Here is a 141,105-nt window from a genome sequence, read left to right as displayed (position 1 = left end):
CAATTCGCCATGCTGGGAGGGGCTGATGGGAATTGTAGTCCATAACATCTGGAGTGCCAAAGGTTTGCCACCACTATGGCTTTGGTCTTTGCATGACTTGCGATTCCCTGACTTGACTTTTGGCGATCAGAGGGGGTTCCAACCTTTCGTCGTGATTCATCTTTTAAGACCGGTTTTCTTTTTGGCGGATGTGGTTCAATTAACCATCACCGCTAGGAGTGTGGACGTCTCTGGCTCTTTAATGCTGATTCCTGAAGCAGGAAAAAACTAGCAGAGCGCAGTCCAATTGATTAGAATTGTTATTACATTGAGAGTCTTGATCTCTACTCTACAGAGCAGCCTTGAAGTTTCTTGGGATTAGGTGGAAAAGAAAGCTAGAGCTGAGTATCACCTGCATACTGGTGACACCACAGCCCATATATCTGATGGCCTGTCCCAGTGGCTTACCTTAGATATTAAATAGCATGGGAGATAAGATGAAATCCTGTGGCACCCCACAGGCATCCCCCAGCACCACCTTGTGAGGCTGATATATATACGCACGCACGCACGCACGCACGCACCCACCACCACCACCACCACCACCACCCCGTGTAGGATTCAAACCACCATGGTGCCCTTAGTCCCAGTGCTGAGTGGCAGTTCAGTAGGATACTATTGTCAATAGTATCAAAGGCTGCTGAGAGATCTAATGGAACTAGCAGGGTCACAACTATCTAGTTGTCGGTAGAGGTCATTGATCAAGGTGACCAAAGCAGTGTCTATTTCAAATCCTGGCCTGAAGCCATATTGAAGTGGGCCCAGAAAATGTCTCTTACCAGGAACTTTTGGAGCTGAGAAGCAACAACCTGTTCGGGCATGATGTCCAAGAAGGGAATATTGGAGACTGGCCAGAAATGTTCCAACATAATAGGCCTCAGAGAGGGTTTTTTTTTTAAGGGTCTAATCTCTGCCTCCTCAAACACAACTCCTTTCAAGGAAGGATTTACCACTCTGCAAAGTCTCCATCAAAGTATCAACCCTTCCTAAGTTCTGAGATCTGACAAGGTTGGGCTATGCCTTCTCTTCCCGAGATGTACCTTAAGGGAGCAGAATGCCACAGGCGATCTTCATACCCTTCTGTCATTGAGGAAGCAACCATATTTGTCCCTTCTGCATGATCTTTGTTTCATCTGTATCAGTGGGATAGAATGCCATAGGCCCCTTCTGCACACGCAAAATAATGCGTTTTCAAACCACTTTCACAACTGTTTGCAAGTGGATTTTGCTATTCCGCACAGCTTCAAAGAGCACTGAAAGCAGTTTAAAAGTGCATTATTCTGCATGTGCGGAACGAGCCATAGAGTCCACCTTCCAAAGGAGTCATTTTCTCCAAGTGAACTGATCTCTATTGCCTGGAGATCAGTTGTAATCCCAGGAGATCCTTGGCTCGATCTCTTATTCATGTAACGTGTTAGCATTGCTATTAGTGCATATTGTCTTTATTTCCCCAGTTCTCCTGGCTTGGGCATCCTTCTGCTTTCTATTATTTATTTATTTGTTGGTTTTAATATTCTGCCCACCCCCTTTCGGGAATAAATACAATACAATAAAGTACAAAATATCCAGCAGCAACTAATCCCCCTCCTCCTTATAACATCAAGTGGATCCTGCCGCCCCTTCCTTCTGGTTTTTAAGGGAATGGATAGTAGTTGCCATCTTTTATATTGATCTTAATAATGCTGCATATTAGTGGGGTGGGGTTTATTTTATTAGAGTCTATATTAATTGATATTTAACTAATTTTAACCTGATGTATGTGCTCTATTTCATATGTTGTTCACCGCCCTGAGCCCTCCAGGGGAGGGCGGTATATAAACCTAACCAATAAATAAATAAATAAATTTCAAACCAGCACAATTATTTAAAAAATTACGAATTATGTTGCAAGTACTCTTCTACCAGCTGTTACCAAAACTGTCAAAAACTGGTGCTGGCTTCTGGTGGAAAGAGCACCACAAATGCAATTATTTATACAACATTTGGATTTAGCAGTGAAGATCACTGAAAGAAGAAGAAGAGTTTGGATTTATATCCCCCCTTTCTCTCCTGCAGGAGACTCAAAGGGGCTTACAATCTCCTTGCCCTTCCCCCCTCACAACAAACACCCTGTGAGGTGGGTGGGGCTGAGAGAGCTCCGAGAAGCTGTGACTAGCCCAAGGTCACCCAGCTGGCATGTGTGGGAGTGCACAGGCTAATCTGAATTCCCCAGATAAGCCTCCACAGCTCAGGCGGCAGAGCTGGGAATCAAACCCGGTTCCTCCAGATTAGATACACGAGCTCTTAACCTCCTACGCCACTGCTGTGTGTTATGTGTTATGTGCAAACTTATGTTATGTGTTATGTGCAAACTTATTTTGCTGTTTGTCATATGGTTAACCCCAAAGAAGGGTGTTAGCTGTTTCTCTGTCACCCACTCATGTGACTCTTTCCTGGTAGGGCAGTCATGTTCCAGTTTCTTCGTGATGCTTAGTGTCTCGAGAGATTACCTTTAAGCCTTTGTTCTGCGTAACCAGCTCTTCAGTTCGTGAGTGGCGTGGAGACCGATTCCTGCCCAGATTCTTCCACGAGTATTTGAACGGGAGTTTGATGTGTGAAACTGCAGCTTTTACGCTGGAGGGGCATGACTTCCACGCTGACCTAAAGAGAGTCAGATAACTGCGAACGTTATGTGGCAGATGTGACCTGGAAAGCGATGGAGTAAAGAATTAATGGAATTAGGGCGGTGAGCGAACTGCGGCAGGCAAATCCCACTTAGCCCCCTGTGATGAAACATGTGCTATCTTTAAAGCCCTGGGATTATTAGTCATTGGAAATAATTCTGGCATCTGGTGTGGCACAGAGTAAAAGTAATTGAGCTAATTGGTAAATAGATGACATCATAGTCTTGGCAATCAAGTTGTTTTCTTGGGATTCCTGTTTTGTGGATAGGATGTTGACCTTGCAACAGAGTAATGTAGTATAAACTGGTAGGTTAAATATTCTGCTGGTGGGAAAATGTCGTGCCCAAGGACTGTTCAGGAGCAGCAGTGGCGTAGTGGCTAAGAGCAGTGGCTAAGAGCAGGTGCACTCTGATCTGGAGGAACTGGGTTTGATTCCCAGCTCTGCCGCTTGAGTTGTGGAGGCTTATCTGGGGAATTCAGATTAGCCTGTACTCTCCCACACACGCCAGCTGGGTGACCTTGGGCTAGTCACAGCTTCTCGGAGCTCTCTCAGCCCCACCTACCTCACAGGGTGTTTGTTGTGAGGGGGGAAGGGCAAGGAGATTGTAAGCCCCTTTGAGTCTCCTGCAGGAGAGAAAAGGGGGATATAAATCCAAACTCCTCCTCCTCCTCCTCCTCCTCCTCCTCCTCCTCTTCTTCTTCTTCTTCTTCTTCTTCTTCTTCTTCTTCTTCTTCTTCTTCTTCTTCTTCTTCTTCTTCTTCTTTAATGAGACTCTGTGTTCAGATTGTTTCTTTATTATGAGCATCAAGAGAATTGAGACTTCTGTTACCAGAACTGAAGCATAAGCAACAAAGCGCCCTCCATTATACCTCTGACTACCAGTTCCCAAGGGGGGCGGGGCGTGTCCCCTCACCAGTCTATAAAATTATGCCTGGTGTAGAAAATGTTGATAGAGAGAAATTTCTCTCTCTTTCTCACAAGACTAGAACCAGGGGACATCCATTGAAAATGCTGGGGGGAAGAATTAGGACTAATAAAAGGAAACCCTTCTTCACGCAACGTGTGATTGGTGTTTGGAATGTGCTGCTGTAACCTCTAACTGTGGGTTCTGTGGGGCAGTACTTGGAATGAGTTGCAACAACAATTTTTAAACAACAAAATGGTTTACTTTCCTTTACAATTTACACTTTTAAAACATCAACATTTAACGTTACAATTCAAGGTCCTGTTCAGGTTGCATTTCAAGTCCTTCTATTTACAGTCTACTGATATTGCCAAGTCCAAATTCTTCTTTGCAAGTTGGCTGGCTCCTGAAGACTCCAAGGGCTTGATGAAAAGGATTCAACATGATGAAGGTTTCCGGAGAACTCTCACCCATTACAACCACAAAAGAAACCCTGAAACAATAAACTCCAACATTTACAACACAGCAAAACAACAACTACCTTCCCAGTAGTTCCCAACAATATTGAAATTCCCTTAACACCTTGTTAAGGGCTTATAGAAATCAAGGTCCGAGTCTGGTAGCCTTGTTCTTCTGCAAAAGAGCTCTTTCAGCCTCTCTGCTGCTCCGAGTCTCCACCCCTTACTGGGTCAACCCATTCTGGGCATGGGGGTTACACTGCCACAGGAGGTGGTGATGGCCACTAACCTGGATAGCTTTAAAAAGGGCTTGGACAGATTTATGGAGGAGAAGTCAATCTATGGCTACCAATCTTGATCCTCCTTGATCTGAGATTGCAAATGCCTTAGCAGACCAGGTGCTCGGGAGCAGCAGCAGCAGAAGGCCATTGCTTTCACCTCCTGCACTTGAGCTCCCAAAGGCACCTGGTGGGCCACTGCGAGTAGCAGAGTGCTGGACTAGATGGACTCTGATCTGATCCAGCAGGCATGTTCTTATGTTCTTAATCCCATAGTCCAGTGACAAGGCAGCCTTCGCCAGGGTCAAAACAACCTACAATTCACACCACTGACAGATCTACAACGGCAGGTATCTAATGAGCTGATCCGGCATTTCTTGGGAAGCAAAAGTACAAAGAGTGAGAAAGCACAAGCAACCATGGGAATTGAGGGAGGGGAGAAGGAGGGCAGAGAGGATCTCACATCCCAGCCGGGAGACATGGCAGGATCTAATCAGACATTGGCTGGTCATGACATGAAAAATACTTTGTAGATGCTCTTCTGTGACCAGATTTCCTTCTAGAAGTAGAGAGAGAGAGGGAGATTTAAGCATGGTCCTATTTGTGCCATGGGGAACATTAAAATGTGTGTCATGCCCAGCAGTGGTGGGATCCAAAAATTTTAGTAACAGGTTCCCTCGCCAGCCCCCCCTCAGCAAAGGGGGTAGAGGCATACCTAGGCAAACCCGAGCCCTGGACAAAACCTGAGTTGGATGCCCCCCCATGGGCAGCCACCCCACCACGACCCCAAAAAAATGTTTTTGCACCAGGTCATTTCTAAATCATCATCACATTATAGAAAATGCCCCAAGTCACAAATCTGAACACAGCAGTGGTGAAACACACAGGTTCTTTGGTAGAGACTGGTGAGATAAAAGGTACGAAAGGCTGAGAATCAATGAATTGCAGTACCTGGAAGGGATTCACCCAGTTCAGGGAGTGACATTATTAGTCGCAATTGCTATATGGAACCTTCACGTTCAAAGGCAGGATGCCTCTCGGGGAGGCGAGGGCGTGGAGGCGGAAAAGCGGACCCAATTAGTAACCCCCTCTCGGCACACACAAATAATTAGTAACCCACTCTCGGGAACTGGTGAGAACCTGCTGGATCCCACTTCTGATGCCCAGTCTTATACCAAGCGTGATCATAAATCTCCCGACGTTAGGAGGATTCGATCATCTGTCTCTCCCGCCCCTGCCTCAAAAGCTGTCATGGGAATCCACATTCCTTTGTTGCTGGGGTTGCTTCCTGTGTTGGCTGGAGTAGAGTGGCACAAGATACGGGGGTCCAGCTGTCCCCCCTTTCCTGTTCTGTTAAACTGTCAGGACCCCTGAACTGTTCGGGAGAAGCACTGCTGTTTTGGCAAAAGTCTTTATTCAGAAGCAGCGGTTTCTGAAGGGGGATGTGCGGCTTGGAGTAGGGTGGCTAGTCACCTGGTGGGCCGCTGCGAGTAGCAGAGAGCTGGACTAGATGGACTCTGGTCTGATCCAGCAGGCTTGTTCTTATGTTCTTATGCTTTCTGTATTTGAAAAGGGATTTTGGTGAGGGTTTTCCAGTTCTGTCATTAGATGTCTGGTGTGAGAAAGATGAGCCATTGGTGAGCAGAAAGCCCACCCAAGGGGGCAAAGGATAGTGAATTGTCGAAGGCTTTCACGGCCGGATTCAACTGGTTGTGGTGGGGTTTCCGGGCTGTGTGGCCGTGGTATGGTGGATCTTGTTCCTCACGTTTCGCCTGCATCTGTGGCCGGCATCTTCAGAAGTGTATCATTTCCTTCGGTGATACGCCTCTGAGGATGCCAGCCACAGATGCAGGTGAAACGTTAGGAGCAAGATCCACCAGACCACGGACACACAGCCGGGAAAACCCACCACAACCGGGCAAAGGACAGTTTTTACTGAGGCAACATGACATATTCTGGCAGAAATGCCAGAGAACAAAGTTGATTCTTCTAGAGCAGGGGTAGGGAACCTTTAACTCTCAAAGAGCCATTTGGACCCGTTTTCCACGGGAAAAGAAAACACTTGGAGCCGCAAATAATTATTGACATTTAAAATAAAGATAACACTGTATATATTGGGGTTTTTTTTACCTTTTACTCCACTCATTCTGAGAAGCACATGGGCGGGCAAGGATGAAGCCGGCGGCTCGGCCTCGCCGGCCGCTGGGAAAACACCCGCCCCGCTCCAACAGGGCTGGCGAGAGGGGAAGCCCGCAGCTCGGCCCAGCTGACTGTGGGCAGTTGGTGCGCCCGCCCTGCTGCCTGCAGGGCAGGCAAGGATGGGGCCAGCGGCTCGGCTCGTGGAGCCACAGTGCAAGGGCAGAAGAGCCGCATGCGGCTCTCGAGCCACAGGTTCCCTACCCCTGTTCTAGAGGATTCTGGCCAAAGGGTAGGAGAGTTTTGACTGGTCATTGGATCCCAAGAGAATGCCTGGGCTATTCTCCTGAATCCTGATTGATTGGAGGGATGGATGCAGATAAGGTAAATAATGGTCTGCTCAGAGGGCTGATTAAATCACCCTAGGTGACCAACAGGGTATAGCTAGCCCTGTTGTTAAGCCAGTCTCTTCTTAAGACCAGGGGGAAAGATCACCTGACAACCTCCTCCCTGCCCAGGCTTAAAACACAGAATCGATACCAGAAACTGCAAGGAACTTTCATCTTGTGGGAGCAGTTTCCTGCTCTGGTGTCAGTTTTGGAGAACCCCCCCCCCCCAGCTTTCATGATGTCCTTCAAGGGTATTAGGGGTGTGACTGCTCACAGTGGAACCAACCAGGGGATATCAGGGTAAGGGGTGTGTGTACAATGCTGTAGAGGCCGCCTGTAAGGAACCAGTAAACTCCAGGCCAAAAGTAACTTTTCAAGTTCTTTATTGACCTGGCATTCTAAGTTGATCACAAGCAATGCGGGAACTGGCCTCCCAACTTTCGAACAGCCTCTTTTACGGGCTCCCCCCCAGTTCCCGCCAAAGTTAGATAAACACCTGTAGTTCCCATCCGAAAACCACATTGAAACATTTTCACACAGACAGGCAGGAGAAACAGAAGATACAGATACTAGAAGCTGCAGATACTGGAAACACTCCCCAAACTGGGTGTCCCGCCAACCTTGTCAGACGAAAACCTTCCAAGGCTAAGCAGCAACCTTACACCGCCCTCCAAAGCCGGCCTTTTCTCCAGCGGAACTGATTCTGGTTGTCTGGAGATCAATTGTAATAGTGGGAGATCTCCAGGTGCTACCTGGAGGTTGGCAACTCTGGCCACCTGCACTTGTTAACTTCTGTTGGTAAAACTGCATCTAATCATCTGGAGCTGCCCCGTGTCAGAGGAAGAGCCGAATGCTAGACTTGATTCTAGCCCCTGAGATCTATGTCGCAGTTTCCAACTTCCTACATCAAGTTTGTCCACTTCAGGAGAGTTCGAACGCAGGAATTCATAGAGGTCAAGTTGATTCCTGGACCACAGTGGCAAAAATCAGGCAATGCTGTAGCTTTTCGGGAGTTTTATTTTTTTTAATTATTATTTATATTTGTATACCGCCCTCCCCAAAGGCTCAGGGCGGTGTCCATCAACATTAAAACAATTTAAAACATCAAATACATAATTTACAATAAAATAATATATAAAATATATATAAAGGTTCCCTTCTAAACCTGTTGATTCATAATTAGCAAGCCTTTATTGGCATAGACAACAGTACAACATAATAAAAAACGGATTTAAAAAGCATATACAATACAGGAAATAAATGTTAGGTCGAAGGAAATCTACTGGCATTTAGTAATTTCCAGGAGAAAGTCTGCCACTATCATGCAGAGAGAAGGATCAGGGTTGTCCAACAAGTAGTGTAATCTAATTAAATCGGGGAGATGGGGTAAATGTAAAGGAGTAAGATTCACATACTTGGATCTGATTTCCTTGAATCTGAGACAGTGTAATAATTGGTGGGCCAGAGATTCAACTGAGCCATCGTTACATGGGCACAATCTTTTAGCCTTTTCTTGCTTATTAAATCTGCCATGCCACAAGGCAGAAGGCATAACATTAAACCTGGCGAGCATTATGGCTCTCCTTTGATCAGGGTTTATTAAGCAATACAGGTAGTGTGCCAAGTGGCCCCGTTCAAATGGGAGAGAAAAATACAGGGGGGAGCACGTTTTCTTGGCTGCGGTGATTAGGGTAGAAACCTGTTGATTCGACTTTCCAAAGTTCATCATATCTGCACTTGAATTGGGAGGGGGTTCTTCACTCTGTGATCCCCTCCTGTTCCCATGTAAGACTTCTGATCTCTCCACGAGCTCAGGTCAAACTGAGAAAGCTATGAGCCCTGTGGAGTGCATTGGCTGTGAGCGATAACATTTCTTCACCCAAGTGATAATGTTTACATATTGTTTTGTCAGATATTTGCATACCAGCCTTCTCTTTTCCACCTCAGGGCAGTTTCCAATCTGTGAAACAAACGAATACATTAAGTATTGTAATTCGCGGGCCTTCCCTTGCGCCTGATCCGGAAACTGAAACTGGTCCAAAATGCGGCGGCTCGTTTGCTCACAGGGGGCGCCTTCCGAGAACATATTCACCCTGTGTTGCGTCACCTGCATTGGTTACCGGTTGAATTCCGAATCATTTTCAAGGTGTGGGTGTTGACCTTTAAGGCCTTACGCGGCCTGGGACCCTCGTACCTTCGGGACCGCATTACCCCTTATGTCCCGGCTCGACCTCTGCGATCAGCAGAGGCCAATCTTCTGGAGATCCCTGGCCCCTCAATGACGCGGCTGGCCTCCACTCGGGCCAGGGCCTTCACGGCTCTGGCACCGGCCTGGTGGAACACCCTACCACCAGCTGTCCGGGCCCTGTGGGACCTTGGAGAATTCCGCAGGGCCTGTAAGACCGAATTGTTCCACCGGGCCTTCGGAGAGACCAGCCGCTGACGGTGCCCCTGCGCCCCCCTCTGCTTATAAGGGTCTTTAACATCATTGAGACCCATTGTTCCTCCCTGAGGAGGGTTGTATTTGTATTTGGGTTTATATGTGGGGTCGTGGGCTACTATTTTAGAATGTAACTGTTTTAAATTGTTTGTTTTATATGATGTTTTATATTGTTCACTGCCCTGAGCCCTGCTGGGATAGGGCGGTATATTAAATCCAATAAATAATAAATAATAATAAGTGTCTTCGTTGGTCCTACATCCTTGAGTATCTGACTGCGTATGATTGTCAAATTGTTCAACAAAAAGCGTTAATACTAGCTTAGCGTTTGACTTTGAAAACAACACTGAAAGGATTGCCTGCACACAATGACTTTTTCAGATTACCTGTACTTAAATTTGGCATTGTTCTTTCTCTGTTTTCAGATCTCATCAGAAAACTAGCACAGCAAAAGTTTGGAAATACGCCGGGTGATTATCAGAAGGTAACTTTTTCTTCTTGTTCGAATAGTGGTGTTTTCGTGACGTGTCTCTGTGAACAGAAGTATTGCTAACGTTGCTAAAGTTCTTTTACTTTAGCTTAGGAATACCATATTTCCATATGGAGTCACTCATAAATTGTGTAATAAGCCACGATGAATGTTTCCTTTTGCAAAGCTTCTGTGTCATTATCCATCAGTTTGGCTGACGGTTGCTGCTGCTGCGTTTGCGTAAATGTTCTCTGTGTTGTTGTGGCTGACTGTGAAGTTGGCAGCCGGAGTGCAGAATGATAAAGCTGTCCCCGTAGCTTTGTTTGTGGGCTGCGCAGTTATTTTGGCAGGAAGAAAGGTCTCACTGTCTCAAGCCAAGCAATTATACCTACTTCCCAGACTACCAGGAGTATTTTGCTCTTGGAGAAGTATATGAACTGGCTGCTCCTGACTGTCGCTCTCCCTACTCCCTCTCTGCCTTCGGGAGGCCCAGACAGAAAAGACAACTCACCACTTCCCTCTGCAAGGATTGTCATGCCCTTATATACAGCCGTGGTGCGACCGCACTTGGAGTCCTGTGTTCAGTTCTGGTCGCCACATCTCAAAAAGGATATCAAAGAGATAGAAAAAGTGCAGAGAAGGGCAATGAGGATGATTGAGGGACTGGAGCACCTTCCCTATGAGGAGAGGCTGCAGCGTTTGGGACTCTTTAGTTTGGAGAGGAGACGTCTGAGGGGGGATATGATTGAAGTCTATAAAATTATGCATGGGGTAGAAAATGTGGACAGAGAGAAATTTTTCTCTCTTTCTCACAATACTAGAACCAGGGGGCATTCATTGAAAATGCTGGGGGGAAGAATTAGGACTAATAAAAGGAAACACTTCTTCACGCAACGTGTGATTGGTGTTTGGAATATGCTGCCACAGGAGGTGGTGATGGCCACTAACCTGGATAGCTTTAAAAGGGGCTTGGACAGATTTATGGAGGAGAAGTCGATCTATGGCTACCAATCTTGATCCTCCTTGATCTCAGATTGCAAATGCCTTAACAGACCTGGTGCTCAGGAGCAGCAGCAGCAGCAGCAGGCCATTGCTTTCACATCCTGCACGTGAGCTCCCAAAGGCACCTGGTGGGCCACTGCGAGTAGCAGAGTGCTGGACTAGATGGACTCTGGTCTGATCCAGCAGGCTCGTTCTTATGTTCTTATGTTCTTACGAGTTTGCTTTCTGGACCGTTGTGCACACAAGCACCGGTTCTGAACACCACATCCTTAAAGTAGCCCAAAATTTATTCAAGGAAATATATCAAACCTCCTCGTCCAGCAAAATGACAATTAAAACAATTAAAAAGAACATGCCAAAGGAAAATTATGACAGAAGAGTTTGGATTTGGATTTATACCCCACCTTTCTCTCCTGTAAGGAGACTCAAAGCAGCTTACAAGCTCCTTTCCCTTCCTCTCCCCACAACAGACACCTTGTGAGGTAGGTGGGGCTAAGAGAGTTCTGAAGAACTGTGACTAGCCCAAGGTCACCCAGCAGGAACGTAGGAGTGAGGAAACACATCTGGTTCACCAGATAAACCTCTGCCATTCAGGTGGAGAAGTGGGGAATCAAACCCAGTTCTCCAGATTAGAATCCACCTGCTCTTAACCACTACACCACGCTGGCTTAGACAAGGCACAAACTAAGGAAGGAAAACAGAGGCTCCCCAAACATACCTTCCTTTATGTCTTATCTTCTCTTCCCCAGCTGTTCTTAAGATTTTTTTTTCTAATGCCCAGCAACAGCCGGGCCCATCAGAGTTAGCTGCTGATATTCTCGGCTGCCATCATTCACCAATACAATTTACTAAGTTGCTACCCTTCAGTTCTCAGTAATCAGCTCATCAGGTAAAGACAGTTTCTTCATACAAGGAGATACGTAGGCCCTTTCCGCATGGCAGAAAAGGCGCCTCTCCACCATCAGAAATTATGCCAGTGGAGGGGAGGGGGTCATTCGCATGGGAGTGTGCGAATGGCCCCCGCAGAGGCCGGCACAGAAGAGCGGAGCCACCTCTTCTGCGTTCCCCCCCCCACTCACCTCGTCCTCCAGTGTCAGTCTGGAGGGCTGCAGGGATCCCCCCATGCTGCCCTCCGACCTCCAGGGGTCAGAGGGCATCGTGGGCAGGTCTCAGCAGCCCTCCTGACTGACGCTGGAAGATGATATAGGATATTAGGATATAACTGTTGCTTTAAACTGTATGTATGATTTTATATGATATTTTATACTGTACACTGCCCTGAGCCCCTTGGGGATAGTGCGGTATATTAAATCAAATAAATAATAATAATGATAATAATGATAATAATAATAATAATGAGGTGAGGGGGGATGGGAAAGTGCAGGAGACCTGCACTATTTATTTCTTTATATTTATTTATTAGTTAGATTTTTATACCGCCCCATCCCCAAGGGGCTCTGGGCAGTGTACAACATAAAATCCCCCCTTCCTGTTCAATCTGTTTTTAAATGACCTTGCCCCTACTTTGAGAACAATTGACTCACACTGTCCCTTGTTAGGGAACATGCCACTGCCAATTCTGCTTTATGCTGATGATGCGCTCTTACTATCTCGCTCCAAGGTTGGCCTATCTCGCCTCCTACATAATTGCAGTGAATATTGCAATAACAACCTGCTGTCAATTAACCCTCTCAAATCCAGAGCCCCCCGGGGAGGGGGCGGCATAAAAATCGAATAAAATAATAATAATAATAAGATCATGGTCTTTTCAAGTACCTTCAAGATTTCTAACTGGCACTTAGATAATGACTCTATTGAACAGGTTAAGTTCTTCAAATAATTGGGAATCAATTTCCATCACAAATCTAGTTGGGTCAAACATAGGGAAACTGTTGTCAAGAGCTGTCAAATCACCTCTGCTGCCATTGAAAGGTTTTTCTTTACTAAAGGTGGCAGACTTATTCCGGCTACTCTAAGGGTATTTAATGCCAAGGTGTCCCAACAACTTCTCTATGGGGTTTCCCTATGGATCGAAGCCTGGCATATATCCTTGGAGCGAACACAATCTAAATTTTTAAATAAGCTTTTTGGGGTCCCCCATTGCGTACCCTACGCCGCCCTCTGCCTCGAGGCAGGATTACACCTCTTGGAAACAAAAGCATGGTGGGCCACCTTTAAATTTTGGATTCGGTTATGTTTCCTTAACAACCCTAACAGTCTCATTTATTGCACCCTCCACGAACTTCAATCTTCTACCTGGTGGGCTCATATCAAATCAAAGATTTCCTCCCTGGGTCTTTCTTGGGACCAGCTCCTTATGCTTTCTCCTAGCGAGATACAACGCTGTATCAAGGTACGGCTATTCGATCAGGAACACCAACATCTAGTTAGTAAAGCAAGGAGCTTGTTCTCTCCCCTCCATTTTAACATCATGCCCGGGAAATGCAAGACAGCTGCATATTTAAACATCTTGTCTGACCCTAAGCTGAGGTGGCTATTGACCAGAGCGAGAACCAACACATTTCCACTAACCTTTTCCCCAGAGAGATTCACGGTACCTTCACAGCAAAAGCGTACCTGTGAATACTGTCAAACCTCTGAGAAGTCATTGGAGCACATTTTATTAGTTTGTCCAAAATTTAACGATTTTAGACCAAACCTGTTTTTAGGGGATCCCTTACTGGTCCATCCAAGCCTTTTTAATCTTAAATTGAACTATCTTCTGAATACAGAGAATCCCAAGCAACTGGACATAGTGGCCAAATTCTTGCTCACTATTACGAAATAATTTCCTGGTCTCCTCTTTCGCTCTGATGTATGCATTTTTGAAACAGGAGTACCTGTTTTATCTTGTAAAACTGTATTTGGATTACTTAGCTCTGCTATGTTTTAATGCCTAATAAAGGTCTTTGAACTTGAACTTAAAACATAAAATCTCGATACAATTATAAATATCATTTCTAAAACCTTTAAAAACAGCAATAAAAATAATAGTAAACAGAGGCGTCCGCTAAAACCCCATTTTCAAAATCCTCCCTAAAAGGGAGAGACGGCGAGTCCCATGGGATGAAAAGGGCCCGGATGTAAGGGCCAAAGCGAGGGGAGGGGGGCACCCTCAGCGGCTGGTCCCTCCAAAGGCCCGGCGGAACAACTCCGTCTGACAGGCCCTGCGGCCCTGCGGAACAGTAGGAGGAACAAAGGAAAACCAGCCTTCCCCCCTTCATTGACAGAGCTACAATTATGCCAGCAAACCAAGACCTTTGAATCCACCCCATAATTTTCATTATTGCACACTCATCTTTGCATTCAGTGGGCTGAAGCTTTTCATGGGAGCTGGTGCACAGCACATGAGAACACCCACAAGAATGGAAACTTCACTTTTACGGAGCAGATTCTTTTAATCCTGCCAGTGACATTTATTTTCCACTTTTCGAGTCATCTTTTTCCTTCTTATTATCCAGGGGAGGTGAGAATTGTTTTCCAGGAAGTTGGTCAGTCCTTGAACTTAGACAATAGGAATTTTTTGTTAGTACCCCAAGTTTCATAAACTCCCCAACATGGAATGCCTTCCTTGCATGATAATGTTCCCCTCATAAATAGACAAACATATTTTAGATAGCGTACTTGAATATCTGAAGAGCACTGAGATACCATAGAACATGTTCAACAGATGGCTATTTTCAAATAAAATATTACAGTTATCGCTGCACTTGATCACAGGCTGCATGATGTTATGATGGTCACAGTGATAAATGCTTCTGTGAAGTTATGGGTGATCAGTGGTCCCCAAAAAGGCAAGGAGAGTTGAATGGTCCCCAAACAGACATCAGAGTTTCAGACCACATCAGGGACTCCAGGACTGGCCATCTGGGGTTCATGCAGAAAATGTAAAGTTGTGCCAGTCCATGTATATCAGGGGTCTGCAACCTGCGGCTATCCAGATGTTCATGGACTACAAATCCCATCAGCCCCTGCCAGCATGGCCAATTGGCCATGCTTGGGGGGGGTGGGGGGGGGGGGGGGGGGGGGGGGGGGGGGGGCGGGGGGGGAGGGGGCAACAGAGGGGGGGGGGGGGGGGGGGGCGGGGGGGGGGGGGGGTGGGAGTGGGGGGGGGTCGGGGGGGGGGGGGGGGGGGGGGGGGGGTAGGAGGGGGGGGAGGGTGGGGGGGGGGGGGGGTGGGGGGGGGGGGGGGTGGGGGGGGGGGGGGGTGGGGGGGGGGGGGGGTGGGGGGGGGGGGGGGTGGGGGGGGGGGGGGGTGGGGGGGGGGGGGGGTGGGGGGGGGGGGGGGTGGGGGGGGGGGGGGGTGGGGGGGGGGGGGGGTGGGGGGGGGGGGGGGTGGGGGGGGGGGGGGGTGGGGGGGGGGGGGGGTGGGGGGGGGGGGGGGTGGGGGGGGGGGGGGGTGGGGGGGGGGGGGGGTGGGGGGGGGGGGGGGTGGGGGGGGGGGGGGGTGGGGGGGGGGGGGGGTGGGGGGGGGGGGGGGTGGGGGGGGGGGGGGGTGGGGGGGGGGGGGGGTGGGGGGGGGGGGGGGTGGGGGGGGGGGGGGGTGGGGGGGGGGGGGGGTGGGGGGGGGGGGGGGTGGGGGGGGGGGGGGGTGGGGGGGGGGGGGGGTGGGGGGGGGGGGGGGTGGGGGGGGGGGGGGGTGGGGGGGGGGGGGGGTGGGGGGGGGGGGGGGTGGGGGGGGGGGGGGGTGGGGGGGGGGGGGGGTGGGGGGGGGGGGGGGTGGGGGGGGGGGGGGGTGGGGGGGGGGGGGGGTGGGGGGGGGGGGGGGTGGGGGGGGGGGGGGGTGGGGGGGGGGGGGGGTGGGGGGGGGGGGGGGTGGGGGGGGGGGGGGGTGGGGGGGGGGGGGGGTGGGGGGGGGGGGGGGTGGGGGGGGGGGGGGGTGGGGGGGGGGGGGGGTGGGGGGGGGGGGGGGTGGGGGGGGGGGGGGGTGGGGGGGGGGGGGGGTGGGGGGGGGGGGGGGTGGGGGGGGGGGGGGGTGGGGGGGGGGGGGGGTGGGGGGGGGGGGGGGTGGGGGGGGGGGGGGGTGGGGGGGGGGGGGGGTGGGGGGGGGGGGGGGTGGGGGGGGGGGGGGGTGGGGGGGGGGGGGGGTGGGGGGGGGGGGGGGTGGGGGGGGGGGGGGGTGGGGGGGGGGGGGGGTGGGGGGGGGGGGGGGTGGGGGGGGGGGGGGGTGGGGGGGGGGGGGGGTGGGGGGGGGGGGGGGTGGGGGGGGGGGGGGGTGGGGGGGGGGGGGGGTGGGGGGGGGGGGGGGTGGGGGGGGGGGGGGGTGGGGGGGGGGGGGGGTGGGGGGGGGGGGGGGTGGGGGGGGGGGGGGGTGGGGGGGGGGGGGGGTGGGGGGGGGGGGGGGTGGGGGGGGGGGGGGGTGGGGGGGGGGGGGGGTGGGGGGGGGGGGGGGTGGGGGGGGGGGGGGGTGGGGGGGGGGGGGGGTGGGGGGGGGGGGGGGTGGGGGGGGGGGGGGGTGGGGGGGGGGGGGGGTGGGGGGGGGGGGGGGTGGGGGGGGGGGGGGGTGGGGGGGGGGGGGGGTGGGGGGGGGGGGGGGTGGGGGGGGGGGGGGGTGGGGGGGGGGGGGGGTGGGGGGGGGGGGGGGTGGGGGGGGGGGGGGGTGGGGGGGGGGGGGGGTGGGGGGGGGGGGGGGTGGGGGGGGGGGGGGGTGGGGGGGGGGGGGGGTGGGGGGGGGGGGGGGTGGGGGGGGGGGGGGGTGGGGGGGGGGGGGGGTGGGGGGGGGGGGGGGTGGGGGGGGGGGGGGGTGGGGGGGGGGGGGGGTGGGGGGGGGGGGGGGTGGGGGGGGGGGGGGGTGGGGGGGGGGGGGGGTGGGGGGGGGGGGGGGTGGGGGGGGGGGGGGGTGGGGGGGGGGGGGGGTGGGGGGGGGGGGGGGTGGGGGGGGGGGGGGGTGGGGGGGGGGGGGGGTGGGGGGGGGGGGGGGTGGGGGGGGGGGGGGGTGGGGGGGGGGGGGGGTGGGGGGGGGGGGGGGTGGGGGGGGGGGGGGGTGGGGGGGGGGGGGGGTGGGGGGGGGGGGGGGTGGGGGGGGGGGGGGGTGGGGGGGGGGGGGGGTGGGGGGGGGGGGGGGTGGGGGGGGGGGGGGGTGGGGGGGGGGGGGGGTGGGGGGGGGGGGGGGTGGGGGGGGGGGGGGGTGGGGGGGGGGGGGGGTGGGGGGGGGGGGGGGTGGGGGGGGGGGGGGGTGGGGGGGGGGGGGGGTGGGGGGGGGGGGGGGTGGGGGGGGGGGGGGGTGGGGGGGGGGGGGGGTGGGGGGGGGGGGGGGTGGGGGGGGGGGGGGGTGGGGGGGGGGGGGGGTGGGGGGGGGGGGGGGTGGGGGGGGGGGGGGGTGGGGGGGGGGGGGGGTGGGGGGGGGGGGGGGTGGGGGGGGGGGGGGGTGGGGGGGGGGGGGGGTGGGGGGGGGGGGGGGTGGGGGGGGGGGGGGGTGGGGGGGGGGGGGGGTGGGGGGGGGGGGGGGTGGGGGGGGGGGGGGGTGGGGGGGGGGGGGGGTGGGGGGGGGGGGGGGTGGGGGGGGGGGGGGGTGGGGGGGGGGGGGGGTGGGGGGGGGGGGGGGTGGGGGGGGGGGGGGGTGGGGGGGGGGGGGGGTGGGGGGGGGGGGGGGTGGGGGGGGGGGGGGGTGGGGGGGGGGGGGGGTGGGGGGGGGGGGGGGTGGGGGGGGGGGGGGGTGGGGGGGGGGGGGGGTGGGGGGGGGGGGGGGTGGGGGGGGGGGGGGGTGGGGGGGGGGGGGGGTGGGGGGGGGGGGGGGTGGGGGGGGGGGGGGGTGGGGGGGGGGGGGGGTGGGGGGGGGGGGGGGTGGGGGGGGGGGGGGGTGGGGGGGGGGGGGGGTGGGGGGGGGGGGGGGTGGGGGGGGGGGGGGGTGGGGGGGGGGGGGGGTGGGGGGGGGGGGGGGTGGGGGGGGGGGGGGGTGGGGGGGGGGGGGGGTGGGGGGGGGGGGGGGTGGGGGGGGGGGGGGGTGGGGGGGGGGGGGGGTGGGGGGGGGGGGGGGTGGGGGGGGGGGGGGGTGGGGGGGGGGGGGGGTGGGGGGGGGGGGGGGTGGGGGGGGGGGGGGGTGGGGGGGGGGGGGGGTGGGGGGGGGGGGGGGTGGGGGGGGGGGGGGGTGGGGGGGGGGGGGGGTGGGGGGGGGGGGGGGTGGGGGGGGGGGGGGGTGGGGGGGGGGGGGGGTGGGGGGGGGGGGGGGTGGGGGGGGGGGGGGGTGGGGGGGGGGGGGGGTGGGGGGGGGGGGGGGTGGGGGGGGGGGGGGGTGGGGGGGGGGGGGGGTGGGGGGGGGGGGGGGTGGGGGGGGGGGGGGGTGGGGGGGGGGGGGGGTGGGGGGGGGGGGGGGTGGGGGGGGGGGGGGGTGGGGGGGGGGGGGGGTGGGGGGGGGGGGGGGTGGGGGGGGGGGGGGGTGGGGGGGGGGGGGGGTGGGGGGGGGGGGGGGTGGGGGGGGGGGGGGGTGGGGGGGGGGGGGGGTGGGGGGGGGGGGGGGTGGGGGGGGGGGGGGGTGGGGGGGGGGGGGGGTGGGGGGGGGGGGGGGTGGGGGGGGGGGGGGGTGGGGGGGGGGGGGGGTGGGGGGGGGGGGGGGTGGGGGGGGGGGGGGGTGGGGGGGGGGGGGGGTGGGGGGGGGGGGGGGTGGGGGGGGGGGGGGGTGGGGGGGGGGGGGGGTGGGGGGGGGGGGGGGTGGGGGGGGGGGGGGGTGGGGGGGGGGGGGGGTGGGGGGGGGGGGGGGTGGGGGGGGGGGGGGGTGGGGGGGGGGGGGGGTGGGGGGGGGGGGGGGTGGGGGGGGGGGGGGGTGGGGGGGGGGGGGGGTGGGGGGGGGGGGGGGTGGGGGGGGGGGGGGGTGGGGGGGGGGGGGGGTGGGGGGGGGGGGGGGTGGGGGGGGGGGGGGGTGGGGGGGGGGGGGGGTGGGGGGGGGGGGGGGTGGGGGGGGGGGGGGGTGGGGGGGGGGGGGGGTGGGGGGGGGGGGGGGTGGGGGGGGGGGGGGGTGGGGGGGGGGGGGGGTGGGGGGGGGGGGGGGTGGGGGGGGGGGGGGGTGGGGGGGGGGGGGGGTGGGGGGGGGGGGGGGTGGGGGGGGGGGGGGGTGGGGGGGGGGGGGGGTGGGGGGGGGGGGGGGTGGGGGGGGGGGGGGGTGGGGGGGGGGGGGGGTGGGGGGGGGGGGGGGTGGGGGGGGGGGGGGGTGGGGGGGGGGGGGGGTGGGGGGGGGGGGGGGTGGGGGGGGGGGGGGGTGGGGGGGGGGGGGGGTGGGGGGGGGGGGGGGTGGGGGGGGGGGGGGGTGGGGGGGGGGGGGGGTGGGGGGGGGGGGGGGTGGGGGGGGGGGGGGGTGGGGGGGGGGGGGGGTGGGGGGGGGGGGGGGTGGGGGGGGGGGGGGGTGGGGGGGGGGGGGGGTGGGGGGGGGGGGGGGTGGGGGGGGGGGGGGGTGGGGGGGGGGGGGGGTGGGGGGGGGGGGGGGTGGGGGGGGGGGGGGGTGGGGGGGGGGGGGGGTGGGGGGGGGGGGGGGTGGGGGGGGGGGGGGGTGGGGGGGGGGGGGGGTGGGGGGGGGGGGGGGTGGGGGGGGGGGGGGGTGGGGGGGGGGGGGGGTGGGGGGGGGGGGGGGTGGGGGGGGGGGGGGGTGGGGGGGGGGGGGGGTGGGGGGGGGGGGGGGTGGGGGGGGGGGGGGGTGGGGGGGGGGGGGGGTGGGGGGGGGGGGGGGTGGGGGGGGGGGGGGGTGGGGGGGGGGGGGGGTGGGGGGGGGGGGGGGTGGGGGGGGGGGGGGGTGGGGGGGGGGGGGGGTGGGGGGGGGGGGGGGTGGGGGGGGGGGGGGGTGGGGGGGGGGGGGGGTGGGGGGGGGGGGGGGTGGGGGGGGGGGGGGGTGGGGGGGGGGGGGGGTGGGGGGGGGGGGGGGTGGGGGGGGGGGGGGGTGGGGGGGGGGGGGGGTGGGGGGGGGGGGGGGTGGGGGGGGGGGGGGGTGGGGGGGGGGGGGGGTGGGGGGGGGGGGGGGTGGGGGGGGGGGGGGGTGGGGGGGGGGGGGGGTGGGGGGGGGGGGGGGTGGGGGGGGGGGGGGGTGGGGGGGGGGGGGGGTGGGGGGGGGGGGGGGTGGGGGGGGGGGGGGGTGGGGGGGGGGGGGGGTGGGGGGGGGGGGGGGTGGGGGGGGGGGGGGGTGGGGGGGGGGGGGGGTGGGGGGGGGGGGGGGTGGGGGGGGGGGGGGGTGGGGGGGGGGGGGGGTGGGGGGGGGGGGGGGTGGGGGGGGGGGGGGGTGGGGGGGGGGGGGGGTGGGGGGGGGGGGGGGTGGGGGGGGGGGGGGGTGGGGGGGGGGGGGGGTGGGGGGGGGGGGGGGTGGGGGGGGGGGGGGGTGGGGGGGGGGGGGGGTGGGGGGGGGGGGGGGTGGGGGGGGGGGGGGGTGGGGGGGGGGGGGGGTGGGGGGGGGGGGGGGTGGGGGGGGGGGGGGGTGGGGGGGGGGGGGGGTGGGGGGGGGGGGGGGTGGGGGGGGGGGGGGGTGGGGGGGGGGGGGGGTGGGGGGGGGGGGGGGTGGGGGGGGGGGGGGGTGGGGGGGGGGGGGGGTGGGGGGGGGGGGGGGTGGGGGGGGGGGGGGGTGGGGGGGGGGGGGGGTGGGGGGGGGGGGGGGTGGGGGGGGGGGGGGGTGGGGGGGGGGGGGGGTGGGGGGGGGGGGGGGTGGGGGGGGGGGGGGGTGGGGGGGGGGGGGGGTGGGGGGGGGGGGGGGTGGGGGGGGGGGGGGGTGGGGGGGGGGGGGGGTGGGGGGGGGGGGGGGTGGGGGGGGGGGGGGGTGGGGGGGGGGGGGGGTGGGGGGGGGGGGGGGTGGGGGGGGGGGGGGGTGGGGGGGGGGGGGGGTGGGGGGGGGGGGGGGTGGGGGGGGGGGGGGGTGGGGGGGGGGGGGGGTGGGGGGGGGGGGGGGTGGGGGGGGGGGGGGGTGGGGGGGGGGGGGGGTGGGGGGGGGGGGGGGTGGGGGGGGGGGGGGGTGGGGGGGGGGGGGGGTGGGGGGGGGGGGGGGTGGGGGGGGGGGGGGGTGGGGGGGGGGGGGGGTGGGGGGGGGGGGGGGTGGGGGGGGGGGGGGGTGGGGGGGGGGGGGGGTGGGGGGGGGGGGGGGTGGGGGGGGGGGGGGGTGGGGGGGGGGGGGGGTGGGGGGGGGGGGGGGTGGGGGGGGGGGGGGGTGGGGGGGGGGGGGGGTGGGGGGGGGGGGGGGTGGGGGGGGGGGGGGGTGGGGGGGGGGGGGGGTGGGGGGGGGGGGGGGTGGGGGGGGGGGGGGGTGGGGGGGGGGGGGGGTGGGGGGGGGGGGGGGTGGGGGGGGGGGGGGGTGGGGGGGGGGGGGGGTGGGGGGGGGGGGGGGTGGGGGGGGGGGGGGGTGGGGGGGGGGGGGGGTGGGGGGGGGGGGGGGTGGGGGGGGGGGGGGGTGGGGGGGGGGGGGGGTGGGGGGGGGGGGGGGTGGGGGGGGGGGGGGGTGGGGGGGGGGGGGGGTGGGGGGGGGGGGGGGTGGGGGGGGGGGGGGGTGGGGGGGGGGGGGGGTGGGGGGGGGGGGGGGTGGGGGGGGGGGGGGGTGGGGGGGGGGGGGGGTGGGGGGGGGGGGGGGTGGGGGGGGGGGGGGGTGGGGGGGGGGGGGGGTGGGGGGGGGGGGGGGTGGGGGGGGGGGGGGGTGGGGGGGGGGGGGGGTGGGGGGGGGGGGGGGTGGGGGGGGGGGGGGGTGGGGGGGGGGGGGGGTGGGGGGGGGGGGGGGTGGGGGGGGGGGGGGGTGGGGGGGGGGGGGGGTGGGGGGGGGGGGGGGTGGGGGGGGGGGGGGGTGGGGGGGGGGGGGGGTGGGGGGGGGGGGGGGTGGGGGGGGGGGGGGGTGGGGGGGGGGGGGGGTGGGGGGGGGGGGGGGTGGGGGGGGGGGGGGGTGGGGGGGGGGGGGGGTGGGGGGGGGGGGGGGTGGGGGGGGGGGGGGGTGGGGGGGGGGGGGGGTGGGGGGGGGGGGGGGTGGGGGGGGGGGGGGGTGGGGGGGGGGGGGGGTGGGGGGGGGGGGGGGTGGGGGGGGGGGGGGGTGGGGGGGGGGGGGGGTGGGGGGGGGGGGGGGTGGGGGGGGGGGGGGGTGGGGGGGGGGGGGGGTGGGGGGGGGGGGGGGTGGGGGGGGGGGGGGGTGGGGGGGGGGGGGGGTGGGGGGGGGGGGGGGTGGGGGGGGGGGGGGGTGGGGGGGGGGGGGGGTGGGGGGGGGGGGGGGTGGGGGGGGGGGGGGGTGGGGGGGGGGGGGGGTGGGGGGGGGGGGGGGTGGGGGGGGGGGGGGGTGGGGGGGGGGGGGGGTGGGGGGGGGGGGGGGTGGGGGGGGGGGGGGGTGGGGGGGGGGGGGGGTGGGGGGGGGGGGGGGTGGGGGGGGGGGGGGGTGGGGGGGGGGGGGGGTGGGGGGGGGGGGGGGTGGGGGGGGGGGGGGGTGGGGGGGGGGGGGGGTGGGGGGGGGGGGGGGTGGGGGGGGGGGGGGGTGGGGGGGGGGGGGGGTGGGGGGGGGGGGGGGTGGGGGGGGGGGGGGGTGGGGGGGGGGGGGGGTGGGGGGGGGGGGGGGTGGGGGGGGGGGGGGGTGGGGGGGGGGGGGGGTGGGGGGGGGGGGGGGTGGGGGGGGGGGGGGGTGGGGGGGGGGGGGGGTGGGGGGGGGGGGGGGTGGGGGGGGGGGGGGGTGGGGGGGGGGGGGGGTGGGGGGGGGGGGGGGTGGGGGGGGGGGGGGGTGGGGGGGGGGGGGGGTGGGGGGGGGGGGGGGTGGGGGGGGGGGGGGGTGGGGGGGGGGGGGGGTGGGGGGGGGGGGGGGTGGGGGGGGGGGGGGGTGGGGGGGGGGGGGGGTGGGGGGGGGGGGGGGTGGGGGGGGGGGGGGGTGGGGGGGGGGGGGGGTGGGGGGGGGGGGGGGTGGGGGGGGGGGGGGGTGGGGGGGGGGGGGGGTGGGGGGGGGGGGGGGTGGGGGGGGGGGGGGGTGGGGGGGGGGGGGGGTGGGGGGGGGGGGGGGTGGGGGGGGGGGGGGGTGGGGGGGGGGGGGGGTGGGGGGGGGGGGGGGTGGGGGGGGGGGGGGGTGGGGGGGGGGGGGGGTGGGGGGGGGGGGGGGTGGGGGGGGGGGGGGGTGGGGGGGGGGGGGGGTGGGGGGGGGGGGGGGTGGGGGGGGGGGGGGGTGGGGGGGGGGGGGGGTGGGGGGGGGGGGGGGTGGGGGGGGGGGGGGGTGGGGGGGGGGGGGGGTGGGGGGGGGGGGGGGTGGGGGGGGGGGGGGGTGGGGGGGGGGGGGGGTGGGGGGGGGGGGGGGTGGGGGGGGGGGGGGGTGGGGGGGGGGGGGGGTGGGGGGGGGGGGGGGTGGGGGGGGGGGGGGGTGGGGGGGGGGGGGGGTGGGGGGGGGGGGGGGTGGGGGGGGGGGGGGGTGGGGGGGGGGGGGGGTGGGGGGGGGGGGGGGTGGGGGGGGGGGGGGGTGGGGGGGGGGGGGGGTGGGGGGGGGGGGGGGTGGGGGGGGGGGGGGGTGGGGGGGGGGGGGGGTGGGGGGGGGGGGGGGTGGGGGGGGGGGGGGGTGGGGGGGGGGGGGGGTGGGGGGGGGGGGGGGTGGGGGGGGGGGGGGGTGGGGGGGGGGGGGGGTGGGGGGGGGGGGGGGTGGGGGGGGGGGGGGGTGGGGGGGGGGGGGGGTGGGGGGGGGGGGGGGTGGGGGGGGGGGGGGGTGGGGGGGGGGGGGGGTGGGGGGGGGGGGGGGTGGGGGGGGGGGGGGGTGGGGGGGGGGGGGGGTGGGGGGGGGGGGGGGTGGGGGGGGGGGGGGGTGGGGGGGGGGGGGGGTGGGGGGGGGGGGGGGTGGGGGGGGGGGGGGGTGGGGGGGGGGGGGGGTGGGGGGGGGGGGGGGTGGGGGGGGGGGGGGGTGGGGGGGGGGGGGGGTGGGGGGGGGGGGGGGTGGGGGGGGGGGGGGGTGGGGGGGGGGGGGGGTGGGGGGGGGGGGGGGTGGGGGGGGGGGGGGGTGGGGGGGGGGGGGGGTGGGGGGGGGGGGGGGTGGGGGGGGGGGGGGGTGGGGGGGGGGGGGGGTGGGGGGGGGGGGGGGTGGGGGGGGGGGGGGGTGGGGGGGGGGGGGGGTGGGGGGGGGGGGGGGTGGGGGGGGGGGGGGGTGGGGGGGGGGGGGGGTGGGGGGGGGGGGGGGTGGGGGGGGGGGGGGGTGGGGGGGGGGGGGGGTGGGGGGGGGGGGGGGTGGGGGGGGGGGGGGGTGGGGGGGGGGGGGGGTGGGGGGGGGGGGGGGTGGGGGGGGGGGGGGGTGGGGGGGGGGGGGGGTGGGGGGGGGGGGGGGTGGGGGGGGGGGGGGGTGGGGGGGGGGGGGGGTGGGGGGGGGGGGGGGTGGGGGGGGGGGGGGGTGGGGGGGGGGGGGGGTGGGGGGGGGGGGGGGTGGGGGGGGGGGGGGGTGGGGGGGGGGGGGGGTGGGGGGGGGGGGGGGTGGGGGGGGGGGGGGGTGGGGGGGGGGGGGGGTGGGGGGGGGGGGGGGTGGGGGGGGGGGGGGGTGGGGGGGGGGGGGGGTGGGGGGGGGGGGGGGTGGGGGGGGGGGGGGGTGGGGGGGGGGGGGGGTGGGGGGGGGGGGGGGTGGGGGGGGGGGGGGGTGGGGGGGGGGGGGGGTGGGGGGGGGGGGGGGTGGGGGGGGGGGGGGGTGGGGGGGGGGGGGGGTGGGGGGGGGGGGGGGTGGGGGGGGGGGGGGGTGGGGGGGGGGGGGGGTGGGGGGGGGGGGGGGTGGGGGGGGGGGGGGGTGGGGGGGGGGGGGGGTGGGGGGGGGGGGGGGTGGGGGGGGGGGGGGGTGGGGGGGGGGGGGGGTGGGGGGGGGGGGGGGTGGGGGGGGGGGGGGGTGGGGGGGGGGGGGGGTGGGGGGGGGGGGGGGTGGGGGGGGGGGGGGGTGGGGGGGGGGGGGGGTGGGGGGGGGGGGGGGTGGGGGGGGGGGGGGGTGGGGGGGGGGGGGGGTGGGGGGGGGGGGGGGTGGGGGGGGGGGGGGGTGGGGGGGGGGGGGGGTGGGGGGGGGGGGGGGTGGGGGGGGGGGGGGGTGGGGGGGGGGGGGGGTGGGGGGGGGGGGGGGTGGGGGGGGGGGGGGGTGGGGGGGGGGGGGGGTGGGGGGGGGGGGGGGTGGGGGGGGGGGGGGGTGGGGGGGGGGGGGGGTGGGGGGGGGGGGGGGTGGGGGGGGGGGGGGGTGGGGGGGGGGGGGGGTGGGGGGGGGGGGGGGTGGGGGGGGGGGGGGGTGGGGGGGGGGGGGGGTGGGGGGGGGGGGGGGTGGGGGGGGGGGGGGGTGGGGGGGGGGGGGGGTGGGGGGGGGGGGGGGTGGGGGGGGGGGGGGGTGGGGGGGGGGGGGGGTGGGGGGGGGGGGGGGTGGGGGGGGGGGGGGGTGGGGGGGGGGGGGGGTGGGGGGGGGGGGGGGTGGGGGGGGGGGGGGGTGGGGGGGGGGGGGGGTGGGGGGGGGGGGGGGTGGGGGGGGGGGGGGGTGGGGGGGGGGGGGGGTGGGGGGGGGGGGGGGTGGGGGGGGGGGGGGGTGGGGGGGGGGGGGGGTGGGGGGGGGGGGGGGTGGGGGGGGGGGGGGGTGGGGGGGGGGGGGGGTGGGGGGGGGGGGGGGTGGGGGGGGGGGGGGGTGGGGGGGGGGGGGGGTGGGGGGGGGGGGGGGTGGGGGGGGGGGGGGGTGGGGGGGGGGGGGGGTGGGGGGGGGGGGGGGTGGGGGGGGGGGGGGGTGGGGGGGGGGGGGGGTGGGGGGGGGGGGGGGTGGGGGGGGGGGGGGGTGGGGGGGGGGGGGGGTGGGGGGGGGGGGGGGTGGGGGGGGGGGGGGGTGGGGGGGGGGGGGGGTGGGGGGGGGGGGGGGTGGGGGGGGGGGGGGGTGGGGGGGGGGGGGGGTGGGGGGGGGGGGGGGTGGGGGGGGGGGGGGGTGGGGGGGGGGGGGGGTGGGGGGGGGGGGGGGTGGGGGGGGGGGGGGGTGGGGGGGGGGGGGGGTGGGGGGGGGGGGGGGTGGGGGGGGGGGGGGGTGGGGGGGGGGGGGGGTGGGGGGGGGGGGGGGTGGGGGGGGGGGGGGGTGGGGGGGGGGGGGGGTGGGGGGGGGGGGGGGTGGGGGGGGGGGGGGGTGGGGGGGGGGGGGGGTGGGGGGGGGGGGGGGTGGGGGGGGGGGGGGGTGGGGGGGGGGGGGGGTGGGGGGGGGGGGGGGTGGGGGGGGGGGGGGGTGGGGGGGGGGGGGGGTGGGGGGGGGGGGGGGTGGGGGGGGGGGGGGGTGGGGGGGGGGGGGGGTGGGGGGGGGGGGGGGTGGGGGGGGGGGGGGGTGGGGGGGGGGGGGGGTGGGGGGGGGGGGGGGTGGGGGGGGGGGGGGGTGGGGGGGGGGGGGGGTGGGGGGGGGGGGGGGTGGGGGGGGGGGGGGGTGGGGGGGGGGGGGGGTGGGGGGGGGGGGGGGTGGGGGGGGGGGGGGGTGGGGGGGGGGGGGGGTGGGGGGGGGGGGGGGTGGGGGGGGGGGGGGGTGGGGGGGGGGGGGGGTGGGGGGGGGGGGGGGTGGGGGGGGGGGGGGGTGGGGGGGGGGGGGGGTGGGGGGGGGGGGGGGTGGGGGGGGGGGGGGGTGGGGGGGGGGGGGGGTGGGGGGGGGGGGGGGTGGGGGGGGGGGGGGGTGGGGGGGGGGGGGGGTGGGGGGGGGGGGGGGTGGGGGGGGGGGGGGGTGGGGGGGGGGGGGGGTGGGGGGGGGGGGGGGTGGGGGGGGGGGGGGGTGGGGGGGGGGGGGGGTGGGGGGGGGGGGGGGTGGGGGGGGGGGGGGGTGGGGGGGGGGGGGGGTGGGGGGGGGGGGGGGTGGGGGGGGGGGGGGGTGGGGGGGGGGGGGGGTGGGGGGGGGGGGGGGTGGGGGGGGGGGGGGGTGGGGGGGGGGGGGGGTGGGGGGGGGGGGGGGTGGGGGGGGGGGGGGGTGGGGGGGGGGGGGGGTGGGGGGGGGGGGGGGTGGGGGGGGGGGGGGGTGGGGGGGGGGGGGGGTGGGGGGGGGGGGGGGTGGGGGGGGGGGGGGGTGGGGGGGGGGGGGGGTGGGGGGGGGGGGGGGTGGGGGGGGGGGGGGGTGGGGGGGGGGGGGGGTGGGGGGGGGGGGGGGTGGGGGGGGGGGGGGGTGGGGGGGGGGGGGGGTGGGGGGGGGGGGGGGTGGGGGGGGGGGGGGGTGGGGGGGGGGGGGGGTGGGGGGGGGGGGGGGTGGGGGGGGGGGGGGGTGGGGGGGGGGGGGGGTGGGGGGGGGGGGGGGTGGGGGGGGGGGGGGGTGGGGGGGGGGGGGGGTGGGGGGGGGGGGGGGTGGGGGGGGGGGGGGGTGGGGGGGGGGGGGGGTGGGGGGGGGGGGGGGTGGGGGGGGGGGGGGGTGGGGGGGGGGGGGGGTGGGGGGGGGGGGGGGTGGGGGGGGGGGGGGGTGGGGGGGGGGGGGGGTGGGGGGGGGGGGGGGTGGGGGGGGGGGGGGGTGGGGGGGGGGGGGGGTGGGGGGGGGGGGGGGTGGGGGGGGGGGGGGGTGGGGGGGGGGGGGGGTGGGGGGGGGGGGGGGTGGGGGGGGGGGGGGGTGGGGGGGGGGGGGGGTGGGGGGGGGGGGGGGTGGGGGGGGGGGGGGGTGGGGGGGGGGGGGGGTGGGGGGGGGGGGGGGTGGGGGGGGGGGGGGGTGGGGGGGGGGGGGGGTGGGGGGGGGGGGGGGTGGGGGGGGGGGGGGGTGGGGGGGGGGGGGGGTGGGGGGGGGGGGGGGTGGGGGGGGGGGGGGGTGGGGGGGGGGGGGGGTGGGGGGGGGGGGGGGTGGGGGGGGGGGGGGGTGGGGGGGGGGGGGGGTGGGGGGGGGGGGGGGTGGGGGGGGGGGGGGGTGGGGGGGGGGGGGGGTGGGGGGGGGGGGGGGTGGGGGGGGGGGGGGGTGGGGGGGGGGGGGGGTGGGGGGGGGGGGGGGTGGGGGGGGGGGGGGGTGGGGGGGGGGGGGGGTGGGGGGGGGGGGGGGTGGGGGGGGGGGGGGGTGGGGGGGGGGGGGGGTGGGGGGGGGGGGGGGTGGGGGGGGGGGGGGGTGGGGGGGGGGGGGGGTGGGGGGGGGGGGGGGTGGGGGGGGGGGGGGGTGGGGGGGGGGGGGGGTGGGGGGGGGGGGGGGTGGGGGGGGGGGGGGGTGGGGGGGGGGGGGGGTGGGGGGGGGGGGGGGTGGGGGGGGGGGGGGGTGGGGGGGGGGGGGGGTGGGGGGGGGGGGGGGTGGGGGGGGGGGGGGGTGGGGGGGGGGGGGGGTGGGGGGGGGGGGGGGTGGGGGGGGGGGGGGGTGGGGGGGGGGGGGGGTGGGGGGGGGGGGGGGTGGGGGGGGGGGGGGGTGGGGGGGGGGGGGGGTGGGGGGGGGGGGGGGTGGGGGGGGGGGGGGGTGGGGGGGGGGGGGGGTGGGGGGGGGGGGGGGTGGGGGGGGGGGGGGGTGGGGGGGGGGGGGGGTGGGGGGGGGGGGGGGTGGGGGGGGGGGGGGGTGGGGGGGGGGGGGGGTGGGGGGGGGGGGGGGTGGGGGGGGGGGGGGGTGGGGGGGGGGGGGGGTGGGGGGGGGGGGGGGTGGGGGGGGGGGGGGGTGGGGGGGGGGGGGGGTGGGGGGGGGGGGGGGTGGGGGGGGGGGGGGGTGGGGGGGGGGGGGGGTGGGGGGGGGGGGGGGTGGGGGGGGGGGGGGGTGGGGGGGGGGGGGGGTGGGGGGGGGGGGGGGTGGGGGGGGGGGGGGGTGGGGGGGGGGGGGGGTGGGGGGGGGGGGGGGTGGGGGGGGGGGGGGGTGGGGGGGGGGGGGGGTGGGGGGGGGGGGGGGTGGGGGGGGGGGGGGGTGGGGGGGGGGGGGGGTGGGGGGGGGGGGGGGTGGGGGGGGGGGGGGGTGGGGGGGGGGGGGGGTGGGGGGGGGGGGGGGTGGGGGGGGGGGGGGGTGGGGGGGGGGGGGGGTGGGGGGGGGGGGGGGTGGGGGGGGGGGGGGGTGGGGGGGGGGGGGGGTGGGGGGGGGGGGGGGTGGGGGGGGGGGGGGGTGGGGGGGGGGGGGGGTGGGGGGGGGGGGGGGTGGGGGGGGGGGGGGGTGGGGGGGGGGGGGGGTGGGGGGGGGGGGGGGTGGGGGGGGGGGGGGGTGGGGGGGGGGGGGGGTGGGGGGGGGGGGGGGTGGGGGGGGGGGGGGGTGGGGGGGGGGGGGGGTGGGGGGGGGGGGGGGTGGGGGGGGGGGGGGGTGGGGGGGGGGGGGGGTGGGGGGGGGGGGGGGTGGGGGGGGGGGGGGGTGGGGGGGGGGGGGGGTGGGGGGGGGGGGGGGTGGGGGGGGGGGGGGGTGGGGGGGGGGGGGGGTGGGGGGGGGGGGGGGTGGGGGGGGGGGGGGGTGGGGGGGGGGGGGGGTGGGGGGGGGGGGGGGTGGGGGGGGGGGGGGGTGGGGGGGGGGGGGGGTGGGGGGGGGGGGGGGTGGGGGGGGGGGGGGGTGGGGGGGGGGGGGGGTGGGGGGGGGGGGGGGTGGGGGGGGGGGGGGGTGGGGGGGGGGGGGGGTGGGGGGGGGGGGGGGTGGGGGGGGGGGGGGGTGGGGGGGGGGGGGGGTGGGGGGGGGGGGGGGTGGGGGGGGGGGGGGGTGGGGGGGGGGGGGGGTGGGGGGGGGGGGGGGTGGGGGGGGGGGGGGGTGGGGGGGGGGGGGGGTGGGGGGGGGGGGGGGTGGGGGGGGGGGGGGGTGGGGGGGGGGGGGGGTGGGGGGGGGGGGGGGTGGGGGGGGGGGGGGGTGGGGGGGGGGGGGGGTGGGGGGGGGGGGGGGTGGGGGGGGGGGGGGGTGGGGGGGGGGGGGGGTGGGGGGGGGGGGGGGTGGGGGGGGGGGGGGGTGGGGGGGGGGGGGGGTGGGGGGGGGGGGGGGTGGGGGGGGGGGGGGGTGGGGGGGGGGGGGGGTGGGGGGGGGGGGGGGTGGGGGGGGGGGGGGGTGGGGGGGGGGGGGGGTGGGGGGGGGGGGGGGTGGGGGGGGGGGGGGGTGGGGGGGGGGGGGGGTGGGGGGGGGGGGGGGTGGGGGGGGGGGGGGGTGGGGGGGGGGGGGGGTGGGGGGGGGGGGGGGTGGGGGGGGGGGGGGGTGGGGGGGGGGGGGGGTGGGGGGGGGGGGGGGTGGGGGGGGGGGGGGGTGGGGGGGGGGGGGGGTGGGGGGGGGGGGGGGTGGGGGGGGGGGGGGGTGGGGGGGGGGGGGGGTGGGGGGGGGGGGGGGTGGGGGGGGGGGGGGGTGGGGGGGGGGGGGGGTGGGGGGGGGGGGGGGTGGGGGGGGGGGGGGGTGGGGGGGGGGGGGGGTGGGGGGGGGGGGGGGTGGGGGGGGGGGGGGGTGGGGGGGGGGGGGGGTGGGGGGGGGGGGGGGTGGGGGGGGGGGGGGGTGGGGGGGGGGGGGGGTGGGGGGGGGGGGGGGTGGGGGGGGGGGGGGGTGGGGGGGGGGGGGGGTGGGGGGGGGGGGGGGTGGGGGGGGGGGGGGGTGGGGGGGGGGGGGGGTGGGGGGGGGGGGGGGTGGGGGGGGGGGGGGGTGGGGGGGGGGGGGGGTGGGGGGGGGGGGGGGTGGGGGGGGGGGGGGGTGGGGGGGGGGGGGGGTGGGGGGGGGGGGGGGTGGGGGGGGGGGGGGGTGGGGGGGGGGGGGGGTGGGGGGGGGGGGGGGTGGGGGGGGGGGGGGGTGGGGGGGGGGGGGGGTGGGGGGGGGGGGGGGTGGGGGGGGGGGGGGGTGGGGGGGGGGGGGGGTGGGGGGGGGGGGGGGTGGGGGGGGGGGGGGGTGGGGGGGGGGGGGGGTGGGGGGGGGGGGGGGTGGGGGGGGGGGGGGGTGGGGGGGGGGGGGGGTGGGGGGGGGGGGGGGTGGGGGGGGGGGGGGGTGGGGGGGGGGGGGGGTGGGGGGGGGGGGGGGTGGGGGGGGGGGGGGGTGGGGGGGGGGGGGGGTGGGGGGGGGGGGGGGTGGGGGGGGGGGGGGGTGGGGGGGGGGGGGGGTGGGGGGGGGGGGGGGTGGGGGGGGGGGGGGGTGGGGGGGGGGGGGGGTGGGGGGGGGGGGGGGTGGGGGGGGGGGGGGGTGGGGGGGGGGGGGGGTGGGGGGGGGGGGGGGTGGGGGGGGGGGGGGGTGGGGGGGGGGGGGGGTGGGGGGGGGGGGGGGTGGGGGGGGGGGGGGGTGGGGGGGGGGGGGGGTGGGGGGGGGGGGGGGTGGGGGGGGGGGGGGGTGGGGGGGGGGGGGGGTGGGGGGGGGGGGGGGTGGGGGGGGGGGGGGGTGGGGGGGGGGGGGGGTGGGGGGGGGGGGGGGTGGGGGGGGGGGGGGGTGGGGGGGGGGGGGGGTGGGGGGGGGGGGGGGTGGGGGGGGGGGGGGGTGGGGGGGGGGGGGGGTGGGGGGGGGGGGGGGTGGGGGGGGGGGGGGGTGGGGGGGGGGGGGGGTGGGGGGGGGGGGGGGTGGGGGGGGGGGGGGGTGGGGGGGGGGGGGGGTGGGGGGGGGGGGGGGTGGGGGGGGGGGGGGGTGGGGGGGGGGGGGGGTGGGGGGGGGGGGGGGTGGGGGGGGGGGGGGGTGGGGGGGGGGGGGGGTGGGGGGGGGGGGGGGTGGGGGGGGGGGGGGGTGGGGGGGGGGGGGGGTGGGGGGGGGGGGGGGTGGGGGGGGGGGGGGGTGGGGGGGGGGGGGGGTGGGGGGGGGGGGGGGTGGGGGGGGGGGGGGGTGGGGGGGGGGGGGGGTGGGGGGGGGGGGGGGTGGGGGGGGGGGGGGGTGGGGGGGGGGGGGGGTGGGGGGGGGGGGGGGTGGGGGGGGGGGGGGGTGGGGGGGGGGGGGGGTGGGGGGGGGGGGGGGTGGGGGGGGGGGGGGGTGGGGGGGGGGGGGGGTGGGGGGGGGGGGGGGTGGGGGGGGGGGGGGGTGGGGGGGGGGGGGGGTGGGGGGGGGGGGGGGTGGGGGGGGGGGGGGGTGGGGGGGGGGGGGGGTGGGGGGGGGGGGGGGTGGGGGGGGGGGGGGGTGGGGGGGGGGGGGGGTGGGGGGGGGGGGGGGTGGGGGGGGGGGGGGGTGGGGGGGGGGGGGGGTGGGGGGGGGGGGGGGTGGGGGGGGGGGGGGGTGGGGGGGGGGGGGGGTGGGGGGGGGGGGGGGTGGGGGGGGGGGGGGGTGGGGGGGGGGGGGGGTGGGGGGGGGGGGGGGTGGGGGGGGGGGGGGGTGGGGGGGGGGGGGGGTGGGGGGGGGGGGGGGTGGGGGGGGGGGGGGGTGGGGGGGGGGGGGGGTGGGGGGGGGGGGGGGTGGGGGGGGGGGGGGGTGGGGGGGGGGGGGGGTGGGGGGGGGGGGGGGTGGGGGGGGGGGGGGGTGGGGGGGGGGGGGGGTGGGGGGGGGGGGGGGTGGGGGGGGGGGGGGGTGGGGGGGGGGGGGGGTGGGGGGGGGGGGGGGTGGGGGGGGGGGGGGGTGGGGGGGGGGGGGGGTGGGGGGGGGGGGGGGTGGGGGGGGGGGGGGGTGGGGGGGGGGGGGGGTGGGGGGGGGGGGGGGTGGGGGGGGGGGGGGGTGGGGGGGGGGGGGGGTGGGGGGGGGGGGGGGTGGGGGGGGGGGGGGGTGGGGGGGGGGGGGGGTGGGGGGGGGGGGGGGTGGGGGGGGGGGGGGGTGGGGGGGGGGGGGGGTGGGGGGGGGGGGGGGTGGGGGGGGGGGGGGGTGGGGGGGGGGGGGGGTGGGGGGGGGGGGGGGTGGGGGGGGGGGGGGGTGGGGGGGGGGGGGGGTGGGGGGGGGGGGGGGTGGGGGGGGGGGGGGGTGGGGGGGGGGGGGGGTGGGGGGGGGGGGGGGTGGGGGGGGGGGGGGGTGGGGGGGGGGGGGGGTGGGGGGGGGGGGGGGTGGGGGGGGGGGGGGGTGGGGGGGGGGGGGGGTGGGGGGGGGGGGGGGTGGGGGGGGGGGGGGGTGGGGGGGGGGGGGGGTGGGGGGGGGGGGGGGTGGGGGGGGGGGGGGGTGGGGGGGGGGGGGGGTGGGGGGGGGGGGGGGTGGGGGGGGGGGGGGGTGGGGGGGGGGGGGGGTGGGGGGGGGGGGGGGTGGGGGGGGGGGGGGGTGGGGGGGGGGGGGGGTGGGGGGGGGGGGGGGTGGGGGGGGGGGGGGGTGGGGGGGGGGGGGGGTGGGGGGGGGGGGGGGTGGGGGGGGGGGGGGGTGGGGGGGGGGGGGGGTGGGGGGGGGGGGGGGTGGGGGGGGGGGGGGGTGGGGGGGGGGGGGGGTGGGGGGGGGGGGGGGTGGGGGGGGGGGGGGGTGGGGGGGGGGGGGGGTGGGGGGGGGGGGGGGTGGGGGGGGGGGGGGGTGGGGGGGGGGGGGGGTGGGGGGGGGGGGGGGTGGGGGGGGGGGGGGGTGGGGGGGGGGGGGGGTGGGGGGGGGGGGGGGTGGGGGGGGGGGGGGGTGGGGGGGGGGGGGGGTGGGGGGGGGGGGGGGTGGGGGGGGGGGGGGGTGGGGGGGGGGGGGGGTGGGGGGGGGGGGGGGTGGGGGGGGGGGGGGGTGGGGGGGGGGGGGGGTGGGGGGGGGGGGGGGTGGGGGGGGGGGGGGGTGGGGGGGGGGGGGGGTGGGGGGGGGGGGGGGTGGGGGGGGGGGGGGGTGGGGGGGGGGGGGGGTGGGGGGGGGGGGGGGTGGGGGGGGGGGGGGGTGGGGGGGGGGGGGGGTGGGGGGGGGGGGGGGTGGGGGGGGGGGGGGGTGGGGGGGGGGGGGGGTGGGGGGGGGGGGGGGTGGGGGGGGGGGGGGGTGGGGGGGGGGGGGGGTGGGGGGGGGGGGGGGTGGGGGGGGGGGGGGGTGGGGGGGGGGGGGGGTGGGGGGGGGGGGGGGTGGGGGGGGGGGGGGGTGGGGGGGGGGGGGGGTGGGGGGGGGGGGGGGTGGGGGGGGGGGGGGGTGGGGGGGGGGGGGGGTGGGGGGGGGGGGGGGTGGGGGGGGGGGGGGGTGGGGGGGGGGGGGGGTGGGGGGGGGGGGGGGTGGGGGGGGGGGGGGGTGGGGGGGGGGGGGGGTGGGGGGGGGGGGGGGTGGGGGGGGGGGGGGGTGGGGGGGGGGGGGGGTGGGGGGGGGGGGGGGTGGGGGGGGGGGGGGGTGGGGGGGGGGGGGGGTGGGGGGGGGGGGGGGTGGGGGGGGGGGGGGGTGGGGGGGGGGGGGGGTGGGGGGGGGGGGGGGTGGGGGGGGGGGGGGGTGGGGGGGGGGGGGGGTGGGGGGGGGGGGGGGTGGGGGGGGGGGGGGGTGGGGGGGGGGGGGGGTGGGGGGGGGGGGGGGTGGGGGGGGGGGGGGGTGGGGGGGGGGGGGGGTGGGGGGGGGGGGGGGTGGGGGGGGGGGGGGGTGGGGGGGGGGGGGGGTGGGGGGGGGGGGGGGTGGGGGGGGGGGGGGGTGGGGGGGGGGGGGGGTGGGGGGGGGGGGGGGTGGGGGGGGGGGGGGGTGGGGGGGGGGGGGGGTGGGGGGGGGGGGGGGTGGGGGGGGGGGGGGGTGGGGGGGGGGGGGGGTGGGGGGGGGGGGGGGTGGGGGGGGGGGGGGGTGGGGGGGGGGGGGGGTGGGGGGGGGGGGGGGTGGGGGGGGGGGGGGGTGGGGGGGGGGGGGGGTGGGGGGGGGGGGGGGTGGGGGGGGGGGGGGGTGGGGGGGGGGGGGGGTGGGGGGGGGGGGGGGTGGGGGGGGGGGGGGGTGGGGGGGGGGGGGGGTGGGGGGGGGGGGGGGTGGGGGGGGGGGGGGGTGGGGGGGGGGGGGGGTGGGGGGGGGGGGGGGTGGGGGGGGGGGGGGGTGGGGGGGGGGGGGGGTGGGGGGGGGGGGGGGTGGGGGGGGGGGGGGGTGGGGGGGGGGGGGGGTGGGGGGGGGGGGGGGTGGGGGGGGGGGGGGGTGGGGGGGGGGGGGGGTGGGGGGGGGGGGGGGTGGGGGGGGGGGGGGGTGGGGGGGGGGGGGGGTGGGGGGGGGGGGGGGTGGGGGGGGGGGGGGGTGGGGGGGGGGGGGGGTGGGGGGGGGGGGGGGTGGGGGGGGGGGGGGGTGGGGGGGGGGGGGGGTGGGGGGGGGGGGGGGTGGGGGGGGGGGGGGGTGGGGGGGGGGGGGGGTGGGGGGGGGGGGGGGTGGGGGGGGGGGGGGGTGGGGGGGGGGGGGGGTGGGGGGGGGGGGGGGTGGGGGGGGGGGGGGGTGGGGGGGGGGGGGGGTGGGGGGGGGGGGGGGTGGGGGGGGGGGGGGGTGGGGGGGGGGGGGGGTGGGGGGGGGGGGGGGTGGGGGGGGGGGGGGGTGGGGGGGGGGGGGGGTGGGGGGGGGGGGGGGTGGGGGGGGGGGGGGGTGGGGGGGGGGGGGGGTGGGGGGGGGGGGGGGTGGGGGGGGGGGGGGGTGGGGGGGGGGGGGGGTGGGGGGGGGGGGGGGTGGGGGGGGGGGGGGGTGGGGGGGGGGGGGGGTGGGGGGGGGGGGGGGTGGGGGGGGGGGGGGGTGGGGGGGGGGGGGGGTGGGGGGGGGGGGGGGTGGGGGGGGGGGGGGGTGGGGGGGGGGGGGGGTGGGGGGGGGGGGGGGTGGGGGGGGGGGGGGGTGGGGGGGGGGGGGGGTGGGGGGGGGGGGGGGTGGGGGGGGGGGGGGGTGGGGGGGGGGGGGGGTGGGGGGGGGGGGGGGTGGGGGGGGGGGGGGGTGGGGGGGGGGGGGGGTGGGGGGGGGGGGGGGTGGGGGGGGGGGGGGGTGGGGGGGGGGGGGGGTGGGGGGGGGGGGGGGTGGGGGGGGGGGGGGGTGGGGGGGGGGGGGGGTGGGGGGGGGGGGGGGTGGGGGGGGGGGGGGGTGGGGGGGGGGGGGGGTGGGGGGGGGGGGGGGTGGGGGGGGGGGGGGGTGGGGGGGGGGGGGGGTGGGGGGGGGGGGGGGTGGGGGGGGGGGGGGGTGGGGGGGGGGGGGGGTGGGGGGGGGGGGGGGTGGGGGGGGGGGGGGGTGGGGGGGGGGGGGGGTGGGGGGGGGGGGGGGTGGGGGGGGGGGGGGGTGGGGGGGGGGGGGGGTGGGGGGGGGGGGGGGTGGGGGGGGGGGGGGGTGGGGGGGGGGGGGGGTGGGGGGGGGGGGGGGTGGGGGGGGGGGGGGGTGGGGGGGGGGGGGGGTGGGGGGGGGGGGGGGTGGGGGGGGGGGGGGGTGGGGGGGGGGGGGGGTGGGGGGGGGGGGGGGTGGGGGGGGGGGGGGGTGGGGGGGGGGGGGGGTGGGGGGGGGGGGGGGTGGGGGGGGGGGGGGGTGGGGGGGGGGGGGGGTGGGGGGGGGGGGGGGTGGGGGGGGGGGGGGGTGGGGGGGGGGGGGGGTGGGGGGGGGGGGGGGTGGGGGGGGGGGGGGGTGGGGGGGGGGGGGGGTGGGGGGGGGGGGGGGTGGGGGGGGGGGGGGGTGGGGGGGGGGGGGGGTGGGGGGGGGGGGGGGTGGGGGGGGGGGGGGGTGGGGGGGGGGGGGGGTGGGGGGGGGGGGGGGTGGGGGGGGGGGGGGGTGGGGGGGGGGGGGGGTGGGGGGGGGGGGGGGTGGGGGGGGGGGGGGGTGGGGGGGGGGGGGGGTGGGGGGGGGGGGGGGTGGGGGGGGGGGGGGGTGGGGGGGGGGGGGGGTGGGGGGGGGGGGGGGTGGGGGGGGGGGGGGGTGGGGGGGGGGGGGGGTGGGGGGGGGGGGGGGTGGGGGGGGGGGGGGGTGGGGGGGGGGGGGGGTGGGGGGGGGGGGGGGTGGGGGGGGGGGGGGGTGGGGGGGGGGGGGGGTGGGGGGGGGGGGGGGTGGGGGGGGGGGGGGGTGGGGGGGGGGGGGGGTGGGGGGGGGGGGGGGTGGGGGGGGGGGGGGGTGGGGGGGGGGGGGGGTGGGGGGGGGGGGGGGTGGGGGGGGGGGGGGGTGGGGGGGGGGGGGGGTGGGGGGGGGGGGGGGTGGGGGGGGGGGGGGGTGGGGGGGGGGGGGGGTGGGGGGGGGGGGGGGTGGGGGGGGGGGGGGGTGGGGGGGGGGGGGGGTGGGGGGGGGGGGGGGTGGGGGGGGGGGGGGGTGGGGGGGGGGGGGGGTGGGGGGGGGGGGGGGTGGGGGGGGGGGGGGGTGGGGGGGGGGGGGGGTGGGGGGGGGGGGGGGTGGGGGGGGGGGGGGGTGGGGGGGGGGGGGGGTGGGGGGGGGGGGGGGTGGGGGGGGGGGGGGGTGGGGGGGGGGGGGGGTGGGGGGGGGGGGGGGTGGGGGGGGGGGGGGGTGGGGGGGGGGGGGGGTGGGGGGGGGGGGGGGTGGGGGGGGGGGGGGGTGGGGGGGGGGGGGGGTGGGGGGGGGGGGGGGTGGGGGGGGGGGGGGGTGGGGGGGGGGGGGGGTGGGGGGGGGGGGGGGTGGGGGGGGGGGGGGGTGGGGGGGGGGGGGGGTGGGGGGGGGGGGGGGTGGGGGGGGGGGGGGGTGGGGGGGGGGGGGGGTGGGGGGGGGGGGGGGTGGGGGGGGGGGGGGGTGGGGGGGGGGGGGGGTGGGGGGGGGGGGGGGTGGGGGGGGGGGGGGGTGGGGGGGGGGGGGGGTGGGGGGGGGGGGGGGTGGGGGGGGGGGGGGGTGGGGGGGGGGGGGGGTGGGGGGGGGGGGGGGTGGGGGGGGGGGGGGGTGGGGGGGGGGGGGGGTGGGGGGGGGGGGGGGTGGGGGGGGGGGGGGGTGGGGGGGGGGGGGGGTGGGGGGGGGGGGGGGTGGGGGGGGGGGGGGGTGGGGGGGGGGGGGGGTGGGGGGGGGGGGGGGTGGGGGGGGGGGGGGGTGGGGGGGGGGGGGGGTGGGGGGGGGGGGGGGTGGGGGGGGGGGGGGGTGGGGGGGGGGGGGGGTGGGGGGGGGGGGGGGTGGGGGGGGGGGGGGGTGGGGGGGGGGGGGGGTGGGGGGGGGGGGGGGTGGGGGGGGGGGGGGGTGGGGGGGGGGGGGGGTGGGGGGGGGGGGGGGTGGGGGGGGGGGGGGGTGGGGGGGGGGGGGGGTGGGGGGGGGGGGGGGTGGGGGGGGGGGGGGGTGGGGGGGGGGGGGGGTGGGGGGGGGGGGGGGTGGGGGGGGGGGGGGGTGGGGGGGGGGGGGGGTGGGGGGGGGGGGGGGTGGGGGGGGGGGGGGGTGGGGGGGGGGGGGGGTGGGGGGGGGGGGGGGTGGGGGGGGGGGGGGGTGGGGGGGGGGGGGGGTGGGGGGGGGGGGGGGTGGGGGGGGGGGGGGGTGGGGGGGGGGGGGGGTGGGGGGGGGGGGGGGTGGGGGGGGGGGGGGGTGGGGGGGGGGGGGGGTGGGGGGGGGGGGGGGTGGGGGGGGGGGGGGGTGGGGGGGGGGGGGGGTGGGGGGGGGGGGGGGTGGGGGGGGGGGGGGGTGGGGGGGGGGGGGGGTGGGGGGGGGGGGGGGTGGGGGGGGGGGGGGGTGGGGGGGGGGGGGGGTGGGGGGGGGGGGGGGTGGGGGGGGGGGGGGGTGGGGGGGGGGGGGGGTGGGGGGGGGGGGGGGTGGGGGGGGGGGGGGGTGGGGGGGGGGGGGGGTGGGGGGGGGGGGGGGTGGGGGGGGGGGGGGGTGGGGGGGGGGGGGGGTGGGGGGGGGGGGGGGTGGGGGGGGGGGGGGGTGGGGGGGGGGGGGGGTGGGGGGGGGGGGGGGTGGGGGGGGGGGGGGGTGGGGGGGGGGGGGGGTGGGGGGGGGGGGGGGTGGGGGGGGGGGGGGGTGGGGGGGGGGGGGGGTGGGGGGGGGGGGGGGTGGGGGGGGGGGGGGGTGGGGGGGGGGGGGGGTGGGGGGGGGGGGGGGTGGGGGGGGGGGGGGGTGGGGGGGGGGGGGGGTGGGGGGGGGGGGGGGTGGGGGGGGGGGGGGGTGGGGGGGGGGGGGGGTGGGGGGGGGGGGGGGTGGGGGGGGGGGGGGGTGGGGGGGGGGGGGGGTGGGGGGGGGGGGGGGTGGGGGGGGGGGGGGGTGGGGGGGGGGGGGGGTGGGGGGGGGGGGGGGTGGGGGGGGGGGGGGGTGGGGGGGGGGGGGGGTGGGGGGGGGGGGGGGTGGGGGGGGGGGGGGGTGGGGGGGGGGGGGGGTGGGGGGGGGGGGGGGTGGGGGGGGGGGGGGGTGGGGGGGGGGGGGGGTGGGGGGGGGGGGGGGTGGGGGGGGGGGGGGGTGGGGGGGGGGGGGGGTGGGGGGGGGGGGGGGTGGGGGGGGGGGGGGGTGGGGGGGGGGGGGGGTGGGGGGGGGGGGGGGTGGGGGGGGGGGGGGGTGGGGGGGGGGGGGGGTGGGGGGGGGGGGGGGTGGGGGGGGGGGGGGGTGGGGGGGGGGGGGGGTGGGGGGGGGGGGGGGTGGGGGGGGGGGGGGGTGGGGGGGGGGGGGGGTGGGGGGGGGGGGGGGTGGGGGGGGGGGGGGGTGGGGGGGGGGGGGGGTGGGGGGGGGGGGGGGTGGGGGGGGGGGGGGGTGGGGGGGGGGGGGGGTGGGGGGGGGGGGGGGTGGGGGGGGGGGGGGGTGGGGGGGGGGGGGGGTGGGGGGGGGGGGGGGTGGGGGGGGGGGGGGGTGGGGGGGGGGGGGGGTGGGGGGGGGGGGGGGTGGGGGGGGGGGGGGGTGGGGGGGGGGGGGGGTGGGGGGGGGGGGGGGTGGGGGGGGGGGGGGGTGGGGGGGGGGGGGGGTGGGGGGGGGGGGGGGTGGGGGGGGGGGGGGGTGGGGGGGGGGGGGGGTGGGGGGGGGGGGGGGTGGGGGGGGGGGGGGGTGGGGGGGGGGGGGGGTGGGGGGGGGGGGGGGTGGGGGGGGGGGGGGGTGGGGGGGGGGGGGGGTGGGGGGGGGGGGGGGTGGGGGGGGGGGGGGGTGGGGGGGGGGGGGGGTGGGGGGGGGGGGGGGTGGGGGGGGGGGGGGGTGGGGGGGGGGGGGGGTGGGGGGGGGGGGGGGTGGGGGGGGGGGGGGGTGGGGGGGGGGGGGGGTGGGGGGGGGGGGGGGTGGGGGGGGGGGGGGGTGGGGGGGGGGGGGGGTGGGGGGGGGGGGGGGTGGGGGGGGGGGGGGGTGGGGGGGGGGGGGGGTGGGGGGGGGGGGGGGTGGGGGGGGGGGGGGGTGGGGGGGGGGGGGGGTGGGGGGGGGGGGGGGTGGGGGGGGGGGGGGGTGGGGGGGGGGGGGGGTGGGGGGGGGGGGGGGTGGGGGGGGGGGGGGGTGGGGGGGGGGGGGGGTGGGGGGGGGGGGGGGTGGGGGGGGGGGGGGGTGGGGGGGGGGGGGGGTGGGGGGGGGGGGGGGTGGGGGGGGGGGGGGGTGGGGGGGGGGGGGGGTGGGGGGGGGGGGGGGTGGGGGGGGGGGGGGTGTGATGTGGGGGGGGGGGGGGGGGGGGGGGGGGGGGGGAGTCCATAACATCTGGAGTGCCAAAGGTTCGCCACCACTGTGATAGGGGGTGCCGTGGGGCCTGTTTGTGTTGCCCCCAAAGCATCTTGTGCAAAGAGCCAGTTCTGACTTTGCTCCATCTGATTGGATGCTTTGGAAATCCCCAGGATGCACCCTGTTCTGGTTTGCTGGGACTGATCTTTCAGAAATAGCCGAGGACACTTTGTAGGAAGGGCCTGTGTGACGCTTCCCAGCATTTTGTGCGTGTCCCCCTCCCCCACCCCAGACCACTGTTCTGTGGCTAGTCCTGCTCTGCCATAGTGGTTTTGTCGTAGTGATGCCCTGAACCTTAATATTCATGTGCTGTGCCTATGTGTAACAAGTCATATTTGAGTGTCATGCCGTGGAGAGGGACCTTAGCTCAGTGGTGCAGTATCTGGCATTCAGAAGGTCCCAGCCTCAGTCCCCAGCATCTCTGGTTAAAAATTAAGATCAGGTAGCCGATGACGGAGAAGTTATTATTAATGCCCCGACCCCGGAATGCCCAGCCACGCCCCCGTCGTGCCCCACCCAGCCCATTGGCCCTACGCCATTGTTGGAATCCCACCACCGTGGGAACCTGTTACTAAAATTTTTGGATCCCACCACTGGTTAGAAGCCTAGGTGAGCTTAATTTAGAGAATCAATAGTGTTGCATGAGGAACGGTAAATCCCCTGAAGGGACAAGAGGGAGACTCGGGCCCGGTTCTGTCGAAGAACGGAGAAAGGGCTGGCCTTGGGATGAGGATGAGGCCTGTTTTTCTCCAAAGCACCAGCTCTCTGGTTGGCGATCATTTGTAATTCTGAGAGATCTCTTCACCTATCATGGAGTTTGGCCACCCCACCAGTGGTGGGATCCAAAAATTTTAATAACCGGTTCCCATGGTGGTGAGATTTAAACAGCGACCTCAGCCTGGCACTTTGAAGAGCTGCTGCCAGCCAGTGCAGGCAATACTGGCCTCCATGGGCCAAGGGTCTGAGGACGTCCACGGCAGCTTCATGGGCTCAGGCCTGCGTAAAGCAGTAGAGTAAGATATGCACCCCTTCGCACTTCTGTTTTTTACTGAAAGCCTATCCTGGAAGCCCACCACAGTGTCCCTCAGTAGGAAGCTTATGGCAACCGTAGACTCCTGAACTGAATCCGGCCCCTGGGAGCGGTATTAGCTTGGCCCAACCATTCGAGAAGCAGAGGAGATGTAGAAGAAGGGCCGTCTCTGACCACCGGGCTCGCAAACAAGGTGTTTTGTGGGTGGAGTCAAAACTCTCTCTTGCCACACCTGTCTTAAATATTGCTGGATGAAGGAGTACTTGCCAAGTGCAGCTCCGGCTACATGCAGCTGGACAGAGGTGGAAGGAAGCCCTTAGTGATGAGGAAAGCTTGAGACGTTCTTTTTTTCCCCCAAGGTTTTGATAGACTGCTAGTTGAACTTCTTTCACCTTTTGTGGGCAATAGCTCTTTGTGGTTAAGAGCTCATGTATCTAATCTGGAGGAACCGGGTTTGATTCCCGAAGAGCTCGTTTTGACTAGTTTTTAATCCTTGCAGCTATTCGAGAAACCAAGGAGGCGTTGGAGAATGTGAACGTCTCCGTGGAGGTCTTGCAAGAGGGCACGGAGAGGCTGCAGGGCAACCTGACGGACGTCAAGAGCCACCTCATGAACACGCTCAACGATTCGGCGTGCGCCACTGCCCAGGCGGCCTCCATCTGCAACGTGATCAGAAACTCCTTGAGTCAGCTGAGCATCAACGCGAACTTCAGCCGAGTAAGAAAGATGCCGGCTGCGTTTCTAAGAGTCTTGGTTTGTCTTTGTACCCTTTCAAGTTGCCAGTGGGGGTGGTGTGCTTGAGATCTCCACGCACTAAAGCACTCCCTCTTACCGCACAATGTTGGCCGCTAGTGGCCCTCAACTTCCTGCTCTGATTTACCTCGTGAAGAACCATGTGTGTTGCACAGCATTCTGGGATGTGATCTTGGCTCACACATGGCACAAGAGTATGCTTCCTGACGCAGGTTATTGCAGGGGATGATGGGTAGTGACAGGGAAGCCAGACCCTGAGTCAGCTTCCAGCAAGTGTTGAAATTCCTACTGAGACATTTCCCAAACTGAGGCAATTCCCAAACTGAAAAAATTATTCTGCTTTTCGATAGCCATAAAACAGAAAACAGTGTCTGTTCCGATGGTACAGATACTGTGATAAAAGGGGGGAAGGGGAAGGAGTTTGTAAGCCCCTTTGAGTCTCCTTACAGAAGAGAAAGGGGGGGATATAAATCCAAACTCACTTCTTCTGCTTCTGCTTCTTCTGCTGCTTCTTCTGCTTCTTCTGCTGCTTCTTCTTCTTCTGCTTCTGCTTCTGCTTCCTCTGCTTCTTCTGCTTCTTCTTCTGCTTCTGCTGCTTCTGCTGCTTCTGCTTCTGCTTCTGCTGCTTCTTCTTCTCTACTTCTGCTTTTGCTTCTTCTGCTTCTTCTGCTTCTTCTTCTTCTTCTTCTTCTGCTTCTTCTGCTTCTTCTTCTGCTTCTTCTTCTGCTTCTTCTGCTTCTTCTGCTTCTTCTTCTGCTTCTTCTTCTTCTTCTTCTTCTTCTGCTTCTTCTGCTTCTTCTGCTTCTGCTTCTGCTTCTTCTGCTTCCTCTGCTGCTTCTGCTTCTGCTTCTTCTGCTGCAGCTTCTGCTGCTTCTTCTTCTGCTTCTTCTTCTGCTTCTTCGGCCCCTTCCGCACACGCAAAATAATGCGTTTTCAAACCACTTTCACAACTGTTTGCAAGTGGATTTTGCTATTCCGCACAGCTTCAAAGAGCACTGAAAGCAGTTTGAAAGTGCATTATTCTGCATGTGCGGAATGAGCCTTCTTCTGCTGCTTCTTCTTTCTTCTTTCTTCTACTATTTTGCATTTCGATAGATACCTTTTCTTTCTGGCTTTTTTTTGTTTTTAGATTTTTTTGTTCACATTTTGTTCCGCTTTTTAATTTTTCTTCTTGTGTAATAAGGGTGAAAATATAGAGCCTTCTGCAGAAATTGTCTTTCCCAACACTGGAGACTGTTTCAAGAGACAGGCCAGGGATTGCCTGGTGTGTCAGGAAAGATATTTTTCTGCCCAAGACTCTACAGAAGTGCTACCAGTTAGGATAGACCAAGTGGAGCCCCTGGTTTGACTCTATTTAAGGCAGCTTCTCATGTGATAACACACATACACACACAAACACATACGAATAAATGCCTTCAGTGCAGACAGTGTGGAAGCTCATGGATCTGCGCTCGGAACAGCGGGTTGGACAAACACAGATATCACAGATATGCATTTTGTCTAATCAAACTGTGATTTTTTTCTTTTGTTGCATATACATGCAGAACCCTTTTTGTTTTGGCATAAACTCTGAAAACGTGAATGAATGATTGCATTCTGTTTTTTGGTGGTTTGGATGGCCAAGACGGCCCCCCACCCCACCCCACCCTGCCCCCCCACATCTCAAAGACCTACAGTCTGAAATTGAACACAATAGCTGCAGTAGCTCTCCCAGCGGGGTGTAGTTTGGACATTTCTGTGCCCTTTTTCTCCCCCAAAGGATCTTTCAGAAAATTCCAGAAAATTCCACAATGACCAATTTAAACAATGCAAGTATTGTTTAAGGCAGACCTGGGCATTATACGGCCCACGGGCCACATCCGGCCCGCCGTATGAACCTGACTGGCCCCCCTGCTGTGCTGGGGAGCACGGCACCTTTGAAAGCCCCGCAGAAGCCGGTTGCCTTGGCTGCCGGCTTCTGCGGGGCTTTCAAAAGCACCTCGCCCCCCTGCCTTTTGGCCCGGCCCTCCACAATATTTTCTGTTTCTTATGCGGCCCCATGGAAAAAATAATTGCCCACCCCTGGTTTAAGGTATCATGGGTGAAGACTTTTTTATTTATTTTGGCATACCCCTAGGGACTCCTATTGACTCTTCCCTGGTTTGGTTATGTGTATTTTGTGTGTTCTATTTAATGGTTTAAATATTTTATATATACTTAACTTTGCATGCTTTTTAATGTCTCAAACATTTTAATGTGGATATGTCTTTAACGTTTTGAGGTTCACTAACTTTGGGAACCCTATTTGGGTAGAAAGGTGGCATGGAACTGTGTTCAATAAATAAAACAAAGAAAACCCACTGATTTGTAGCCTGCATGGAAGAAAAAGTCTGCTTGCAAGCGAAGTCCTCCTTGTGAGTAGAAAGAAACAGCAATCGTGGCCTGAAGGGTGGTTTTCTTGTGGAGGTTTTCTTCATTGGAGTTTCTCGTTGTTCAAGCTGACCAGGTGAGGGAGACAACCCAGGTACCTCCTAGGGAGAGCAGGATAGAAGCATAATAAACACTAGCAAAAAAGGAATAGCAGGGATGGTCTAATCAGGGGTCTGCAATCTGCGGCTCTCCAGATGTTCATGGACTACAGAATGGCCAATTTATTTATTTATTTTATTTATTTATTATTTGATTATTTGATTATTGATTATTGATTATTTATTATTATTTGATTGATTGCTTATTGATTGATTGATTATTGATTTTTTGATTGATTATTTATTATTGATTGATTATTGATTATTATTTGATTATTTATTTTATTTATTATTTGATTGGCCATGCTGGCAGGGGCTGATGGGATTTGTAGTCCATGAACATCTGGAGAGCCGCAGGTTGCAGACCCCTGATCTAAATCTTGAATGCTGTTACAAACTGCATGTGTGGAATTGGAACAAATTTGATATAGAGGCATTTTCTCCCCCCCCCCTTCCCCCCCCCCCTTCTTCCAGTTGCCCGGAGTGAGCGCTCAACTTGCCAAAGTCAATGAAGTCCTTAAAATAGACCTTTCCAGTCTGGTTCAAAAGGTAGGATTTAGAAAACATTTTCTTTGGGAACGGGGGGCTTTTATTCTGCTCAGGGAAAGCGGATTGATGCTGCTAGTTTGTGTGGGTTGGCACATTAGATTATCCTGAGAAGTAGACTGTGCATGCAGAGAGGGAGAGGCACAGCCTTTGTGTCTGAATTAAAACTGGAGGTGCATGCCACTCTTGCACAAGAGAGAATTTGCTACTCAGACCTGACAGGCTTCCAGGAGGAGGATATCTCAGACGGTGATTTGTGAACAAAAGAAGCAGGCAACTGCCTTTTTAAACAAGTGGAGGAGTTTTGGATTTATATCCCCCCTTTCTCTCCTGTAGGAGACTCAAAGGGGCTGACAATCTCCTTGCCCTTTGCCCCTCACAACAAACACCCTGTGAGGTGGGTGGGGCTGAGAGAGCTCCCAGAAGCTGTGACTAGCCCAAGGTCACCCAGCTGGCCTGTGTGGGAGTGTACAGGCTAATCTGAATTCCCCAGATAAGCCTCCACAGCTCAGGCGGCAGAGCTGGGAATCAAACCTGGTTCCTCCAGATTAGATACACGAGCTCTTAACCTCCTACGCCACTGCTGCTCCTCATATGGTTCTCATATGTCTTGGTACTTGAGGGATAGCTTCTATAGAGAGATGGGACAAGACTTACCTGCACAAGGTAGAGGTGAATTAGGAGGAGAGCACACAACAGACCAATCAAATTTGCCAAGTGTCAGCTTTCGAGAGTCAGCACTCCTTTTGTCTGGTAGGTATCTCCGAAGCTTCTGCCCTGAACATCTTGTTGGTCTCCCAAGAGGCTGCTGGACCCAAATTTTGCTGTTCTACTGCAGACCCACATGGCTACGATCTGAAAAGACCAGAGCAGTTAATCATTCAGGGGTGCAGAGGGTAACCTCCTCTGGGACTGGGTACTTTGAGCCGACAGAATTCTTTAATTAGGTCTGAACCAAAGTATCACCCAGTAGGGAGTTGTGAGTTTTAATATGCCTTAAATTGTACCATCTGCATCAGTGAAATACACTGGGAGTGGCGAGGAGGGCTGTGGAGGCAGAGCGACCCTTCCACCGGCATCATTGCCAGTCCAGGCAACATAAGTGGCACCCACACCATTGAGATGGGCTGTAACGCCAGTGGTAGGGTGCCACAGAACTCTACAGTGGCTTGGCACAGACGCTGCCACCGCTGCAAGAGCCCACACCTGCACCCATAGTGGCAGTCCGGGGTGTTCCTGGGGGGTGGAACCAACCTTAGACAGCTCCTGAGGGCTTTCAGCCTAGGCAGGGGCGGAGGGAGGGGGAACCGCGCCCGGGCCACGTGTGGGCCCTGTGCCCCCACCACGTCCCGGAACCAGTGGTGGGATTCACATAATTTAACAACCGGTTCCGGTGGTGGTATTCCAATAATTTAACAACTGGTGGTTTACAAGCACCATTTTAACAACCGGTTCTGCCGAAGTGGTGTGAATCTGCTGAGTCCCGCCACTGCCTGGAACGCCCCCGCCCCCACACCGGCGTGTGCCCAGAGCAAGACACTGAGCCCAGAAACATCCCCTCAGCTGCTGGCAACTGATGCCAACAAAAGACTGGCATAAGGCCATTGCATAGGCCCGCGGTGGTGAACCTTTGGCCCTCCAGATGTTATGGACTACAATTCCCATCAGCCCCTTCCAGCATGGCCAATTGGCTCCTCTGATACAATATTGCCCCTGTTGGCTGAATAAAAATCAAATAGATTTTATTCTGTATCGGCTTGAGCTTTCTTGAGCTTCTTTTATTTTATTGGTTAACCCATGTTAACACCAGGATTGACTTATGAACTAGAACCTGGACAGGTGTGTTTGCGGAGGTGTGAATTAGCTCTGAGCAAAATGTAACCGGATTGAAAAGAAGTCAGCTTGAAATCATGACTCTTTGGCATATATTCTAGCGATATTCCAGCTTGCTTTTTTAAGCCACCTAACTTAAAAAATGTGGTGACTCCTGACTTTTCAGAAACAGAAATAAACAGACCTTTTGTATCCAAGATGCTCTTGGACATCTCAGTTTTTAATTCTAGGGTTATGCAGCATTTAACGATACGCCCGATTTGGTGCTCAATCAAACGAGGAACATTTTATCAGGTGAGAAAGAAAAGAGAATTAGTTCTCTAGCTACGACAGTTTAAATGCTTTGAGTGAGCTGTTGTCTTAGTATGCGTTTAGCTTTTGTTAGCAAAGTCCTTGTCTCTTAGAAAAGCAAATATGAGCAGCTGATGGATTGCTATTTAAATGTCTAGCTGCAATTTGCCAAAATAATGTCCACGCTGATTTTGTGCTGAATGTTCATTGTAGTATTGCTAATACCTTTTTGATAGAACTGGAATGTATTTATTGTTTGCCACACGTTAAGGCCTCAGGAAGTTATTTATATGTGTGTGGGGGGGGGAGTATAATTCGAGGATGGAATTGGTCTGGTTTCTGGGCCGCTGCTTCCAGAATTTACGTCCCACAATTTAGCTCAAGCTTCTCAGTAAAGTTTTGCTGCTTAATAGTGTGGACGTCACGACTGAGGAACCCAACAGGTTTGCCTACATTTAAGAAGAGTTTGGGTTTATACCCAGCTTTTCTCAACTGTAAAGAGTCTCATAGCAGCTTACAAACTCCTTCCCTTGCTCTCCCCACAACAGACACCTTTTGAGGTAGGTGGGGCTGAGAGAACTGTCACTGTTACCCAGCAGGCTTCAGGTGGGGGAGCAAAGGCATATGGTTGAGGCAGCTATGGTACCATCTGTCCATTGATTCCCTCAAGGAATCTGTTATTGTTTTTCACCATCTTGGAGGTAGCCATGAATATGGAACATAAGAAAGAACATAAGAACAAGCCAGCTGGATCAGACCAGAGTCCATCTAGTCCAGCTCTCTGCTACTCGCAGTGGCCCACCAGGTGCCTTTGGGAGCTCACCTGCAGGAGGTGAAAGCAATGGCCTTCTGCGGCATTGCCAACTCCCTGAGCACCTTTGGTCTGTTAAGGCATTTGTTACAATCTCAGATCAAAGAGGTGATCAAGATTGGTAGCCATAGACTCGACTTCTCCTCCATCAATCTGTCCAAGCCCCTTTTAAAGCTATCCAGGTTAGTGGCCATCACCACCTCCTATGGCAGCATATTCCAAACACCAATCACACGTTGCGTGAAGAAGTGTTTCCTTTTATTAGTCCTAATTCTTCCCCCCAGCATTTTTCAATGCCTATTGCCCCTGGTTCCTGAGTATTGTGAGAACATTTTTTTTTCTACCCCATGTGTCAACATTATTGTCAGCTATTTTTTCTACCCCATGCATAATTTTATAGACTTCAATCATTATCCCCCCCACTCAGGCGTCTCCTCTCCAAACTAAAGGAGTCCCAAACGCTGCAGCCTCTCCCTCATAGGGAAGATGTTCCAGATCCCTCAATCATCCTACGTTGCCCTTCTCTGCACTTTTTCTATCTCTTCAATATCCCCTTTTTTTGAGATGTGGCGGTAGAACTGGACTGGGACTCCAAGTGCAGTCGCTGTGACTTTATATAAGGCCATGACAATCTTTGCATTAAATGGAATATCGATTTAAACTATGTTGTCATTTTGAAATGTTTTAAATGCTTATATTTGTGTCATAAAATGTTGTAAGCCACCTGGAGCCCAAAAAGGGGGGGGGGGGGCGGCGGCGGCGGCAGCAGCACATTATAGCCAATAAATAAACCCAGTTCACCAGATTAGAATCCACCTCTCTTAACCAGTACACTGAGTTGGTCCTTCCAGTTTTTCTTTTGGTATCATCTTGATCAGCGTCAGTTGATTTTATATGGCCATTGGCCATTACAAATTTGGTAAAACAGATATATAATGATACAAATACATAGACAATGTAAGTACACGTGTTAGGCGTTGACAAGTAAAATAGTGAAATTTAGGAAAATCGATTAAAATGTGTCAACTTGAGAAAACTAAATGGATGCTTCCTTGGATGCCCCTTTAATCCTCATTGTCTTTGCTGCAAAAGCAAATGAGGCCATTCAGTATAAGAACATAAGAACATAAGAACAAGCCAGCTGGATCAGACCAGAGTCCATCTAGCCCAGCTCTCTGCTACTCGCAGTGGCCCACCAGGTGCCTTTGGGAGCTCATGTGCAGGAGGTGAAAGCAATGGCCTTAAGAACATAAGAACGAGCCTGCTGGATCAGACCAGAGTCCATCTAGCCCAGCTCTCTGCTACTCGCAGTGGCCCACCAGGTGCCTTTGGGAGCTCACATGCAGGAGGTGAAAGCAATGGCCTTCTGCTGCTGCTGTTGCTCCCGATCACCTGGTCTGTTAAGGCACTTGCAATCTGAGATCAAAGAGGATCAAGATTGGTAGCCAGAGATCGACTTCTCCATAAATCTGTCCATGATGCAGTATGATGCAGGTGCATCACAATCAGACAACAAAAATATAATTTTTTCAGCATCCTAGTAAAAATTTATGCTAGCTAACAGTCCCACCAAAATGTGGCTTTATGATCAATATACTATGGACAAAATGGTACAAAATCTGATAAGATCAGCATCAGTTATCATGGCACGTTAAGCATAGGTACTCAGGGGTAACATTACTTACATGTTTGCAAATGAACATACACATAGCATATACCAGTGGTGGCGAACCTTTTTGAGACCGAGTGCCCAAACTGCAACCCAAACCCCACTTATTTATCGCAAAGTGCCAACTCGGCAATTTAACCTGAATGCTGAGGTCTTAGTTTAGAAAAAACTTCTGCCCCACCCGCTCGAGCAGGGGCCAGCCTGCTCTAGCCTCCAGCAAGTCCCGCGCGCACCACTCTGTGCCTCTCTAGCATCTCTGCCTCCTCTGCGCCCTCCCCCCCTCGGGCAGCAGCCACCTGGAGCACAGGCACCAGGCCCGCCAGCCGAGTCCTCCCTGCTCACCGTGGTGCACGCACGTCGTGCTCAGTGGCCCAGGCCAGTCTAGACGCCATTTTTATTGAATCTACCACTGTGTTTTAAAATTTTAAATTTAAATCTAAATTTTAATTTAATGGGGTTTTTGTCTGTATATTTTGTATGTGGAATCTGTGTTGTGCACCGCCCAGAGACCTTCGGGGGTTGGGCAGTGCAAAAATCCCATAAACAAACAAATAAACAAACAAACAAACAAACAAATAAATAAATAAATAAATAAATAAAATAGATGTGTGTGTATGGGGGTGGTGGTGATTTTCTGACCCCACATGACGAACTCTGTGTGCGCGTGCCCACAGAGAGGGCTCCGAGTTCCACCTCTTGCACCTGTGCCATCGGTTCGCCATCACTGGCATATACAGTTCAAAAAAAAAGATACAACATGAAGATATGCAGCACTTTAATTCTTACAACTTTGAAATTATTTTGCTGTTCCTTCTGAGCAAAACCACACAAACGTTAAAAACAGAAACGTACACCATTCATATTTGACAGTCCTGTCTGGGTCCAGCATAAATTTTCTTGGATTTGGATTTGGCCCTTAAGGTTCCATTTGGCTCTCCCTACTTTAGAATTACTTTAATGTACAACGTGGTGGGGGAGGTGTGTTGTTGTTGGTGTTGTGGCATTCAAGCCCTGCAGAGCGAAGCCCTTAAGCCCTTTAAGAATAGGTAACTCATTAGCTGTTGGCAGAAGGACATGGAACGCCAGAATATGTATTAACCTCTTTTAATTTTTATTCTTGCATTGTGGACCTGCTCTGCAAATATAAGCAGCCGTTCCTTGTAAGTTTGCTAATCACGAAATGTGGTATGGATATAAACATGTGGCATATTGTAAACCTCTTTCAGGGAAAAAGTTATCAAAGCTTTCTCAACGTACCATGCGGTTTAATTGAATTAATTTCATCTGGGAGATGCTATGTGCAAAATCATCTGCTCCTCACTAGCTGTTAATATGCATTAAATCATTAAGCTTTTTTCCCATTGTGTTGTTTTCTGTACATGAGTTATTGTTTTTAGCGAGAGAATTAAGGGTGTTCTTAACTCTCTCTCCCTTTGGCACTGGTGGGACTTAAAAGTGCTTGCTTTGGGATAAAAAGAAGACGTAACATGCGTACCTTATTTGATTCAAACCTACTTTATTCATTTGGATGGGAAAAAAGCTTGCTGCCCATGGTGTTATATACCAAGACTGTCGGATCAGTTTTGCACTTAAATTATGAGGAGGAGAAGAAGAGTTGGATCTATATCCCCGGGCCTTTCTTGCCTGTAAGGAGACTCAAAGGGGCTTACAAACTCCTTTCCCTTCCCCCCTCACAACAAACACCCTGCGAGGTAGGTGGGGCTTATAAATAAATATTCAGATCAATGTACATACGTGCAGCCCTTTAAAAACAACAACCCCAAACCAGCAGACAGCCTGCCTGGGAGCTTTGGAAGAAAGCAAGACTGTCACTGGAACCAGTGTTTGATTCCCTGGCTCGTAAATCGTGATGCAGCCGGGCTCCTGTGAGTCCTGTACGAACGTTCTGTCTGTCTTTGCCTATTGTCTGGGTTGTACTGTGCCCCAAGTTTATAACACTTCATCATTTCAAAAATCAATCAATCAAAATTTGATTAGCAGCTGTCAAACCTACAGCAGTAATGAGCAGCGGGCGTCCTTGGCCGTTTCAGGATGAGATCATCCAGTATATTATTTATTATTATTATTATTTATAAATCTTATATACCGCCCAACCCCCGAAGGGCTCTGGGCGGTGAACAACAGAAAATTATAATTACATAATAGATTTTAAATAAGTTGAGTTAAAATGCAGCAAATAATAACAACAATGCCCGCAACAATTCCTATTAGACTCTCCCAGAAGGGGAGAAAAAGAATGGGGCCCATAGATGGTAATGGCCCGAAATACAGGAGGGTGAAAGGGGCACTCATATCAGCGGCTGGACGCTCCAAAGCCCCGGTGGATGAGCATACTCATCCCAAGTACTGTGCATTGCAGACTGTTTTGATGATAAACGTCTGTAGGGGAGAGAAAACCGTATCTCGGTTCTCATGTGTAGATTCTAAAGTAGAGTTCTGGCAGATCTAGAAAACCCCATTTTTTTGCTACTGGTGATTTTGTTTGTCCCCATGAAACTCAGAAGGCTGTCAAAACGTCGGCTCCTGCTGTTGGCAGAGATGCTGTCAGGGAATACGACACTCCTCCAACTTCTTCCAATTGGAATTTCTTATCTTGAATCCAGAGGTTTATCTCCCAACAATTTTCTGTCAACTGGTTGTTGCGGGTTTTCTGGGCTGTGTGGCCGTGATCTGGTAGATCTTGTTCCTAACGTTTCGCCTGCATCTGTGAGTGACATCTTCAGAGGTGTACCCCAAAGAGAAGTGTGTCACACACTGTGTCCAGTGAGAAGGGAATAGTGTGTAACACACTTCTCTCTGTGTTTTAAATTTTAAACCGCTGTGTGTTAAATTTAAATTTATTTTAATCTAATGGGGTTTTGTCTCTATATGCTATATGTAGAAATTGTGTTGTGCACTGCCCAGAGCCCTTCGGGGGTAGGGCGGTATAAAAAACCCATCCATCCATCCATCCATCCATCCATCCATCCATCCATCCATCCATCCATCCATCCATCCATCCATCCATCCATCCATCCATCCATCCATCCATCCATCCATCCATCCATCCATCCATCCATCCATGAACGAACGAACACACAAACAAACAAACAAACAAATATACCTCTGAAGATGCCAGCCACAGATGCAGGCGAAACGTTAGGAAGATCTACCAGACCACGGCCATACAGCCCGGAAAACACACCACAACCAGTTGAGTCCGGCCATGAAAGCCTTCGACAATTTTCTGTCACTTTTCTTGGATCTAGAGGAACAAAACTGAAGGATTCAAAAGAGGATGCTCTTCCCCATTTCGCAATCTCCCATGAGTTCATGAACACTAGGGAGAAGATGTTCTCTCAAGGCTATACAGTTCTGTAATCCTGAGAAGTGGAGATTGTAGGAATAGTGCACACACGTCACAGTGTACACGCCAACAAAATAACAGAAGGCCCTTTGATTTCAGTGACTAAACGATTTAGAAACTGGGAAGTTAAGACTCTTGGAACACTCTGAGGACTAATTCGAAATAAGTTTCTGTTCTTCTGTTACAGGAGTGTGTAGTTTTCTGTGCTACGGATGGGGAAACTAACAATATTCTGTTCAAAATTATTAGCATTTTATACGCTTTAAAAGTCCCCCCCCCAATTTTCCTTTTGACTTCTATTTTGTAACCTAGAGGGGTTTTTTAGGGTCACAGATCCCTAGACCTATGGGATTTTACATCGATATCCCCAGTGTTCTGGTAAAAATAAAAACGCCAAAAGTGTATACTGTTTTTGGGCAGCTTATTGTATGGTTGCCTATTTGGTTGGCGTGGGGGGTGGGACGGGACCCTAATTTGATTAAACAAACTGTCTAACATGGTTTCATAATCATCCCTAGAAATTACATCTTTTGCACAGACCCCGGGGTTTAAAGGTTCAGGAGTTAGAAAGATCACAGCTATACTTGTGTATAGTTCTTATTCCCTCTGGTGGGGTTTGTACAGCACCCATTCTGTAGGCTTGATTGTAACTTCCCGGAAGAAATCACAACCCTCTGAATTTCGGGTGCCCTCTTGGGCTCGTACCCTGGGGCCAAAGGAATGATTTGGCTGGATTGTATAGTGTATGTTTTGACCAAGATATCTGACCATCTGATCTGTATCCGGAATAAATCCGGCCGATTGGGCATCGTTCAGCCAAACACCAGTTCAAGCAAACATCTCGGTGTATTGTTGAGAGACAAATGTGATGGATTGGGTCCCATGGATCTGTTGTGTTCATAGTGGCACCTTCCCAAGTTGTGTTTACAGCGGCACTGGGCACTGGAGGAAGGCGCTACCATTGAATAGCAGAACAGATCTGTGAGATGCCATCTTGTGGTGCTGGGCCTTCTGTCTGGATTGGACTGGGTCATACTGGCATGTCAGAAGGAAGGTTTGTTAGATTCCTTCTTCTTGCTAACTGTGGCTCATTCTGCACATGCAGAATAATGCACTTTCAAACTGCTTTCAGTGCTCTTTGAAGCTGTGCGGAATGGCAAAATCCACTTGCAAACAGCTGTGAAAGTGGTTTGAAAACCCATTATTTTGCGTGTGCAGAAGGGGCCTGTGTTTCTATGTATGCCGATCCCCTCCTCCAAGATTGGGCAGTATTCCATCTTGAGTTCAAGCAAACCCAAATGCACCGCAGTTCAGAGAGAACTTTCCCACCCCAGTGAGAACCGGTTCATAGGCTTATTATGAACATTTTTCGATGTCGTCAAGTCACACCTGATTTATCGCGACCCCTGTAGGGTTTTCAAGGCAAGAGACATTCCAAGGTGGTTTGCCATTGCCTGCCTCCACATGGCAACCGTAGACTTTCCTTGGTGGTCCTCCATCCAAATACTAACCAGGGCCAACCCCGCTTCGCTTCCAAGATCTGACAGTTTGGGCTAGCTCTAGGTTATGATTATCCAGGCCAGGCCTTGTTATGAATTGGTTTATTTTTGCTATCAAGTCACAGCTGATTTATGGCAACCCTATAGGGTAGGGGTGGCCAACCTATGGCACCCCAGATGTTCATGGACTACAATTCCCATCAGCCCCTGCCAGCATGGCCAATTGGAAATAGCATTTTCATCGGCGTTAGACTTTGGTATTCTAGAAGCTTAGCCATGGTATTCTTTGGTATTCTAGACTTTGGTATTTTAGAAGCTTAGCCAATTGGCCATGCTGGCAGGGGCTGATGGGAATTGTAGTCCATGAACATCTGGGGTGCCATAGGTTGGCCACTCCTGCCCTATAGGGTTTGCAAGGGAAGAGACATTCCGAGGTGGTTTGCCATTGCCTTCCTCGGCATACAGAAGCAGAAAATTTTAGCTCACATGAACATGCATAGACTTTTTGTTTTGCACTCCATGTTGGTTGCATGTGGTCAAATGCTGCTCTCTGACACTGGAATCGTGTTTGTGGCTTGCTTTTCTTCACGCTTTGTTTTGCTTCATATGGCTGCAAGTCAGGAAGTCTTTTCGTTCGTATGTCGTTTTGTCCTGTGCAGCTGTAAGGCAACGGTCATAAATGTGCTCCTTTTTTTCCAGATATCAAAAATGTCCTGGAAGCCATTGGTTCAAATATCACAACCTTTACTAAAACACTTCCTATCCAGAAGACACTGACAGACTTCGCTATATATCTTACTCAGGGTCAGGCCTATGTAGAAGATTATTTTCCTTTAGTGGAGCAGTATGATTTCTACAGGTATGTGCATACTATTTCGGTAATAACGGGCAAAGGCTAAGCTTCTAGAATACCAAAGTCTAACGCCGATGAAAATGCTATTTCCCCCAAGTTAAACTGGCAACAGGGTCGTTCATGTTGGGGGAGAGAATCCCAACGGAGTACAATCTGCAGGAAAACTAGATGCAGCGTGTTGAAGGACTTGAAAGTTTGAAAGTTCAGGTAAATCAAATCAGCAGACTAATTTGAAACGCCCTCGAAATTTAAGTCCCACCAGGAAAAAAAAAACTAGTTAGTGAGGAATTGAACTGCGATTAAATTTACCCTGGAGAGGAAGGGGTAGATTTAAACACATCTTCTTAAGGAGATGATAAATAAATAATTTTTGGGGAAGTTGCCCGCTTGATCAATCACAGCAGATGCTTACTCCTGGTGGATAAAGTTAGAAGCAGAGGTGGGATCCAGCAGGTTCCCACCAGCTCCCGAGAGGGGGTTACTAATTATTTGTGTGTGCCGAGAGGGGGTTACTAATTGTTTGTGTGTGCCGAGAGGGGGTTACTAATTGTTTGTGTGTGCCGAGAGGGGGTTACTAATTGTTTGTGTGTGCCGAGAGGGGGTTACTAATTGTTTGTGTGTGCCGAGAGGGGGTTACTAATTGTTTGTGTGTGCCGAGAGGGGGTTACTAATTGTTTGTGTGTGCCGAGAGGGGGTTACTAATTGTTTGTGTGTGCCGAGAGGGGGTTACTAATTGTTTGTGTGTGCCGAGAGGGGGTTACTAATTGTTTGTGTGTGCCAAGAGGGGGTTACTAATTGGGCCTGCTTTTCCGTTAGAAATTCCATTCGGTCCAAAAATCATGAAGTCCTGTTGTGTCCTATGTGGCTGGTTAGCGAAGGTAGAAAACGGGATAAATCTCCCTGTTGGGCTGTTTTAAAAACATGTTTTAGAAATATGGTCAAGTTCCTTGTTTAAGGAAAGTATCCTTCTTTTGATTTCTAGAAACAAAATTAGGTATTTGAAAGTATTAAGTATTTGACAGGCAGTCAATTAGAGGAGAAGTAGTTGTTTCTGTTGGCAGCAGACAATAGGACTTGCTATAATGAGTTTAAATTATGGACAGAAAGGTACCAGCTGGAAATTAGGAACTTTTTTTTACAGTAAGAGTTTTTTACAGTAACAGAGAAATTATTAATGCCCCGCCCCTGGAATGCCAAGCCACGCCCCCATCGTGCCCCGCCCAGCCCCATTGGCGCTACGCCACTGTTTGAATCCCACCACCATGGGAACCTGTTACTAAAATTTTTGGATCCCACCAGTGGTTAGAAGCCTAGATGAGCTTAATTTAGAGAAGCAATAGTGTTGCATGAGGAACGGTAAATCACCTGAAGGGACAGGAGGGAGACTCGGGCCTGGTTCTATCGAAGAACGGAGAAAGGACTGGTCTTGGGATGAGGATGAGGCCTGGTTTTCTCCACAGCACCAGCTCTCTGTTTGGCTATCATTTGTAATTCTGAGAGATCTCTTCACCTATCATAGAGTTTGGCAACCCCACCAGTGGTGGGATCCAAAAATTTTAGTAACAGGTTCCCATGGTGGTGGGATTCAAACTGTGGCGTAGCGCCAATGGGAATGGGCGGGGCACAACGGCGGTGTGGCCGGGCATTCCAGGGGCGGGGCACTGCTGGGCGGGGCTGTGGCAAGGACGCAACCGCTGCGCCGGTCCTTGGGCAGGAAACGAATGCACGCAGGCGCAGGCTGCCACGCCCACCGGTGCACCTCCTGCTAGACTGCTTCAAGTTCTGCGCGCTACTGCTGAGAGGAGGGGCGTAACTAAGGCAAAAATCACGTGGCAAAATCACCAATTAGTAACCGCCTCTCGGCACACACAAATAATTAGTAACCTACTCTCGGGAACCTGTGAGAACCTGCTGGATCCCACCTGTAGTATGTGCTTGTCTCTCATTATCACAAGGTGGCTGTGAGAACACCTTCAGTTACTTCCCGTAAACCTTCTGGAGCGATTTGGAGGATGAGGCGGGTTGCAAGTAGGACTTGATTCAGAACTATCCTGGACTCACGCCAGCTTTCTCTGTGTTCTTCCTTTCCGTCTGTGTTTCTTTGCAAACTGCTACATTGCTTTTATGTCACGAGTTTTAGAGGTTATTCTTCAAACTGGATTTCATTTGTGTGTAAAAACCTCAAGGTTCCGTAGAAGTATAGCAGAAAAACATCGGCACAAATCGAAGGCAGTGGCCGTTGCCCTGAAATCTAATCATATTCACGACATTTATTTCTTGGTTTATTTAAAATATTTATATACCGCTTTCCTATCATCTATATCCAAGGCGGTTTACAAAAGGTCACAATAAAATTACAGTAAACATGTGCAACAAAGCAAAAATTTAAAGCAGCGTGTTAACAACAAAACACCTATTAATAAAACTATTAATAACACAACATTTTAACAATGGGCACTTTTGCACATGCAGAATAATGCACTTTCAATCCACTTTCAATGCACTTTTGCAGCTGAATTTTACTGTGCGAAACAGCAAAACCCACTTGCAAACAATTGTGAAAGTGGATTGAAAATGCATTATTCTGCATGTGCAAAAGTGCCCAATAAAACAGTTGCTAGCAGTATTTTTATTGGTTGCCATTCTGAGGCCAACGTTGGTTGGGAAGGAGTGGGATATAAATTCAATCAAATAAATAAATAAATAAAATGATAACCTACAATAACACACTTTTCAGACTCTCTGTTGCTAAAATACTCAGATAAAAGCTGTTTGGAATTTTTAAAAAATGCTGCCTAGAAAAACAAAGTACCCTCATAGCGGATGCCTGCCTCTGAGCTCCGTGTCCCGGGGTCTTGTTCACTTGAAATGAGACCATAATAGGTTGTCAGTTCACTCCAAAGCCTCAGATTTGTGGGGAAGGAGGAGTACCATTCTAATACGGGGTCCCCAACCTGGCGCCCTTCTGTACTTTTCCTGTCCAGTATTTTTAGAAAGTGGTCAGGCCCCTGCAGTGGTGGCGAACCTTTGGCACTCCAGATGTTATGGACGACAATTCCCATCAGCCCCTACAATTGGCCATGCTGGCAGGGGCTGATGGGAATTGTAGTCCATGACATCTGGAGTGCCAAAGGTTCACCACCACGGCGGTAGGGATTAGCCCTTGGAAATCTGATTGGCTGAGCAGAGTTTTTAAAGTTGCTTCAGTAACAGCTGCCACCAGGGTACAAGGATCTTTAATTGTAAAAGGTCTGCTGTTAAACAGAACTACTTGGCTGGAATGTTGACGTGTTGCTATGTGGATTATGGACAACCTGGCTCCCTGACATGGTGCGCTTGGCTTTGCCTCCTGCAGAAGTCATGTTGTGGTTGTTTTTGCCTCTTGCTGCACTTATTGTGTAGTCGTGCTCAGCACCGTGTCATAATTGCAGAGGTACTTGCAGGCCAGAAAAGGCTGAGCCCCCCTCGTCTGATCCTTGCCGGCAGAAGGTTGATGGGAAAGCTGAGCATGCTCTGTTTGTGTGGAAGTTCTCAAACTTATTAAATGTCTTGAAGAAATTTGCAGTTTAAAGGAGCTGAGAGAAAATGCTACTCAAGCTGTAATGGCAGACGTTTCTTAGATCCAAAGGTCTGAGAAGCTTGTGTAGACACAGGAAGTGTCTGCAGATGCGTAGCTGCCGGGGGAGGGGAGGGGTGTCTTGCCCCAAGCGCTTGCTGTGCGTGGGCGTGGTGTGGGTGTGGCAGGGGCGCAGGGCACACACGCCCCCAGGCGCACTTCTCCCTCGCTACACCCCTGAGGGTCTGCCAAGGTGGGGCTTGGGGACTGGTTGTCCTCCTCGTCTCCCAATGGCCATTCTTCCATGCTATAGTGGGCTAGTCCATGACAGTGGGATCTCAAAGGTGTCTTGGAGCTTTGCACTCATTTTCCTGGATTTAAAAGCAGAATTGAAACAAAAAAAATTCAGGAGCTTTTTAATATTTTTGGCATGACTTTCTTCGCCATCTTATAAGAGACGGCTGCTTTTCTCTCCGATTGCCTTGTTAAATGTTGTACCCACCATATGTCTGACGCAAAAAACCTGTCCTTGCTCAGGTGGCTGGGTTGCTTAATTCTCTGCTGCGTGGTGATCCTCATCCTCGTCTTTTACTACCTGGGACTGTTGTGTGGTACCTGCGGTTTTGACAAAAATGCCACACCCACAACGAGAGGCTGTATCTCGAACACTGGAGGAAACTTCTTGATGGCGTGAGTTCTTGCTCCTTTACAATCTTACCTGGTCAGCAGGACTGTATCGAAGAAATTGGGGGACAGTATCCAAAGCAGAACACCAAAAATCAACGTTCCCCATCTTTCTCTGGGGGCAAGCCATGTTTCACAGTGCATTGTGGAAGGTTTTGCATTTCACAGAACTGTTCATTAGGCAGGGTTTCAGCTTTTCTCTTCCTGTTGGGTTTGCTTAAGATAAAAATGTTCAAGCTCTCTTTCTAGGTTGTGGAATTCTTAAGATGATGAGAGAGAGAAAGCTGTGCAGGCATAGCCCAGGAAATGTGTCCTACACTTATTTATTTTTATTTATTTTATTTATTATTAAACTTATATACCGCCCTCCCCCGAAGGGCTCAGGGCGGTTCACACCAGGTAAATAGAATAGAGAATAGAATAGAATAGAATCTTTATTGGCCAAGTGTGATTGGACACACAAGGAATTTGTCTCCGGTGCATATGCTCTCAGTGTACATAAAAGAAAAATACATTTGTCAAGAATCATAAGGTACAGCACTTAATGATTGTCATATAGGTCTAGTAAGCAATCAGGAAACAATCAATAGTAATGAAAACATAAAATGTAAAATCATAAAATAAAATAAAATAAAATGTCAGCACAGGCTATAGTCATAAATAAATAAACAAGCACCATACATTTAGTAGTGGTGTACATTAAAACACAGCGTTCAATCATAAAATAACATTTCAAATATGGGAGAACAAAGAATGAACTTACTGCTGTTTGGTTGAAAAACCGTTAAGACATAATTTTTAGGGGGAGGGATAAAAGGGGGAAATGTATGTATTGGGAAAATGTAAATAATTATGCTAAAATATAATGAGGATTACTTGAAGTAATTTAATGCAAAAGACATTATATTAACACAGAGCTTTGATTAATATCTTTACATCTAAAGCTGGTTTACAAGTTACAAAATCTAAGTGTGTTCCCAAAGATGTCCTGTGTGAATATGTTTGCAAATACATGTGTGTGTTAGACTGGAGAGAGAATGCAGCTCTCTGAAGGGTTTCCATCATGGTAAGCCCACATTTCCCGCCACATGATATGATGTTCCCTTCATTTGTATCCAGAAGACCGAATACAAAATAAATACATTGATGACGTGGTTTTGATGGTTGTTAAAACAAGATCCAATAGCGAAAAGTGAATTTAAAAACCCCCCAATAACATTAAAGATTTAATTTTATTTGATGTTTAATGGTCAAGTCCTGAAAGTTTAGGGTTTAAGGATTAATACTCATTGCAGAAGAAATGACAGTTGATGAATGTAATATTGATATAACAGTACAGCTGTATAACTGTGAAGTTCTTTCATTTTTTAAAAACGAAGTCCTAGTTGCGAATATGCCTTTTCCTTTAAATCTCCACAACAGAAAGGACTAGAAACGTACCTTGTCTAATGGAAGCAGGGAAATTGGAGAACTCGGCAGATGTGTTGCTCTGCTGTTATATCAGTATAATGCTGTTCAGTTGCTGATTTCAAAATGGAGGAGATGACCAATTTGACAACAAAGCCGTGCTGAGGTCCAGGACTCCTACCCGCCCACCATTTTCCAACTGTGGAGGCAGGCTTTGCTGCCTCTGATTCAATTAAATCCTACGAAGACGGAGGTCCTGTGGCTGGGACGGGGGGAGGGACTGGTGGACTTTTGCCTGCCATTGCTAGACAGCGAGGCCTTACAATTAGCCTTGTCCGTCAAGAGCCTGGGTGTGACCTTGAACTCCACACTATCGTTGGAGGGCCAGGTCACTCAAACGGCTCGGGTAGCTTCCCATCATTTGCAGCAAGCGCGGCAACTGGCCCTGTGTCTGTCTCGTTCCGACCTGGCCACTGTGATCCATGCAACGGTCACTTCCAGATTAGATTATTGTAAGGCGCTCTATGCTGGCCTGCCTTTGTTGATGGTCCGGAAATTGAAACTCGTGCAACATGCAGCAGCCAGATTACTGACAGGAACATCGTGCTGGGACCGGATCACTCCGGTCTTATACCATCTACGCTGGCTGCCTATCGAGTTCCGGGCCATCTTCAAAGTACTGGTTTTGACCTTTAAGGCTGTTAGCGGCATTGGGCCTGCATATCTGAGGGACCGCATCTCCCCATACTGCCCAGCTAGGGCCCTCCGCTCCTCGGAGGAGCGTCTGCTGGAAATCCCCGGCCCAAAACAGATCCAGCTGGCCTCTACAAGGGCCAGGGCTTTCACAGCCCTGGCCCCTACCTGGTGGAACAGGCTCCCTAAGGAGACCAGGGCCCTGCGGGACCTTCAAAGTTTCCGCAGGGCCTGTAAAACGGACCTGTTCCGCCAGGCTTTTGGCCAGCCGGGATAGCCATGTCATCCAGGCCCCCTGTGGATGGGGTTGGGGGGAGGGAACTGTCGCCATTTGATTGTTTTAAATTACAGATGGAACTACTGTTTTATATTTTATTGTATGTTTTAATTATGATGTACACCGCCCTGAGCCTACTGGGGAGGGCGGTCTAAAAATATAATAAATAATAAGTAAATAAGTAAATAAGTAAGTAAGTAAGTAAGTGATGGGAGAATACTCCTGCAGGGAAGATGCTGGCATGATAAGTCTGTATTTGACAATCAGCTCTTAATTAGCATCTCTCATCCCTCCAAGAGAGCCAAGAGAGACATCACTAACAACTATTTCCCAGGCCAACTTCTTCTCTTTTCCCCCATTCCCGCTCCTCCTTGAAACCCTCCAAAAATTCCAGGAGAGGTTTTTTGCTCCCAGAATTTTGGGAGTGTTTGGGGTCACTTTGGGTGTTTCATCGCTGACCTGCAGCAGCCAATTTCAGCTTGGGTCAACACAAATTCATATCCTCACTGGTTGCCTGAAACGTATGAATTTATTTTTATTTATTTTATTATTTGATTTAATATACCGCCCTATCCCCGAAGGGCTCAGGGCGGTGAACAATATAATATCATGTATAAAAACATATATATATAAGTTAAAAAATACATTCTAAAACAGTATCCCACGAAACCCATATGCAACCCTCCCAAAAGAGAATAATGGGTCCCGATGATGATAGGGACCCTATACAGCGGGGGGGGGGGGGGGGGGGGACAGGGCAGGGCACCCTCAGTGGCTGGTTTCTCCGAAGGCCCGGTGGATGCAGGTTTACCAGAGTTAGTTTTCTCCGCACAAACTGGGAGCTTAAAGCAAAGTTTAATCCACGCCTTGAACCTCAGTTTGTGGAGGAAACCCTTACTTTGGTTTAACTGTATGTCTTCATTCGTCCATTGCAGGTAACCTGAGTTAGTTTCCAGCCTGGATTCTTTCATTGCACTCCATTTGACCGCGTGCCTGGGTATGCAACGAGACACGTTCGAGCACATTCAGGCTTTCTGTCAGCTTCATGTGGTGTTTGAAAGCACCATCTATTTTGGGTGCTGTGTAGTTTCCGGGCTGTATGGCCGTGTTCTAGCAGCATTCTCTCCTGACGTTTCGCCTGCACCTGTGGTTGGCATCAGATGCAGATGCAGGCGAAACGTCGGGAGAGAATGCTGCCAGAACACGGCCATACAGCCCGGAAACCACACAGCACCAAGTGATTCCGGCCGTGAAAGCCTTCGACAATACACCATCTTTTTTTTTTCCGGTTTTCACCATATTTATGTTTTTAGATGATGTTTTATTTGTACACTGCCCTGAGCCCTTCGGGGATAGGGCGGTATATTAAATTCAATTATTAACAACAACAACAACAACAACAACAACAATAGAACAGCTATTTTGCTTGCAGTGCAGGTGCTATTCTTCATCTTCCTTAAGTGCTTTGCTTTTGTCCTGATGGCCTCCTTGCTGTTGTCTTTCCGTTTGCCTGTCTTTCAAGCCGCTCCATTTGTTGGGTGTCCTTTAGGGGCGTGGGCTTCAGCTTCCTCTTCTCCTGGGCTCTGATGCTGATTGTCGTGGTCACTTTCGTTGTGGGGGGAAATGTGGAGAAGCTGGTCTGCGAGCCCTTTGAAGACAAGACCTTATTCCAGGTGAGATCCTCAAGATCATTAAGTGATCCACCACAAAGACACCATCTTCCGTACCTGATTCTGAAATCGGCTTATCTCTGCATACATATTGATGATTCTTAGCATTTAAGGCACTTCACAGACTTGTCTTATTATCCCTGCAACAAACTATAAAGTAGGCCAGTTTTGATACGCCCAGATGTGGCGTTAAGGCTGGGGGGTGGCTTGCCTACTTTGGTGTAGGTGAGGTCAAAGCTCTGTCTCTGCTGTCACTGGTTCGGTCACTTACCTGCACGGACATAAGGGGGGGTTCTCGGGTTCAAACCCCCACATTACGTGTCCAAAGCTCCGCCCCCCCATTTGTGGTTTTTTGTATTTTTAGTGTTTTTGGTGTGTTGCCTATAGGGGGCGCAGCGTTTAGGTTAGCAGCACCAACATTTCAGGGATTTGTTGGGAGACTCTCCTGAAGATACCAACCAGGTTTGGTGAGGTTTGGTTCAGGGGGTCCAAAGTTATGGACTTGGGACATGTAATGTGGGGGTTTGAACCCGAGAACCCCCCCCCCCCTAATGTCAGAATTGTTGAAGGCTTTCATGGGCGGAATCACTGGGGTTTTCAGGCTTTACAGCCATGTTCTAGTAGCATTTTATCCTGATGTTTTGCCTGCATCTGTGGCTGGCACCTTCAGAGGACTTCTAGTTCTTCTTGCATGAGAATCAAAGGGCAGGGGAGAGATCAGCGCGGCACAACTCAGTTCAGAACCTTAAAAAGGGGGGGGGAAGAGATGACTGAAGGGAATGCTCTGGGAGAAATGCTTAGACTTGTTGTTTAATTGAAGCTCCCAAGTTTGAAACGCAGAGAAACTTTAAAACATTTTTTTCTATTCTTGCGTTCCAGATCCTGGACACTCCTTACCTGCTGAATCGGCACTGGAAACACTACCTTTCTGGCATCGTTTTAAAAAATCCAAATATTAACTTGACGTTTGAAAAAGTTTACAGGTAACCATTTCATGTTTCTGTCCTGTAATAATGTTTCTTTTGGCAGCTTCAACAGTTTGTGTTTGAAACTGCTCGAAAATGTACAGCCGAGTGTAAACCTGTGGCCCACATGGGGTGTAGTAGACAGGAAGTAAAACTTCCTTTTTATGCTCTGGCATTTTTTCACTAGGTAGGAAGAAGGTGGTCAGTCAGAGGTGGGATCCAGCAGGTTCTCACACAGTTCCCGAGAGTGGGTTACTAATTATTTGTGTGTGCCGAGAGGGGGTTACTACTCGGGTCTGCTTTTCCGTTAGAAATCCCATTAGGTCCAAAAATCATAAAGTCCTGTTGTTTCCTACGTGGCTGGTTAGCGAAGGTAGAAAACGGGATCATTCTCCCTGTTGGGCTGTTTTAAAAACATGTTTTAGAAATATGGTAAAGTTCCTGGTTTAAGAAAAGTCTCTTTCTTTTGATTTCTAGAAACAAAATTAAGTATTTGAAAGTATTAAGTATTTGACAGACAGTCAATTAGAGGAGAAGTAGTTGTTTCTGTTGGCAGTAGACGATAGGTCTTGCTATAATGAGTTTAAATGATGGACAGAAAGATACCAGCTGGAAGTTAGGAACTTTTTTTAACAGTAAGAGTTTTTTACAGTAACAGAGAAATTATTAATGCCCCGCCCCCGGAATGCCCAGCCACGCCCCCGTCGTGCCCCGCCCAGCCCCATTGGCGCTACGCCACTGTTTGAATCCCACCACCATGGGAACCTGTTACTAAAATTTTTGGATCCCACCACTGTGTCAGTGTCTGCCTCTGTATCCGTGTGAAAGCATGCCACCTGCAGGCTTCTTGAGGTTCCTGCAGAGATTCAAGTCAAGAACAAGGATATAAACTTCCTCGTGCATTTCTGGGAACCCCAGAATCCAGGCATCTCACTTGCTTCATTTTGCAATAGGATGCTTTTAATCTTGGGACTTCAGCCATGGCTAGAAACTCTACTAGAAATCCATAAATACTCATTTTAATGGTTCGCTGGACTAGAAATCGTGGAGAGCAGTTTGTATGCTTTCTAATTCCTCAAAAGATTGAAATGAATGATTATGAATTCCTAGAGAGGCTTTTCCCTCCCTTAAATGTGTGTGCATTAATGGGCATCTTTCTAAAGGTGTACAGGGGAGTTCTTGACAACCCTAGTGTTGTAGGATGGATGTGTGCGTTTCCCATTAACTGTGATACTATACAGAAATCACAGCAAGGAACTACCGTATATGAATCTGCCGTTTGTTAGGAGTCTTCCTTTCTGAAGGAGGTGAACTGAACTCTTGAGGTTGGTGTGCAAAGAGTACCATACACATCCACTTCCCAACTGTAGTGAAAGAAAACTTGCAATATTGATCTTGTGATCATCGCATGTGGTCTGCATACATGCAGTGTGCGTCATTCTCAGCACCGGAGCAGGTGCGTGAAATGAAAACTTGCAGGAGACATTTTGCCATATTCCTTGCAAGACGTTCAGGGCACTGACCCAGGAAGGGATTTATCCGCCGTACACATTTTTGCTGCTTGAGTCCTATCGATTTGTGTATAGGATTACTGTGTTCATCTTAAGTGAGAGTTAGGCCCCTTCCGCACACGCAGAATAATGCATTTTCAAACTACTTTGACAACTGTTTGCAAGTGGATTTTGCTATTCCGCACAGCTTCAAAGAGCATTGAAAGCAGTTTGAAAGTGCATTATTCTGCATGTGCGGAATGAGCCTTAGTTTAGATAAGTGGAGCTTGGGTTGTCTGTCATTTTTTTAAGTCCTGCAAACCAACTTTAGGCTTGTTAGCACTTAACTGTCTGGTTATGAAACTAATCAGTGAAATACATAATTTATATATATATTAAATCTCCAGTGCCTTGTTGAGGAGACAGTTCCTAAAATACAAAATGCAAACTGATATTTGTTCCTAGAAGGCAATGTTTCTGTTTTCCCATGCTTTTTATTCCATGTGGGAATTTCAAATGGTATCCTAAACATTGTAACCCTTATTGCAAATATGGCAGCCCTTATAGTTCAAGTGGCTTTGGAGAATGCCAATTCAAGACATGTCAGTATTATAATGGTTCAGAATCAATCAACGTGGCAGCATTTATTTTAACTGGATGTTTACTCAGGGCAAAGAAAAGCAAAATTTGTTGTCATCCTGAAGGGCAAAAGATGCTGCCAGTGTTGTTAGTAAAAATGATCTGTGCGTTTCTGTTTCGGGATATTTATCAGGATAAGGAAGGCAGCTGTTGTGTCTCTGGCCCTTTCCCCACTTACCTTAAGCCCCGCGCTACTCTCCTCAAGTAGCGCGGGGTCCAGCTGCACTCCCCACTTCAGGGGCGGCGAGAACACAGCCGCCCCGACGCTGCCTCTCTCGCGCCCCCTCAGCGCCCGTAATTCCTGGCGCCTTTTCAAATGGCGCCTTTTTATGACCCCAGGAATTGCGCACAGCAACCCTCTGACAAGGGTAAGTGGGGAAAGGGCCTCTGCTGTCTGTAAAATCCTTCCTTCTGGGGTCCCACATCTGGGTACCTGTGGTAGTCAGCCCTACTTATTGGGGGACACATTTTGATTCTGCAGGTGAACTTATTTCATTAATTGCCGAGTTAATTTGACAACAGCTTTCGCACATAGCTCTGTTGCTACTCTTCTGAGTGATATATGCATTAGTCTGTTTAGCTGTTAATCCGGAGAATTCCTGGATATGTCCCGAAGAATTTTGGGCTTTTTAAAATTAGATGGCGGTCTCTGTCTTTCAAAGGAGGTGACATTGGAAGCTGCTACCAAAAAAAAAACCAGATGGGTGTTGTTATTTCTGGGAAACGAATCTTAACCTGTGGCATGAGAACATAAGAACTAGCCTGCTGGATCAGACCAGAGTCCATCTGGTCCAGCACTCTGCTACTCGCAGTGGCCCACCAGGTGCCTTTGGGAGCTCACGTGCAGGATGTGAAAGCAATGGCCTTCTGCGGCTGCTGCTGCTCTTGAGCACCTGGTCTGCTAAGGCACTTGCAATCTCAGATCAAGGAGGCATCTTCAACTGCCTGGCTTTTTAGTGGCAGATATTTCCATTTAAAATCTGTTTCCCTAATGATGTGTCCTTTACATGTTTCTGTAGTGACTGCAAAGAAAACAAGGGGATTTACACCTCACTGGGCTTAGAAAACCTCTTCAATATCTACGAATTTTTGAACGTGAGCATGGTAAGTTGATTTGCCTTGTAGCTGTGAGGGTGTTTAGCATAGTCTTATTTGACTTCTCACAAATCAACTGTGAAAATACGTTGCTTGTATGCCAGTTTTACAGGTGAGCTGGTCATTTTCTGCAATTAATTATAATATTAATTTTGCCTGGTTGAGCGGGGAGCTGTGATGCCTCATGATAGTCACTGACTCTGTTTGAGAGCTCAATAACATACACTTCTTACCTTGATATTTATTTTACAGCAGGCTAAGGAGATAGGAAGGAAAGACTGCGCTAGGTACATTTGTTATTAACTGAGGGGGGAAATCAAAGAACATTTCCTCTGCAAAATCATCTTTATGGGAGTGGGGAGAGTTGACTGGTGGTTGTCATTTAGGATTCGTTCCTTCCTTCAGGCATAAGAACAGCAACCCTCCCACAAACGGGATTTTATGACTGTTCATGGTCAATACTGGCATTTGCTTTTCACTGCAAGGATATGTGCACAAACGGGCAGTAGTGATACCCTATAAAACAGACATCTGCAAAAATCTGTCGGTGATTTTTCAGACATCCTCATGGTTTTACTGGGGACTTCCATTCTTCCCATGAAAATTCCGTGATTTTGGCCATTCATCAACACCATCACTGTCATTAATAGTCGTAGGCATCAAGCAGCAACCGATTTATGGAGACTCCTCCTTGGGTTTTCACAACAAGATACAGAGGTGGTTTGCCATTGGCTGCCTGGACTTCCTTGGCAGTCTCCTTTGCAAGGGGTGGCCAACCTATGGCACTCAGGATGTTCATGGGTTACAATTCCCATCAGCCCCTGCCAGCATGGCCAATTGGGAATTGTAGTCCATGAACATCTGGGGTGCCATAGGTTGGCCAGACCTGAACTAGGGGTTGACCCTGCTTAGCTTCCAAGCTTGGGCTAGGGGTGTGGCTTCCTGCTTAGCTTCCAAGCTTGGGCTAGGGGCATGGCTTCCTGCTTAGCTTCCAAGATTGGACTAGGGGCGTGGCTTCCTGCTTAGCTTCCAAGATTGGGCTGGGGGCGTGGCTTCCTGCTTAGCTTCCAAGCTTGGGCTAGGGGCGTGGCTTCCTGCTTAGCTTTCAAGCTTGGGTTAGGGTCGTGGCTTCCTGCTTAGCTTCCAAGCTTGGGCTAGGGGCGTGGCTTCCTGCTTAGCTTCCAAGCTTGGGTTAGGGGCGTGGCTTCCTGCTTAGCTTCCAAGCTTGGGTAGGGGCGTGGCTTCCTGCTTAGCTTCCAAGCTTGGGTTAGGGTCGTGGCTTCCTGCTTAGCTTCCAAGCTTGGGTTAGGGTCGTGGCTTCCTGCTTAGCTTCCAAGATTGGGCTGGGGGCGTGGCTTCCTGCTTAGCTTCCAAGCTTGGGCTAGGGGCGTGGCTTCCTGCTTAGCTTCCAAGCTTGGGTTAGGGTCGTGGCTTCCTGCTTAGCTTCCAAGCTTGGGCTAGGGGCGTGGCTTCCTGCTTAGCTTCCAAGCTTGGGTTAGGGGCGTGGCTTCCTGCTTAGCTTCCAAGCTTGGGTAGGGGCGTGGCTTCCTGCTTAGCTTCCAAGCTTGGGTAGGGGCGTGGCTTCCTGCTTAGCTTCCAAGCTTGGGTAGGGGCATGACAAGACTAACAACTTGTCATTATAGATGTTCGCATTCTGGGATGTGTAAGGATTTGGTGATAATTATTTTTGGCTCATTTTTTCCCCTTCTCTGTTTTTCAGTATGCCGAAGAAGTATCACTGAAAATCAGACAAATTAATATCAATCTGAGCAATATCATTTTGCTGGATGAAACAGGAAAGGAGAATCTACTGAATTTCAGTTTCTCAGGAATAAATGAGATCAACTTCATAGCGTATCTGTCAGAGGTAAGATAACCTCTTTTCTCAAGTGGCTTGGGGAGAGAGTTTTGACACTAAAAACAGTTCAAAATGTTCACAGTGGAGGCTTCTGTTTTGATGTAAACAAGACACTACATGCCCGCATGTACACATGTAGCAAAGTGGTTGGTTTTTTTTTGGTGAGACAAGAGCTGTCAATCTGGCTGCCTGTCCATCTAGCACAGGGGTGGCCAACCTATGGTACTCCAGATGCTCATGGACTCCAGTTCCCATCAACCCCTGCCAGCATGGCCAATTGTAGTCCATGAATATCTGGAGCACCATAGGTTGGCCACCCCTGATCTAGCCTGTTTTTATCCTGACTCCGAGGAGCTCAGGGTATCAAACATGGTTCCCCCTTTCCCATTTTATCCTCAGAGCAGGTCTGTGAGGCAGCTCTGTCTGGGGGATTCTGATTGGCCCAAGCTCAGCCAAATTAGCTTCTTGGGAGTCAAGACCTGTCTGTATGCTTTGTGGTCTTGCCACGTCTCCAGGGGACGGCAGGAGTTTGTGGCATCCTGGCTGTTTCTGCTTGTAGTTTGTGTTTCGTCTGATGTTAGAGCTTTGCTATATGGAAATGTGCGGGCTTCAGGAAATGCCTTTTGCAGGCTGGGTGCACCTGGACTGTTATCTGGAAGCGCAGGCTTAAGAGAAGAAGAAGAAGAAGAAGAAGAAGAAGAAGAAGAAGAAGAAGAAGAAGAAGAAGAAGAAGAAGAAGAAGAAGAAGAAGAAGAAGAAGAAGAAGAAGAAGAAGAAGAAGAGGAAGAGGAAGAGGAAGAGGAAGAGGAAGAAGAAGAAGAAGAAGAAGAAGAAGAGGAAGAGGAGGAGGAGGAGGAGGAGGAGGAGGAGGAGGAGGAGTTTGGATTTATATCCCCCCTTTCTCTCCTGCAGGAGACTCAAAGGGGCTTACAATCTCCGTGCCCTTCCCCCCTCACAACAAACACCCTGTGAGGTGGGTGGGGCTGAGAGAGCTCCGAGAAGCTGTGACTAGCCCAAGGTCACCCAGCTGGCTTGTGTGGGAGTGCCCAGGCTAATCTGAATTCCCCACATACGCCTCCACAGCTCAGGTGGCAGAGCGGAGAATCAAACCCGGTTCCTCCAGATTAGATACACGAGCTCTTAACCTCCTACACCACTGCTGCTCACAAGAGAAGGAGCAAGCTTGTGAATAGGCGAGGGAGAGTAGAGGGGGAGTTGTTGCCTAGTAACAGGGCACAGGGAGAGCACAGCAACTCTTATTGGGATGGTTTGGCAATGAATCAGTGAAGTGTAACCTGTCTGATCAATAAATCAATTTCAGTTCTATCCGAGTCTGTTTTTTTTAAGAGATCCATGGAACACGATATTCGGGGCGGTATTCCAAATCCTCATGGAATGCTCTAATGCACAGGTGTCAAACTTGGGCCCCTCCAGATGTTGTGGACTACAGTTCCCATCATCCCCTGCCAGCATGATGCTGGCAGGGGATGATGGGAACTGTAGTCTGTAACATCTGGAGGGCCGCGAGTTTGACACCTATTCTAACGTGTGATAAAGCGTAACATGGCACTTTTACCGAGTTTTGTGTATTTCTTTGGGGACCCGACCTCTGTCTTGGCTGGTGGAAGAGCAACAAGAGGAAGGGAGTGGGAGAAAAGGGCAGTGTACCCTTTTGGACAGCCCGTGTGGCATATTGGCTAAGAGTGGTAGACTCTAATCCGATGAACTGGGTTTGATTCCCTGTTCTTCCATATGATCAGTGAAGTCTAATCTGGTGGACCAGGTTTGATTCCCCACGCCTCCCCATGAGCAGCAGGCCCCAATCTGGAGAACTGGGTTCGGTCCCCTGCTCATCCACAAGAAGCCTGCCAGGTGACCTTGGGCCAGCCACAGTTCTCTCAGAACTCTCTCAGTCCCACCTGTGTCACAAGGTCCCTGTTGCAGGGAGAGGAAGAGGAGGAGTTTGTAAGCCTCTTTGAGACTCCTGGTTGAGAAAAGCAGGGTATAAATCCAAACTCTTCTTCTTAAAGAAGAAGAGTTTGGAACAGCAGTGGCGTAGGAGGTTAAGAGCTCGTGAATTTAATCTGGAGGAACTGGGTTTGATTCCCAGCTCTGCCGCCTGAGCTGTGGAGGCTTATCTGGGGAATTTAGATTAGCCTGTGCACTCCCACACACGCCAGCTGGGTGCCCTTGGGCTAGTCACGGCTTCTCCAAGCTCTCTCAGCCCCACCCACCTCACAGGGTGTTTGTTGGGGGGGGGGGGGAAAGGAGTTTGTAAGCCCCTTTGAGTCTCCTGCAGGAGAGAAAGGGGGGATATAAATCCAAACTCTTCTTCTTCTTCTTCTTCTTAAACATAAATGGACACGATTACAATTTGAAACAAGTATTAAGTGGTAAAATCAGAAGCTCCATGGAAATGTGGAGTTTGAGAGCGGAGTTGGGGCAGAGGGGAAGGCACCAGGTGAATGTTCCTGTCAAAAAGGGCTGCAGGAGAAGGCGGCTGCAGGGCATTGATGCTGGACAGATCTTCAGGGATCACAGTGAACGAATGTGACGTACACCTGCCTTCAGAAGGTTTAAGGCAGTGGTGGGATCCAAAAATGTTAGTAACAGGTTCCCATGGTGGTGGGATTCAAACTGTGGCGTAGCGCCAATGTGGGCGGGAGCCGCGATGAAGGCGTGGCCGGGCATTCAGTAGAACATTCCTGAAGCGGGGCTGTAGCAAGGGCCTTAGCCGCTTCTGTGATCCTTAGGTGGGAAGCTTGAATGCCACAGGCGCAGGCTTCCAGGCTACACAGTTACACCTCCCTGCTAGACTGCTTCCAGTTCTGCACGCTACTGCTGAGAGGAGGGTGGCCCCTAAAGCCCAAAACCATTGGCAAAAGAGCCACCAGTGGTAACCCCCTCTGCGGCACACTGGAAATGTGGGTAACCCGACTCTCCTGGAACCCATAGCCCAGGGAACCTGCTGGATCCCTCCTCTGGTTTAAGGGCATCTACTGTGTGATCCTGATGTCTGCTTATAACCTCTGCAGGATGGGTTCAGTATCCTACAGCAGGACTTGGATGGTCTACCTGTCCATTTACGCATATTTGACTGTTGATCTATTCAGCTGTTGAGGGGTCTGTGTCGGGAGTTTGGTCCTGTGCTCTGGAGTTGGAAGCCAGAAGCACGTGCCCAGCTCTGTTCGCTACCAATAAATTAGAGCATTTCATGTATCCTGTGGATGTTGAGGGCCGCTTATTTTGCTGTGTGTCTGTGATGGGGAGGGCTGAATGACTCAGCTGCCACCTGATCCAGACATGCACCAGAATTAGCTACTCTTCGAGGTCACCTGTTGTGTCTGCAGGAGAACCTGTCTGCAGCAGGGACGTAGGTATAGATTTTTTATGGGGGGGTTCAGGGGTGGGGCCACACCCCACCCACCCCTAGGGCATGGCCACGCCTCCCCAAGCCCCGCCTCCAGCCTACCACTTATAAAAGCAGCTCTCCGAGGTCAGGGATGGCAGACTCCCCTTTTGCGCCCCCCCCCCCCGGCAGCCGCTGTGATGCTGGAATCCACCCCCAAACAGCATCACTTTCAATGGTGTTTAAACTAGAGAGCCCAAATTCTCCTTTTAAATCCACCTGAAAGGGGGAATCTGGGGTCCCCAGTTAAACAACATTGAAAGTGATGCTGGTTTGGGGTGGATTATCCTCCAGCCTGAAACAGCATCACTTTCAATGTGGCGTAGTGGTTAAGAGCAGGTGCATTCTAATCTGGAGGAACCGGGTTTGATTCCCTGCTCTGCCACTTGAGCTGTGGACGCTTATCTGGGGAATTCAGATTAGCCTGTGCACTTCCACACACGCCAGCTGGGTGACCTTGGGCTAGTCACAGCTTTTCGGAGCTCTCTCAGCCCCACCCACCTCACAGGGTGTTTGTTGTGAAGGAGCAAGGGCAAGGAGATTGTAAGTCCCTTTGAGTCTCCTACAGGAGAGAAAGGGGGGATATAAATCCAAACTCCTCCGCTTCTTCTAAACTGAGGACCACAGATTCTCCCTTTAAACCCATGCCGAAGGGGGTGGATTGAAAAGGAGAATCTGGGGAAATTTGGCGGTGCCTGCTGTCAGGGGTGCAATTGTTAAGCTAGAAGCACCAAACTTTCAGGGTATCTTTAGGAGTCTCTCCTAATGATACCACCCAGGTTTGGTGAAGTTTGGTTCAGGGGGTCCAAAGTTATGGACCCTCAAAGGTGTAGCCCTATCTCCTATTAGCTCCCATTGGAAACAATGGGGGATGGGGGCACCCCTTTGGGAGTCCATAGATTTGGACTCCCTGGACCGAGCTTCACAAAACCTGGGTGGTATCAATAAGAGACTCTCCTGATAGTACATCCCAGGTTTGGTGGAGTTTGGTTCAGGGGGTCCAAAGTTATGGACCCTCAAGGGTGTTGCCCCCATCTTCTATTAGCTCCCATTGGAAACAATGGAGGATGGGGGCACGCCCTTTGGGAGTCCATAACTTTGGACCCCCTGAACCAATCCTCACCAAACCCAGGTAGTATCATCAGGAGAGTCACCCAAACAATCCCTGAAAGTTTGGTGCTGCTAGCCCAAACATGCGCCCCCTGCAGGCCAAAAACCGAAAAAGCACTAAAATGTTTTAAAAACCCACAAACGGGTGGGCGGAGCTTCGGATATGAATGGGGGGGTTTCAAACCCGAGAAACCCCCCCCTTACCTACGTCCATGGTCTGCAGATTTCCTTTCAGCTGTGCCTCCAGTTTTAATTCAGAACAGGCCGCAACTGTCAGAAATCTGCGTTACACAGCCTCTAAATACGTTATCAATATCACCTTTTCTGTCTCGTGCAGATCAACAAGAGTGTTACCAAAGTGGATCTCTTGTCATTTGCTAATGACTTGGAAGCCAGCGCAGACCAACTGGTGAGTCCCAATGAACTGAAACAGAGCTGGCATTCTTCGTGTGATGCATGACAGGACTTCCTTACAACTGTGGAACTGTTCACTAAAGCATTTTCCATTCCTGAAATGCTCTTGGAAAGTAATGTTGCCTTATTCAGGCTTACCTGAAGCATTCTGACTCCTTCCTGGAAAGGAGGAGGTTCTATAATCAGAGGTTAAGGTTGGATCTAGTCCAGGGGTCGGCAACCTTTAGCACCCAAAAATGCCATTCGGCCCCACCTCCACAAGCCCCGCCCCTGGCCTCCACAAGCCCTGCCTTCAGCCAAGTGGGCGGGATAGACAGTGGCAGCAACGCAAACGACAGCAAGTTGCACTTGGGAAACCCACCACAACCAGCTACCAAAATAGTAACTTATTCCACGTGGCCTTCCAGAAACAGTGGCCTGTTGTGTCTGCATTCTGTCAGCCCCACCTGCCTCACAAGGTGCCTATTGTGAGGCAGGGATGGGAAGGTGACTGTAAGCCACTTTGAGACTCCCTAAAGATAAAGAAAAAGCAGGGTATACAAGCCGACTCTCTACTTCCTTCTTCTACGTCTTCTTTGAGGGGAAAAGCCATTAACTTCGAATAGACTTTCTGTTTAACAGTAAAGGAACAATTAATTAATTATAGAAATCTGCAAAGAGCATTAATCATCCCCCTCCCCCTTTCATGTGCTACCACTCTGGTTGGAAAAGGAGAATGTCAGATATAATTCTTTATATCTATATCTATCTATCTGTCTGTCTATCTATCTACCTATCTATCTCTATCTCTATCTCTATCTCTAGCTATCTATATCTATATATCTATATATAGATATAGATATATAGATATATGTATATATATTTGTCTATATCTATATCATCTCTCTCTCTCTCTCTCTCTCTCTCTCTCTCTCTCTATATATATATATATATATATATATATATATATATATATATATATATATATGTAGAGAGAAAGAAAGATAAGAAAGAAAAGATGTTTACGCATGAGCTGCCCGACTCTGTTGCAGCTTTGGCGTGCCCACAGTAAATGGCCCTTCTACTTGGATCTGTGGGAGGGTAACTGGTTCCTACAGGTAGCTATAAATGCTAATGTTGTCAGGAACAAGTATTGACTTTATGTATTGTTAAATATATAATGTATGTATTTTATTTCATTTTCTATTCTGTTTTGTATTACTTTTTAATGTTTATCAACTGTGTCCCCTTTTAATTATTATCACAGATTATATTTTTGATGCCAGTAAAGCTGTATGTATGTTTATTTGCAGCCCAAAGGAGCACTAGAAAATGCCTTGAAAGGTCATGCAAACAATATCCGGATGATACATAACCAACAGGTTATCCCCCTGGAGCAAGCGATGGTAAGAAACTTACATTTGTTATGCAAGATTGGACAAGGGAGTTCTACAAACTAGAAAACAGTTTAGGATATCAGCCATGACTTTTCCTCCATACGTCTGCATTCTAAGGCTGGTCTCACTTACGCAGTGCTGGCCTCGAACGGAGACCCCTGACCTTTTTGAGACTGTGGGCACCTTGGGAATTCTGACACTGTGGTGGGCACGGCCACAAAGTAGCTGCTACAGAATAGGTGCCCCAGGAGGCAGAGCCAGGCGTAAATATGCCTTCCAGAGCTCACTTGCATGCCCAAAGTGAAGATCCTTGTGCCCTGGTGGCTGTTCCGGCCCAAACAATGTTTAAAAATCCACACAGCCAATCAAATCCGCAGTTGTTTATCAAAAGCCTTGCTGAACAAAAACCCACATTATTTATTATTATTTATTTATTTATTTATTTAATTTAATATACCACCCCATCCCCGAAGGGCTCTGGGTGGTGTACAACATAAAATAGTATATATAAAATCAGCATGAATATAATTTCCAAAAATACACTTAAAACAGTAATTGTTTTAAAAGGCGTCTCCATGACCACTTGTAAACTAAAACTTAAACTTAACCCTCCCTAAAAAGGAGGAGGGGGAAAGGTAATGGGTCCTGATGACATTGAAGACCCAGGAAGTAATGGGAGGGGGGGCACACTCAGCGGCTGGTCTCTCCAAAGGCCCGGTGGCCCCTCACTTTGTAAAAACACCAAGAAAGGTGTTGATGGGAGGGGGGCACACATACCATATTGGGGACCCCAGTGTGGAACATGGGAGGTTGCTCATGTGTGTCGACAAAGCATAATACAAGTGTGTGGGGGGGTGCTGTTCTGTGGTAGAGCCCCTGCCCTCCCTGCACAATGTCCCAGTTTCCATCTCTGGCATTTCCAGTTGAAAAGGATCTTGTGTTCTGGGGCGGATCCACCCAGGAGAGCCACCATCAGTCAAGCAGTCAGTACTGGCCTGAATACACCAGTGGCTGCGTACCTTTTGAGTAGATTCATGTATTTACATCGTTGTTGGTAGACAGCATGCTCAAATGCCATGGGCTGCGTTCTGCATACGGGCTGGGCTGTCCTGCCTGTTGGTCCATGGTCAGCTATGGAGATATTTCTTCCTTGTGGCTGGTTCCTGTGGATCTGTTCCGCTGGCAGAGGTGCTTTCCTCTGGCATATTGCATCAGGGTGGGCTCTTTCTACTGAGGAACATGCCTTTATGAATGGACCAAATCCACAAGAGCTCTTGCCACACACATGCCACGATGTTGTGTAAACACACATGCACTTTCGCAGGTGTGTGATAGCTAAGCTCTGTAACCTGCAAGAATCTCTGAGTAGTACAGATGGTTCTCTCTGCCCCACTTGGATTTCACCACAACCCTATGAGGTAGGTTAGACAGAACAAAGGAGCCAAGAACACCCAGAAATCTTTGGTGGTTAAGTGGAGATTTGGACGTGGTGTTCCCCACACTCCGAGTCCCCACACCAATTCCAGGTACCTCTCAAAAAAGGGACTCTCCCGACTCTGGTTTTAGTTCTGCTTCAGAGTGGCCCAGAGACAGGTGGGAACTGAAGTAATAGGAGACACCAGTAAAGGCAGAAGGATTACTTGAGGAGGTCCAGTGAAAGCGTGTCACCAGGGGGGGGCCAGGAGGCAGCCCAGCAGTACCGGTCACGCACCTAGGTGTAGCAAGGGCATTCAGAACCTTGGGACCAAAGGCAAGCGGAGATGGTAGGGTGCTGAGCACACATGCCCGAGGCAGTTTTCCCTCGCTCTGCCCTGCAGGATCACTGTGCTGTCGCTTTGCCTGTCCAAATTACAGGACAATTAGCCAAGATGGAAAAAGAACAGCAAGAGAAATTTTGAGAAAGTGTTTTTGGTAATAATTTTCTGTCTTATAGCTGCTCCAAAGCTAGATGTTAAATGACTGCGGCCAGCCTAGTAACAAAGACTCAGATAACAAGCATTTCAGACGTATTTTAACAATTTTATTTGGATATCACTCCCTCGACCATGATAGAAATTCAATACTCAGTGACAAGATGCTTAGCAGTCGGGGGGTGGGGGGTGGACGGGCAGGTTGGGGGGGGGACACCACTTGCGTTTGGTATCTTCCTGCCCTCTTCTTTTCTCTCCTTACTAATTACAACGCATATTCCGGTTCTAAACAACCTCCATTCTGAAAAGCAAAACTGTTTTGTTTCTTGTCTGCTTTTCCGCCTGCGCCTCTCCTAATTAACTCTTAATCATTCTCAATCTTCTTTTTCCAAAAACTGACTGTCAAGAAATATGTTAGAGCTAGGGTAAGTGCTTTTCCTTTCTTATGCGGCAAGCAAGTTCCTGGGTTGTGCTCCTGTTTGGTTGACTCTCATTTTCGATATTATACCTTTATCAGTCATAACAGAATGCACCGAGTGTCTTTTCTATATGCGGTAGTTGCCAGAGTATAAATGGTTTATGAACAGAGTAAAAAGAAGCTTGCAGTCTAATGCCTCGAAATACGAGCAACAAATGAAGAGGGAGAGCCAAAACCGTTCGCTTCGGGCTCTTTTGAACTTCGGGGATAGGATCAGAAGGGCCTTGAGGGTGAGATCTTTTTTGCTATTTCTTTTTTGCTTTGGACTCCCAGGAGCTGATCTCCCCGGTCCTTTAAGGAGGAGAATCTTGGAGTGATTGCAAAATTTGCATTAGAAATTTCACAGAGATTTCGTTCTAGTCATAGCTAGAAGGTTGCTGGCCATGTTTTGAGGCTGTTCATATTTTTATTTATTTTATTTATTTATTGGATTTAATATAACGCCTCTATCAGCGAAGGAACGTCTAGAATGATGAACAATATAAAATATCATATATAAAAAATATACATACAATTTAAAACAGTTACATTCTAAAACAATGGAACCTATATACAATACAACCTATATGCAACCCTCCCAGAAAAGAATAATGGGTCCCAATGATGTTGGGGTCCCCTGTAAAGCAGAGGGGGGGAGGGAGGGCACCTCGGTGGCTGGTCTCTCCAAAGGCAGTGGAACAGTAGCTTCGGTCTGCCCAGCAGGCCCCAAGTGGAACTCCCAGGGCCCGCAGAGGGTCCAGGACAGCTAGTGGAAGAAGCGTTCCACCAGGGCAGGGCCAGAACCAAACGTAGAAGCCCTAGCCCAAGTGGGAAGCCAACCCAGCTGGTCATTGAGACCCAGGGACTGCCTCTAGTAGAATTGGCCCTCTACTGGGCAGAGAGGAGTGCGAGGAACCGGGACATATGGGGTAATGTGATCCCGAAGGTACGAGGGTCCCAGGCCGCGTAAGGCCTTAAATGACATGCTGTGTGAAGCTGTCCCCTGAAAACAGATGACAACGTCCCCCCACCCAAAAAAAACTAGCAGCCCTGTTTCAGGTTCTCCCATTCCCAGTCTAGAATATATGCAACATATGTACCCAACATCATCATTTTACATTTCCTTTCCCTTATTCACAGTAGACACTTCGATATAGCCACCACCAGATCAAGAAGTGTTAGGATCCAGCCAGTTCTCTACCCACTTCTCTAGAAGGCGGTTACTAATTTTTTCTCTTTCACGGTGCGAGAAGGGGTTACTAAAGCAACCTCCCCTGCCCAATAGGGACTGGGCGTGTGATGTCTTGGCCCGCGCACCACTGTTTGAATCCCACAACCATCGGAACTTGTTATTAAAATTTTTGGATCCCACCACTGTAAACCAGATCATGACATTGAGCAATCCTGTCTCTCATGACTTCTGCTAAAAAAACAAAAGGGCTTTGGATTGAGGCAAATTTTGCCCCACTAGCTTCAGAGATGCTGAGGTTCCCTTCCATGGCCAACTTGAAGGCTCATCGTAATCCAGTGGGCATCTGATTCGTTGTAATGGACGCGTCTGGTCTTCAAGGCATTCCGTGCCCTCCCACATCAGGACCTCTTCGGACCGCATGGGCTGTACACTCTCAATGTGTAGGGCAGGGGTGTCCAACTCTGGTGCCCCAGATGTTCATGAACTACAATTCCCATCAGTCCCTGCCAGCATGGCCAATTGGGACCAGTGCTCTCTAACCTATTAATAAATGACCTGGAAGTAGGGGTGGGTAGTGTGGTGGCCAAGTTTGCAAATTATGTAGGATGTAGGCCAAGTATACCAAATTAAGTGGGAGGGTGAGTGAGAACCTTGAAAGGATTGTGAAAGAGCTCCAAAGCGGACTGCGTGATAAATTGAGGTGAGTGGAGCCAAGAAATGGCAAATGCAGTTCAATGCTTGTAGCCAAAAATGTAGAAGTATTGAAGTGCACTTAGGGGCAAAAAATCCAAACTTGACATGTGCCCTGAAGCTACAAGGGTCCAGTGCTATCAGTCACAGACCAGGAAAGCAGATTTAGGCATCTTAGGTTGGTTCCGGTTTGTAGGAATGTCAACTCAATGCATGGCAGCTGTGAAAAAAGGCAAAACTCTATGCTGGGGATCATTAAGGAAAGAGGAATTGATAAATAAAACTGCAAAGATTGTCATGCCCTTATATACAAATATCGCCATTAGAATGCTGTACTCGCGCTTGGAATACGCAATGAGTACTGTGTTCAGTTCCTGAGTCACCCACATCTCAAAAAGGATATCGAAGAGAAAAAAAAAGTGAAGAGAAGGGCAAGGGGGATGGTTGAAGGTTTGAAGCACCTCCCTTATGAGGAGAGGCTGCAGCCTTTGGGACTCCTTTAGTTTGGAGGAGGAAGTCTGAGGGGGGGGGATATGGACGTTGGGGATCTATCAGGAAATTATGCATGGGGTAGAAAATGTTGACAGAGAGACATTTTTCTCTCTTTCTCACAATACTAGAACCAGGGGGCATCCATTGAAAATGCTGGGGGGAAGAATTAGGACTAGTAAACGAAATAGGACTAATAAAAGGAAACACTTCTTCATGCAACGTGTGATTGGTGTTTGGAATATGCTGCCACAGGAGGTGGTGATGGCCACTAACCTGGATAGCTTTAAAAGGGGCTTGGATAGATTTATGAAGGAGAAGTCGATTTATGGCTACCAATCTTGATCCTCTTTGATCTGAGATTGCAAATGCCTTAACAGACCAGGTGCTTGGGAGCAACAGCCACAGAAGATCATTGCTTTCACATCCTGCATGTGAGCTCCCAAAGGCACCTGGTGGGCCACTGCGAGTAGCAGAGAGCTGGACTAGATGGACTCTGGTCTGATCCAGCTGGCTTGTTCTTATGTTCTTATGTAGTCCATGAACATCTGGGGTGCCAGAGTTGGACACCCCTGGTGTAAGGGAACAAAGTGTACACCGTGTTTTGAGCACTTACATTTTCCATCTGCTGGAACTGAGTTTAGCTTAAAATACTTTACTACAAAGTGGACACAGTACATGTATATGCCAGTTACATTTAGAATATAGTCTTAGACTGTAGCTATGGTAATTTGGTGTAGGACAGGGGTCTGCAACCTGCGGCTCTCCAGATGTTCATGGACTGCAATTCCCATCAGCCCCTGCCGGCATGGCCTATTGACCATGCTGGCAGGGGCTGATGGGATTTGTAGTCCATGAACATCTGGAGAGCCGCAGGTTACAGACCCCTGGTGTAGGAGCACCAGCAGTCTCCAGGTGGGGACCCCTGGAATCACAGCTTATCTTCAGACTTCAGAGACCAGCTTCTCTGGAGAAAATGGATGCATTGGAGGGTGGACTTGGTGGCATTGTCCCCTACTTGATGTCCTTGCCCTGCCCAGGCTCCACCCCAAAATCTCCAGGAGTTTCTCAACCTGAATATGGCAACCCTACTTCTTCACCCCATGCTGGTGGCCGGGGGAGAACCTGGCCACTCCCCTTGCTGGGATCCCAGCAGCCTGTTCCGCTAATAGTGTCGCCTTCCCCTGAGAAGGCCTCTTTGGCTGAGGAAGCTGCCACGATTCGCGGGGGAGATCTGACGTTTCCAGACTCTCTTGTTCTTATTCAGTGTGTGGATGAAGCTCCAGAGGATCACGTTGAGGAATATGCTGCCACAAGAGGTGGTGATGGCCACTAACCTGGATAGCTTCAAAAGGGGCTTGGACAGATTTATGGAGGTCGATCTCTGGCTACCAATCTTGATCCTCCTTGATCTGAGATTGCAAATGCCTTAGCAGACCAGGTGCTCAGGAGCAGCAGCAGCAGAAGGCCATTGCTTTCACATCCTGCATGAGTGCTCCCAAAGGCACCTGGTGGGCCACTGCGAATAGCAGAGAGCTGGACTAGATGGACGCTGGTCTGATCCAGCAGACTCTTTCTTATGTTCTTATGTGATATAATGTTTCTTTCTCTTTTTTTAATTCAGAGTACTTTAAACCAGAGCATTAGGTTACTTCAAAGAACATCATCTGAACTTTCAGTAAGTTTTGCTGAGTTTATTGCTTCTCTAACCCTTCCGATGGTACGGTAGGTAACGTAAGAATTTTCCACTTTGCTTTGTGAATGCAGGGTTTTGCCCTCTAGGAATGCTCAGTAGTCTGCTCACACTAGGAGTTAGTTTCTTCTAACCCCTTTTTTCTCCTCCCACGTAGCAGAGATGGGCCAATGAAGTAATTTGTAGGCTAAAGAAGGAGAGAAGAGAGACAGCTTTGGCCCAGTCATGTGTGCGATGGAGGAGTCTTTGCCCTCCTACCGGTAACACCAAGATATATTTGAACAAGAAGGTTTCTTGGAGCAAGAGGAAGCAGAGCCCCATTTAGGGAGTAGCCAGGTTTTAGAGGGGAGCTGAGAAGCAGCCATCTCAGATGAGAAATATATGCTCACATAACCTAATGACTTGGCAGATGAAGACGGGAACTGGAATGATTTCTGTCTGAACCCCAGGCTGATACAGATAAGGCGGATTTGCCTATCTTTTTAATCTCAGTGATAAGTGAAATGAAGAGTCAGAGGCTGTGTTTGATCCTGTTTGCTTTCCCTATGCTCAGATGCTGTAGTAGTGTATAACCTGACACTGCGCAATGGTTTGGGTTTGTTTTGGTGTGTGTATCCATTGTATGCTTTGCAGCCACAAAAAGTTTCTCACTTGAGCTCATGTTTACCGCAGTATAAAGCAGAGGCAAGGAAGTTTCTGAACTGTAGAGAGAATCTCTTAACTTGCAAGATTTAAAGATTTCCCCTGCTTCCACCTTCACACTGAGACCAGGAGGGCATTTTGACACTTTTGAAGAGGGTCTGGTTGGGGTTGCTGGATGGTTGCCATTTGATCAAAGGCTGGCTGGTGGCTGCAGAGAGGAAAATCTAGCGTGTTTGCGAATGAGTGGATTCTTGTTGAAGTCTAGAAACCAGGGGCAGAGCAACGGGAAACTTCCAGCCTGGAGACATGTGTGCCATGCATCCCTGCCAGCCGAAACGCCTGCCCAGAACACCCGCCCACACCCTGCACGGCTGAAGCCACTCCTCCGCCGCTGCTCAGCCTAGGTCATTACACCCCACCCATCCCCCTGGGCGTTACACCTCTGCTAGAAGCTTAAAACTAGACCAGCAAAATGAATCCCTCATTATCTAGGGCAGTGGTGGCGAACCTTTGGCACTCCAGATGTTATGGACTACAATTCTGGCAGGGGCTGATGGGAATTGTAGTCCATAACATCTGGAGTGCCAAAGGTTAGCCACCACGGATCTAGGGTCAGAACAAAGACTAATATGTTTTACCACACCCCATGGGTATTTGTCCTGACACCGATTTGGTGAGCAGGACTGTATGATAACTTTGTTCTTTCGGGTGCGGGATGCAAAATATAGCCTGTTTGATTGAAACAGATCTGAACAGGCAAGAAAGAGACTAAAAGAGGAGAGGCACACAGGACAGATTATGAACTTTTCTTAGACATGTCCCTTTCTAGTGAAAGACTGTGGACCACTCAGACTATCTGCACCGGGACTTCCTGACAGGACAGGCCTTGTGAACCGGTTGGCTATAAACATCTCTTTCTTGTTTCCGGGTCTATTTTTCATCACCAAAAACATTGGAGATTGAAAATATCCCAAAATGCAATGTGCAAAGAATTGTTTGTTTTCAGTAGTGTGTGTTGTAGTCCTGGGGACAGGGTAGAGAAGAGGAGGACGACAGACGTACACAGAGACCTAGCTCGGGTAAAAACAGGACTCAGCTTATGGTCGCTGGAGCATTTGTGCTACCCGGGGCACAGATCCAGGCAGTGGCGTAATGCCAACAGGGCGGGGTGGGTGCACGACACCCTGGGCGTGCTCCTGTGTGAGGGTGGGGCGTCCCTGCATGTGGCAGGGGCGGGGCACACGCGTGCCCCGGGCGCAGTTCCCCCTCACTCCGCCCCTGGATCCAGGCATCTACCTGTCACTGGTGGCACTGTTCCTCATCCTGTTTGTGGGAAGTAAACCTGGAATGGCAGATCCTGTGATTCCCCCAAGCATGTAAGCCCTGCATGGTCCCTTGCCACCTTTTGAGGGAGAGCACCCAAGCTGGGCATGACCTCGAGGCCCCAAGAGAGGTGGCCATGCAGACAGGGCCTTCCTTCCCGAACAGATCTAGTCTGGTGCCTAAAACCACCTCAAAATGGGGACAAGAAAGAAATGTAATGAGATTGCCAGCCATGCTACAAAAGATGCAGCCTATAAGGAACCAGTAAAGTCCAGGCCAAAAGTAACTTTTCAAGTTCTTTATTGAGCTGGCATTCTAAGTCGATCACAAGCAATGCGGGAACTGACCTCCCAATGTTCAAACAGCCTCTTTTACGGGCACCCCACCAGTTCCCGCCAAAGTAAGATAAACACCTGTAGTTCCCATCCAAAAACCACATTGAAACAGTTTCACACAGGCAGAGGAGATACAGATACTAGAAACTACAAATACAAGAAACACTCCCCAATCTGGTTGTCCCGCCAACCTGGTCAGACGAAAACCTTCCAAGGCTAAGCAGCAACTTTACACAGCCGAGGGAGGGAGGCCTGGCCAGAGCAAAATGAACGAGGGCCTGATGGTGGAGGGAGCTGACTAGAGGGTAGACTTGGCCTCTCAGAGCCTCCTCTCACCCACCCATGAATGCTGACCCCCGGCTGCCAGGAATTGGCTGGCTGTCTGGCTTGGAACACTACTAGGCCCTGCCCACGAGGCACCATTCAGAACTTCCTTTCCCGGCTCCAATTCTCACCTTGCAGCCACAAAACGCTCCTGGGTAAATGCATTTACCACACATGCCCACAGCAGTTCCATAATCACAGATCCCCTAATGCAGTGGTTTGGATCCAACCAGCCATCAGTAGAAAATACTATAGCGCAGCAGTGGCGTAGGAGGTTAAGAGCTCGTGTATCTAATCTGGAGAAACCGGGTTTGATTCCCAGCTCTGCTGCCTGAGCTGTGGGGGCTTATCTGGGGAATTCAGATTAGCCTGCACACTCCCACACACACCAGCTGGGTGACCTTGGGCTAGTCACAGCTTCTCGGAGCTCTCTCAGCCCCACCCACCTCACAAGGTGTTTGTTGTGAGGGAGGGGGCAAGGAGATTGTAAGCCCCTTTGAGTCTCCTACAGGAGAGAAAGGGGGGATATAAATCCAAACTCTTCTTCTTCTCCCCAACAGTACCCTTTGGGTGTCAGATATTCATTCATATCCTGGAGTGTTAGGTGGGCAGAAAGGCAATTGGGAAGTGGGTCATAGTGAGGGTGGGAGATGGGGGCAAAATTGCCCTTTCCTCTGTCTTCCATAAGCACTGCTCTGCAGGGGCGTTCCATTATAAAATGGCGCCTGGGGCACCCCCACAGCTGCCTCCACAACCAGTTAAGTTCTGCACCCCCCCCCCACACACACACAGCCCCCCTCAACCTGGGTGAGTGGAGCCAAGCAAGAGTCAACCACCTGTTCGCTCACTGCTTCCTCTGCCAGCCTGCACCACCACCCCCCAGGCCCCACCAAGCTCTCTTGACTTCAGAGGCTTTGACTGTGCTGAGTGGAACAGAGCAGCTCACCTGTTGATTCTTCCATTCACCGCTGCTAACTGCTGCTTCCCACCGCTCGGCAGGCAGGTAGGCAGAAGCAGCAGCGGGTAGAAGCAGTGGCAAGCAGCAGAGGACAGAAGAAGTGAGGTGCAAGCAGCAGGGGGAAGGGGCAGCTGGGTGCGCCCCCCACATGATGCCCACAAATGACACCCTCTGTCCCCCCCATAGTACGCTGCTGCTGCTCTGCCAACGGCTGTTGAAGGCGTGGCCTGTTCTGTCTTTCCCCCCTTCTCGCTGCAGCCCCTCAACCTGTATAGCTTTTTATGTGCATGGCTCCCATCGCTCCAGAATTCATCAAGAGGGCAAGAGCGGAATGCTCCTGTGCTTCTGCTGACAGTTGTTTGGATCTAAGCCAGCATATTACCGTGACACCAGTTGCCACGTTTGCCTCTGACTCATTGATGAATAAGCTGGATCAGGTGATGAATAAAATCCAGCATGCAAGTATGAATGAGCTCTAAGCACCATTAACAAGGTCAGGGCAGTAGACCCCTCGGAGCTGGATAGGGGCACAGGATCCTTGTCTCATTATATATGCTAACATTTTGTATTTCTCAATCCTATGCATATGTCCTAGTGTTAGGTCTCGCAACCTTAAGCCAATAAACAGACTCTGATCGGTAGTATTTATTGCATAGGCAGCAAAGCAGAGGCAGAGCTACCAGGGGGTGGGGGTGAGTTGTGCATTGCACCAGGCGCACGCCTGGGTGTGTGTGGGGAAAATCCCCCCCGCAGCAGCACCCCCACACACACACACTTACCTTAGTTCAGCCTGAAAGTGGAGGCTGGAAAAGTGGCCTGTTCACTTGAGGCTGAAAACGGCCTGGTGGGAACTACACTTCCCAGGAGACTTTGCGAGCCCCAAGGTCTCCTGGGAAGTGTAGTTCCCACCAGGCTGTTTTCAGCCTCAAGTGAACAGGCCACTTTTCCAGCCTCCACTTTCAGGCTGAACTAAGGTGGGGGGGGCAGGGGGGGGCGGAAAACGCAGAGAGCGCACCGGGCGCAGTATGGCCCAGCCATGCCTCTGCACCGAAGCACCACACTTGGCAAAGCCAGTTCTGACGAAGCTGGCATTCACAGTCTTCTTTATTCCCCGTAGAGAACCACCCTCCCATTTTCCCAAGAAAACAGTCTTTGAAGCTAAGGCGCCATAAAATAGAGATCACAGAAAGAATGCACAGATGGCAGTGGATACATGTAGCAGGCTGGTTACATACCATATATACTCGAATATAAGTCAACCCAAATATAAGTCGAGGCACCTCATTTTCGCCCCCCAAAACTGGGAAAACTTATTGACTGGAGTAGAAGTCTAAAGTGGGAAATGCAACCTTGCCGGCTTCCTCTGCCCACCTCCATCCGAGGCCCCGCGGGGTCTCCGATGGAGGTGGGCGGGGGATCTCTGCACCCTGCGCCGGGCTCGGATCCAGGCTGGCCCGCTTCCCCTTCCCACCTCGCTGTATGGCAGCGAGAGCAAGGAGGCTTTGAAAGCCGGCAGCCGGCTTATGCGAGGCTTTGACAGCCTCCTTTCTGCAAAGTCAGGGTCAGCGAGGGGCCGTTCAAAGCCTCCCCTCTCTCGCTGCCATGGCGGGGGGGCTGTTAAAGCCTTGCTGAAGCCGGCTGCCAAGGCAACCGATTTCTGCAAGATTCAAGTATGAGTTGAGGAGGGCTTTTTCAACACAAAAAAAATGTGCTGAAAAAGTCGACTTATATTCGAGTATATACGGTATGTCTTCCCAGCAGCAGCAATTTGTTATTTTAAGCAGTTTCACCGTTCCCCAGAAATATCTGGATCCCCTAGATAGTATCCCCCTGACACCTAGCTCTGTTCAGGTTGGTTACATCCTGCATTGTACTTATGCCTGCCACCTTATGACCTGGGTATAAGGGCTGGTGAATCTTCAGTCTCTTGAATTCTGGCTTAATAAAAGCTAATAAAACCTGCTTCCCGATCTCTCTGGGAATACCTGTGGATAGATTAATTGTAGCCCGGTACCTTTATCTCCTGGTTGAGGCCTGGTGGTGTAGAGCAATCACCTTAGCTTTGTTCTAGGTGTAATGCCCTGCCTTCTTCCTTTAGCCTTGGACGCCACTTTGGAATTCCACATAAAGAAAGGAAATGCCCGTGTGGCATGGGTTCTGTGGAAACAGTATCTCACATGCTGTTGGATTGTCCTTTTTATGAGATAGGTAGGAAGAAGCACATAATCCCCTTCCTGCATGGAAGCGAAGGCATTACAGATAAACAGAAGGTTATATATCTTTTAAACAGCCACAACTACGAGCTGTTGGAAGCGGTGGCTAAATTTTTAAATGGTGTTATTTTAACTTGTCAGAAGTTGTAAAGGCTGTTATTATCTTGCAATGTTAATGTGAAACTATTTATATGCCATTAATCGGGCGCCTGTGTATATATGTGTTTACACAATCTGGCTTTTTAATGTATTTATTGATTGCTGCTGAGTTTTAATGGTTTAATTTTATGTTGTATTATTTGCTGTCGGGAACAGCCGTGTTGAAAGCCGCCTCGAGCCCTTCGAGGATGAGGCGGCCTACAAATTTAATAAATAAATAAATAAATAAAATTAAAGGTATTCGAAATTGAATTCTGGCTTACAAAATAAGCTCTGACTTAGGAAAGCCCTGGAAAATTCTGTTTGTCTTTAAGGGGCTGCTGTTTGTCTTTAAGGGGCTGATCACCAGTTTCAACCCAGGCTTAGTGGTGTCTGTTTTGCCAGGAGAAACACCTTTAAAAGAAATCAAAAGATTACTTTAACCACGTGCCCATAATAATAATAATCGAAGAGTTGATGTGTCTTAACAGCATCCTTGTTGATCTCTTGCTCTCTGCCCCTTTGTTCTTTTTCCAGGGAAAAGTGAAAAACGTGATCCGTGCCGTTGAGGACGCTCAGCTCCTTATAAACAATAATGCTTCATTAGTCATTATTGAGGTAAGCTTCATTATTGTTTAACAGTCTTCTTGCATGTATGGACCAATAAGCTGGGAGCTCTGAAGAGTGTATCGTAAACCTCATTTTTTATTCTCTCTCTTTCTCTCCAAAGGAAACCAAAAGATACATGGACACCATAATAGGCTACTTCAAGCAATATGCAGCGTGGGTCAAGGAATCGGTAAGATGCTCTTCTCTCCTGTGGGCCACAGCAACGGAGAGAAAATGCACCTCAGAAATGTGAACTGAGCCATCTGTGTGGCTGGCGTCTAACGCAATAACATTGGTTGGGGGCGGGGGGGGGGGGGCTGCCAGATCCCTCCCCTGTGAGGATTAAATTACAATCCTGGAAGACATCACAGTCAAGTCAATATTTCTTTCGATACAAAATCAGCTCAAAATGTAGACAGATAGTAATTAAAATAAAACATGACTGTTGATAATAACAATAATGGTAAACATTAAATCCGAAGAGGAAATTCTTGGTGAGTTCCGCAGGGCCTGCAAGACTGAGTTGTTCCACCGGGCTTTTGGAGTGTCCAGCCGCTGATTGAAGTGCCCCCTTTTATTCCTCTGTTTCGGAGTTCCCTTTACCATCTATGGGACCCACCTTTTCGTTTTGCTTCCCCCCTCTTTGGGAGGGTTTTAATGAGGGTTTATTGCCTGACATCATTTTTGTTAACTTTACCGCTGTGTTTTTAATTTAATGGGGTTTTGTTTGTATGTGCTGTAAAGGGAAACTATGTTGTGCACCACCCAGAGCCCTCCGGGGGTAGGGCAGTATACAAAACCCATAAATAGATAGATAGATAGATAGATAGATAGATAGATAGAGAGAGAGAGAGAGAGAGAGAGAGAGAGAGAGAGAGAGAGAGAGAGATGATAGATGATAGATGATATAGATAGATAGAGAGAGAGAGATGATAGATGATAGAAGAGAGATAGAGAGAGAGATAGATAAATAGAGAGATAGAAAGATGATAGAGATAGAGAGATAGAAGAGCGAGAGAGAGAGGATAGAGAGAGAGAGATGAGAGATGATAGAAGAGAGATAGAAGAGAGAGAGAGATGATAGACGATAGACGAGAGAGAGAGAGAGAGATGATAGATGATAGAAGAGAGATATAGAGAGATAGATAAATAGAGAGATAGATGATAGAAGAGAGATAGAGAGAGAGAGAGACGATAGATAGATAGATAGAGAGAGAGAGAGAGAGAGAGAGAGTGTAAGAGGGTAATGTCACCTATATCATGTCAGCTTATCGATCGCCTATTGGCCTTTTGTCTAGGATCAAGGGCAATACCACCGCAGTGTGAGGGAACCGGGAGATGCGAAGGGATAAGTGATTAAAATGAGTGTATAGGTGAAGATACACATCAACAGCATGGGAGATCAGGTGCCCCTTAGCAGAGGGTCTCATGAGGCTGTGAGCTGCGGATGTCCAACTCTGGCGCCCCAGATGTTCATGGACTATGATTCCCATCAGCCGCTGCCAGCATGGCCAATTGGGGGAAGTGATGGGAATCGTAGTCCATGAACATCTGGGGCGCCAGAGTTGGACACCCCTGCACTAGAGCCAAGTTTGCAGCACTGTGCAGGCATGTGGCCACCAAATAGATAGTTGTGTGGCCACCAAATGGAGACCTGAGGTTTGACTATGTTGGACTCCCATGGTGACACCTGCAGTTTATCCATTCATTCTGTAGTCTTGCAGCTGCATTACCCTGCAGCTGCTTCCGGCATTTCTCCCGTCTGTAACACTCAGTGGTGGGAGGTTTGCTGCTCCCTGTCTCCCAACTCATGGAGTGAGATCTCCATAAACCCTGCCTTCATTGAATGAGGAGAACGGGGTTAAGAACCAAAAAGTTTCATAGCAGAAGTGCATCAAGAGGAAGGGTTTGAGGGAAGGTAACAGCAGCGTAGTATTGTGCGTAAAGTTCCTCAGCCTACAGAGATTTTGCTTATGTCTGTCCTATACGAGGCTGAGAATTCAGTGCCTCTTTTAAAGCCATTATTTACATTCTCACAGATGGTTTGGGTGAAGAAACAAACCCCAGTAGGTCCTTTGCCGAATATTATTCAGATTGGGAAATACCAAGAGCACAGTGACTCTGGCCGAATCCCCACTGAAAATTTAATCTAGATACAACCAAGTTTCAAAAGAATCAGCACCTTTTCATCCAGGCTCCAACAACCTCGCTGCAGCATGCTTCTAGTGAAGACGTCTAGGCCTGCCCCGGGGGGGGGGGGGGTGCCTGCTGTCAGGGGGGCAATTGTTAAGCTAGCAGCAGCACCAAAATTTCCGAGTATCTTTAGGAGATCCTCCTGATGATGCCACCCAGGTTTGGTGAAGTTTGGTTCACGGGGGCCAAAGCTATGGACCCTAAAATGTGTAGCCTCCATCTCCTATTAGCTCCCATTGGAGTGTTTTTTTCAAAAAGGTGTATATACAAGCAGGTCCAGGAAAATTTCTTCACCCTTTCTTTTCTCCTCTCAGGAGGGTTTAAGAGGGATATTGCGGGCATTGTTATGTTATGTATTAATTGCTGCATTTTAATTTATATTATTTAGAGATTAACTTATATTTGATTTTATGTTTATCTGTATTTGAATGTTATGTTGTTCACCGCCCAGGGCCCTTTGGGGGTTGGGCGGTATATAAGTTGAAAAAATAAATAAATAAATAAAAATCCCGTGATGGGGGGGGGAGGAGCACCAGAAACGGGAGTGATCTGTGTTCCGCGGTTCGGCTGTGAGGAGATCTCGAGGGAACCTGGATATTTCGGGTGACTAACCCAGGATTAATCGCCAGTGAGGAAATCACCTACTTGAGAACTAAAAGTGGTTTCTTGGGAGTCTCCAGTATCCTACCGCATGTACTTCTGTTTCCGATCTCTTGCAGATTACTATGGAAGTGGCGGCGTGTAAGCCTGTGGCCAATGTCATTGATACAGCCGTAGAGATATTTTTATGCAGCTATGTCACAGATTCCCTGGTAAGGATGCCTGCAATTCTTCTTGACTGTGTGGGAGGGAGGGGGAGCAAAGAGACCAGACTTATATTGTTCTGCCAACTTATCCCATAGGATGCTGAGGCAGGAGAAGCTGCGTGGAAGATGCTGCCGCAGGGGCTTAGCCTGGGCCCAGCTAGTGATAGCTCAGGCCCTGGTGGGGATGCCTTCTCCTGCTGTCCCACTGATGCCTAGATGGTGGCTTGGCTGGAGAACAGGCCCCTGTAGGTCTTCCGATAAGACATTCAGGGCCAGCGTTGTGTAGTGGTTAAGAGCAGAAGGCTCTACTCTGGTGAACTGGTGAACCCCTTTGGGGGCAGTGGCGGGTTCAGCCGCCGGGTGCTGCGGTTGGGGCTGCCCGGCACTAGCGGTGCCAGATTTCCCTACTGGTAACGTCTTTCCAGTATCCCAAAACAACGTGCCGTCCGAACTCTTCTTAGCCACAAGACTAGTCTTCTTGTTCCCCAGAGCTCAAGCGTGCACCCCTGGCCTGGTGACTTTTTGCCGGCTCAGCAATCAGCGATGCCTTTTGGGGACTTCCCAGAAGGAATCGTCGAAGGCTTTCACGGCCAGATTCAACTGGTTGTGGTGGGTTTTCCGGGCTGTGTGGCCGTGGTCTGGTGGATCTTGCTCCTAACGTTTCACCTGCGTCTGTTGGCTGGCATCTTCAGAGGTGGATCGCAGAGGGAAGCCGCAGTTTCAAGCTGGGATTCAAGGAAAAGCATTCCAGTGTGGCGCGATTGTGCATATTAGTAGTTGTGGGGGGGGGGGGGGCTGTTGCCCTTCTATGCAGTCTGGTTCCCATGGCATCCCAGGACTGCTTATCTTAACTCTGTTAGCAAAGTTAATATTCCAGTTGGCACACCCAGTTTCAATCTCCTTCAGCTGAATCCTGATTCTACCAGGGCCGTGAGAACAGTCACACAACATAACGTCAAAAATCCAGCAAACCATGCTTCTCCTAGCCCAGTGATAGTGAACCTTTTCGAGACCGAGTGCCCAAATTGCAACCCTAAATTCTAGAGGTAGTAAAGCTCCCAGATTGGTTCTGATATAATTATACCTCGAACAGGAAAGCAGGATATGAGGGATTGAGTCCATAGCGTTGGGACAGAACCGACAACAACACTCACTTCGTGGGATGTTAAGGAAACGACCTTGAAGATAGACAGAGGGGAATGAGTTGCACCTTGCTCTTGTCATGACCCATCTGCACTTATAATTAACAAGCTGTTCTAAGTATACAGCAGGGCTAGATTTCGGGGGTGTGATCCCAAAGTATAGAGGGGAACAGGAGCTTTGTGCAGCACTTAGAAGAGATTGGTATTCCTGGTCGTACAGTCTGATCTTTGGAGACTCCCATGAGAAACCCAAGAAGAAGATTTTTTTTTCAATATGGAGCCACCACTTCGAAAGCTGAAGCTCCCTCATTTCTAGCAAGGATAAACTTTTTGGATCTGTGCTGAAGCATAGACATAGCCAAAACTTAAATGTTACAGCCCAAGCCCTAGTTTCTAATAAATGTTGCCCTGGGTATCAGGGCCATAGCGAGGGGACACTGTGCCCAGGTAACGCATGTGCCCTGCGCCCCTGCCACGCATGTGCCCGGACCCCCTGCCGTGCCCCGGAACACCCTCATCATGCTCCTGCACTGGTGCGTGCCCAGTGTGCCCCCCCTGCCCCGTTGACACTACACCACTGGGTAGTATAGAACAGGCCAGCCTAGGAAACATGGACTGTATATATAGTGACACAAGGCAATGAACTTATTGGTATATGCAATTAGTTTGAGCATAAAGTCAATAGATAATTCATAATATTTTTTTACTCATTGAATATTGGTGATGCTGACTCTTTCAATTTATTGGAACGCAATATGACTGTTGCAGGTTTCTTGCCTAATGGACAATGTTTGTGGCATCTTATACAATTCTTTTGAGAATTTGTTACTAAGTACAGTCCCATTACACTTCTTAGGTTGCCTGAGTGCCCTCATTGTATGTTTTGTTATTACCTTTATATCCAGTTGAATATTACTTATAATATAATCACAATATATCTTTATGAATAATCTTTATGAACGATGTATGAATTTTCTATTGACTTCGTACTCAAACTAATTGCATATACCAATTAGTCCATGTTTCCTAGGCTGGGCTGGCCTCAGATTTTTTAGTATTGGTTTGACTGTATATATTTGCTGATCTGTTTAGTATAGAACAGGGCCAGCAAGTGTCAGTAGCAATTCTTCACAGGTTCATTAGGATTCCTGCTCAGGTCTCTTCAGTGGAAGAGGTTTCTAGGGAAGAGTCCTTGAGATTGTAGTGGCAATGCCTTATTTTATGCTGTTGCTTTTTTGTCTAGAATGCCTTTTGGTTCGGCTTGGGAGGCTGTACGGTATTTCTCATCCCTGCCATCATCTGTGCTGTGAAGCTCGCCAAATACTACCGGAGGATGGACACAGAAGATGTGTACGACGAGTAAGTGAGCACATTAGGGGAACTACGTTTGCCCTTCTTTGACGCGAGGCACACCGGACACATAAATGCCCGAGATTATGTGGGTCGCAGAGAGATCTGAGATCAGTGGAATAAATGAGGGGGAGAATGCAGGATTGATCGCAACCCAAACCCTAGAATTGCTAACTTTCCCCCTGCAGGGTGTTCTTCTGATCTGTATCCTCCCCCTACCCCCTCCGGGAGAAATGGAAGCTTTGGGACATAGGCTTTGATGAAGGAGCAAGGGAAATAGTCATTCCTTCTCTCATTCCTCACCCTCCCTAACGTTCCCATGTTCTAGGGCCGTGGTGGCGAACCTTTGGCACTCCAGATGTTATGGACTACAATTCCCATCAGCCCCTGCCAGCATGGCCAATTGGCTATGCTGGCAAGGGCTGATGGGAATTGTAGTCCATAACATCTGGAGTGCCAAAGGTTTGCCACCACTGTTCTAGGGCATGCTTACACACCCTGCCTATGTTCTGCTAAAAAAACAGATTGGAAAACCCGATCTCAGATAATCCAGGTTCCTATTGAGGCTGAGCCTTTTGTGAACTTCAGTGGGACAGTTGGTATGGAGTTCAGTATTATTTACACAGTGCCAGACTGATGAGCAAAACACCGAAAAGACCAAAATCTAGACTAAAACAAAACTATACTTAGGAAAATTTTCAACTCAGTCAGTGCAGACTTCTGCAGACATTTCATACATGTGTGCAAGAGATTCTGTCTGCGGTGCAAAAACAGCCGCAAGCATCAGTCTTACTTAGATCAGAAACATAAGAAACTACAAATACCGCATATTCTTTGCACAAAGGAGCTACTTGTATATGTCTTGTCGAAGGCTTTCATGGCCGAAATCACTGGGGTGTTGTGTGGTTTCTGGGCTGTATGGCCGTGTTCTAGTAGCATTTTCTCTTGACGTTTTGCCTGCATCTCTGAAGATGCCAGCCACAGATGCAGGAGAAATGTTAGGAGAAAATGCTACTAGAACATGGCCATACAGCCCGGAAACCACACAACACTACTTGTATATGTTTCTTATCCTGGTTTTGATGGGACTCATCATGTACATGAGATTTTTTTACGAGCTTCTTGAATGTTGAATGTAGAATGGTAGTGTTCCCAAACCAACATAGGCAAGATAGAAAATTTCAGCTGATGAACAGGCCTAAAATTCCACGGAACAGGCCTAAAACCAGGGAGCCCATCTTGAACCCTGGACTTTGTATGATTATTCAGTTTGACATACTTGAGTGTCATATGTGGTATTTGTCGTTTCTTGTATGTGTTCGGTCTCAGTAAGATGGATGCTTGTGTCTGTTTTTTGCACTGCAGGCAGGTTCTCCTGCAGCAATGCATCAAATGTCTGTAGCCATTTATGCACTGACCAAGTTGAAACATATTTCGTAGACAAGCACACGGCCCCCCAGTCGATGGATCACGGCCCGCAGATAACCTGAATGTCAACAGTAGGTCAGCCTAAAGGGAGAGGGGGCACAGGTGATTAAGATGAAGTGGAGGATGAAGGAGACGGAGAGGGGAGGGGGTGGGGTGGGGGAACAGCAGCTCTTCTTCCCTCTGTGGCACTGTGGGAACCCATTTGGGTCCCATTTTTTAAAAAGCCATTCCCCACAGCAGCTGTGTGACTCAGGGGGGAACTCAGGTTAGATTCAGGGGTGCCAATCCCAATCTTCTATATATATAAAAATCTATCAGTGCATTTTTCTGCTGACAGGTAATCTCCCAAACTACTGGACCGATTGCTTTGAAATTTTCACACGACGTCACTTTCACGTGCGGCCAGGTTTCCATACTGTTTCCACACCTCCTGTTGTGTACATGTCACAACTGTGCCAATTATTGTGTACATGCCACACCTGTGACAGTTGGAACCACAGTTCTGTTCCGCAACAGCGCCATCTGCTGGCCATCAAAGCAACCCCCTCTGATACAAGGGAAACCATGCCTTCTTTGAAAACCGCTGCCATCTGGAGTGAAAGGGATGGCCTCGCCATCTGGACTTGGCCCACCCACCCTAGCGGAGGAAGAGGGAGGGTCTGGGGGTTTGCTGGACCAAATGCTCTGAAATTTGAACACAACGTAGCTCATGCCTCCCAGTGTGTTTTCAGCTAGGTAATTCGCCTGCTAGGGAAGGGAGTGAAAGGGACAGGTCCAGCCACCTGGACATGGCCCACCCACCCTAGCAGAGGAAGGGGAAAGTTAGGGAGGGACGGGACGGGATGCCATGCAAGGGAACGGGAGGGGAGCGAGGGGCCCCTTGCCCCTCCCCTCCCTTGCAAGCATTGTGCAATGCCACATGTTGTAACCGTTCACTTCCCCTTTTTTTTCTTTTCCACTTCACCAGACTCAGCCACAGCAACGCGTGGCCGGGCCCGCTAGTTACTTATAAACCAAAACATCTAGTTTGGCCCTAATTCTTGCTGTTTTTATTGCTTCTCTTTAGCTAATATAGGTTTCCTCTTTTTCCCTGGCTTCTTTCCATTGTCTGGATAAACTCCAGTCACACTTTTCAAGTGTTTTTCTTCAGCAAGTTAGTTACACTTTCTGATTTGCTGTCCTTACCATCTCTTTCGAGGCTGGGAGAAGCCCAGAGAACTAGCCAACAGTAGAAGGCCAAAGATATTTGAGAGGATAATATTTGGAGAGTGGGAAATCCTCAACATGTTCACTTATAGGACTTTTTTTGCCTACTTCCCTCCACGTGATCAATAGAATAGCGTGGTGGAAGCTCCCGGCCACGACTGACATGGCCATGTAGAAAGAAAAGGAAATTCAGCTGCTTCTTCAAAACTGAGATGGGTGGAGTTTTTGTGTCGGACAGGATCCTGAAAACAGAGGCTGGCCGAGCTGTGGATGAGAGCGTGACAATTATGAGCTTAAATATATATTTAGCCATCTTGATATTTTTTCCTTGCTCTTTTTGCTTTTCTTTTACATAATTTATCCTGCTCTCTCTAACCGGTCTTTTTTTTCTTCCACTTGCAGTTCCTCTGTCTCAGGGACTTGGCATTTTACTTTATGATAGCTGTTTTTACTTATTTTTCACTTGTCTTTGGTTTTAACTTTTTTTTTTTGTAAGCCATTTTTCTGTAAGTCTATCCACTATCTTTATGTTCTGTTTTAAACGACAACAATCTTCTACATTAAACTTCTGCTAGAACATCAGAATGGCCCTCCTGAGCCATTCACACATGTAACCCTGTTTTTCACACACAAGATAACTAATTCATGATTTTGTGTTTTTTTTATATTTTGTAGTGTTGAAACTATGCCCATGAAAAAGTAAGAGATTTTAATTGCTATTCTGGCATGCGAAGAGGGGGGGTTTGTTTTTAAAATGGAGCTGGCTTCTTCTTTTTTTTAAGGTTGGCTACTTGGAATAAGTTGCATTTTTGTTCTGTGTTTTTGACATTTTGCTCTACATGGTTAGTTAAATGCAGAGCGTGTTGAAATCCCACTTGCTCTGCAGGCTCCAGCAAGGCAGTGCCTCGGGCGCACCGTCCAAAAAAGGGAGCCATTTGAATGGTTTTGTTGTATTCTTGCAGGGTGGGATGGGGGTTGTTGTAGGTTGCCTTGGGCAAAAGTTTTTGGAAAGGCAACTGATAGCTTTTTAAAATTAGTAACTCTTTTTTTTTTTAAGAAAACACCTTTACCATACTATCATTCATCATCTTTGTAACCATACTCTGTATGAATCTGCATCTTATCATTAATCCAGTCCTTTCTTGGTATATTTATTTTATTACAGTTTGGAAAATGGTAATAATGGTTATCATAAAGAGCATATATATGGTATACACAATCCAATTATGACCAGGTAAACAACGTTTTGAAACTGCCTGCCTTTTGAACACTATCTTAATCTATCACTCGACACATTTTTTCTGCATGTTTGAAGCTGGAACCATTTTCTTTTTGCATGGCTTCCCACTGTGTAGTCCTTTGTTCTTGTCTGTACAGCATGAGATATTGTAACTTCACAATGAAATGACACAGATTGGGGGAAAAAACCGTTTAACCCACAACTTTATTCCAAATACAACAGGAAATACTCAGAAACTGTTGTACACTTATACAGTGTTCACTGTATAGAATCCTGACTTCAGCTGTTTATGGAGAACTAACATGGGTTTAAATTGAAAATCCTCATGGTGCTTTTTCTCGTTTACCGGACTGAAAAATGTGCCCCCTCGCCATACACACTCACATACTTTCTGACAAGACACACTCTTCTTTTCAAAATGTTTAACAATGATGGTTGAAATTGCCCTCAGCTACCCTCAGTGGCATTCAGGATTCAAATCTGATTGGCTATATAATGGTATGATGTCATTCCACGTACAACTCCTCACTGGGTGGGGTCACCTGTGTAGCTCATCCACACAGAAGGAGGCAACTGAGGGAAACAGGATGCATTGTTTGAGGACTCAGGAGCTGGAGAAGCAAATGCAATAGTGTTTTCATCTCAAGCAATTTAGTCCTCAAAGCTTTTGTGCAGGGTCAGTGGTGGGATCCAAAAATTTTAGTGACAGGTTCCCATGGTGGTGGGATTCAAACAGTGGCGTAGCGCCAATGGGGTTGGGTGGGGCACGACGGGGGCATGGCCAGGCATTCCGGGGCCAGGCATTCCGGGGGCGGGGCAATAATAATTTCTCTGTTACTGTAAAAAATTCTTACAGTAAAAAAAATGTTCCTAATTTCCAGCTGGTATCTTTCTATCTGTAATTTAAACTCATTATAGCAAGTCCTATTGTCTACTGCCAACAGAAACAACTACTTCTCCTCTAATTGACTGCCTGTCAAATACTTAATACTTTCAAATGCTTAATTTTGTTTCTAGAAATCAAAAGAAGGATACTTTCCTTAAACAAGGAACTTTACCATATTTCTAAAACATGTTTTTAAAACAGCCCAACAGGGAGAATTATCCCGTTTTCTACCTCTGCTAACCAGCCACATAGGAAACAACAGGACTTTATGATTTTTGGACCTAATGGAATTTCTAACGGAAAAGCAGACCCAATTAGTAACCCCCTCTCGGCACACACAAATAATTAGTAACCCACTCTCGGGAACTGGTGAGAACCTGCTGGATCCCACCTCTGTAGGTGGAATTGGACCTGGCTCTAAACTATATCAAAATAAAAGATTGTTCTGAATTTTAATGGTTTGAATGAAGAAGTAGGCTTGTAAATATGTATAAAAGTAGGAGCATGTGGTGGACCAGAAGTGTTTGAAAGTGTGGGCTTTCTGAGAGACCACTCATATCACTGTAGGAGTTCTTCAGTTGTCATACAGAAGACTGTCTCTAGCATGTTAAGGATGCATGATGCTGACAGTGCTAGATGATGCCTTCCAAGAGATGGTTTCATCTATATAAATAAAAAGCAAAGTGTCCATTTGTTTCTTATTGTTGCTCTCTGAAACTACTGGACCAAATGCTGTGAAAGTTTCAGACAACGTTGCTCTCTCATCCAAGCATGTTTTCACTACCTCACATATCTCACCTCTGCCAGGTAAACCGTCCTTTTCCCAAAAAACAGCGCCATCACTGTCCTTTCCCCAAAAAACAGTGCCATCACCGTCCTTTCCCCAAAAAACAGTGCCATCTGGTGGACGCTGGGCCTGTTCTGAGGTATGCGTTCTGAGGTAATATTTCATTCAGGGAGAGGGCCAGGAGTCAGTGAGGGAGCGGAGGGACGACAGAAGCTGAGGCGACCCAGGCGTGCAGCGTTTCTCTAGAGGTACTGGCCAGACAGAAATGAAATACAAAACCACTCTCAACCTATTATCTAGAAAACAATCACACTTACACATGAAGCCTCTGCCCTCACCTCCAGTCCCTCTCCCTGAATGAAATATTACCTCAAAACGCATAATCCACCCCACTCTGGTGTCTCACCAAGCCTTAGGCATACAAACCTCTTACAGTACAGACTGGCATTCTTCAGACCATCCTCATCATGACCACTGATGCCATTGTATAAGTAATACAATCATTGCACTGCTAATTATGTATTCTAATCCAGGATAACTAACAGACTACGTTGCAAATGGGGAAAAAAAACTTCCACTAGAGATTGTAACTGCCTTGAGCGCAGCGCCATTGGCAGAATCATGAAAACAGTTCACATACACGTAGCCACTGTACATATTTGCGGGTGCCCCCCCCCCAAAAAACCTAGCCGAATACATTCATTCTTCAGCCTGTGCTTACAATGATTACAGAGAAGAATGCTGCAACAGGTTTTCCCCCTGTATGGCAACAAATCAGAGAGTACATTGGTTTTTCTGCAGCACGCTATTTAGTAAAAGCCTAGCCACAGCAGTCCACACACACTGTATTCTACTGTATTTGTGCTTAACTTTTCCGGTAGGGAAATGTTCCCAGTTTCAAATTGGAAGGAGGCTCTGCGAGTTAGGCCAAAGGCGCATTCTCCCCACCACACACTGCATGGCCTGCTCTCCATGCCATTTACCTCACACATTACTGGGAACTGCGGGCCTTGGGGACGGAGACACAGAGGTCAGGAGGGCAGACTCTGTTTCCCTTCTCCAGCCGCACATCTCAGTGCATCCACAGTCACCCACCACTTCTTCACACAATCACATAGCTGGTTGTGCGTGACAATTTTCCAACACACATGTGCACATTAGGTTTTAGGTAATATTTAGGTAATATTTAGGTTTTAGGTAATATTAGGCAAAGCGATTCTCCTACACCAGTGGTGGCGAACCTTTGGCACTCCAGATGTTATGGACTACAATTCCCATCACCCCCTACCAGCATGACCAATTGGCCAAGCTGGCAGGGGCTGATGGGAATTGTAGACCATAACATCTGGAGTGCCAAAGGTTCGCCACCACAGTCCTACACTGTTTGCACATCGTCACCCCATACATTCCAACACAGTGAACACTCTCACAACTGTCCTCTCACCCTCAGTCCACCAAGCACTTGGACAGATGCTAACTCACAACAGAATACCTGTCTACAGGGACTCCTACTCCCTTTGGAAATTTGGCCAGCCAGATCTGCAAGGCTCCCTTCACAAGAAGCCCCGATGGCGGACAACCCAACTCATGCGGGGAGAAGGGAGCTGGGCAGGTAGTTCTAATCTGAGATCTCTGAAGTAACGTTGGGTTTGCCCTGACCTTTGAGGAGTGGTTAGATAACGGCTGCTGCCTCCAGGCTCTGCCATTGCATACTCCAGGGTAAATTAGGTCTGAACTGTCAGTGCCAGCCTGTGTTGGACCATCCCTGAATTCTACTAAACAAACTACAAACCATAATACAACATTGTGAATCCAATCTGCTGTTGAAAAGGGAAAGAGGGGTTCTATTTGACCAGTCCAAAAGGCTATGCTGGGGATCATTGGACCTGCATGGACATCTGTGTGGGTTGCGGACTGTGATGAGGAGGAAATCTGCCACAGCAACGCGTGGCCGGGTACCGCTAGTAGTTATATAATAATTGAAAAGATACGACCATGTGAAGGTGCCTAGTGCAGAGCCAGCCCATCTTCAAATACACCTCGGCCAATGATACCTAGCTTGACTAGCAGGAACTCACCATGGTTTTGTGATGACATCTTTCTTAGCCCTGCTTCTCTTTGATATCCTTTTCAGAGGAAATTCTAGGGTTTAAACCTGGGACTTCCTACATTTTAATTATGTACTCTACCATCAAGCTAGGCCTCTCCATAGCAGGCCAGAAGAACAAATGAAGTAGTGGTCTTTCAAACAGCTGAAACATTCATTCTTGCACCGATTAGTTTTCATAATTTTTACGAATATCAGCTATCAAATTAGTATTTATCCCTCTTGATCCTCAAATTGTTCAGAATGACTTCCATATAATTCCCCCATTTGAACCATCTGCAGGGACAGAAGGGAAAGGTTCAGGCTTACTCTTCCCCACTGATGTGGAATGGAAGAGCTTTGTCACAAATGTTTAGACATCCTCTGTGCCTGGCATACTTCACTTAGAAACCTGAATGTTCTCCTGTGAGCAGAAAGTGTTTTTCCACACGCGAGACCAAGTGGGCCATTCTGCGCAAGTCACCTAAAACATTTGCAAGACATTTCTCCCCCCTGTTTATTCGCACTCACCCCCTCAAAATGTTCGATGGCTGCCCTTGAGGGTTTTTCTCTCTTGTTTTTGGCTGTCGGTAGAGTTGACGCTTTGAAGACTGGATGCACGGATTCTCTGTTGCTGTGTGTAACTGCTGCTTCGAAGAGTTAGCCAATTAAAAAGAACACAGAACTAAAGGCTCATTCCGCGCATGCAGAATAATGCACTTTCAAACTGCTTTCAGTGCTCTTTGAAGCTGTGCGGGATAGCAAAATCCACTTGCAAACAGTTGTGAAAGTGGTTTGAAAACGCATTATTTTGCGTGTGCGGAAGGGGCCAATGAAAATAAAGAGGCGAGGAGGACTGCAGTGAGCTCAGGGACGCAATAAAACGGTGTCAAGGGGAAAGTTTGGGGACAGCACAGAGGCATGGAAAACACTGAGGGAAAGATAAAATGTTTTAAATATGCCCGTACAGCAAGGAACGTCGTTTTGAAGATGTTTCTCACAGGCAAATTGTTGTAAAGGCATTTTCAGATACAATGTTTCCAGGTTGGAAATAAAACGTTTTCAGAATGTAAGAAGGAAAAACAGTGCGGAACTTCCTGGAGGAAATGTTTTATTTCCTGTCTTGAAAATGTTTTAAAAGGTTTGTGTGGAAAGGATCGGTATTTCCTTCCACTTCTATCTTGTGGGGTGCCGCTTTGGTCCCTGGATCCTGTCCATTCCCTACCTTGTGGCGTGCCGCTTTGGTCCCTGGATCCTGTCCATTTCAGACCTACATTTAAGGAGAATTAACAAACGAGAAGATACTTGAGAATATAATAAATTTGTTGTGCGTCAGGATATTAGTGGATATCAAACAATCAGTCTAAAGCACACTAATGAAAAAAATCTGACTTCAGAAACACCATTGACAATTATTTTGAATTGACAGGTCCTCAATTTACACTATTCTCTGCCCCACCTCTTTCAAGGTTTCTTTTAACAAATGTGATACCTGAGACTGATACTAAAAACTAGGAAAAAGCAGTTCACATGTAGTTAAACTAGTACCCTGCTGTTTTTGTTCCTTTACTGCTTGATTCTTCGCCCCTTTTCCAGTCTTCAGCTGTTTTAGGGCTTTCTCACTACTGCTTTTTAGTTGGTCTCAAAAAGTCCTGTATCTTTGCTAACTTTCCACCTTGCATTTCTTGCTTACCTGACTATACCCTTTTCCACCAAAAGATCTAAGTAGAATTGTAAATCCCTCCGCCACTTCTTCCTGGACCTTATTTGCAGGGGGCATTCATTGAAAATGCTGGGGGGGGGGAGGGGGGATTAGGACTAATAAAAGGAAACACTTCTTCACGCAACGTGTGATTGGTGTTTGGAATATGCTGCCACAGGAGGTGGTGATGGCCACTCACCTGGATAGCTTTAAAAAGGGCTTGGACAGATTTATGGAGGAGAAGTCGATCTATGGCTACCAATCTTGATCCTCCTTGATCTGAGATTACAAATGCCTTAACAGACCAGGTGCTCAGGAGCAGCAGCAGCAGAAGGCCATTGCGTTCACATCCTGCACGTGAGCTCCCAAAGGCACCTGGTGGGCCACTGCAAGTAGCAGAGTGCCGGACCAGATGGACTCTGGTCTGATCCAGCAGGCTAGTTCTTATGTTCTTATGTTCTTATGCAGTAGAATGCTCCGCAGGGGTCTTAGTGCCTGCCTTGTTCTGTTCCAGCACCCACCATTTTGTCAGCTTCAGGAGTTTCTTCTGCTTGCAGCTCATCCAAAGGCCATTTCACTGTAAAAAGATGATGAATAAAGTTTGTTTTTCTGGTGATCCCACGCACATGTCTTTTTTTTTAAACGAAAAATCTTCACAGCTTCAAAGACAATATCTAAGAATCGTAGCCTCTTGGAGGGCTGGTCTACCTCCCATTAAGAAGCAGTAAATAGACCTGTCCTCTACCCATTATGTCCAATCATGGGTAGACCAGCCTTCCTCAGAGGGCAAATCTACCCAATGCTTCTTAATGGGAGGTAGACCAGCCCTCCATGCGACTACAATTCTTAGATGGTGTCTTCATAGCTACAAAGATTTCTCATTTAAAACAAAACTAGGAAAAAAACCAGCACATGCATGGGATAACAAGGGAAGACAAACTTTATTCATCAACTTTTCACAGTGAAATGCACTTCGGATAAGCTGCAAGCAGAAGAAACTCCTGCGGACATTTTGCAAAAGGCGACGTGTGTACGGTGGCTCCTACAGCTTTCACAAAATGGTAGACACTAAAAAAAATGAAAGTAAGAGCTCTAAGATGGTGTGAGGGGGCGGGGGCGGGGGGGGGAAGTCTTACTAATAGTCATTTCAGGCAATATAAATGCTCTTGTATCAAACTACCATTTTTAATAGTGCACAGAATAATTGTTTTGACGAAGGCTGTGCTTAAAATTGATTCTTAAATGCTTGTAAACATTTGGGACTATTTTCGCCTTTGGAACTCTCTGCTTTTACTTCTGCCCAACCACAACATCGCGCTTAGATCTTTTGGCGGACAAGGGTGTATAAATGCATGTGCTATCATGGTGTGTGAGAGGGCTATCTTTTTACTACTTAACGTACAAATCGAAAAAGTGTCATGATTATCTTTGTGAGTAATTGGGGTGATGTGGGGGAGGGACTGTTTGTGATTGACATCTGCTAGTCTGCAAATTCTATCGGACAGAGACTGGGGTCTTTCATCTAGAAAATCAGAGGAAGTTTGGCGGGTGGGTTTTTTTTGTTTTTGATTTGAATTTTGCATTCATGATCATTTGCTCTTCATTTTGGTCACTGTTCTGTGCTGTTCTGTTGTTGCTGACTATCACTATTAAGATGATGTCCGATAGATTACTGTCTTGTGTTTCCTCCTACAGCTCTGCTGAGCAGTGGTAGTACAGACCAAATATACTAAGGGTAAGTTGCGTTGTTTATCCATGTAAAATGAAAAGTTAATTTGAAGATCAGCTGCCTCAGTTAAACCCCAACCTTTGTTAACCCTTATTATTATTATTATTATTATTATTATTATTATTATTATTATTATTATTATTATTATTATTATTATTATTATTATTATTATTATTATTATTATTTATTGAGCTTTTATACCGCCCCATCCCCGAAGGGCTCTGGGCGGTGCACAGCATAGAAGGCGACAATGTAAGCAGTTAAAACATTTAAAAGCAGCGAAAACATAAAAACATTTCTAATAAATATAATAAGTTACAATAAGATAGGTGGCGTTCAGCAATCTACCATTTTAGTTCCCTCCCCTCCCCTGGGGGGGGGGGGAAATCCCATGTTCCAGTCTAAAAATTCCCTCCCCCTTCCAAGAGGGAGGAGTGGCGAGTCTAAGATGACATCTGACCCCGATATCAGGGCCGGAGGCCCTTAGCTAAACACAGCACCTTCGTGCCAAGTCTGCATTGTCCAAATCCTATCATAATCTTCTTTTCCTTCTCATCTGGGGCACCCTTAAAATCCTTTTACTTCAAATGTTTTGTAATATGACAGTGGTGGCGAACCTGGTGGCGACCGAGTGCCCAAATTGCAACCCCAAACCCACTTATTCATCGCAAAGGGCCAACACGGCCATTTAACCTGAATGGTGAGGTTTTAGTTTAGAAAAAGCGGTTGGCTCCGAGGCGTGTGTTTACTCAGAAGCAAGCCCCATTGCCAGCAACTGAGCTTACTCCCAGGTAAAGGATCCCGCTTTAGTTCTTTGCATGAAAATCAGTGAGGTTTAACAGCGCTTTAACAGGGTGACCTACACTGCTTCCCCAAAACTAGGTCTTAGGTTTAATGCTAACAATCGAGCCCAGAGGCCCAGGCCAGCCTAGATGTGTGTGTGTGGGGAGGGTGACTCTGTTTGCACGTGCCCACAGAGAGGGCTCTGAGTGCCACCTCTGGCACCCGTGCCATAGGTTCGCCACCACTGTAATATGACAACAGCAGGCTCTGTAATTTTTTCCCCCTTGTGATTTCATTTTGCACTCTGTGGAAATCACACTTCAGGTTCTCCTGGGAAACACAGCATCTTTTCAACCGATGTCGAGTTCCATATTTATACTCTGAATCCTGAGACGGCCTCATTTGGGGCCTGTGGGCCGAAGCGATGCTGAATGAAAACTACCGAACCTCACGCCGTAAACTGCTGGAAGAGCCCTCGGAGATCGCCCCACACGACGCCCGTGATTTGCGGTTCAGTTCTGTTATTAAGATTGAACTATAAAAGGCTTCGGAGGTCTTGTTTTCTAATACCGGTTTTCCACTTGAGTGTCTGTTTCTGCGTCATGTAGCATACTGGCTTAGTTTACCCAGGGTTGTTGGGGAGGGAGAGCTTTGCTTCAGATTAATCGCCCAGTCCAAATTCTGAAGTTGGGAGATGTTCATACACATCAGAGTGTTTACATGAAGAATATGTTTTGTGTACAGACACTTTTGTATCCGTGTTTTTTACAGCTGTCTTGCAGCAGATTTTTTAAAAATACTGTTTGTTATATTTCATAAGCGATCTGTTGAGCATGATCGGGGGTTTTGTGGGGGGGGGCTATGCTGTTGGGTAGGCATGTTAGCTTGTAAGAATTATGGAAGTCGGCTTTATCTTGTACATTGTTTATGGAACAGCTCTAATAATCAAAAGTTTATTCTTCTTACTGAATCACATACTATGCTGTGTTATAAAGACCAAATATATATCTATATTGAAGAAAATAGCTCTAAAAGTTGCAGGCAATTTGGAACAGAATTGCATACCTTCACTGGAACCTACGCAAAGATAGCATGGTAGAAGGAGAGTTTTAGCAAATGATGTATCCTGATTAGAAAGGGCTCTGCCTTGGTTTGATACCACAAATGTGATCTAAATGAGAGCAGCAGTGGCGTAGTGGCTAAGAGCAGTGGCTAAGAGCAGGTGCACTCTGATCTGGAGGAACTGGGTTTGATTCCCAGCTCTGCTGCCTGAGCTGTGGAGGCTTATCTGGGCAATTCAGATTAGCCTGTCCACTCCCACACACGCCAGCTGGGTGACCTTGGGCTAGTCACAGCTCTTCGGAGCTCTCTCCGCCCCACCTACCTCACAGGGTGTTTGTTGTGAGGGGGGAAGGGCAAGGAGATTGTCAGCCCCTTTGAGTCTCCTGCAGGAGAGAAAGGGGGGGATATAAATCCAAACTCCTCCTAATTCCTGAATGTAGCCACACTCATGGTTAGGTCTGGGTACTCTCCATGCACCCTGCTTTTTGGGGGGTAAACAGTGTGTGTTGATGGTACACACAGAGATACGTATACATTCACCCCATTTAGCTGTTAGAGCAAAAGCGTGGGCCCAAGATAGGCCTGCTGCAGAATCCCAGAACCACTGTTGCAGTTCAGGTGATGCCATTTGCCAAAGGTATGGCCAGGGCCGTGGTGAAGATGCCACGTCCTTCCGCCAAGGTCTGTGTTGGCTTTAATTTGTCAGCTGTGTTTTGAAAAAGTAATTTGATTGTGTTTTGCTAACGAAAGGTGTAAAGATTTCCTCAGCATTTGTAAGCGGAGGCACTTTGTAAGCGTTGAACCGGAAAATCCTTGGAAGTTGAAAGTTCTTGAAAGCGTGGAAGTTGCGCAACTAATTTCAAAAGAACTGTTAAATAGCTGCATGGCAAAAATGAAATAATGGGAAAATAACGAGGCATTTTACCCTTGATTGGCAGACGCTGTTTGCTGGCCTCTCTTCTTGGTGTATTTTCTTACCTTCACCTGAAGTATTGAAAACGTATGGAGCAGCAGTGGCATAGGAGGTGAAGAGCTCGTGTATCTAATCTGGAGGAACCGGGTTGGATTCTCCGCTCTGCCGCCTGAGCTGTGGAGGCTTATCTGGGGAATTCAGATTAGCCTGTGCACTCCCACACATGCCAGCTGGGTGACCTTGGGCTAGTCACAGCTTCTTGGAGCTTTCTCAGCCCCACCTACCTCACAGGGTGTTTGTTGTGAGGGGGGAAGGGCAAGGAGATTGTCAGCCCCTTTGAGTCTCCTACAGGAGAGAAAGGGGGGATATAAATCCAAACTCTTCTTCTTCTTAATCAAATCAAATCAAATGACCTTTATTGGCACATGTACATATTTAAAACATTATAGAACATTAAGATAACATGCCTTTGCTAGAAATTTTAACCACATCTTCAGTTCTTCTTTGACTGATCATTGCTTAATCTTGGATCATATATGAACCCCTTCAGTGAAATCACTGGTGATCTCAGGCCTGCATAACTACCTGGTGCATGCACATCAGTTGCCAGGTCTTTATACTTGTGGCAAGTAAGTCATGCACTTTGCTCCGTCCAATGTACACTCTTTTTCCTAACTATCCCACAATTGGAAAAAACGCCGCGGGTGAAGCTGCCCTCAAATGTCATAAAAATTGGAAATAATTTAAGTTAACTTGCCTCGGAGGACAAATGGATTATTTCTGCAAGACAATGTGTAGCATACCTAAATGTGCACACACATATATATATATCAAGTTCAACATAGATTTAAGAAGTTCTTTTTTAAAATTTGTCCTCAAATGATTTAAATAAAATGAAAGGAGGATTTATAGCTGCGTCATATGAACATCAGTTGATGCGTTGGATTAAAACTCTGGATCAAACGAAAAGTAAAAAGGATCTTGTATTGTCGAAGGCTTTCACGGCCGGAATCACTGGGGTGCTGTGTGGATTCCGGGCTGTATGGCTGTGTTCTAGCAGCATTCTTTCCTGACGTTTCACCTGCATCTGTGGCTGGCATCTTCAGATCCAGAATCAGATCCTCTGAAGATGCCTGCCACAGATGCAGGCAAAACGTCAAGAGAGAATGCTGCTAGAACACGGCCATACAGCCCGGAAACCACACAGCACCCCACTAAAAAGGATCTTTCACACAAAATAAGTTTGTGTCATTAGGATGGACTGATTTTTGATGCATTGTCAAAGGTTTTCACGGGCAGAATCACTAGGACATTGTAGATTTGTCCGGGTTGTATGGCCGTGTTCCAGTGGTATTTTCTCCTGACATTTCAGATGCCAGCCACAGATGCAGGGGAAACGTCAGCAGAAAGTATCACTGGAACACGGCCATACAACCCGGAAAATCCACAACATCCTAGGACTGGTTTTTGTCTGCTCTTAAATCAAGCTTATATTTATGTATTTTCCATATTTCCTTACTGCTTTTACCACAAAGCCCCAAAGTGCTTTATCATTTAAAATCAGCGAGTTGGATCCAGTCAGGTTTTTTTTCACGAAGGCCCCTTCCGCACACGCAAAATAATGCGTTTTCAAACCACTTTCACAACTGTTTGCAAGTGGCTTTTGCTATTCCGCACAGCTTCAAAGAGCACTGAAAGCAGTTTGAAAGTGCATTATTCTGCATGTGCGGAATGAGCCTAAGTCTCACTTAGGTACTTTCTTACTTTTTGTCCCGTTATTTTTTGGGGTTAAAGGGGAATCTTCATCCCTTTTTTCACCAATGGACAAGCTAAGTTGGGTCCATCCCAAACAGAGAAGGAATAGAATAAATACCCTAAAAGCAATTCAGCTTCCTCTGAAGAAGAAGAAGAGTTTGGATTTATACTCCACCTTTCTCTCCGGTAAGGAGTCCCAAAGTGACTTACAAACTCCTTCCCTTCTTCTCCCCACAACAGACACCTTGTGAGGCAGGTGGGCTGAGAGAGTTCTGAGAGAACCGTGACTAGCCCAAGGTCACCCGGCAGGCTTCATGTGTAGGAGCTGGGAATCAAATCCAGTTCTCCCAATTAGAGTTCACTGCTCTTAACCGTTACACCACACTGGCTCTCCAAACATGAAAACATCTCACCCGTCTCATAATTTGGTACTGGTATAAAATGTTCCAATTTTAAAGATCTGAATTTCCCTGAATTTCTTCACTCTCTCTCTGGAAATAGGTAAGTGAAGAAGGAATGTTTGCTTATTGGGGAGAGTGGTCCACCCAGTTGGAGCAGCCACTGAGAAGGCCCTGTTACTGGTAGAATTTGAACTAGCACCTGGGATGGGACTCTGAGCAGAGTCTCATTGGTGGATCTGAAAGAGCAAAAGGACCCCCCTGGTGGTGGAACTAGGCAGTGGTGGCGAACCTTTGGCACTTCAGATGTTATGGACTATAATTGGCCATGCTGGCAGGGGCTGATGGGAATTGTAGTCCATAACATCTGGAGTGCCAAAGGTTCGCCACCACGGAACTAGGGGCATGCACCATTTTTTCCCAGTATTTTTCGGATTTGGATTTGAAAGGCTTGGAAATTTTCAAAAAAAGCCAAAAAAAATTGTCAACAAGCTTAAATAATTATATGGGAGTTGTGCCCAGTTTTTGGCTTTCTTCAGTTTTTATTTAGTGTTTAAAACTTGGTCCTCAGAAAAATTCTGAGCTGCAGAAGCTCTGCCCCCACCCTGCTGCCTCCAAGGTCCACGTGGCCTTCAGAGGTTGCAGGGAGAGCGGAACGCTAGACTTGCCTAAGCTGCTTTCCCCTGTTGCCTCTGAAGTCCACGTGGTCTTCAGAGGCAGCAGCACTATGGACCTTTCCCCACTTACCTTAAGCCCCGCGCTACTTGAGGAGAGTAGCGCGGGGTCCCCCTGCACTCCCCACGACTGGGGCGGCGACAGCGCAGCCACCCCGACGCTGCCGCTGTCGCGCCCCCTCAGCGCACAGCATCCCAGGCGCTCTTCTTAAGGGCACCTTTTGATGACCCCGCGCAGAGCAGCTAGCGGCATAGGGGGGATGGAAGAAAGTGGGGAAAGGCCCCAAGATGACTGCTGGCCAGCCGGGACAAGTCCAGCATTCAGCTCTCTGCCTGCACGTCCATGTGAACTTGAGAGGTAGCGTTTGCCAGGAGAGAGAGGCATTCCTCCCATATTTGAAAGACAACGGGCCTGAATCAGCCTGAAACATGCTGGGGAAACTGAGCATTTTTTAGCTCCGCTTTTCACGTCCCTTAAACAACCACCATTTTTTTGTGCCAAAAATAAACCCGAGAAAGGACTTGTTTTCGGTTCAGTTTTATCCGAATGCACGGCCCTGCTTGGAACTCACTCATGCTCCCCCCACTGGAAGTTTACAGATGTTACACTGGAGATGACTCATTCCATGTAAACTAATTTTATAGACCAGAGAAGGAAGGGAAGTCCTCCCACTGCACAATAAGTGACCCCTTTATGGGAAATGGAGGTACGGACAAACTTCCGGTTGAGAGTGAAATCCACACCTCGTTGTTTTGGTTTATGGCACAGATGATGCGTTGATTGGCATAGATGTTAAGGGGAAAAACAGAAAGTGACACTTCTGGCTATCAGTCAACGGTAGCTTTTGTTACAACATGTGTTATCTTGTACTTCCTCCAACTGCTTGATACTAAGATTGTACTGACAATCATGTTCTGAATTTAACTGGTTGGATTCCATGGATCCATTATGTGAATGAATGTGCAAGGAGGCTTCACCTAACCACACAAGAATCTTGTACCTGGGGAACTGAAAAAATCTGCCTCTGCTAATGGAATGGATCTGCAGGATCCCCTGCCTCCTTCAACCAATCAGGTAAAGCACCTGATTGGTGGCTAAAATGCTCCTGTAATTGGTTGAGTATTTTAAAAATCTGTATTTTTAAAATGCACTGAGTGGTGTGCAGAATATATGTGTACTATTGGTGTACACTGGATTGACAACGAACCGATTTAAGTTGTGGTGGTTGGGATCTGAGCTAGAAGCCAGTTCATTATAAACCATCAGGTAGGGAATCACTTCTAACCACGCAGTTTGAAATGGTACCATCTGGGAAAAACCTTTTGGTGTAAGCTTAAATTAATTGCACCTCGACACAGAGAAAACAGGGCGGGATGGATGTGTTTTAAATTGTAGAAATCTTTTAGCGATCCACCCTGCTAACGTATTTAGAAATGACCCTTTTTTTGTCCATTTCCCAGAACAAAACTGGTTGTATCAGATTCTGATTTAGAAAATGTCACACGTTCCTAGGGTTTTATACGCAAAGCTGACACGTAATTTATAGTCTCCCAAATTATTGGAGCCATGAGCTGGATGGCCCAGGCTGACTTGATCTCATTTCGATCTCAAAAACTAAGCAGAGTTGACCCAGGCTAGTACTGGGATAGGAGATAATCCAGGAAGTCCAGAGTTGTGAGGAGGAGGCAGGCAATGGCAAAACACCTCCCCACAACTCTTGCCTGGAAAATAACTCAGCTTTTACTTGTTGGCAAAAGAAAGAAAAAGATTACTGCCAGTGGGGCAACACCACATCCGAATTCAAGCTGTGAGTGAAAGCATGTGGATTTTCGTACTCCTTTGCATCCAGCAGTTAGCCTAAGAAAGATTTTCAGGATCGCCAGGGCAGAGATCCCATGAGTAAATGCAACTTGAGTTCACTGACCCGTGTATTAAACAAAAAAACTTTTGCAATTGGGAAGAAAGAGACTACAGTTGGGAGTTGTCAACAGATTTTATGGACTTCATAATAAATGCTCCACCCTAAATGAAATATGTCTAAGTAATAAAAAAAACTTGGCTATGTTTCGATCTCTTCCTTTCTGCAGGGAAAGATCTTTACAGCCAAGCATTCCCAACTGTGTTATCTTTTCAGTGGAATTTTCGCACCAGTTTTTGTCCTGTGCTTCTCCAACTTCCTTTTTTTTTTTTAAAGTTGTCCTATGTGGGCATGCTGATTGCTTGATGTAAAAAAAAATACAGAGTTGTAGATCCTGATTCAGTTGGCGCTGCTAATAAAAACTTCCAAACCGTTTCTGTTTCTTGAAATTGTCCTGTCAGTATTTTGTGTGATGGCCCTGGCCAATTCCTGTTTTATTATTTTTTAAAGATTCGTTTCCCCATGGAGTCCTCCTCATGGAGAATTTGAGCACTATAATATATCCATGGGAAAGTGCTAGACGTACAAGATCTTGCACAAACAGAATAGCAATACGTCTCTTTGTTTTGGCTCGTGCATTGCTGTCTTCTGGAAGTTCTGAAGTTTGTACAAGGCATTTCATCTTTATAAAAGATTACTGTATTGTATGCAGTGCAAATCCTTAATTTGCTCGAATGGCGTATAGAGGCAAATACCAGAGTACCAACTAATTTTCTGCATTGTGTGTTCTAGTGCAAGCCATAGTCAGAAATTTTACATATGCACCAATTAATAATGCAAAAACTCTCGCCCTGGAGGTCTGGCAGGCGTCAGTTCTGCAGGAGTTTAGGGTCCTGGACAAGAACACCCTGTGTGGGTGATCCCTTCTGGGTGGTGCCCCCCCCATTCTCTTTTATTTGGTACGGTTCTCTCTCACCTGTCCGTCTCTCTCTTAGATCAGTTTCTGAAATTTGTTGGGGTGGGCTTTATTTGGGTTGGATGCAGTGGTGGGATCCAAAAATTTTAGTAACAGGTTCCCATGGTGGTGGGATTCAAGCAGTGGCGTAGCACCAACGGGGCTGGGCGGGGCACGACGGCGGCGTGGGTGGGCATTCCGGGGGCGGGGCATTAATAATTTCTCTGTTACTGTAAAAAACTCTTACTGTAAAAAAAAAAGTTCCTAATTTCCAGCTGGTCTCTTTCTGTCCATAATTTAAACTCATTATAGCAAGTCCTATCGTCTACTGCCAACAGAAACAACGACTTCTCCTCTAATGGACTGCCTGTCAAATACTTAATACTATCAAATACTTAATTTTGTTTCTAGAAATCAAAAGAAGGAGACTTTCCTTAAACCAGGAACTTTACCATATTTCTAAAACATGTTTTTAAAACAGCCCAACAGGGAGAATTATCCCGTTTTCTACCTTTGCTAACCGGCCATATAAGAAACAACAGGACTTTATGATTTTTGGACCTAATGGCATTTCTAACAGTAAGCAGGCCCAATTAGTAACCCCCTCTCGGCACACACAAATAATTAGTAACCCACTCTCGGGAACTGGTGAGAACTTGCTGGATCCCACCTCTGGTTGGATGCCTATGTATTCTTATTGAAGGGCAGGAGGAAATCCTAAGTGGGTAATTCCCAGCCCCTGGACCAGGGAGGCAGGACTAATTTTTCTGTTCTGCTTCCTGTTTCCTGTCTGGGAGTAACCTGCTCCAGTTTGTTTCCTGCCTCAGGAAGGGAGAGCAGGCTCCAGAGTAGGCTCTGGGAGCTATCTGTTTTTTTCCTTCCTTTGTACCTTAACCTTTCCCCACCCTGTGTTCCTCCTCTCTCTCCCCTACACACCTATCTTCTTAGCTGCCTTAGTGCTTTGGGCTCTCATTTTCTCTGGCACCACTTTCTCTTTGCTGCAACGCTTCCTGCACCCAAAACTGGCAGGAAAAGGCCCTGCTCGTGTTTCTGAGGCCAAAGCAAGGACGACGCCTCAGAAGGCAGCAGCAGGCAACCAACCATGCTGAAAGCCCCCTCCTACCCAAGAACCAACTCTTCGGTCCACCCACGAGCTGAGGGCAGCCAGAGCTGCAGGAGGAGGAAGCAGGATCACTCTCCCAGCCCCGACGGGGCCTCGGCTGCCATTTTGTCGTCTCCCCTGATTCTTGGGGAAACGGAGAGTGCTGTCTGCAGATGCCTGCCGGCCTTTCCTCAAAGTGATCACGAGGAGGACGCATCTGAGGGAGTTCTCAACATTGGCAGTCCTTACTTGATCTGTCTAATGAGTAGCCCAACGGTCTCCTCAAATGCATACAGGGGAAATGCCCTCCTTTATCAAGAAGAAGAGTTAGGATTTGTATCCCCCCTTTCTCTCCTGCAGGAGACTCAAAGGGGCTGACAATCTCCTTGCCCTTCCCCCCTCACAACAAACACCCTGTGAGGTAGGTGGGGCTGAGAGAGCTCCCAGAAGCTGTGACTAGCCCAAGGTCACCCAGCTGGCGTGTGTGGGAGTGCACAGGCTAATCTGGATTCCCCAGATAAGCCTCCACAGCTCAGGCGGCAGAGCTGGGAATCAAACCCGGTTCCTCCAGATTAGATACACGAGCTCTTAACCTCCTATGCCACTGCTGCTCCTATGCAGCATGAGATGGCCTCCTTAAGGGCAGAAACGTTTGCCTTTCTCCAAAGTTCTATCCCTAGCATACAAGGACAAACCCAGGAAGAATCCCCTTACCCATCCCCTCTCCCCAGGGGGGACAGGCATGCAGCCCCACTACTAAAAGGTGGACAAAAAAATGGGAGGGGCATTCCTCACTCAGATAGTTGAGGACCTAGATTCATTCCTCAGTGATGGCGATGGGAGGGAGGGAGGAGGAGTTTATCTCTGGCTGTTTCCGCACGGCCATGATTGGGGTTGGGTCGGCGTATACGACGCCGACCCAACCCCCCTGGGACCGTTCGCACGAACGGTCCCAGAAACAGCCATTTCTGTTTCCGTCCGGCATGTCGCTGAGGCCTGGGGACACCCCCCCCCCTGCCCTGTGCGACTGCTCCGGTGTCGCAGGGCAGGGGAGCGTGTCCCCAGGCCTCGGCGACACGCTGGACGACCACAGAAAAGGTAGGTAGATGGTGCAAAGGGGGAGGGAGGGCGCCTTCAAGCCACTGCCATTCGCACGGCAGCGGCTCGAAGCCGCCGTTTTCCATAAACCTCACTCGGGAAGCGAGGTAGGAAAACGGTGACTTCGCACCGCTCGGGCAGCACGGCTGCGAAGCAGCTGCGCCCCCTGTGCGAACGGCTCCCTGGGGACGGCGTTTTTGCCGTCCCCAGGGTGCCATATTTGGCCCGTGCGGAAAGGGCCTCTGACGAGGAAATCTCTCCTATAGATATTCCAGAGCAATCCCTGCACTTTCATGAATAAGGTGATTACCAGGCGCTGCTCGCCAAGATGGTAATGTTAGGTCTCGCAACCCTAAGCCAATAAATGGACTCTTCAGTATTGATCAGTAGAGTTTATTGACTAGGCATCCAAGCACCACACGTTCTAGAGCTTATTTTATAGGCCTAATAAAGGTGGCGGTGGCGGTTGACAAAGCCGGATCTGACGAAGCTGGCATTCACAGTGCCATGTTATGTATTTGCATATTTAGCAAAGCCTCATGGGCATATTGTTGAAATGCTCACCATCACTTGAAAAGATAGTCCAAGGCAGGACTGGGCCTACTAAAAGAAGGACCTCCTTGCAAACCAGGGGGTGGGGCTTGGGGGGGCCTACCCCTAAGCCCCACCCCAAGCCCTTCCTCTCACCTCCAGGAGCAGCAGTGGCGTAGGAGGTTAAGAGCTCGTGTATCTAATCTGGGGGAACCGGGTTTGATTCCCCCTCTCTGCCGCCTGAGCTGTGGAGGCTTCTCTGGGGAATTCAGATTGGCCTGTGCACTCCCACACACGCCAGCTGGGTGACCTTGGGCTAGTCACAGCTTCTTGGAGCTCTCTCAGCCCCACCTACCTCACAGGGTGTTTGTTGTGAGGGGGGAAGGGCAGGGAGATTGTAAGCCCCTTTGAGTCTCCTGCTGGAGAGAAAGGGGGGATATAAATCCAAACTAGTACTACTACTACTACTACTACTATTCTTCTTCTTCTTCTTCTTCTTTTTCTTCTTCTTCTTCTTCTTCTTTTCTTCTTCTTCTTCTTCCTCCATGCAGGCAAGCTGGAGCTTGTGAAAGCTGAGGGGGTGCCCAGAGAAGGAGTTGTCTGTGGGTGCCATTGCCTACCCGTGCACCTCTGCTGTGGTGAAATACCCACTAGTTCTGGATATTTCTGACCTGGTTGGTGAGACATGACCCAGACATTAAGTGGAGCCAAGGGATGATTGTATTCACCTCCCCCTCGTGTGAGACCCATTGTTGGAAGACCCTGGTGGAAAGGGAGTTGCCCCAGTCTTCAGAATGGATTTGGGCTGGGACGACTGAGAAAGAGCTTGGGGCCATTCTCAGAGATCGCTACGATTTAAAGGAGGTGGTTGAAGAGACTACATGACATCCTCCCTCCACATTGCAAGTTGGACTGTGATATTGAGCTGGCAGAGGGGGCAAAGCTTCCCAGTGGGAAGTTATGCCCCATGAACCCAAGGAAGCTGGAAGCTTTGAGGGAATTCATAGACAAGAACCTGAAGCGAGGGTTTCTCTCACGGCAGCTCCTGTGTTTTGGAAAAAGAAGGACGGCACCCTGCCATTATGTACAAACTGCCATGGCTTGAATGCCATTTTCATGACTAACCGTTACCTATTACTGCTGATTAAGAACATAAGAACAAGCCAGCTGGATCAGACCAGAGTCCATCTAGTCCAGCTCTCTGCTGCTCACAGTGGCCCACCAGGTGCCTTTGGGAGCTCACATGCAGGATGTGAAAGCAAGGGCCTGCTGCGGCTGTTGCTCCCGAGCACCTGGTCTGCTAAGTCATTTGCAATCTGAGATCAAGGAGGATCAAGATTGGTAGCCATAAATCGACTTCTCCATAAATCTGTCCAAGCCCCTTTTAAAGCTATCCAGGTTAGTGACCATCACCACCTCCTGTGGCAGAATATTCCAAACACCAATCAAACGTTGCGTGAAGAAGTGTTTCCTTTTATTAGTCCTAATTCTTCCCCCCAGCATTTTCAATGAATGCCCCCTGGTTCTAGTATTGTGAGAAAGAGAGAAAAATTTCTCTCTGTCAACATTTTCTACCCCATGCATAATTTTATAGACTTCAATCATATCCCCCTTCAGACGTCTCCTCTCTAAACTAAAGAGTCCCAAATGCTGCAGCCTCTCCTCATAAGGAAGGTGCTCCAGTCCCTCAATCATCCTCTTGTTGGCCTGCCTGACTAAAGGAAAAGTGTTTAGCAAATTGGATTTGAGGGAGGCTTATTATAGGGCCCGGATCTGCGAAAGTGATGAATGGAAGAAAGTGATCTGGGAGTCTTAGTAGACCACAAACTGAACATGAGTCAGCAGTGTGATAGGGCAGCCAAGAAAGCCAATGCAATTCTGGGATGCATCAATAAGAATATTTATTTATTTATTTTATTAGACTTTTATACCGCCCCATCCCCGAAGGGCTCTGGGCGGTGCACAACATATAAAATACAGTATAAAATGATAGCATATAAAAGCAGCGATAAAAATTCCAAATCTTGTTCCAAATTTAAAAGTTCAGAAGGTCGAATTTAAGTTTAAATATAAAATATAAATATAAAGTGGCGTCCAGCGATCCAATAACATAAAGTCCCTCCCTCTCCACAGAAAAGGGAGGCATGGCGAGTCACATTAGATGGTTAATGGCCCAGGTGTTAAGGGCCAGGGGGCACCATTAGCGGCTGGTTCCTCCAAAGGCCCGGCGTAACAGCTCCGTCTTACAGGCCCTGCGGAACTCCCCAAGGTCCCGCAGGGCCCGGACAGCTGGTGGGAGAGCGTTCCACCAGGCCGGGGCCAAGGCCGTAAAGGTCCTGGCCCGTGTGGAGGCCAGCCGCATCACCGAGGGGCCAGGGACCACCAGTAGGTTGGCCTCCGCCGATCGGAGAGGCCGCACAGGGACATAAGGGGTAATGCGGTCTCGAAGATATGGTGTCTAGATTGAGGAAAGTAATTGTACCACTCTACCACTCTACTCTGCATTGGTCAGATCTCACCCTGAGTACTGTGTTCATTTCTGGGTACTGCAATTTCAGAAGGACGTTGATCAGCTCGTTCGTGACCAGAGGAGGGCAACCAAAATGGTAAAAGGTCTGGAATCCATGCCCTACGAAGAGAGACTTAGGGAGTTGGGGATATTTAGTCTGGAGAAGCAAAGGTTAAGGAAGGGGACATGACAGCCATATTTAAATATTTGAAGGGATGCCATGTTGAAGAGGGAGCAAGCTTGTGTTCTGCTGCCTCAGAGACTAGGACCCAGAGTAATGAACTCAAGGGGCAGGAAAAGAGATCCCACCTAAACATTAGGAAGAATTTCCTGACTGTCAGGGCTGTTTGACAGTGGAATTCACTGCCTCGGAGGGTGGTGGAGTCTCCTTCTTTCGAGGTTTTTAAACAGAGGCTGGATGATCATATGTCCAGAGTGCTTTGATTGTGTGTTCCTGCATGGACTTGATGGCCCTTGGGGTCTCTTCCAACTCTGTGATTCAATCATTCCAAGTGTTAATTCTCAATTTGGACAGTATGAGTACCTTGTTATGCCTTTAGGGCTGAGCAGTGCTCTTGGAAGTGTTTATGTAACATTTAAGAGGTGTTCCATGGGCATTTGTATAAAGGAGTTGTGGTTCATTTAGATTATGAGTTGATTTGCACAGAGACCCTGGAGGTGTGTGTGCAGGCTGCCTTAACCAAGATGAGGGATAACCATCTGTTCATGAAGCTCTTCAAGTGTGATTTCTGGGCTATCAAATAGCAGCAGCTGATACTGAAATGGGTCCAGGCAAGGTACAAGATGTACAAGCCTGGGACTCTTCCCGCACATGGAGATAACTCTAGGCCAGGGGTGGGCAATTATTTTTTCCATGGGGCTGCATAAGAAACAGAAAATACTGTGGAGGGCCGGGCCAAAAGGCTGAACTCAATTCTGCACAATAGGGGCTCATAAGTGACAGACAGGTGCACAGATCAACTTGGAATCAGTGGCAACAGTTCTGCATGCAACACTATTTGGCACAAAGAATCACAGGCTTAACCTACCTGCATAGTTGTCCACTGTGACCATCAAGCAAGTGGGGAGACTTAAGTCCCTTGACCGACTTTTTTCATCGACTGGTGCTTTTGAAAGCTCCGCAGAAGCTGGTTGTCTTGGTTGCCGGTTTCTGCGGGGCTTTCAAAGACGCCTCGCTCCCCAGCAAGGCAGGGGGGCCAGTCAGGGTCATCCGGCGGGCCGGATATAATGCCCAGGTCTGCTCTAGGCCTTCCTAGGTTTTTACAATTTCTATTGCAGTTTCATTTCCCAGTTCACAAAGACTACTCTTCCCCTCACTGATTTGCTCAAAACCAAAGGGAAGGGGCCAGTGGTGGGATCCAAAATTTTTAGTAACCTTGGTGGTGGCATTCAAACAGTGGCGTAGCGCCAATGGGGCTGGGCGGGGCACGACGGGGGTGTGGCCGGGCATTCCAGGGGCGGGGCATTAATAATTTCTCTGTTACTGTAAAAAACTCTTACTGTAAAAAAAAAAAGTTCCTAATTTCCAACTGGTATCTTACTGTCCATATAGCAAGTCCTATTGTCTACTTCCAACAGAAACAACTACTTCTCCTCTAATTGACTGCCTGTCCAATACTCAATACTTTCAAATACTGAATTTTGTTTCTAGAAATCAAAAGAAGGATACTTTCCTTAAACCAGGAACTTTACCATATTTCTAAAACATGTTTTTAAAACAGCTTTTTGTTTTTAAAACAGATTTTTGGACCTAATGGAATTTCTAATGGAAAAGCAGACCCAATTAGTAACCCCCTTTCGGCACACACAAATAATTAGTAACCCACTTTCGGGAACTGGTGAGAACCTGCTGGATCCCACCTCTGGAGGGGGCCCAAGGCCAAGGCACCGGGGGAGGGGGGCAATTGGACTGGACACCTGAGTGTCAGTGGGCTTTTGAGGACTACAAACCACTGTTCACCTCAGAGCCTATTTACATCATGCAGACCCTGCCAAGCCGTTCATTGTGCAGGTTGAGGCCAGCGATGGAGTCGTGGGTGGAGCCCTCCTCCAGCGAGGGGAGAATGTTCGGTTATACCAGTTTGCTTACTTGTCTCACAAGTTCTCTGAAGTCCAATAGAGTTGGGCAATGTGGCAGAAGAAAGCTGGAACCATTGAGCTGGTGCTGGCAGGGTGGCCCCATTGGCTGGAGGGACTTCATGTCCATTGGGGAGTGAACTGACCATAAGAATTTGGAGGCATTGCAGTGTCCACCACCCCCCCCCCCGCAAGTCAAACAGTTTGATGTTGAGAGCCAGAACAGGACCCCCCGATGCAGAACTATTCATGGAGCATGTTTTGAAAGCAGCGTTTTCGCGCTGGTGGGGGTGGGGGGGTGAGGACAGCTGTTGAATCAGTGCCCAGGAACGGTGTTCTTAGCATCCCTAGGGTAAGGTGACCAGATGGTCACCTTGTGAACCCGGGACGAAGGTAGGTGGCTGTGCACGCACGCACGCACAGTCGCAGGAGCACACTGCCTTCTGGGGCGCTGCCGTTTCCCACCCTGTCACAGGGTGGGAAACGGTAGTGCCCCAGAAGGCTGTGCTCCTGCGGCCGCGCGTGCGGGAGGGTGCCGCACTGCCTTGCGCCCCAGAAGGCAGGACGGCAGCCTCCCTAAAATCGGGACAATGGAAGGAACCCGCGGGACGTGGGACAAATTGTGCGAAGGCAGGACTGTCCCACCAAAAGCGGGACGGCTGGTCAGCCTACCCTAGGGTGCTGTTTTCTGCCCATGCAGAAGCAGCCTGAGAGAAGAGCCCTTCATCCAGATGACTCAAAAAGCACCCCCAGTACTTTTTACAGAAAAGGTAGTACATGCCATTGAGTGGCAACCAACTTGCAGCCACCTCAGGAAATTCCCTCATGGGGCTTTGGGGCAAGAGATGGGCGGGGGTGATCGGCCCTAGCTTTTCTCAGTATAGCAGCCCCAATCTTCCTTGATGTTCTCCCAACAAAGGAGTGACCTTCCCTAGCTTCCTAGTTTTGATAAACCCGAGTTACTTCTGGCTAATCAATATGGTGCAATGGTTAGAGTCTTGGGCTAGGATCTGGGAGATTTAGGTTCAAATCTGCCCCCCCCCCTTCGCCACGGAGGAGCTCTGAGTGATTTTGGGCTAGTCCAGGGGTGGCCAACCTATGGCACCACAGGTGTTCATGGACTACAATTCCCATCAGCCCCTGCCAGCATGGCCAATTGGCCATGCTGGCAGGGGCTGATGGGAATTGTAGTCCATGAACATCTGGGGTGCCATAGGTTGGCCACTCCTGGGCTAGTCAAAGATTCTCAGCCGAGCCTACCTCAAAGCATTGCTGTGAAGATAGTGTGACCAGAGGTCCCGCTTTTGGCGGGATGGTCCCACTGTTGACTAATTTGTTCCGCGTCCTGCGGGGTTTTTAAAATGTCCCGATTTTTGGAAGGCTGCCGCACTGCCTTCTGGGGCGCTCCCCTGTTTCCCGCCAAAACGGGATTCCCCCAGAAGGCAGTCGCAGCGGAGGCTGCCACACTGCCAAACCCCTGTTTCCCGCCCTGTCACAGGGGAGCGCCCCAGAAGGCAGTGCAGCAGCCTCCCGCGGTGCCACCCTGCCTTCTGGGGCGCTCCTGTTTTGGCGGGAAACGGGAGCCCAGAAGGCAGTAATCGCTTCCTGTGGCTGGGCAAGGCGTGTGCACATGCATCGCAAGTCGCGCACGCTGCCACTCCCCAACGGTGTCCCGCTTTAAAAGGTGAAAATCTGGTCAGCTGATGTGAAGATCAAATGGAAGAGAAGAGAATGAGGTAAGTCACTTAGGGGTCCCCAATAGAGAGAAAGGCAGGGGTATGAACACAGCAAAGAAAGAAAGAAAGAAAGAAGAAAGAAAGAAAGAAAGAAAGAAAGAAAGAAAGAAAGAAAGAAAGAAAGAAAGAAAGAAAGAAAGAAAGAAAGAAAGAAAGAAAGAAAGAAAGAAAGAAAGAAAGAAAGAAAGAAAGAAAGAAAGAAATAGGAGCGGCATGCCCTGCAGGGGGGAAACAACTTCTGCAGTGGTACGTATGCAGACATGAAAGGCCTGAGGCTGTAAGCTGGTTCAAATAGGACAGAGGAAAAGAACACCAGCTGTTGCTGAAGGAAGGAAGGCACATCTCAGGAGCCTGGATTCAATTCAGAGGCCTTCAGTTGCCAAACTCTAAAAATCACACCAATCACATGATGGCACATTTCATCTCTGAGCCTCAAGGCCTGTTAGATTTGCTGTCAGGCCATTCATCTGGCCAGTGCCTATTGATTTTATTGTGTGATTTGATTTCTGTCCTGCCTTTTCCTGGCACAACTGGGCTCAGGATGGCTGAGAACAAAAGTAGCAGACTTGGTGATTATGCCCTGCTTTTCTCTTCCTTAAGGAGTCTCAAAGCAGCTGACAATTGCTTTGCCTTCCCCTCCCCACAATAGACACCTCGACATTTTCCGCACGGACATAATATCCCGGGATGGGGAGATGAAATATCCCGGTACGCTCATGATTTTTGCATGGCTGCTGGTCCTAAATTGCCACACACCCCCATGAGATTTCCCTTATTCCGGGGTCTTCCAAAATCGCTAAATTGGCAGTTTAAAAAAAATCCTGCGCTGATCCTGCTGCCACACAAACACCATGGGAGAAGGACCGGATTATTTTTCCTGCCTCACTGCCGGATCTCTCCACCCCTGCACCTGCCTCCTTGGTCTCCCCTTCTCTCCTGGTGACTGTAGCAGCCCGCCCTTTCATCCAAGATCCCCCCCACAGCTACAGCCAATCAGAACACGGGGAAAACTGGACTGCCCGTACATGTGCGGAAACATTTGTGTGAAAAATGCAAAAAAAAGGGGGGGGCTCGTGCAAAATTACGTGGAGCACTTCATCCCAGTCTTAACACGATTCCGGGCAACCATGTGAAGGGAGAAACTGAGAGAAAAACAACCCGATATGTCTGATCCCAGTTCTACCCCAGAATATTTGGTCCGTGCAGAAAACTCCCTTGTGAGGTCCGTGGATCAGAGAGAGTTCTGAGAGAACTGTGACTGGCCCAAGGTCACCCAGCAGGCTTCATGAGGAAGAGCTGGGAAACAAATCTCACAATTTGAGTCCTGCCATTCTTCATGGCTACACCACACTGGCCATGCTTAAACATTGCTTCCGTTAACCACAATGTGCTCTTAACCACCTCACCCCTGCCCAGTTCATGGGCCTAAAGTCTGCTGTCTGTTAAGGGATTCCAGTACTCATCAATTGCTATGATTCCTATAAGAGACACATTCTCAGCTTAGGCCCGGCTTGTGCTGGCTGGAAAGCTGGAGCCCAAAACTATAAGCTGGAGATTTCCAAATGGCCAAGGAGGGTAGTCCCTGTGTGTGACATGGCTGTGATCTGCTTTCCTTATACCATCTCATGTTCTTTCTAAACTGATACATCCTCCATTTTGTGTTATCATATTAGCACATTAGGCTCCATTATGGAAATCTAATTTGGGGGCGTGACTGTTTCCATTATTTACAAAGACAGGCTTGAAATGTTGTTTTTTATCAATATTACTTGATGAGTGTTCCTTTTTGTCAACTGAGCTTGTTTTCTCATTCGCACTGGCGTAATGCCCCTTGGGCAAGGTGGGCAGCTGCCCAGGGCATCACCTTGTGGGGGGCATCAAAATGCTGGGTTCGTTTTTGGGTATTTTAGTGGTTTTCCATTTTTGGCCTGCAGGGGGCACAGTTTTTAGGCTAGCGCAGGGGTAGGGAACCTGCAGCTCTCCAGATGTTCAGGAACTACAATTCCCATCAGCCCCTACTAGCATGGCCAATTGGCTATGCTGACAGAGGCTGATGGGAATTGTAGTTCCTGAACATCTGGAGAGCCGCAGGTTCCCTACCCCTGGGCTAGCGCCACCAAAATTTCAGCGTATCAGGAGACCATCACTGCTCTAGATGCTCCAACTCTCTAGATCTTTCCTATAGAAACATGAGAAAATCATATTGTGGTTGTGATGTCATTTCCAGACCCTGAAAGTTTTGAGACTGTGCCTTCAAAAATGTGCCCCCTGAAATTTTGGTGCCAATACATCCAAAAATGCGCCCCATCTCCTATTAGCTCCCATTGGAAACAATGGGGGATGGGGCACCCCCTTTGGGAGTCCATAACTTTGGACTCCTTGAACCAAACCTCACCAAACCTGGGGAGTAGCATAAGGACAGTCTCCTGATGATATGCTGAAATTTTGGTGCTGATATGTCTAAAAACTTCACCCCCTGCAGGCACCAATGTCCGGTGCAAAAAAATTTTTGGTCATGGTGGAGTGGCCGCCCATGGGGGGGGGGGGGCATCCAACTCAGGTTTTGCCCAGGGCTACAGTTTGCCCAGGGCTGCCTCGTTACACCCCTGCTCATTCGTGTCATCGATGGATCACTTTTTGCCTGCTTGAAGATGCCTGGTTAAAATTATTTTCAGCTTGAGTCACTAGAATTTTCAGTGTTCAGATTCTGGTGCCACAAGAATTAAAATCTCATCAGACAATGTAGATGCTCTTGTTTCTTGTACATGTCTGTCAATGCTTGCCCATAAAGTCATAGGCTAGGAAGATGAGCAGTAGAGTTGCCAGTACCTGGTTTCAGTAAACATTCTTCCTCTTTTTCTCTGCTCTTTCTGTTTCCTCCAACCAATGGGGAGGGAAAAGTGTAGTGTTTGTTGCAATGTACACGGAAGCAATGTCATGGCTCCAAAAATGCTCCAACTCTCTAGATCTTTCCTATAGAGACATGAGAAAATCATATTGTGGTTGTGATGTTGCAATGTACACGGAAGCAATGTCATGGCTCCAAAAATGCTCCAACTCTCTAGATCTGTGGTGGCGAACCTTTGGCACTCCAGATGTTATGGACTACAATTCCCATCAGCCTCTGCCAGCATGGCCAGTTGGCCATGCTGTCAGGGGCTGATGGGAATTGTAGTCCATAACATCTGGAGTGCCAAAGGTTCGCCACCACTTCTCTAGATGCTCCAACTCTCTAGATCTTTCCTATAGAGACATGAGAAAATTATATTGTGGTTGTGATGTCATTTCCAGGTTTCATAGGAAGTGACATTGCAACTCAACAGGGGCAGAGCAAGGGGGAACTGCACCCGGGGCATGCATGCACCCCATGACCCTGCCATGCCCCGTCTGCCCGCACCCTGGAACACCCCTCCATGCACTTGCCACGCCCACCGCAGGGGCGCGTGCCCAGTACATCGTGCCCCCTGCTCCCTTGGCGTTACGCCACTGCAACTCATGTTGTTTTTCAAGGGTCCCTCCCCTGAAAACTCCCACTGTTTATAGAAACTTGTCAACAATCCTAACAGGCAACAGTCTCTAATATGAGACATTAAACGTTTCTTCCATTGTAAAGAATTACACAAGATCACGCAGCTAAGAAAGAGTTAAATGTCTGAGCAGAGGCCTGGTGGTGACCAGAAACCGGCAGTTTGGGTGGCTGATGTTCAGATTGCCCCTGGGGTTGAGGCAGCTGGGGCCTCTAGGCCTGAGTTTTATTATCTGTAAATAAGCATGTTCGGTTTCTTAACAAGCAGCTGGGCTCAGTTCTCTGGGGAACTTGGATCGTCTTCTGAGGCTTCCATTATAATATTCGCAGTTGTGAAATGAGGAGGGCATGCTGTCTGCACAGACAAATTGGGGTTTCAAAGCTGATCGTACCATGCCTTCCCACAGGGAACTCTGGAATATGAGAAAATGGATCTATGTGTACTTGGACGCCATTTACTTTTTTTCCCAGCTGGGAAAGTCAATCAGGCTGCTTAGTAGTTGTACAAAAGAAGCGATTTGCCTGCTAGCTAGTTCTTGCAACTGTCGACTGTCCCCCTGTCTCTACCCCACCCAGAGGTGGGATCCAGCAGGTTCTCACCCGTTCCCGAGAGTGGGTGACTAATTATTTGTGTGTGCCGAGAGGGGGTTACTAATTGGGTCTGCTTTTCCATTAGAAATTCCATTAGGTCCAAAAATCATAAAGTCCTGTTGTTTCCTATGTGGCTGGTTAGCGAAGGTAAAAAACGGGATAATTCTCCCTGTTGGGCTGTTTTAAAAACATGTTTTAGAAATATGGTAAAGTTCCTTGTTTAAGGAAAGTGTCCTTCTTTTGATTTCTAGAAACAAAATTAAGTATTTGAAAGTATTAAGTATTGGACAGGCAGTCCATTAGAGGAGAAGTCGTTGTTTCTGTTGGCAGTAGACGATAGGACTTGCTAGAATGAGTTTAAATTATGGACAGAAAGATACCAGCTGGAAATTAGGAACTTTTTTTACAGTAAGAGTTTTTTACAGTAACAGAGAAATTATTAGCATCCCTTGAATGCCTGGCCACGCCCCTGTCGTGCCCCACCCAGCCCCATTGGCGCTATGCCACTGTTTGAATCCCACCACCATGGGAACCTGTTACTAAAATTTTTGGATCCCACCACTGACCCCACCCTTCCATCCAGTGGTGGGATTCAGCACGTTGGCACCAGTTCGGCAGAGCCAAAGTTAAAATGGTGCCTGTAAACAACCAGTTAAATTATTTAAATCCCACCACAGCTTCCATGTCACTCATTCATATGCATTAACCCATCCCTGTCTGGATGAAGCATTTATCAAAGGGGTGTATTTTAGGCCATTGTCGAGCCAGAAATGTAAAGGAGTTGGCATAGGTCCTGTTTTTTTTTTTTGCAAACCCACATCTAGCAGTGCTCCATGACGGAGCTTGTGTGTGTATTTTTTTTAAAGCTCTTATGAGCAAGACCTGGCCTGCTGCCAGAAGGTGTGCCGAGATAAGTAAATAAGGCATGAAAGCCTGCTACTACACCTACAATAGTGTAGTAATAATCGTTGGAAGGACTGTAGGTGTGTCTCTGGGGGTATAAATAAGCACTGATTCGCAGAACACTGAGAGAGACAGGATTCACCTTGAGTTTTATACTGGGGAAGGACTCAAAAGATCAAGCGAGAGGTATGTGCGACAGCAGGCTTGTACTTTCTGTCTACCATAGAAATCCACACTCTTGGAACTGTGAGGCTTGCAATTTCATCCTAAGGAGAGGCGCGCCATCCCAAACTCACTGGCTACAGTGGACTGAGGAGGCTATAAATGCTTAGGATTGGGTTGTTAATTTCCTAGCTGCCCAATGATGTGTTCCATGCACTTGATGCTTCTTCCCCCCCCCCTCTGTGAGTGAGTGAGTGAGTGAGTGAGTGAGTGAGTGAGTGAGTGAGTTAGTTAGTTAGTTAGTTAGTTAGTTAGTGAGAAAAGAAGGATGGGAACTCACAGGACCAAAACTGAGAGGGATGTTTAACGCCTTTCTAGCAGTTTGTCCCTTCAAAGGTGCTGTTCCCAAATGGCCTTTCTCCCCACGGAGAAAGTGTATATCTTTTCCTCTGCCTTTGGGAAAGCAAACAGCATGAAGGAGAGAAGCCATTCGCTATCGTTTTGGTCTCTGCTCTTGGCTGCAGCCTCCAGTGTTGCTTTTCAGGAATAGAAATGTGAATGTGTAGCTTGTGATTTGGCTCTAAAAGGTACGTCTGGGTGCCAGCCCTATGCTTGGTGAGGCCACTTATGCCCTGTTGGGTTCAGTGGAAGAGGCAGCCTCTGTACTTTGATTCAGAAGTAAGTCCCGCTGCATTCCATAGGATTTGCCAGGAAAGTACAGCTGGAACACTTATTTGGCAACTGGCGTTTGCTACCAAAACCGACCAGTCACTCTAGACTAAGATGATTCAGTTTTGCAGTCTTGAAGTCAGCGAGCTGAGGACTACAGTATCAGATTGTCATCCCCTGCTCTGATGAAATAGCAAGTCTCACACGATCAAACTTTGCTTTTTGCTGATGTGAACGCTTACGTATTTGAAAACTGTTGGAAGTGGTGTAGTGGCATTTAAAAAAAACAAACTCAGAAGTGGGCTCAGATAATGGCACCTTTTCATAGCGCAGCAGAAACTGCTATTCCAGATAACCTAAATAATTGACTTTTCTTCCTGTGAATAGTCAAGTGCATCTATATCAGCAAATTTTGCAGCGGCATGCCAGATGATACATCCGCAGAGGGGTTTGTGGAATAACTTAAGGAGGCAAACTCACTGCGGATCTGCATGTCTTTCGATTTACTTTTGCTGTGCATTTTCATTTTTTCAAATAAGGAACTGTGCTCGAATTGTATCTACATAGCATCTTACTGAAAATACTTCTATCCCCATGCCCTGCATGACCATTTGGATGTAAATTCAAGAGAGCTGAATGGGTTTTATTCTTAAGTAAGCATCACAGGATTGCAGCCTTTTCTGATTATTCAGAAGTCCTATGGGTTCGGTTTGCTGGATTTTTGGCCATTATATGTGCGAATTTTTTTGAAAATGGTTTCTTCTGGGGCCAAAAAAACGCATGTCGGTGGCTATGCATGCATTTTCTTGCCCTTGACGTCCAACTACAGTGGGTTTCCCCGCTTTTTATTGTTGTTTGTTTGTTTAAATAGGATTCTCCTGTTGCGAAATATTCCTGGCTGAGCCGCCAGTTCACCCACCTGTTCTCTCTCCAGCAGGAGATTGGTCTCTACTGCCCTTTTTGTAATGTGTGCTGTTTTGTGTCTAGCTTTGTGTCTATATTTGGTATAGAAAATTATGCTAGTTGGCATCTTCATAGAAATTAATGATACAAAAGCTTTAGTTTTCTGCAATCAAAGGGCAAATATGCTGGTCTTAGAGCAAGAAAGAGTTGCCCACCACATATCCAGTGCTGTCTTAGGCTCCTTCCGCACATGCAGAATCAGGCACTTTCAAACTGCTTTCAGTGCTCTTTGAAGCTGTGCGGAATGGCAAAATCCACTTGCAAACAGTTGTGAAGGTGGTTTGAAAATGCATTATTTTGCCTGTGTGGAAGGGGCCCTTGTTCAGTCTGCTCATCCCAAAATATATTTCATAGGAGTTCTTTCCACGCTGTCCCAAATTTTCTAGCGGAAAAACTGGGAGGGGGGAGAGGCCAAATCCAAATCCAAATCCAAAAACCTTTATTAGGCATAAAACCAGTGCCAAGAATTTCAAATACAATAGAAAGATCATTATTGCTCAACTTGCAGTACACCGGAGGCAGAAACCTTAGCAACAGCTTCAGAGATTTCCACACTAGAGCTATTTAGAAGCTTAGCCATTTTTTGTTTTATCAGAGAGGGAGATAAATCCTGTTGGTAACACAGTTCTCAAATTGGTTCTGATGTTGTTGTACTTTGAACAATGAAGCAGAATATGAGAAAGTGTTACAGTTGTATCAGGACAGAATTGACAGCGACGGTCATCTTGTGGAATACCAGAGAATCGACCTTGAAGATGTGCTGACGGAAAAGAGTTACACCTTGCTCTGGTCATGACCCATCTGCTATTGTAATTAATAAGTTGTTGCAGATATATAGCAGGGCTAGTTTTCTGAGGGATAATCCCAAAGACTATTGGAGAGCAAGAGCAGGGGGGAGAGGTTGCGACCTCATCTATACACTAAAGCGACTGAAACCTTGTCTTAAAGCATTTAACTTTTTCCTAGAAGGGGGGAAATTTTCCACAGGAGGTTTTCTTCAGTGTCCTCCCATAACAAAACAAACATTTAAGAAACCCTATCCTTGGAGGGCAGGGGCAGAGTGAGTGGAAACTGAGCCTGGGGTGAGTGTGCGCCCCGCGCCCCTGCTGTGGTGCCGCCAATCCCCCGCCCCACCCTGGAATGCCCCTCCATGCCCTGGCCGCACCCTCGCACTGGGGCGCACCTGGGCCGTCGTGCCCCCTCCGCCCCTGTTGGAGGGAAACCTGCCCTTTCCCCCAGTTTTTTCCCTCCAGATATTTTGGGGAATTTCTTTTCTGGCCTTTTACAACTCTAAGCCGGTGAGAATTATCCCCGTTGCTTCCTCCAAGTCTCCACTTGTTCAGTTCCTGAACGGGGCTACTGACAGCAAGGATTGTGCCGGTCTCTGTCAACTGTGCGATCCAGGAGATACCCAAGGAGAAACCTACAATAAGGATTGTGGAAAATTAAAGCACAAGAGTAGGCTTTAACTTTGCTTTGAAGTTGTCAGAATATATTTATTATTAAAAAAAACACAAGACGGTGTTGCAAAATACAGTTTAAAAATTAGTTTAATTTAGGGAGTCCTCAAGCCCTTGCCTTGAAGGCCGAATGAGGCATTCTGTTTCCCAGTCTGTGCCAGTATCTATGAATCACTGTGTTGATGCCAACAGCTTACGGTTAGCTTAAATTAAGGACTAAGAATTTATGGGAACAGCAAAGAACAGCAAATCTTTACAAGTTATCTTTGCATTTCCTAAAACAGGTTGTCAAAAGAATCAGGAACCATGAAGGTCCGATGTCTCGCCCTTCTCTGCGTGCTGATTGTGTTCTCTCAGATAGCACACACTGACTGCAGAAGACAGAAAGAGAGAAAGAAAGGGCAAACCGACACAGATAAAGGTGAAAGGTTAGAGTCCGGATCCAGCCCCCGGAATGGGAAGGGGCAGAGCGGCCGAGGGCAGAGAGGTGCCCATAAAGGCAAGTTTATAAGCAAGGAGAAGTCTCAGTGCACCTGGACACTCAGTGAAAGAGAGACAGCTACCTTAAAGATCGATTGCAAGGAGAAGGATCGCAACGTGTCCTGTGTGTTTTCAGGCCACCCTTCCACCTGTCCACAGTTTTCAGAAAACAGGAATGCCTTCTGGAAGCAAATTACCAGGTCTCTGAAGAAGAAGAAGGACATCTGTGAGGACCCAAAAGGGATCCTGAAGTCTCAGGTCTGCAAGAAGGGACCAGCCAGTGCACATCTTAGATTGGTGACCTCGCACAATTCCCAACGAGACAATCTGGGTCTCCAAGAAAGGGAGACTTTGCCCCCAGCAGCATCTCCGGAGGCTTCCGAAAATCTACCAGAACAAGGATCCAGGGACTGTGTCGAAGATGTCGATTATATTGATCAGACGAAAGTGGCTGAAGAATACTGCTCGGAGACGTGGCTCTCTCTCTGCAAGTTTTTTGTTACGATGCTACAAGATAAGAAGTGTAAGTAAAACACAAGACTGCTGGTCGCCAAATTACGCTACACGAGCAACACGTCTCGGATTGCGCAAGGCCCAAGGTTGAAACCGTTGTACATAGTCTGTTGATTCATTACAGCTCTGGTCAGCGAACAGTTTTACAAAGAGGTCCGAAGCTGAATTGCTGGGAAATCCTGTGATAAAAACTACTGCTCCCCATCCTGTGGTCAACTCGTGTGTGTGTGTGTCTGTGTGTGTGTGTGTCTGTGTGTGTGTGTGTCTGTGTGTGTCTGTGTAGTGGGGGAGATGATCAGATTAAACAACTCAGTGGGCCAGATTTACCACAGGAGTAGCTAGCTAAAGATTACTACACAACATGTATATAAAAAGTGAATTGTCAAAACAAACATTTAAACTTTTTTTCACAGTTTTTTTTTTTGTCCTAGAATACACCGGCTACCTGTTCACAAAACTGTTAAATGTTTTATTTTTTTCCCCAGTGTGAAAATGATTTATAATAACGCGATGCAATTGTTACTTGTGGGTGTTACAGACTTTCTCCTTCCCTGTATTGTCGAAGGCTTTCACGGCCGGAATCACTGGGGTGCTGTGTGGTTTCCGGGCTGTATGGCCATGTTCTAGCAGCCTTCTCTCCTGACGTTTCGCCTGCATCTGTGGCTGGCATCTTCAGAGGATCATCCTTCTCCTTGCCTCTTCTGACCTTTCTTACCAAAGTGATGATTTCATTGCTCTGTACTTTTTGATACTTCTGACTGTGGAATTACTAAAAATAAACTTGATTGCTTTTTAAAGCCTGTTTTATTTATCTGCTATGTGTGCATTACCCAGCTTTGACATTTCTATCTCCTTGTCGTGCTCTAGCTGACTAAGGAATAGTATCCTGGGCTGGGACTTGCAGATAGACACAGTTGCCTTAGCTCCTGTTGTGTAAACACACATACTGGTTTGCGCACACATACATATCTATGTTAATAATATTCAAGGGCCCCATTTTAGATTTCAAGGTGGTAGAGAGGTTGTGATATTCAGCAAATTCTTTGGATACACAGGATGGGGGAGCATTATATCTGAATAAGGTTTTATTGAGTGTTTATATTAACTCTCACATACTCTAAAAAAAGAATAGTGACATTACTGATATAGGACAAAAGGCCCCTTTTTTAAAATGAAGGGATTTGTGCATTTAATTAGCACAAAGGTCCATGTAACGGACAATCAAAATGCATGAGTGTGCCTAACCTATGAGCTTCTAGACCCGTGGTGGCAAACCTTTGGCACTCCAGATGTTATGGACTACAATTCCCATCAGCCCCTGCCAATTGGCTGTGCTGGCAGGGGCTGATGGGAATTGTAGTCCATAACATCTGGAGTGCCAAAGGTTCGCCACCACTGTTCTAGACTATATGGTCTCCTGAGGAATCTCCAATTGATGGTCTATTGAGATCCCATTTTTTCTTAGGTCAGGCAGAAACAAAGGTCAGGGCCTCGTAAATGCAGTTCAGTTGTAACACATTCAGAAACCCCACTGTTAGCTACCGTATATACTCGTGTATATGTCGACCCGCATATCAGTCGAGGCACCTAATTTTACCACAAAAAATGGGGAAACGTATTGACTCGCGTATAAGTCGAGAGTGGGAAATGCAGCAGCTACTGGTAAATTTCAAAAATAAAAATTTTTAATTGAGGCATCAGTAGGTTAAATGTTTTTGAATGTTTATTTAAAAGAAAAACAGTAAACTAGCTCTGTAAGTGGAAAAGAGGGCCAACAAAAACAATATGGTCTCAACCATAACTTTAAAAGTACAAAAACCTTAGCTCAATCAGCAACCAAGCTAAAACACAAGAGTTAAAATCCTTCAGAACTGGATTTTTGGTCAGGGGAGGAATGTTTATGTTAGCAGTACCAGCATTTCAGAGTATCTTTAGGAGACCCTCCTGATGATACCACCCAGGTTTGGTGAAGTTTGGTTCAAGGAGTCCAAAGTTATGGACCCTCAAAAAGGTTAGCCCCATCTACTATTAGCTTCCATTGGAAACAATGGGGGATGGGAGCACCCAGTTTGGAGATCCATAACTTTGGACCCCCTAAACCAAACATCACTAAACCTGGCTAGTATCAGCAAAAGGGTATCCTGATGATGCCACCCAGGTTTGGTGAAGTTTGGTTCAAGGAGTCCAAAGTTATGGACCCTCAAAATGTAGCCCCATCTACGATTAGCTCCCATTGGAAACAATGGGGGATGGGGCACCCCCTTTGGGAATCCATAATTTTGGACCCCCTGAACCAAACTTTACCAAACTTGGGTGGTATAATCAGGAGAGTCTCTTGAAAAATCCCTGAAATTGTGGTGCCACTAGCCTAAAAATGCGCCCCCTGGAGGCCGACAAATTAAAAACCCTAAAATATTTGTATAAGTTGACGGGGGCTTTTTCAGCACAAAAAAAGTGCTGAAAAATTCGACTTATCTGCGAGTATATACGGTAATTTAATTCACAAAGGATCAACGACTTCATACAAAATAGCAGAGCATATACATTATAGGGTATCATTCAGCATTAAGTTCTGTTATGAAGGGTTGTCCTCAGATTAGAAAGGTTCTGGCAGGGTTTATTTCACAGTTGCCAAAAGTTGGCTGGATGTCCTCAAATTTAAACTTCAACCAATCATTGAATACATTTTACTTCATGTAGTTATGTAACCACTGCTATTATTACAAGAGCCTGTAACTGAAGAACGACTTTAAAGATCACTAAAGCAACATGGAAAAATTAGTACACTGCTTTAGTTCAAGTGTTTAGGTACTGAGTGACAACTTCCACTACAAACAGTCTGGGTCAGTGGTGGCGAACCTATGGCACGGGTGCCAGAGGTGGCACTCAGAGCCCTCTCTGTGGGCACTCGCACACAAAGTTCATCATGTGGGAGGGGGTGGAAAATCACCCCCCCACACACACACACATCTAGGCTGGCCTGGCCATGATCCTTTACCTGGGAGTAAGCTCGGTTGCTGGCAACGGGGCTTGCTTCTGAGTAAACCCTCCTAGGATTGTGATTCACCCATTTGAAGCACGGTTGCTTCACTAAGCTTACTCCTGAGCAACGCGTGCCTCGGAGCCAACCGTTTTTTCTCAAGTAAAACCTCAATATTCAGGTTAAATTGCCGCATGGGCACTTTGCGATAAATAAGTGGGTTTTGGGTTGCAATTTGGGGCCTCGGTCTCAAAAAGGTTTGCCTTCACTGATCTGGGTGGTGTTCTGTAGAACGATTGAACTGTGGGAGAACATAGATGTTTGCACAGTTGAGCCAATCATTGAGGGAAGAGAATCTCCAGTGTGGTGTAATGTTCAAGAGTGGTGGGCTCTAATCTGGAGGGCCACATTTGATTCCCCACTCCTCCGCACGAAGCCTGCTGGGTGACCTTGGGCCTGTTACAGTTCTCTCAGAACTCTCTCATCTCTACCTACCTCACAAGGGCGGATTCCACATGGGCCAAAAACAAAAAAAGCCTGGGCCAAAAACCCTTTTACACTGTTTTAAACCCTTTCACCCCACTTTCACACCACTGTTTTTGGTCCATGTTTTTTTGCACAATATTTTAGCACAGTATTCTGTAGATTCACTGACAACAACAGCTGATGCATCAGCCTACAGGTTGGGGGAATGCTTACACAAAAACAGCCGGGAGGGGATGAGAACCTGTTTCGTTGACATTGAATAGACCATAGAAACAGAATAGTAGCACGACCACGTCAAACAAGAAGCTCTCCCTATTATGTGGGCATGTGAATGGCTTAGTAGTATGCATTTCTATAGTCTGCATTTTACTATTGAAACAGAGATCACCAGTCTTGTCGAAGGCTTTCACAGCCGGATTCAACTAGTTGTGGTGGGTTTTCCGGGCTGTGTGGCCGTGGTCTGGTAGATCTTGTTCCTAATGTTTCGCCTGCATCTGTGGCTGGCATCTTCAGAGGCGTATCACAGAGAAACCGCCAAGGTGTCTGTGCTGGGGAGGGAAAGGGAACGTGATTGCAAGCCACGTTGAGACTCCTGAAAGGTAGAGGAAAGGGAGGTATAAAAATGAAGTCTTCTTCTTCAAGCTACTGATTGTTTTATGGAGGGAACGATATGTTGTGTATACCGCAAATGTTGCAGGATTCAAAGCTCATGGTGGGAATGACTCAGAAGAAATTATGTTTCAGGTGTGAAAGTTAAAAAAAAAATCTTCCCCAGGCAGAAGTGGATTCCACCCAGCATATTTATAGTAAGTTGCCATCATTATAAACGAACCCTTTCCCCCTTTTTTCCCCATTTGCATGCGTGCCATTTACACAACCAGGAAGCGATCGGAGGCCATGGAAACAATTCAGGTTGCTTTCATCCCTTTGCACGGAAATGCTTCTTTTTATAATTTTTTGGTCAAGGCATGTGTAACTGTGAAGGCATACAGAAACGATCCCTTGCAGCCACGCCCATTTCCCCACAACCCAATTGGCCGCACCTGTACAGTTTTATGTGTTCAAACCACAAAATAAAACACAAGAGAAAGGGACTGTCTTACCATGGGCAGGCAATAAGGAATGTGTCACTGTAGATCTAGGAGTGGAATGGCAGTCAGTGGCGCAGTGGCTAAGAGCAGCAGTGGCGTAGTGGCTAAGAGCAGTGGCTAAGAGCAGGTGCACTCTGATCTGGAGGAACCGGGTTTGATTCCCAGCTCTGCCGCTTGAGTTGTGGAGGCTTATCTGGGGAATTCAGATTAGCCTGTGCACTCCCACAGACGCCAGCTGGGTGACCTTGGGCTAGTCACAGCTTCTCGGAGCTCTCTCAGCCCCACCTACCTCACAGGGTGTTCATTGTGAGGGGGGAAGGGCAAGGAGATTGTAAGCCCCTTTGAGTCTCCTACAGGAGAGAAAGGGGGGGGATATAAATCCAAACTCTTCTTCTTCTTCTTCATACCGCTGTCATGGGGAAAAAACAGGCTTGGGGGACTTGTACAATGGTGGGCAGGCAGAATCTTCCCAACAAGGCTGATGGCGGCAGACACAAAAGCGGGAGGGAGGAATTGGCTTACAAACTCCTTTTCCTGCCTCTCCCCACGACAGACACCTTGTGAGGTAGGTGGGGCTGACAGAGTTCTGCAGAACTGTGACTTGCCCAACATCACCCAGAAGAGATGTAGGAGTGTGGAAACACATCTGGTTCACCAGATAAGCCTCTGCCACTCAGGTGGAGGAGTGGGGAATCAAACCTGGTTCTCCAGATTAAAATCCACCTGCTTTTAACCACGACACCATGCTGGTTCTTCCCTTCCACCCTCACCCACAACAGACACTTTATGAGAACAGTGGGTCTGAGAGAGTTCCGAGAGAACTGTGACTAGCTCAAGGTCACCCAACAGACCTCTTGTGGAGGAGTGGGGAAACAAACCTGGTTCACCAGATCAGAGACTGCTGCTGAGCAGGAAATCAAACCTGGTTCTCCTTATTAGAGTCCACGCTCCTAATCACTATACCATGCAGGCTCTGCAGGCAATAAGGCCCCTTCCGCACATGCAAAATAATGCATTTTCAAACCACTTTCACAACTGTTTGCAAGTGGATTTTGCCATTCTGCACAGCTTCAAAGAGCACTGAAAGCAGTTTGAAAGCACATTATTCTGCATGTGCGGAATGAGTCTGAGACTCCACAAAAAGCATAAGAATATAACCCTTTCCACTCTTGCCTTTAACGGGCACATCTGTCCATACTGAGGCTAAATATCTGGTATAGGGGAGAAACAGAAACTCAGCTACTGTACAGGTGTCCCCAACCTTCCTCTCTTGCATGGAATCCCCTTGTCCCTTGTCCTGCGGCCCAAATGACAACCCGGGGGGGGGGGGCTCTGCATATGAATTTTCAAGGGGAAAATATCAGGTCTCAGCTGCAGTACCACAGTCAAAATCTTTGCTCCATGACCTGAGTTCAGTGGTGTGGCAGGGGCACAGGGCGCATGCGTGCCCAGGGCGCAGTTCCCCCTTGCTCTGGCCCTGCCTGAGTTTGATCCCAACGGAAGTATGTTTCAGGTAGCTGGCTAAAGTGTAGACAACTGGGAAAGGCGGTGGCAAACTATCCCCATAAAGAAAGTCTGCTTATTACACATTGTCACAGGGCGGGAAAAGGGGAGCACCCCAGAAGGCAGTGTGGCAGCCTTCCAAAGATCGGGACAGTTACAAAACCCCACAGGACGCGGGACAAATTGGTTTAAGGCGGGACTGTCCCGCCAAAAGCGGGACGTCTGGTCACCTTGTGGTAAGATATATTTCTCTCCGTGGCACAGTATGGAGTGATTGTGTTGGTGGGCTTTGTATTTTGTCCTCCTCACATTGGTGTGTGTGTGTGTGAGGAATATTTTCATGCTTCTGGGTGGCGTTCATTTACAGTCGCATTTGCAATCACATTCACAACTTCATTCACTGGTCTGCCTCCCAGTAGGATTAAGACCGCCAGTGTAATTGTGGCACAAACAGAAAAATTTGCGCGGTTCCTCTCTGAATCCCTCTGACTCTTTGCATATTGCCTAGTTACTCACTCAGGGGATTCCCCCCTTCCCCCCACCCCCTCCGGCTCACATGTACTCATGGCAACGTCACCGTGCATTTCTGTCCTTTTTACAGCCTCCTTTGATTATTCACCTACTTGGCGGCAGTCCAAGCTGCACCTATCTGGTTAAGCTCGTTGCTTAACAGTTCACTGGGATTACAGTGAAAGTCAACACTTGTCTCCTCATTCTCTTTCTGAGCGAGGGCCAATCGCTGCCAATCGCTCGATATGGTGTCATCCGGCCTGGCCAACCACAGCGCCAGTTGCTGCGCACGTCGTGTGCGTTCCTTTTTGATTCATTCAGAACGTTTATGTGCTCAAACAACCGGCTTCCCCACCCTTCGCTTCCTTGCCCTCCTGCGGAAGGTGCTTGAGGCAGTACAGCTCCTTACATGCTGGTTGCCCCGTTCGTGTCGATTCATTTGATAACGTGTTTGCTGCTCCAAGTGTGGCACTCCTTTGGTTTAACAGTTTGATGGATTGAGGTCAAACTCCACCCTGGGGAATGGAATGGAAAGGATGGGAATTGCCACAGGTTTTGGCTCGCCGTGCTTCCTTTTAGTTGTTTTATATTTTTTTTGCAGAAGTGGGCAGATACCTCACCTGTTGCTCCAGACCACAGTCCAGGTCTTTGTTCACGTCTCGTGCACCCAGAAAATAATTGGTGTCTGATAACAGGGAGCTTTGACTTTTGAAAGCTCACGCCCTGAACATTTTGTGGGTCTCTAAGGTGCAACGGACCCCCACACTTAGCTTCTCTACTGCAGAGCAACGTGGCAAACGTCTGAAAAGATAACTGGAATGATGTCAGAGGTGGTTCTCATCTTTAATCGACGACTGTGCGTTGGGTATCCACAGTATCTCTGTGCAGATGTCAAGAGTAGAAAATGTAGGGAAGAGACAGCCCCAGTGGTGGGATCCAAAATTTTTAGCAACAGGTTCCCATGGTGGTGGGATTCAAACTGTGGCGTAGTGCCAATGGGGCTGGGCGGGGCATGACGGGGGCGTGGCCGGACATTCTGGGGGTGGGGCATTGCTGGGTGGGGCTGTGGCAAGGACGCAGCTGCTGCGCCAGTCCTTGGGTGGGAAACGAATGCACGCAGGCGCAGGCTGCCACACACGCCGGTGCACCTCCTGTTAGACTGCTTCAAGTTCTGGGCGCTACTGCTGAGAGGAGGGGCATAACTAAGGCAAAAATCACGTGGCAAAATCACCAATTAGTAACCCCCTCTCTGCTTCCCTAAACTTCCTCTCCACGCCATTTTTGAAGCTTACTCTGTCCTCCTTCACCAGTTATTTATTTATTTATTTATTTATTTATTTATTTATTTATTTATTTATTTATTTATTTATTTATTTATTTATATTTATTAAATTTCTATACCGCCCCATCCCCGAAGGGCTCTGCAGTTAATCTGCAGCATTCCCCTGTTTGCTCTTTTGTTTATTTTTGTGGGGGAAGGATCTTTGAAACATTGAGTATACAAGAAGGAGAGAATATAGCATGCGACTGAAAAGCATTGAAGCATCAATTCAACACAGAATTCCAAAAAGGCAGAGGGGGGGGGGGGAAGTCAAGTAATGGTGGCCAAAAATTCTGTTGAGGGGGTGGGTGCAAACAAATGGAGGGATTGAAAACGTTTTATAAACATTTTAGGAGATTTGTACAGAAAGGGTCTCTGTCACGTTGTTACCGCGCTGCCTGGGTAACTTTTATTTCCCCAGATCCGCCAGCTATCAGCAGCACAGAGGAACAGAAACAGGACCCGACACAGAGAGAATAGTGAAGAATAAAAATGAGTTTATTGAGATGCTGACCTATGTGTCAGCACCTCCGCACCACGGCAACTGCAGCTGCCTACAGCTTTACAACAACTTTTATACACGATCTCCCGCCCGGGAATCCGTGTGGGTACAGGACAACCTACAATCATTCATTCACAAATACATGGGAACCAATGAGAGTCCAGAGGGCAGTCCCTTCTTGAATTTCGCGGCAGAAACGGGGCGAGGCGATGACGTAGGCACAGGCGGGAAAAACACAAAAGAGTCCTTTGGGTGCTTGGGGCCAGGAAACGAAACCTAACGACGACGGCACCCTTATCTGCCTGCTGGTGGGATTAAGGCAGATGGAGGCGCTTCTTCCGGGGTCCCTTTTGTCAAACGTCCATTCATGGTTTTTGCAAATGAAAGGGACATGCCCAGGTGGAGCAGGGGTGGATTCCTGCCTTGCGCAGAGGAGGTTCCATGCAGACACAAATACAAAATACAACAGTAATTCCTACATTCTACCTAACACAACTTGTTCCTATCTAACTTATAAAGAAAATAAAACATAATTTCACCTTTATTAACAGCAAGATCAGAGCTGGGATAATTCAGTTCTGACTGACTCCGCTATCAACGTTGAGGTGGATTCTGCACAGGCCCAAATCAGCGGATGGTAAAAAACACCATTTGGGGGGAGGACTTCACAAAGCTGCAACGTCCTATTTTCCCCAAACTGGTGTATCTCTGGGTCATTCCGCACACGCAGGATAACGCACTTCCCAACTGCTTGCAGTGCTCTTTGAAGCTGTGCGGAACGGCAAAATCCACTTGCAAACAGTTGGGAAAGTGGTTT

General features: G+C 54.7%; 2 protein-coding genes across 2 annotated transcripts; both read left to right on the top strand.

The window, feature by feature from the left end:
* Nucleotides 1–40,774: 40,774 nt before the first annotated feature.
* On the top strand, nucleotides 40,775–107,210 carry PROM1 (prominin 1). The gene is made up of 22 exons (XM_048508703.1): nucleotides 40,775–40,834; nucleotides 41,340–41,573; nucleotides 44,591–44,665; nucleotides 46,726–46,789; nucleotides 50,418–50,426; nucleotides 54,832–54,991; nucleotides 59,079–59,231; nucleotides 63,152–63,275; nucleotides 64,152–64,255; nucleotides 67,386–67,470; nucleotides 69,182–69,328; nucleotides 74,176–74,247; nucleotides 75,545–75,637; nucleotides 81,991–82,044; nucleotides 88,530–88,610; nucleotides 88,723–88,791; nucleotides 91,514–91,606; nucleotides 93,986–94,101; nucleotides 97,402–97,425; nucleotides 97,892–97,960; nucleotides 105,123–105,162; nucleotides 106,264–107,210. Exons 1-21 carry the CDS (start codon nucleotides 40,775–40,777, stop codon nucleotides 105,139–105,141), a joined length of 1,905 nt encoding a protein of 634 aa, XP_048364660.1. The 3' UTR covers nucleotides 105,142–105,162; nucleotides 106,264–107,210.
* Nucleotides 107,211–127,736: 20,526 nt separating this feature from the next.
* Nucleotides 127,737–132,557, top strand: LOC125440143 (fibroblast growth factor-binding protein 1-like). The gene is made up of 2 exons (XM_048509744.1): nucleotides 127,737–127,834; nucleotides 131,187–132,557. The coding sequence occupies exon 2, from the start codon at nucleotides 131,209–131,211 to the stop codon at nucleotides 131,911–131,913; it is 705 nt and encodes a 234-aa protein (XP_048365701.1). The 5' UTR covers nucleotides 127,737–127,834; nucleotides 131,187–131,208; the 3' UTR covers nucleotides 131,914–132,557.
* Nucleotides 132,558–141,105: the final 8,548 nt, after the last annotated feature.

This window comes from Sphaerodactylus townsendi, linkage group LG10 (genome assembly GCF_021028975.2).
Source record: "Sphaerodactylus townsendi isolate TG3544 linkage group LG10, MPM_Stown_v2.3, whole genome shotgun sequence".
NCBI lineage: Eukaryota > Metazoa > Chordata > Lepidosauria > Squamata > Sphaerodactylidae > Sphaerodactylus > Sphaerodactylus townsendi.
The sequence above is the reverse complement of the archived record's forward strand: the minus strand, read 5'-3'. Positions and strand labels throughout refer to the sequence as shown.

Excerpts from the sequence above, each read along its gene's own strand:
- PROM1 (XM_048508703.1), top strand. The coding sequence starts at position 40,775 with ATGGGCCAAGGGTCTGAGGACGTCCACGGCAGCTTCATGGGCTCAGGC. Across the intron at positions 75,638-81,990 it reads TCCCCCTGGAGCAAGCGATG|AGTACTTTAAACCAGAGCAT; the intron begins GTAAGAAACTTA and ends TTTTTAATTCAG. Across the intron at positions 91,607-93,985 it reads GCTATGTCACAGATTCCCTG|AATGCCTTTTGGTTCGGCTT; the intron begins GTAAGGATGCCT and ends TTTTTTGTCTAG.
- LOC125440143 (XM_048509744.1), top strand. The coding sequence starts at position 131,209 with ATGAAGGTCCGATGTCTCGCCCTTCTCTGCGTGCTGATTGTGTTCTCT.